General features: G+C 39.2%; 2 protein-coding genes across 10 annotated transcripts; both read right to left on the bottom strand.

The window, feature by feature from the left end:
• Nucleotides 1-51,537: 51,537 nt before the first annotated feature.
• On the bottom strand, nt 51,538-80,749 carry SLAMF6 (SLAM family member 6). Of its 5 annotated transcripts, none has more exons than XM_029227849.1 (8): nt 80,345-80,749; nt 59,936-60,259; nt 56,917-57,180; nt 56,329-56,445; nt 55,966-56,004; nt 54,834-54,913; nt 52,208-52,282; nt 51,538-51,858 (listed from the first exon to the last, which is right to left on the bottom strand). In XM_029227849.1, the coding sequence occupies exons 1-8, from the start codon at nt 80,448-80,450 to the stop codon at nt 51,805-51,807; spliced, it is 1,059 nt and encodes a 352-aa protein (XP_029083682.1). In that variant the 5' UTR covers nt 80,451-80,749; the 3' UTR covers nt 51,538-51,804. The 5 variants fall into 5 exon arrangements, 4 of the variants coding, with proteins under 4 accessions (XP_029083682.1, XP_029083683.1, XP_029083684.1 ...); XM_029227850.1 differs by having other exon boundaries at nt 54,834-54,910; XM_029227851.1 differs by lacking the exon at nt 80,345-80,749 and adding an exon at nt 66,593-66,678.
• CD84 (CD84 molecule) lies at nt 60,193-134,628 on the bottom strand. Of its 5 annotated transcripts, none has more exons than XR_003794362.1 (9): nt 134,545-134,628; nt 116,252-116,599; nt 104,393-104,644; nt 103,874-103,993; nt 103,178-103,210; nt 101,909-102,006; nt 100,923-100,985; nt 99,034-99,223; nt 60,193-60,259 (listed from the first exon to the last, which is right to left on the bottom strand). XR_003794362.1 is itself a non-coding variant. In XM_029227847.1 (8 exons), the coding sequence occupies exons 1-8, from the start codon at nt 134,588-134,590 to the stop codon at nt 99,158-99,160; spliced, it is 1,026 nt and encodes a 341-aa protein (XP_029083680.1). In that variant the 5' UTR covers nt 134,591-134,628; the 3' UTR covers nt 95,848-99,157. The 5 variants fall into 5 exon arrangements, 3 of the variants coding, with proteins under 3 accessions (XP_029083680.1, XP_029083681.1, XP_029083678.1); XR_003794361.1 differs by lacking the exon at nt 60,193-60,259 and adding an exon at nt 95,848-98,078; XM_029227847.1 differs by lacking the exon at nt 60,193-60,259 and having other exon boundaries at nt 95,848-99,223.
• Nucleotides 134,629-142,673: the final 8,045 nt, after the last annotated feature.

Genomic DNA, 142,673 nt, shown 5'->3' with positions numbered 1-142,673 from the left:
ACCTTGAATAGTCAAAGCATTCCCAAGAAAAAAGAACAAAGCCAGAGGTAACACTCCCTGACTTCAGACTATGCCTACAAAGCTACAGTGATCAAAAAAGTATGGTACTGGTATGGTAATAAAAACAGACGCATAGATCAAGGAAACAGAATAGAGAGCCCAGAAATAAACCCATGCATTTATGGGCAATTAATCTACGATAAGGAAGCAAAAATATACAATGGGGAAAAGACAATCTCTTCAATATGTGGTGTTAGTAATACTGAACAGCTACATGTAAAAGAATGTAATTAGAACACTTACACCATGTACAAAAATAAACTCAAAAAGGGTTAAAGACCTAAATATAAGACCAGAAACCATAAAACTCCTAGAAGAAAACATAGACAGTATGCTTTTTGACATAGGTCTTAGCAATATCTTTTTGGATCTGCCTCCTCAGGCAAGGGAAACAAAAGCAAAAATAAACAAATGGGAAACTTAATCAACTTAAAATCAAACTTAAAAGCTTTTTCACAGCAAAGGAAACCATCAACAAAATGAAAAAATGGGAGAAGCCGTTTGCAAATGATATGTTTGATAGGGGGTTAATATCCAAAATATATAAAGAACTAACATAACTCAATATCAAAAAAACAACTTGATTAAAAAATAGGCAGAGGACCTGAATAGGCATTTTTCCAAAGAAGACATACAGATGGTCAACAGGCACATGGAATGATGCTCAATATCATTTATCATCAGAGAAATGCAAATTAAAACTACAGTGAGATATCACCTCACACTGGTCAGAATGGCTATCATCAAAAAGAGCACAAATAACAAATATTGGCAAGAGTGTGGAGAAAAGGGAACCCTTGTACACTATTGGTGGGAATGTAAATTGGTCCAGCCACTGTAGAAAACAGTATGGAGTTTCCTCAAAAAACAAAAAAATAGAACTACCATATGACCCAGCAATTCCAGTCCTGGGAATATATCCAAAAAAAAAGAAAAAAAAGAAATCACTAATTCGAAAAGATATATGCATCCCAATGTTCATAGCAGCATTATTTATAATTTCCAAGATACAAGAGCAAACGAAGTGTCCATCAACAGATGAATGGATAAAGAAGATGTGAGATACACACACACACATACACACACACACAATGGAATACTACTCAGCCATAAAAAGAATGAAATTTTGCCATTTGCAACAACATGGATGGACTTGGAGGGTATAATGCTAAGTGAAATAAGTCAGACAGAGAAAGATAAATACTGTATGATATCACATAAGTGGAATCTAAAAAATAAAACAAGTAGTAAATATAACAAAAAAGAAACAGACTCACAGACATAGAGAACAGACTAGTGGTAACCAGTGGGGAGAAGGAAGAAGGAGGAGCAAAATAGGGGTAGAGGATTAAGAGGTACAAAATACTATGTATGAAATAAATAAGCTACAAGGATATATTGTACAATACAGGGAATATAGCCAACATTTTATAATAACTATAAATGAAATATAACCTTTAATATTGTGAATCACTATGTTGTACACCTGAAACTAATATAATATTGTAAGGCAACTATACTTCAATTAAAAAAGAGAGAGAGAATGAACTTTTGCCATTTGCAGCAACATGGATGGACTTGGAGGGCATTATGCTAAGTGAAATAAGTCAGAGAAAGATAAATACTATATGATATTGCTTATATGTAGAACCTAATAAATATAACAAACTAAGTGAATATAACATAAGAGAATCGGGTTCACAGATGTAGAACACAAACTAGTGTTTACCAGTGGGGAGGAGGGTAGGGCAATATAGGGGTAGAAATATAGCCAATATTTTGTAATAATGGAAAGTAACCTTTAAAATTGTATAAAAACAAAAATTTTTAAAAAACCAAAAAGCAAAAGAACAAAAGCTCTCTTTGGAAATCTAAAAAGAGAATTAGAGAATCTAATGTGCCCTGCTGATATATATGTATATACCAATTGCTCAAAACTAAAGAAAAGAGGAACCTTGCGGAAATCTCTCATGTTTAGACCACAGAGTCCATACCTGGTACTCGCCTGTCCTCAGCTGCCATAGCTCTTCCTGAGAGCAGGGTCTTTGCCTTGCCACAGCTTATAACTAGTTGCTGAAAGTGTGTACTGTTTGAGGAAAATACTGAGTTAAGAATTTTTAGTTTGGAATTTTATTTTCTTTGAATTTTTAACAAGCCACATGGAAACCTACTTTCCAGAATTCCTGGAATGACACATATTGTGACTAAAAAGATGCCCACAAAAGCCTGCTGGGTGCTTCAGGTGGGACCCCACAGAGTTTTAGCATTTTGGAAGGTCACTACTTGTTCAGACTTTCTATTTTTATCAATGAATCAAGGGGAAATAATGGAATCAAACCAGCCATACATACAATTATAAATAAGAATACTACTTTATTAATTTATAACAGCTGGTAAGTCTAGTTTGGGAGCTGGGTTGGTCATCTGTACAGGCATATTCTTGGTGAGGCAGATTGAATGGGTAAATTAGCCTCCTGTAGGGTAAGTACAGAACCAGACAGAGGAAACTGTAAATTCTGAAAGGACATGACTAAGTGCTGTAGTACTTCAATGCCCTTCTCTCTTTATCTACGCACTGTACCTGGGTGACGTCATCTGGTCCCATGGCTTTAAATACCATTGTATTCCAGATAACATAGCATAGTGGTAATGCACTTGGACTCTGAAGTTAGCCTGCCTGAGTTTTTCTTCTGACTTTACCTCCATTAGCTAAGTGACCATGGGGAAAATTTCTCTGTTTCTTCATCTTTAAAATGAAGATAATAATACAGTGCTAACCCCATATGGATGTTGAGAGTATAACTAAGAAAATATTCATGAACTGCTTAGATAGTGCCTGGGACACAGTAAGCACCTAATAAATGTTAGTTATATGCCAAGTGCTCTCAAGTCTCTATTTCTTGCCCTCATTTCTCCCCAGAACTCTAGAAGTGATTCCCTGCTCAAATCTGCTTCTTTCCTCATGATCATGTTTCATTAAACAGTATCACCATCCACTTACGTGCTCAAGCTAAAAAACATAGGAGTTACCCTTGATTCTTCTCTTTTTCTCATTCCCCACATTCAGTCCTTCTGTCTGTTCCTGGAACACATCTTGCTCATTTTCAATGAAGGGTCTTTTATTTGGTATTCTCTGCCTGAAATGCTGACCACTTGACCTTCTTTTGCCAGACTCCTGTCATTTAAATGTCAGCTTAATGTCACCTCCAAGAGAGGCTTTCTATAAACAGCTCAACCTGTAATAGGCTTGGAAGATAAAGATAGTGTTTCTCTGTGGAGCAGAGGGCAATGACTTAACCAGACTCTTGAGAGTGGCTCTGTGTCAGTAAGCGAGGCTTTGCATTTATTTTCCATTTCACGTGATGGGCCCAGGCTCGAGCAACCAAACTTCTGATTTTGGTCTACCCAAAGCTCTATTTCCTCACTACTGACAGCATTAATTTTAACTTTGGGGATGCCTTGACTAAGTGAACACCGCCTTATCACCTTATGGCTGGTACCTGTGGGGCTTGCTGTTGCATTGTCTCAATAACATCTTTTCCTCCTCCCACTCAGCAGAAAATGAACAGTCAACACCACTTGGACAGCTTGCCTCAATCTTAACTCTCACCTCTCAGCCACATTAACAGGTAGAATATGGGGACCCTTACTCCTCAGCTCTTGCCCACCACTTGCCCCCAAGTACGGGGTTCAGAGAGCTTCTGGGTTGGTGAACACATCCACCAATTGGGAGAGTGGGGCCACCCCAACTCCATGGAGACAGAAACTCCTATCCTCAGGACCCTCCCAGACTTCACCCTATGTATCTCTTCATCTGGCTGTTCATCTGTGTATTTTATAATATCATTTATCATATAATAAACTGATAAACATAAGTAAGTGTTTCCCTGAATTTTGTGAGACATATTAGCAAGTTATGGAACCAAAGGAAGGGGTCATGGGAACCCTGGTTTATAGCTGATTGCTCAGAAGTACAGGTGATAACCTGAGACTTGTGATTGGCATCTAAAGTGGGGGTAGTCTCATGGGACTGAGCCCTTAATTTGTGGGATCTAACGCTAACTCCAGGTAGGTAGTGTCAGAACTGAATTGATTGCAGGACACCCAGCTGGTGTCATGGAGAATTGCTTGACATGTAGGAAACCCACACTTTGGGTGTCAGAAGTGAAGTGTTTTGAGTGTAACAGTGTGAGAGTAAAAGAGAAACACACAAGACAGAAGAGTGTGTTTTTCTTTATAAAGGTACGTTGAATTTTAAAAAAGTGTAAAATTGAGGGGCTTCCCTGGTAGTCCAGCCAGTAAGACTCCACGCTCCCAGTGCATGGGCCTGAGCTCGATACCTGGTTGGGGAACTAGATCCCATACGCATGCCGCAACTAAGAAGTCCGCGTGCTGCAGCTAAGACATGGCGCAGCCAAAATAAATAAATAGGTATTTTTAAAAACTGTAAAATTGAGGTGAGAGGGCTACTTATAGGTGAGACAAGTGAAAATTTGCCTCTGATTTTGTGGTCTATGCTCATTGTGAAGTAGTTTACAGTCTTTCGTTTGTTTGTTTCTGCATATTCTGCTCAGGTGGCAAAACATTGCCTCACCAGAGTGGGTACTCTTCTGAAAATTAACTTTTAGACTGACTCTGGCTATGCTTTTGGGTACTTCATTAATTGTAAAAACAGGGGTTTCTCACTTCTGGACAAATAAACATTTCTCAAGTTATTTTCTGACTTTCTGTTTTAGTTATTATAAAATGGTTAGTTTGGTTAATAACACAGCCAGGGCTGTGGTAATTTTCTATTCATAGGTATCTTTGTTCTCACCTTTATCAGCTGACTATATTCCCCTGACAGTTCTGTCAAATATTGCTCTTCTCCAAAGTCAGAGCCCACTTTCTGAATTCTTGGAGACTAATATGGTGTTTTGTGTTCTTTTTCTTTTGATACCCAGATCATCTTTAGGGCTTCTCAGATGGCTGCTAGGTGGCACCAAGCTTGTGAGGCCTATCACATGGCACACATGAACAAAAAGTGTTCTAGGAATTATTAGGCATGGCTGGTTTGCTCCATGGGTCCAGAGCTGCTCAATGGTATTGTACAAGTTATCCTACCACCAGGCCTCAAGGCAAAGAAGACAGCTCATCCTCCCTCATTGGGGCTTTGGTAAATACTTGGGTTGATTTTATACAAGTGAAATTTTTTCACCTGCATATGCTTTAGTGACCATGTGTACCTTTATAGCTTTATACCATGTTCATAAGTAAGTGCTTATGACCAGTGATGGTCAGCAAATGATTTCTAAAGTCATTATCTCTCAGTTTTCAATACCTTTGTCTATTGATAGTCATCAGGGCACGCATTTTGTGGGAGAGGTGATAAAATTTGAAAACCTCGAGATTCATTGCCTTGAGATCCTATGATTTCACTGCCTATTTCTTCCAGAAAGAAAAGAGGGCAATAAAACATCAATATAGAACTTAAAAAACCAAAATGGCCTAAGGTTGTGTCAGTTTATTTATCCAAACCACAGTGGCCAGACGTTCTGTCCATAACTTTAATGAACATGAATGTTATAGCAGATAGAAGGCCAGAACTCTTTCCAAATGAAATACCAATGGGTAGGCCCATGAGTTGTCTGGTCACACATGGCCACACACGAGTGAAACACCCATGTGATGGATAATGTTGTGTTAAATTATTTTAACGTGTTAAGGGCAATTCATTCACAGGTTCAATAAGCCCTGACTCAATGGATTAAAATCAAGTTACATTTTCAGAAGACATTGCTTGAACTTTGTAGAGAGTTTTCAACTTCCGTTGAAAAGCAAGTCTCATTTCTGACCTCATGTATTTGTTCCTAAAGTGTAACCTAGATTGTAACTGGATTCATTTATTTGTTCCTAACTAGATTGTGCACCTAGTTCTGCCCCTGAACAACCCCTGTACCACTACCCTCCACTGAAAAGTTATTATTTTCTTGTGTATCCTTCCATTTTTTTTTATACAACAGGTTCCTATTAGTCATCAATTTTATACACGTCAGTGTATACATGTCAATCCCAATCACCCAATTCAGCAGCCCCCGTCACCCTCCCCACGGCTTTCCCCCCTTGGTGTCCATACGTTTGTTCTCTACATCTGTGTCTCAATTTCTGCCCTGAAAACTGGTTCATCTGTACCATTTTTCTAGGTTCCACATATATGCATTAATATATATTTGTTTTTCTCTTTCTGACTTACTTCACTCTGTATGACAGTCTCTAGATCCATCCACATGTCAACAAATGACCCAATTTCGTTCCTTTTTAGGGCTGAGTAATATTCCATTATATATATGTACCACATCTTCTTTATCCATTTGTCTGTTGATGGCATTTAGGTTGCTTCCATGACCTGGCTATTGTAAATAGTGCTGCAATGAACATTGGGGTGCATGTGTCTTTTTGAATTGTGGTTTTCTCTGGGTATATGCCCAGTAGTGGGATTGCTGGATCATATGGTAATTCTATTTTTAGGTTTTTAAGGAACCTCCATACTGTTCTCCATAATGGCTGTATCAGTTTATATTTCCACCAACAGTGCAAGAGGGTTCCTTTTTCTCCACACCCTCTCCAGCATTTGTTGTTTGTAGATTTTCAGATGAAGCCCATTCTAACTGGTGTGAGGTGACACCTCATTGTAGTTTTGATTTGCATTTCTCTAATAATTAGTGATGTTGAGCAGCTTTTCATGTGCTTCTTGGCCATCTGTATGTCTTCTTTGGAGAAATGTCTATTTAGGTCTTCTGCCCATTTTTGGATTGGGTTGTTTGTTTTTTAATATCGAGCTGCATGAGCTGTTTATATATTTTGGAGATTAATCCTTTGTCCGTTGATTCATTTGCAAATATTTTCTCCCAGTTCTGAGGGTTGTCTTTTCGTCTTGTTTGTGGTTTCCTTTGCTGTGCAAAAGCTTTTAGGTTTCATTAGGTCCCCTTTGTTTATTTTTGTTTTTATTTCCATTACTCTAGGAGGTGGATCAAAAAAGATCTTGCTGTGATTTATGTCAAAGACTGTTCTTCCTATGTTTTCATCTAAGAGTTTTGCAGTGTCTGGTCTTACATTTAGGTCTCTAATCCATTTTGAGTTTATTTTTGTGTATGGTGTTAGGGAGTGTTCTAATTTCATTCTTTTCCATGTAGCTGTCCAATTTTCCCAGCACCACTTATTGAAGAGACTGTCTTTTCTCCATTGTATATCCTTGCCTTCCTTTTTCATAGATTAGTTGACCATAGGTGCATGGGTTTACCTCTGGGCTTTCTATCTTGTTCCATTGATATATGTTTCTGTTTTTGTGCCAGTACCATATTGTCTTGATTACTGTAGCTTTGTAGTATAGTCTGAAGTCAGGGAGTCTGATTCCTCCAGCTCCGTTTTTTCCCCTCAAGACTGCTTTGGCTATTCGGGGTCTTTTGTGTCTCCATACAAATTTTAAGACTTTTTGTTCTAGTTCTGTAAAAAATGCCATTGGTAATTTGATAGGGATTGCATTGAATCTGTAGATTGCTTTGGGTAGTGTAGTCATTTTCACAATATTGATTCTTCCAATCCAAGAACATGGTATATCTCTCCATCTGTATCATCTTTAATTTCTTTCATCAGTGTCTTATAGTTTTCTGCATACAGGTCTTTTGTCTCCCTAGGTAGGCTTATTCCTAGGTATTTTATTCTTTCTGTTGCAATGGTAAATGGGAGTGTTTCCTTAATTTCTCTTTCAGATTTTTCATCAATAGTGTACCGGAACGCAAGAGATTTCTGTGCATTAATTTTGTATCCTGCTACTTTACCAGATTTATTGATTAGCTCTAGTAGTTTTCTGGGGGGCATCTTTAGGATTCTCTACGTATAGTATCATGTCATCTGCAGACAGTGACAGTTTTACTTCTTCTTTTCCAATTTGGATTCCTTTTATTTCATTTTCTTCTCTGATTGCCGAGGCTAGGACTTCCAAAACTATGTTGAATAATAGCAGTGGGAGTGGACATCCTTGTCTTGTTCCTGATCTTAGAGGAAATGCTTTCAGTTTTTCACCATTGAGAATGATGTTTGCTGTGGGTTTGTCTCATATGGCCTTTATTATGTTGAGGTAGGTTCCCTCTATGCCCACTTTCTGGAGAGTTTTTATCATAAATGGGTGTTGAATTTTGTCAAAAGCTTTTTCTGCATCTATTGAGATGATCATATGGGTTTTATTCTTCAATTTATTAATATGGTGTATCACATTGACTGATTTGCGTATATTGAAGAATCCTTGCATCCCTGGGATAAATCCCACTTGATCATGGTCTATGATCCTTTAATGTGTTGTTGGATTCTGTTTGCTAGTATTTTGTTGAGGATTTTTGCATCTATGTTCATCAGTGATGTTGGTCTGTAATTTTCTGTTTTTGTAGTATCTTTGTCTGGTTTTGGTATCAGGGTGATGGTGGCCTCATAGAATGAGTTGAGAGTGTTCCTTCCTCTGCAAATTTTTGGAATAGCTTGAGAAGGATGGGTGTTAGCTCTTCTCTAAATGTTTAATAGAATTCACCTGTGAAGCCATCTGGTCCTGGACTTTTGTTTGTTGGAAGATTTTTAATCAGTTTCAATTTCATTACTTGTGATTGGTCTGTTCATATTTTCTGTTTCTTCCTCATTCAGTATTGGAAGGTTATACCTTTCTAAGAATTTGTCCACTTCTTCCAAGCTGTCCATTTTATTAGCATAGAGTTGCTTTGTAGTAGTCTCTTAGGATGCTTTGTATTTCTGTGGTGTCTGTTGTAACTTTTCCTTTTTCACTTCTAATTTTATTGATTTGAGTCCTCTCCCTCTTTTTCTTGATGAGTCTGGCTAATGGTTTATCAGTTCTGTTTATCTTCTCAAAGGACCAGATTTTAGTTTTATTGATCGTTGCTATTGTTTTCTTTGTTTGTATTTCATTTATTTCTGCTCTGATCTTTATGGTTTCTTTCCTTCTGCTAACTTTCGGTTTTGTTTGTTCTTCTTTCTCTGGTTACTTTAGATGTAAAGTTAGATTATTTATTTGAGGTTTTTCTTGTTTCTTGAGGTAGGCTTTTATAGCTATAAAATTCCCTCTTACAACTGCTTTTGCTGCATCCCATAGGTTTTGGATCATCGTGTTTTCCTTGTAATTTGTCTCTAGATATTTTTTGATTTCCTCTTTGATTTCTCCATGATTTTTTGTTTTTTTAGTTACTTATTGTTTAGCCTCCATGAGTTTGTGTTTTTTATATTTTTTCCCTGTAATTTATTTCTAATCTCATAACGTCATGACCAGAAAAGATGCTTGAAGTGATTTCCATTTTCTTAAGTTTACTGAGGCTTTATTTGTGACCCAAGATGTGATCTATCCTGGAGAATGTTCCATGCACACGTGAGAAGAAAGTGTAATCTGCTGTTTTGGGATGGAATGTCCTATAAATATCAATTGAATCTATCTGGTCTATTGTGTCATTTAAAGCTTCTGTTTCCTTATTTATTTTCATTTTGGATGATCTGTCCATTGGTGTAAGTGAGGTGTTAAATTCCCCCGCTATTATTGTGTTACTGTTGATTTCCTCTTTTATAGCTGTTAGCAGTTGCCTTGTGTATTGAGGTGCTCCTATGTTGGGTGCATATATATTTATAATTGTTATATCTTCTTCTTGGATTGATCCCTTGATCATTATGTAATGTCCTTCCTTGTCTCTTGTAACATTCTTTATTTTAAAGTTGTTTTTTCTGATATGAGTATTGCTACTCCAGCTTTCTTTTGATTTTCATTTGCATGAAATATCATTTTCCATCCCCTCACTTTCAGTCTGTATGTGTCCCTAGGTCTGAAGTGGGTCTCTTGTGGACAGCATATATATGGGTCTTGTTTTGGTATCCATTCAGCAAGCCTGTGTCTTCTGGTTGGAGCATTTAATCCATTCATGTTTAAGGTAATTATCGATATGTATGTTCCTATGACCATTTTCTTAATTGTTTTGGGTTTGTTTTTGTAGGTCCTTTTCTTCTCTTGTTTTTCCCATTTAGAGAAGTTCCTTTAGCATTTGTTGTAGAGCTGGTTTGGTGGTGCTGAATTCTCTTAGCTTTTGCTTGCCTGTAAAGCTTTTGATTTCTCCATCGAATCTGAATGAGATCCTTGCCGGGTAGAGTAATCTTGGTTGTAGGTTCTTCCCTTTCATCACTTTAAGTATATCATGCCACTCCCTTCTGGCTTGTATAGTTTCTGCTGAGAAATCAGCTGTTAACCTTATGGGAGTTCCCTTGTATGTTATTTGTCATTTTTCCCTTGCTGCTTTCAATAATTTTTCTTTGTCTTTAATTTTTGCCAATTTCATTGCTATGTGTCTCAGCATGTTTCTCCTTGGGTTTATCCTGTTTGGGACTCGCTGCACTTCCTGGACTTGGGTGGCTATTTCCTTTCCCATGTTAGGGAAGTTTTCGCCTATAAACTCTTCAAATATTTTCTCTTGTCCTTTCTCTCTCTCTTCTCCTCTGGGACCCCTATAATGTGAATGTTGGTACATTTAATGTCGTCCCAGAGGTCTCTTAGGCTGTCTTCACTTCTTTTCATTCTTTATTCTGTTCTGCAGCAGTGAATTCCACCATTCTGTATTCCAGGTCACTTATCCGTTCTTCTGCCTCAGTTAATCTGCTACTGATTCCTTCTAGTGTAGGTTTCATTTCAGTTATTGTATTGTTCATCTCTGTTTGTTTTTTCTTTAATTCTTCTAGGTCTTTGTTAAACATTTCTTGCATCTTCTCGATCTTTGCCTCCATTCTTTTTCCGAGGTCCTGGATCATCTTCACTATCAGTATTCTGAATTATTTTTCTGGAAGGTTGCCTATCTACGCTTCATTTAGTTGTTTTTCTGGGGTTTTATCTTGTTCCTTCATCTGGTACATAGCCCCCTGCCTTTTCATCTTGTCTATCTTTCTGTGAATGTGGTTTCTGTTCCACAGGCTGCAGGATTGTAGTTCTTCTTGCTTCTGCTGTCTGCCCTCTCCTTCCAAGTTTTTTGTATGCATACAAAATACATTTATATCTTCTTCTCTGCCCACCTTTCATACAAATGATATTCTACTGTTTTGCACCTTGTGTGAAGACATGAAAAGGACAAACTGTAGAAGATAATATTGATAAGCTTCACTGCATTGAAGTAAAACACCTTTTGTTTAACTAACAAATTCCTTGAAGTGAGTAAAAAAGATTCATCATAGATGGGGAGAAGATATTTACAATGTATATGCTTGTGTTATTATAAGAGATAAATATATATAGATCTCCTATAAATCAAAAGAGAAAAGACAAATGATTTAATTAAGATTGGGCTGCAGATATGACAGGGAATCCAAATGCCCAATGAATTATTAAAATATCAGAGAAATACAAAATAAAATTGCATTGTGAATTAAAACTTCCTTTCACATTCATCAGATTAGCAAAAATGGAAGTCTGACAATATCAGGTGCTGGTTGCTGATGAGGCAACAGAAGTGAGAACTGCTTCAATCATTTGGAAAACAATTTCATAATATCTGGTAATCTTGATGAGGCTCCCACCTGATAACTTGTAATTCTGCAATTAGGCAGAGGACCTAGAGAAACTCTGAATATGTACATAAGGAGACATGTACATTTCATTCTTCTTTTAAATAGAAAAACAAAGCAAAGGGGACAAACCCTCAACTTAAATATCCACCATTGTGGTTTATTCATATAGTGGAATACTACACAGCCATGAAAACAAACTATAGCATCATGGATAAACATGAGTGAATTTTTCAATCACAATATTGTGCAAAAAAGAAAATTATAGAAGAATACATATAGTATACTACTTAAAAACATACATCATAATAGCTTTTGTTGTCTAGGGACACAAATGTAGTCAAAATATTTTAAAAATGCACAGGAATAATAAGCACCAGTATACTTGGCAAGTATACTTTCAATTAAGGAAAGGTAATTTATATGGTAATCTAAATTTATAAACTAGGTGCTGACTACACAGATTTTATTATTATCCTTTATATTTTTCATTTGTCTGAAATATTGAAAAATAAATTGTGTGATTTTTTGTAGTGCTGTTAATTTTGCTGAGATCCAGATGTTTTTCTGAGATCCAAATATTCATATTAATTGAATATTTGAATAGCATTTTAAAATTTCCACAGCATTTTCTTATTTTATTTAATCTGCAACATAATTTTTGATCATTGGTTGCAAAGAAATATACTAACTCACATAATAAAATAAGAAGTTTGCTAGCATAGGGAGACTCTCTACATGAGCTATGGAGCCTGAGTCCAGGTACCAGCTCTCCCACTTGTGTTCTTGTTCCCTGTTTGCCTTATCCATGAGTATTTTTCATTTATGCCATTATGACTCAATATTAGACTCACAAATTTCCACTTACTTCCTCAGAGCACAGCCAAGACCTTCTCTTCAGGAAAAACTTCACTCTCGCCCAAAGGCGTGAGGTATTTCCTTGGGACCTCCACAGGTCCACCAAATAAGAATTCAAGGTTGTAAGCTCCCCATACTAGCAACGTGTCACAGACAGAGAGCTGGAGGTGTTGGAGTTTATTTAACAAATTAATGGATAAGAACCTTACCTATCATTGTGGCTCTCATCCACTGCAAGCTAATGACTAGGCCAAAATAATAGTGCAGCCTTCTCTGTGGTCCCTGAAGTGGTCTGATGGAGGGTAGCAGTCATTAATACTTGCCAAGTTTCCCATCACTTGCAACATGTCATTCTAAGCTCAGCAATTGGACACCTGTCAAATGATTGATGGGGTAATACCTCAATTTTAGCTTCACTATCACTATCTCAGGCTGTAATAAAGATTTAATAGACAAACAAGAATCTTCTTCTTATGCTGCTATATCTGTAGCTGGACCATAGTATTCACTCAATTTTAAACACTGGAGTTGGTCTCTGTGAGTAACGGTGGAACTGGACAAAGGTGAATTTTGGCCAGTGCAGTTGAGGAGCTAGGGCCTTTTTCATACATGCTCTAGGACTGAAAAAAATCCATATAGTACTTTCAAACTGATCACCTTTGCAGGTGGTCCTCACAAGGTTGTACACTGTTGTACACCTTAGACTTGAAGGAATTCCTGACAGGTGCACCAGGAGACATATGCAAGAATGTTCACAGAAGCATTGTGCTTATTGGCTCAAACCCAGAAACAACCCAAATGCTCTTCAACAATAAAATGCATAAATAAGCTGTGATTTATTCACATGATATAATATTATACAACAACAATCAAAAAAACTATAGTTGCAGGCATACTGTTTTGCTACAACAGTAGCAAAACCATTCACGATTTTTCACTTCTGGGCCATGCTTTTGGGGTTTGGCAGCTTCACTACATGAAGTAAGTAATCATCGATGACTAGTCTAGCCACTGCAACCCAGGTCACACATACCCTGCAAGCATCTTTGTAAAGGGGATCTTCTGAGTAAAAGATAATGTAAGCTAAATGGGGGAAGAGTATTGTGTTTGCTCAGTCTAAGTATTTTCATTTTGAATTTTTTTTAATGTTTGGTTCCTTTAGAGATTTTGGAATAGTACTGGACCATAATTTATGGTGAGAGCTACCAAGGGGAGTTTCTCTATTATTAAATGATTAATTCAAGAAAACAGAGGCCCAGAGATTAGATCCAGATATCTGTGACATCACAGGCTGAGGGTATCTTAGGAATTTTTAAAGGATGCAGCTCACACTTGGCTCTGAATTTTGGAAAGCCTGTTGCTTTGTCTTAATTCACCTGAAGTATCAGCCGAACTATAGCATAAAACTTGATGTTCTCACCTGAAATTTGAAAAACAGAGCTACACAGTGTTTACATATTTGTATAAATTTCCTTCTTTCCGCATGTTTGTTTCTTTGTTTTAACTAAGCTGGTTGAGACTGAATATAAAATAAGTCAGAGATTTTAAACGTTCTTTTGGTTCCAGGTTTAAACTGAGCTTCCAGCCTTTGGTGCCTCTTGCTGATGGTGAGTGGGGTGGGGTAACTTATGAAAGTGGAGTGAGGACCATTGGCAAAGTCTGTCCTGTTTTTGCAGTGGATACCTCCCACTTCCTATTTATTTTTTAATGTTCTATACAGAAATAGCATGAATCCAAATTTAAAAAAGGAGTTTCAGAGTGGAAAAACCAAGCCACCTGCTGACGTTGGTGAGGCAGAAATCCACCCTGGTCTGAACAGCCTGCAGCTCTATCTTAAAATGGACCTTGAACATCCAAGGGCTGCTGCCACTGCTACCCTGAAAGTCTCGGCAGACCAAGCCTCACTGGCACATCTGGGTCTCCTGGAAAGGCAGCTTGGCATTTGTTTTAGACTCCTTTCAGGGCTTTTGTTCTTTGTGAGTTGAGGGGGTTTGATTGGGTGACCTCTAGGTGGATTTTTGAGAGGTCTTGTTCTCTTGAGTTCTAGGATCTCAATTTTGCACTAGGAGGTTGGGGTTAGAAAGAGTATGGCTTAATTCCCTCTTGAGAAACTCAAGTGTCGAGTTCACATCTGACTCTGTGTGGAAGGCAGTGTTGGCTCTATCCTAACTCCTGTTGGCTGCTTTGCTTCCAGTGCTGTCAGGGTGATCAATGATAATGGGCTAACATGGACATGTAAGAGGATAAAAATAGTCATAGTGCTTGCATGGAAACGTGTGCTTTTTTCAAAACATATTCATATAATTTTTTGCACCTTTCTGAAACTCTCTGAAGAAATATGAGGGAAGACAATGGGACCCAACAACATGACTAGCATCAGTTATTTCCAAAGTACCAAGCATTGTGCTAAACTATTTATATACACTGTTAACACATTCTTCATTTAAATTTATGTATACACTTCAGAACAGCTCTATAAGATAGGTACTACTACTACAGCTGCTTTACAGGTGAGGAAATCAATGCCTTAATAACTTAATCAGGTCACAGGGATACAGCTCGTAAGCAGGGCTGGGATTTAAACCTAGGTCTGCCTGACTCCAGAACCCCAGTGCTTACCCACTAGTCAACATTGCTTCTCTACAGAAACAGGGGTAGAAAGCTCCTATGTGGTCTTAGAATCCAGGTTGGAGCCTAATTAGTCATCTTAGAACCTAGGTTTCCTGACTGCTATCTAATGCTTCTTTCTTTTTTTCGTTTTTTATTGTGAAATAGATCGTATTGTATAAACACACATATATATGTATATTTTATATTATAAAATTGTCATGTAAGTTTGTCAATATTTGCTCAGATTTGACATATAAAGTGGCAATTTCATGATTTAATATACTATATACTTTTTCATGAACTAGTTTAAGGTTAAAACACATTCTAGTATAACCACCATCCCAGTTTAAAGAATAGAACATTGCTTTCTGTGAACCTCCCTGGCACATGCTCCTTCTTTCCCCTTCTAGGTAACACTGTCCTGACCTTGTGATAATCGTTTCTTTTCCTTATAGCTTAACAACTGTTAAACTTCAGGGATGTTGGCATCCCTAAAGAATATAGCTTATTTTTGCTTGGTTATGTCTTTATATAAATGGATCACACCACACATGTTATTTTGTGGCTTGCTTTTTTCATGCATCACTATGTTTGTGAGCTAGATTGATGCCTGCAACTATAGTTTTTTTTATTGTTGTTGTATAATATTATATCATGTGAATAAATCACAGCTTATTTATGCATTTTATTGTTGAAGAACATTTGAGTTGTTTCTGGGTTTGAGCCAATAAGCACAATGCTTCTGTGAACATTCTTGCATATGTCTCCTGGTGCACCTGTCAGGAATTCCTTCAAGTCTAAGGTGTACATTTATGGGTAGAATTTCTAAGTGGAAGAAAAGACTAAACTATTTGTGCCAAATTTCTCTGCACCCAGCAGGTGTAACTTATACCAAGTTTACATTGCTCTATGTTCTTGCACTTGATATTATCAAACTTAAATATTTTTGTATTCTGAAGGCATGTAATGGTACTTCATTTTGGTTTTAATTTGTATTTCTGTGATTACTAAAAAGGCTGAGCAATTTCTCATGTCTTCATTGACCATTTGGATTTCTCCCTTGCCCTTTGGGAAATGTCTGCTCATATCTTTTGCCTCTTTGTTTTATTGTCTCTCTCTCTCTCTTTCTTCTTCGTAGGAGTTCATTATATATTTCTGGATATTAGTCCTTTGTCAGTTGTATATATATTATAAATATCTGCTCTCAATTTGTGGCTTGGCTTTTCACTTTCTTGATGATTTCTTTAGTTGAACAGATTAAAAAAAATTTAATGTATGAGTATGATTAGTGCTTTTTGTGTCTTGTTTAAGAAATCCTTTCTTATGCCAAGATCATCAAGATATTCTCCTATATTGTCTTTGAAAATCTTTATATTTTTACCTCTTATATTGAGGTCTTTAATATTCCTGGAATTGCATTTTGTGTATGGTGTCAGATAGGGGGAGGAGTCCAGTTGTTCCAGTGTGATTTATTTTAAAAATCCATCCTTTTCCCACAGATACGCACCACCACTTTCCACTATGGGTAATCAATGACCCCCTGTTCAAATTTGAGAACAATGGAATTATTAACTTTTTATACTTATTGTTTTACTCTTCTCACTTATTTTTTCCATGTGGTTATTTTACAGATGTAGTATTATGAAAATACTGAAGTATTATCAATATTGTGTATCTCTTAACTTCCCTGAGTTGAGGACTACCACATTCATAACGACCTGTAAATTCCCCTGGATACCTGTCCCCTTCTGCTACCTTGCTCCAAGCCACACAGATCAGAGATGCCTGTGTGGTGACTCTTGTCAATAGCTGACTCTCAGGTTTTGAAACTTTGGAGAGAACAAAGGGATAATTCAAGTCACCAAGCAAAGAGTTAGGGAAATGAGCCAGGGGAGCCAAGTTGTGTACTGGGCCTGGAAGCAAGAAAGCATGGGTCCCTTCTGTAACTATTTTCTGTGTGATCTTAGACTGACCTCAGTTTTCTTATTTGTTGGGCTACATGAATTATAATGACTCTTTCACTTCTAAAATTCAAATGGGACTCAGTCATTATCTTTCTGTGTGACTATAAGTATATATACATATATAGATTTTAGTTTCTTTTTCTATAACTCTAGTTTCTTTTGCATGTTTATTCAGAGTGAGTGCTTAATAAATATCTGATTTCTTACCTGTTTTAGGACAATAGCACTGATGTACCCAGGGAAGAAGTGGAAAGGAGGTATGGCAAGAGTTGGTGAGAAGTTTACAAGAAAGGGTAAGGCCCACCAGTCTGCCCCCTCAGTCACTATAAAGTTCTTTAACAACAATACATGTACCTCTTTGAAACTGTTTCCTTCACTTGCAAATGAGGATAACAGTACCTACCTCATTTACTTTATATACTTTGGGAAGATCAAAGGAGATATTAGAAATATAAATAATGAAGTATTTTAAAAAATGGAAGCAGTTATATATACACTTACTGGGTACTGTCTCTGATCCTGCAAAAACAACACATAATCAATTCCAGCCTTCAAGGAGCTCACAATCCACAGATACAACATGGTATAGTGGCAAAAATACTGCAGTAGAAAAAAACACCCTATTTCCTGGTATTATATTTGTTGTGTGAACTTGGACAAGTCTTTTAACCTCCCCGAACCTGATCTTTTATTTGCAAAATGGGCAGGAAAAGATTAAGCCACACAGTTGATAACATTGCTTCTAAAATTCCCCGATTCCATGTCCCTGGACAAATTACAACTATTCTTCCTCTTTTTTTTCTTTAATATTTATTTACTTATTTATTTATTTTGGCTGCACTGGGTCTTCATTGTGGCAGGTGGGATCTTCATTGCAACACACGGGATCTTCATTGCGATATGTGGGATCTTTAGTTGTGGCATGAGGACTTCTTAGCTGAGGCATGCAGACTCTTAGGTGCAGCATGCAAACTCTTACTCGCAGCATGCTGACTCCTAGTTGTGGCATGCAGGCGGGATCTAGTTCCCTGACCAGGGATTGAACCCGGGCCCCTTGCATTGGGAGTGCGGAGTCTTACCAACTGGTCCACCAGGGAAGTCCCTCCTCCTTTTTCTTTTTTTTCCTTCTTAAAAGAAACATTGTGAGGGTCAAGCAAGAGGTGCCAAATGACTTTGAAATCTTAAGGGGCTGTGTGAATGTGATGTGTGGTTATTTCTATCTCCCCCACCTCCCACCCTTGGTGTGAGTGGGTTTCAGGACCAGCTATGTAATTTGCATGGCCTGTTGCAAGATGAAAACATGGTCCCTTATTAAAAAGTTATTAAGACATGCAGGACAGCAACATCAGAGCATTAAACCAAACACAGGGACCTTCTCAGTGTGTGGCCCTGTGTGACTGCACAAGCCACAAGACCGTGAAGCCATCCCTCGTGGTTTTGTAATTTCCCAAGTATCCAGCTCTCCTAGCACCTCTTGGTGGTTTACAGGTTTATGACCTGTCCACCTGTCTTTTTACTTGTCTGTTGCAATACACAAGGACCAGTCATGCAAGTTATTACCCACTTAGTAGAAAGTGAGGGAATTCATGGCATTGGGTAATATACCAAAATGTAAGTATTCTTAGTTTTAGTTTCATTTAAAATTACACAGTAGTGTTTTGATCTACTTTACTGACAGGTCTTCTTGACTTGGTCGACCTCAAAATTCTGCCTTGAATGGTTTTAAACAGTCCCTTGGACTTTTCAACTCGTGTCACCTAACTTCTTGCTCTGTTGCTTCTCATCCTCTACCCCAGACAAGTTCTACAGACATCCTGCTGTTCCAGCCTATCTTCCAAGCCTATGCTCAATTGGCTTCTTTTACTTACTTCAGCTTTCTGTTTGAAACTCAAGTGCTTAAGAATAATACCTTTTAAACCTTCCCTGGTACTTCCCTTGGATACTAATTTAATGCTCAGTCCCAGAGATCCCCAACTTTTTCCTAGAACAGATAGTTTTGATTTTTACAGTCTTAAGTTTTCTGGAGTTAGGACTTCTTGAAGTTTTTGAGCTGAGGGTTAGGGCTTACGGGAGGTAGCCCATGTGAGGCTTCAATGCTTTAAAGAATAATTGCAATAAATGGACCTGACCAAGGATGAAACGGTTTGTTAAATAAGACAGTTACTTACCTATCGCTGAATGTTGTCTAACTAGGCTCGGTAACTATAGAGGCATTTGAGCATGGGTGGAAGTTTGAGTGAGATGGTCTTAAAAGGTCTATAACACTGACAGTCTGGTGATTCTGTGTTAGCAAAGTTATTATCAGGTTGACTCCTCCTCCTTTACTTTTTTGAAAATCTCTTAAACTGCAAATGGGCATAAGGTTCTTTTTTGGAGTGATGGAATGTTTTAAAATTGGATTATAATGATGATTGCACAAGTTTGCAAATTTACTAAAAATCATTGAACTGTACATTTGAAATGGATGAATTATGGTACATAAATTATACCCCAATAAATCTGCTTTTAAAAAGTCTTGAGAACATACACTGTCATATTTTTAAAACAATATATTTATTTTACATTATACATTATATATGTTTAAAGTATATGCTAAGAATTGGGATAGTTTTAAGAGACTAGATACTCAAATAAGAAGTTAAATCTAATGCCTGGAAATTTATCTGGAATATGTTAAAATGATGTAAACGTAAAAAAATGTATGTGAATCACCACTGAAGTTACTGACTCATTCTTTAAAAAATTATTTAATTAGTTTTAAATTTACACACAGTAAAATTCATTCTTTGTGATATATACTTCTGTGGGTCTTCTCAAATGCATATAGTTATATAACCACCACCACAATCAAGATATGGAACAGTTCTATCACATTCAAAAATCCTCTTGTGCTGCCCATCTGTAGTCAGCCTGTCTCCCACCTGCAGACCCTGGCAACCACTGAGCTGTTCTCTGTCTCTATAGTGTTGTCTTTTCAAGGACATTACATGATATATACATTTTGAAAAGATTTTCAAACAGCAATTACTAATTTTAATTTTTAACTGAGATATAATTGACGTATAACATTACATTAGTTTCAAGCGTACAAAATAATGATTCAATGTTTGTATATATTGTGAAATGATCACTACAATAGGTTTAGTTTACTAAACATCTGTCACCTCACAGAAAAAGTCGTAACAAACTTTTTTTCTTGTGATGAGAACTTTTAAGAGCCACTCTTTTAGCAACTTTCAAATATACAATAAAGTATTATTAATTATAGTCACCATGCTGTGCATTACATCCTTATGACTTACGTATTTTATAACTGGAAGTTTTTATTTTGTGACCAGCTTCACCCATATTGCACCCACCCCCCCTTCCAATGACACCACCAATCTGCTCTCTGTATCCATAAGCTTGTTTTTGTTCTTTGGAGGGGGGTGGGGGGAAAGTTTAGATTCCACATATAAGTAAGATCATATGGCATTTGTCTTTCTCTCTCTGATTTATTTCACTTAGCATAATGCCCTCAAGATCCGTTTAGGCTGTCGAATTTTAATTTTTGAATTACAAAAATAATGGCTATTTTGGGGTTGTGGGAATTTCCCTGCTGATAACTAGTCAGATTGAGAAGCCTGAGATAGTCACAGACAGGATGAGGTTAGTCTGAATTCAGTTATTCTCATAGACTCACACTCAGTTAGAGCTGGAAGGATTTTTAGAGTTATTTAGCCAAAATCCTAATTTTAAATATAAAGAAACTGAGGTCCAGAAGACAAGAGTGAATCTCAAGCTTATGTAACTAGTAGTAGAATTGACCTGGCACTCAGTTTCTTTTTTTTTAAATTTAATTAAAAAAATTGAAGTATAGATGATTTACAGTGTTTCAGGTGTATAGCAAAGTTACATATATGTAAATATTTCAGATTCTTCTCCATTATAGGTTATTACAAGAAATTAAATATAGTTCCCTGTGCTATATAGTAGGTCCTTGCTGGTTATCTATTTTATATACAGTAGTAAGTATCAGTTAATACCAAATTCCTAATTTATCCCTCCCCACCCCTTTCCCCTTTGGTAACCATAAGTTTGTTTTCTATGTCTGTGAGTATATTTCTGTTTTGTAAATAGGTTCATTTGTATCATTTTTTTTTTAGATTCTACATATAAGTGATATCATATGGTGTTTGTCTTTCTTTGCCTGACAACTTAGTATGATAATCTCTAGGTTCATTCATGTTGCTGCAAATGACATTATTTCATTCTTTTTAATTGCTGGGTAGTATGCCATTTTATGTATATATCACATCTTCTTTATCCATTCATCTGTTGATAGATATTTATGATACTTCCATGACCTGGCTATTGTAAATAGTGTTGTTATGAACATTGGGGTGCATGTATCTTTTCAAATTAGCGTTTTCATCTTTTCAGGGTATATGTTCAGGAGTGGGATTGCTGGATCAAATGGTTACTCTATTCTTATGTTTTTAAAGAAATTCCATACTGTTCTCCGTAGTGGCTGCACCAGTTTACATTCCCACCAATAGTATATGAGTGTTCCCTTTTCTCCATACCCTCTCCAGCATTTTTTATTTGTAGACTTTTTGATGGTCATTCTGACTGGTGTGAGGTGATATCTCATTGCAGTTTTGATTTGCATTTCTCTAATAAGTAATGATGAGCATCTTTTCATGTGCCTATTAGCCATCTGTATGTCTTCTTTGGAGAAATGTCTGCTTAGGTCTTCTGCCCATTTTTTGATTGGGTTGTTTGTTTTCTTGATATTGAGCTGTATGAGCTGTTTGCATATTTTGGAGTTTAATCCCTTGTCAATTGCATTATTTACAAATATTTTCTCCCATTCTGTAGGTTTTCTTTGTTTTGTTTATGGCTTCCTTTCCTGTGCAAAAGCTTTTAAACTTAATTAGGTCCCACTTGTTTATTTTTGCTTTTGTTTCCATTTCTCTAGGAGATGGATCCAAAAAAATATTTCTGTGATTTATGTCAAAGAGTTTTCTGCCTATGTTTTCTTCTAGGAGTTTTAGAGTATCAGGTCTTACATTTAGGCCTTTAATCCATTTTGAGTTTATTTTTGTATATGGTGTTAGAGAATGTTCTAATTTATTCTTTTACTTGTATCTGTCCAGTTTTACCAGCACCACTTTTTCAAGAGACTGCCTTTTCTCCATTGTATATTTTTGCCTCCTTTGTTGCAGATTAATTGACTATAAGTGTTTGGGTTTAGTTCTGGGCTTTCTACCCTATTCCATTGATCTATGTGTCTGTTTTTGTGCCAGTACCATACTGTTTTGATTACTGTAGCATTGCAGTATAGCCTGAAGTCAGAGAGCATGATTCCTTCAGCTCCGTTCTTCTTTCCCAAGATTGTTTTGGTTATTTGGGGTCTTTTGTGTTTCCACACAAATTAAAAATTTTTTTGTTCCAGTTCTGTGAAAAATGCCATTGGTAATTTGATAGGGATTGCATTGCATAGTGTTAATCTCTATATTAGCACTCAGTTTCTTAACAGTCAGATTAAGTATGCTTTTAACTATTATATAACACGATTTTTACTATTGGTTTTGTCTGACTTTCAGTTCTAGCACAAATTCTGCCTTTTTGTACTTCCTCTGCCACATTCCTGATTGCTGATGATCAAAGCAATACTTGGTATATATCACTAATACTGGAAAAAGGATGGTTTTGGACTACCATCTCATTGTTAATTCCTGACTCTTTGCATCACGAAACTATTTCAGTAACTCACTAATTAATATGTATTTGGTGGCTGTTCATTCTGCTTATAGGAAAAATGCCCAAGAGAAAACACACAATCCAGACTCAAATCATTTTATTTTATTTTTTATGGTCAGAGAGATAAAGTTTTTTTTTTAATTGGGGTATAGTTGTTTTACAATGTTGTGTTAGTTTCTACTGTACAGTGATCAAGTCATTTTAAATGGTGAGAACAAGAAAGGCCTTTATAGATCATTTGAGGTGGTTCTGAGGCATTGTTAGGCATCTGTAGAGTCCCCACCTGGAGCACCTTAGTAAAGGGGTAAAGAAAGGGGCTGAGTGGTAGCTGTGCTACCTCCTCTGATGAAACCACTTGGTATCATTATCATTCTTCCTGAAAGGCTTCCTTTAACATTTCTTGTGGTGCCAATCTGCTGGTGATGATTCAGCTTTTGCATGTCTGAAACAGTCTTTATTTCAGCTTTGTTTCTGAAGGCTATTTTCACTGGGTATAGAATTCTAGGTTGACAGTTTTTGTCTCTCACTCTCAAGATGTTGCTCCATTGTCTACTGTCTTGCATTGTTTCCAATGAGAAATCTGCTGTTGTTATTACCTTTATTCCTCTGTACATATGTCCTTTTTCCTTTGGCTGCTTCTAAGCTTCTCTCTGTATCACTGGTTTTAAACAATTTGATTATGATGCATCTTGGCATAATTTTCTTACGTTTTTTTGTGGTTGGAATTTATTGAGTTTCTTGGATCTCTGGGTTTATAATTTCATCAAACTTGAAAAATTTTACTGTTAATTTTACTTCAGACATTTTCCCCCTCCCCTTTTCCTGGACTCAAGGTACATGTATATTGGTCCATTTGAAGTTGCCCTAAATGTCAATAATTCTTGGTTATTTTGTTTTCAGTCTTTTCTCTATGTTTCATTTTGGGTAGTTTCTATTGCTAATCATTTTTTATGCAGAGTTTAAGTTCACTAATCTTTTTTTTTTTAATGCAGAGTTTAATAAGTTCTTACTTTCAGCCAGTGCATTTTTTCATCTCTAGGAGTTCAGTTTGGGCCTGTTTTATATCTTCCATGTTTCTCCTTTTTTTTTTTTTTTTCCTGGCCATGCTGTATGACTTGCAGAATCTTAGTTCCCCAACCAGGGATTGAACCCAGGTCACGGCAGTGAAAGTGCCAAGTCCTAACCACTGGACCACCAGGGAATTCCCTTCCATGTCTCTCCTTAATATGCTCATGCTTTCTTCTACCTTCTTGGACATATAGAATATGTTTATAACAGCTGTTTAAATGTCCTGTTCTATTATTTTTATCATTGGTGTCATTTTTTGGCTCTTTTTTTTTTTGTCCTCAAAATGAGTCATATGACCCTGATTCTTTGCATGTCTGATAATTTTTTTTTATTGGATGCCAGTTTTGTGAATTTTAGGTTATTGGAGGTTTTTGTATTTTTTAAAAATAATTCTGAGTTGTGTGTGTTGTTAATTTATTTGGAGACTATTTAATATTTTCAGTTTTGCTTTTGAGTTTGTTAGGTGAGATTAGAGCCAATCCTCTTTATTCCTTAGTGTACATCCAAATTTCCATCTGCAATCTTTTTATTTTAGCCTTAAGAAATTATTTTAATATTTCTTGTAGTGTATGTCTTCAGGTCATGAATTCTTCTATCCTTTTATTCTTCTTAAAAAGTCTTTATTTTGCCTTATTTTCTAAAAGATATTTTCTCTGGAAAGAACTCTAGATTTAGTGTTTTTTCTTTCAACACTGTAAAGATGTTTTTTGTCTGCTTGCTTACAAAATTTTTTTACTAGACATCTGCAATAATTCTTATCTTTCTTCCCCTGTATGTAAGGCTCCTTTTTCCCTTGACTGCTTTTAAGATTTTTTTATCACTGGTTTTCAACAATTTGTTTATGATATTACTTTTTGTGGTTTTTATGTGTATCTTGCTTGGGGTTGACTGAGCTTCTTGTTGCTGACTGAGCTTCTGTGAGTTTATAGTTTTATCAGATTTGGAATATTTTTGGCCATTATACCTTGAAATATTTCTCTGCTCCCTCTTTTGGGTCTCTGATTACATTTATGTTATTCTGCTTAACAGTGCCACACTTCGCTGAGGTACTGTCCTTGTCTCTTTTTTAAAGTAATTTTTTCTCTGTATTATTCAGTTTGTCTCTCACTCTCAAGATGTTTCTTAAGAGTGTTGTTAATGGTTTTAATGGTTTAATGTTGTTAATGGTTTTTATTACTATGTTATCAAGTTCACTGGTCATTTCTTTTGTAACTGTTAAGCCCAGCTAGGGAATTTTTATTTCAGATATTGTATTTTTTTAACTCTATAACTTCCATTTAATTGTTTTCTGTGTCTTCTATTTTTTCCCATATGAACACAATAAGGAGAGAAGTAGAAGTATAGGAAAGAACCAAATGCAACATCAGCTTAAAACATTTTTAAAAAAATTGATGTAGTCCTGAAAGTATGTCACTGAGATCTTTTGTTGCAGAAAGGCTAATTGATTGATGACTCCAGCAGCATGCTCTGAAGCCAGCATTGTGTTTGTACTGAAGTCATGGTTTTCATGGGCTGCTCTTAGTCAGTGATTGAATGTGGTTTGTATACTAATGCAGGCCTTTTCTTGTAAGATGCAGACTCCTCTGATGGGTGATTTTGGCTTGAGGACTCATTAGCCTAGCCGAGACTTTCTTAGAACTGCATGGCAGTTGGAAACTCTACTAATCCAATTCTTCTTCCTTTCCTCTCTTTTTCCTAAGGGTCAGATCTACATCATGGTCTGAAAACCCTCCCTCCTTCTCCAGTTCCTTCTCTTTTTCTCATAGGCATCTCCCGCAGTAAATCTTTGGCATCTTGTTCATTGGAGGATCTGAACAAATATATTTATTATTTTTTTATTTTTGTTTTCAGCCAGTATAGAATTTCATTTAAATAAAAGGTTACAGATCTAAAAGTTTTTGAGAACTAGTGATCTATTTTATATCATTTATAGTTTAGATACTGAAGCTCAGAGGGTCCTTCTGAATATTGAGTTTGTGAAGCAAAACCATCCTATATTATGGCAATAGATGATAAAGGCTTGTTCTCCTATCTGGTGACCTGAGGTCCTGGATAAAGAATCAGGAGCCCTGACATTACTGCTAACTCTCTTTTGTACCTAGACAAGACACTTAACTTCTCTAAGTTTATTAAAAGGTTTGGGCTAGCTCACCTATATAGACCCTTTAACTCTAAAATGTAATTTTATAGAAGAGAAAGCTTAAGTAATTTACCTGTCCAATTATCCAAAGTCTTGTTAGTGAATATCTGGATTGGACTTTTTTTCCTAACAGCCAACAAATGGCCCAAGACTTTTTTTGTATTGAACTGTCTTTAGGAAAATACCTTGATAAACCACTTGTGGTAAAGGATGTAATCTGAGAACATGGATTTTGGGGCCAATATAATGAAAAAAGTGGCTGAACTGTTCTGTATAAAAAGAGAAGGCATTTGGTTTTCACTCTAGGAGGGAATAGAAAAGAGAAGGAAGAAGCAAGGAAAAAGAGTGAAGCTATCAAAAGAGTAAGAAGCTAGAGAGCTACATGGGGTGAACATTCCTGGGTGTAGAATGGGGAAAGGGTTTTTAAGCCTAGAGATACACAACATTTAATTGAAGCTTTTTTTTGTTTTCTCTGTATGAATTAGGTTTCTGCGTTTGAAAGTAACACAAACCCAACTCAAAGAAGCTTCAATAAAAAAAATCTTAGTGGCTCACAAAGTTTGGAAAGATACTAGGAGAGTTTGTAGCATCTAAGGAAGAGTTACAGAAACCAGAGCTGCAGGAACTGGAACCAGAAACTTGATTTAAAATTGCCAGATCTCGGGAGGAGCTTCAAGATGGCAGAAGAGTAAGACGCAGAGATCAACTTCCTCCCCACAAATACATCAGAAATACATCTACATGTGGAACAGCTCCTACAGAACACCTCCTGAACGCTGGCAGAAGACCTCAGACCTCCCAAAAGGCAGGAAACTCCCCATGTACCTAGGTAGGGTAAAAGAAAACAGAAAAAACAGAGACAAAAGAATAGGGACGGGACCTGCACCAGTGGGAGGGAGCCATGAAGGAGGAAAGGTTTCCACACACTAGAAGCCCCTTCGCAGGCGGAGACTGCGGGTGGCGGAGGGGGTGAGCTTCAGAACCATGAAGGAGAGTGCAGCAAGAGGGGTGTGCCGGGCAAAGTGGAGAGATTCCCGCCCAGAGGATCAGTGCGGACCGGCACTCACCAGCCCAAGAGGCTTGTCTGCTCACCCGCTGGGATGGTTGGAGGCTGGGAGGTGAGGCTCGGGCTTCGGAGGTCGGACCCCAGGGAGAGGACTGTGGTTGTTGGCTGTGTGAACACAGCCTGAAGGGGGCTAGTGCGCCACAGCTAGCCGGGAGGGAGCCCAGGAAAAAGTCTGGAGCTGCCGAAGAGACAAGAGACTTTTTCTTGCCTCTTTGTTTCCTGGTGCATGAGGAGAGGGCATTAAGAGCGCTGCTTAAAGGAGTTCCAGAGACTTGCGTGAGCCACGGTTATCAGCGCGGACCCCAGAGATGGGCATGAGACGCTAAGGCTGCTGCTGCTGCCACCAAGAAGCCTGTGTGCGAGCACAGGTCACTCTCCACACCTCCCTTACGAGGAGCCTGTGCAGCCCACCACTGCCAGGGTCCCGGGATCCAGGGAAAACTTCCCCGGAAGAACACACGGTGCATCTCAGACTGTTGCAATGTCATGCTGGCTTCTTCCGGTGCAGGCTCACCCCGCACTCCGTACCCCTCCGTCACCCCGGCCTGAGTGAGCCAGAGCCCCCGAAGCAGCTGCTCCTTTAACCCCGTCCTGTCTGAGTGAAGAACAGATGCCCTCCGGCCACCTACATGCAGAGGCGGGGCCAAATCCAAAACTGAACCGCGGGAGCTGTGCGAAAAAAGAAGAGAAAGGGAAATCTCTCCCAGCAGCCTCAGGAGCAGTGGATTAAATCTCCACAATCAACTTGATGTACGCTGCATCTATGGAATACCTGAATAGACAACAAATCAGCCCAAATTGAGGAAGTGGACTTTGGGAGCAACAATATATATATTTTTAACCCTTTTTCTCTTTTTGTGAGTGTGTATGTGTATGCTTCTGTGTGTCATTTTGTCTGTATAGCTTTGTTTTTACCATTTGTCTTAGGGTTCTGTCTGTCCATTTATTTTTTATTATTTTACTTAAAATTTTTTTTCTTAATTCTTTTTTATTTTAATAATTTTATTTTATTCTATTTTATTTTATCTTCTTCTTTCTTTCTTTCTTTTTTTTCTCACTTTTATTCTGAGCCATGTAGAGGACAGGCTCTTGGTGCTCCAGCCAGGAGTCAGGGCTGTGCCACTGAGGTGGGAGAGCCAAGTTCAGGACACTGGTCCACAAGAGACCTCCCAGCTCCACGTAAAATCAAACGGTGAAAATCTCCCAGAGATCTCCATCTCAAGGCCAAGGCCCAGCTCCACTCAACGACCAGCAAGCTACAGTGCAGGACACCCTATGCCAAACAACTAGCAACACAAGAACACAACCCAATCCATTAGGACAGAGGCTACCTAAAATCATAATAAGGCCACAGACACCCCAAAACACACCACCAGGTGTGGACCTGCTTACCAGAAATACAAGATCCAGCCTCATCCACCAGAACACAGGCACTAGTCCCCTCCACCCGGAAGCCTATACAACCCACTGAACCAACCTTAGCAACTGGGGGAAGACACCAAAATTACCAGAAACTATGAACCTGCAGGCTGCAAAAAGGAGACCCTAAACACAGTAAGTTAAGCAAAATGAGAAGACAGAGAAACACACAGCAGATGAAGGAGCAAGGCAAAGACCCACCAGACCTAACAAATGAAGAGGAAACAGGCAGTTTACCAGAAAAAGAATTCAGAATAATGATAGTAAAGATGATCCAAAATCTTGGAAATAGTATGGAGAAAATAAAGAAACAATTAACAAAGACCTAGAAGAACTAAAGAGCAAACAAACAAAGATGAAAAACACAATAAATGAAATTAAAAATTCTCTAGAAGGGATCAATAGCAGAATAACTGAGGCAGAAGAACGGATAAGTGACCTGGAAGATAAAATAATGGAAATAACTACTGCAGAGCAGAATAAAGAAAAATGAATGAAAAGAATTGAGGACAGACTCAGAGACCTCTGGGGCAACATTAAATGCACCAACATTCGAATTATAGGGGTCCCAGAAGAAGAAGAGAAAAAGAAAGGGACTGAGAAAATATTTGAAGAGATTATAGTTGAAAACTTCCCTAATATGGGAAAGGAATTAGTTAATCAAGTCCAGGAAGCACACAGAGTCCCATACAGGGTAAATCCAAGGAGAAACACTCCAAGACACATAATAATCAAAATATCAAAAATTAAATACAAAGAAAAAATATTAAAAGCAGCAAGAGAAAAACAACAAGTAACACAAAAGGGAATCCCCATAAGGTTAACAGTTGATCTTTCATCGGAAACTCTGCAAGCCAGAAGGGACTGGCAGGACATATTTTAAGTGATGAAGGAGAAAACCTGCAACCAAGATTACTCTACCCAGCAAGGATCTCACTCAGATTTGATGGAGAAATTAAAACCTTTACAGACAAGCAAAAGCTGAGAGAGTTCAGCACCACCAAACCAGCTTTACAACAAATGCTAAAGGAACTTCTCTAGGCAAGAAACACAAGAGAAGGAAAAGACCTACAATAACGAACCCAAAACAATTAAGAAAATGGGAATAGGAACATACATATCGATAATTACCTTAAATGTAAATGGACTAAATGCTCCTACCAAAAGACACAGACTGGCTGAATGGATACAAAAACAAGACCCATATATATGCTTTCTACAAGAGACCTACTTCAGACCTAGAGACACATACAGACTGAAAGTAAGGGGATGGAAAAAGGTATTCCATGCAAATGGAAACCAAAAGAAAGCTGGAGTAGCAATTCTCATATCAGACAAAATAGACTTTAAAACAAAGACTATTAAAAGTGACAAAGAAGGACACTACATAATGATCAAGGGATAATGATCAATCCAAGAAGATAAAACAACTGTAAATATTTATGCACCCAATAGAGGAGCACCTCAATACATAAGGCAAATACTAACAGTCATAAAAGGGGAAATCGACAGTAACACAATCATAGTAGGGGACTTTAACACCCCACTTTCACCAATGGACAGATCATCCAAAATGAAAATAAATAAGGAAACACAAGCTTTAAATGATACATTAAACAAGATGGACTTAATTGATATTTATAGGACATTCCATCCAAAAACAACAGAATACACATTTTTCTCAAGTGCTCATGGAACATTCCCAGGATAGATCATATCTTGGGTCACAAATCAAGCCTTGGTAAATTTAAGAAAGTTGAAATCGTATCAAGTATCTTTTCTGACCACAACGCTATGAGACTAGATATCAATTACAGGAAAAAATCTGTAAGAAATACAAACACAAGAAGCTAAACAACACACTACTTAATAACCAAGAGATCACTGAAGAAATCAAAGAGGAAATCAAAAAATACCTAGAAACAAGTGACAATGAAAACACAATGACCAAAAACCTATGGGATGCAACAAAAGCAGTTTTAAGAGGGAAGTTTCTAGCTATACAACCTACCTTAAGAAACAAGAAATATCTCAAATAAACAACCTAACCTTACACCTAAAGCAATTAGAGAAAGAAGAACAAAAAAAACCCCAATTTAGCAGAAGGAAAGAAATCATAAAAATCAGATCAGAAATAAATGAAGGAAATGATAGCAAAGATCAATAAAACTAAAAGCTGGTTCTTTGAGAAGATAAACAAAATTGATAAACCATTAGCCAGACTATCAAGAAAAACAGGGAGAAGACTAAAATCAATAGAATTAGAAATGAAAAAGGAGAAGTAACAACTGACACTGCAGAAATACAAAGGATCATGAGAGATTACTACAAGCAACTCTATGCCATTAAATGGACAACCTGGAAGAAATGGACAAATTCTTAGAAATGCACAACCTGCCAAAACTGAACCAGGAAGAAATAGAAAATATGAACAGACCAATCACAAGCAATGAAATTAAAACTATGATTAAAAATCTTCCAACAAACACAAGCCCAGGACCAGATGGCTTCACAGGCGAATTCTCTCAAACATTTAGAGAAGAGCTAACATCTATCCTTCTCAAACTCTCCCAAAATATAGCAAAGGGAGGAACACTCCCAAACTCATTCTATGAGGCCACCATCACCCTGATACCAAACCCAGACAAATATGTCGCAAAGAAAGAAAACTACAGGCCAATATCACTGATGAACATAGATGCAAAAATCCTCAACAAAATACTAGCAAACAGAATCCAACAGCATATTAAAAGGATCATACACTATGATCAAGTGGGGTTTATCCCAGGAATACAAGGATTCTTCAATATATGCAAATCAATCAACGTGATACACCATATTAACAAATTGAAGGAAAAAACCATATGATCACCTCAATAGATGCAGAGAAAGCTTTCGACAAAATTCAACACCAATTTATGATAAAAACCATCCAGAAAGTAGGCATAGAGGGAAATTTCCTCAACATAATAATGGCTATATATGACAAACCCACAGCCAACATCATCTTCAATGGTGAAAAACTGAAACCATTTACAATAAGATCAGGAACAAGACAAGGTTGCCCATTCTCACCACTATTATTCAACATAGTTTTGGAAGTTTTAGCCACAGCAGTCAGAGAAGAAAAGGAAAAAAAAGGAATCCAAATCGGAAAAGAAGTAAAGCTGTTACTGTTTGCAGATGATAGGATACTATACATAGAGAATCGTAAAGATGCTACCAGAATACTTCTAGAGCTAATCAATGAATTTGTTAAAGTAGCAGGATACAAAATTAATGCACAGAAATCTCTTACATTCCTGTACAATAATGATGAAAAATCTGAAAATGAAATTAAGAAAACACTCCCATTTACCACTGCAATAAAAAGAATAAAATATCTAGGAATAAACCTACCTATGGAGACAAAAGACCTGTATGCAGAAAATTATAAGGCACTGATGAAGGAAATTAAAGATGACACAAATAGATAGAGAGATATACCATGTTCTTGAATTGGAAGAATCAACATTGTGAAAATGACTCTACTACCCAAAGCAATCTACAGATTCAATGCATTCCCTATCAAACTACCACTGGCATCTTTCATAGAACTAGAACAAAAAATTTCACAATTTATATGGAAACACAAAAGGCCCCAAATAGCCAAAGCAATCTTGAGAAAGAAAAATGGAGCTAGAGGAATCAGGCTCCCTGACTTCAGACTATACTACAAAGCTACAGTAATCAAGGCAGTGTGGTACTGGCACAAAAACAGAAATATAGATCAATGGAACAGGATAGAAAGCCCAGAGATAAACCCAGGCACATATGGTCAGCTTATCTTTGATAAAGGAGGCAAGAATATACAGTGGAGAAAAAACAGCCTCTTCAATAAGTGGTGCTGGGAAAACTGGACAGCTACATGTAAAAGAATTAAATTAGAACACTCCCTAATACCATACACAAAAATAAACTCAAAATGGATTAAAGACCTAAATGTAAGATCAGACACTGCCAAACTCTTAGAGGAAAACATAGGCAGAACACTCTGACATAAATCACAGCAAGATCCTTTTTGACCCACCTCCTAGAGAAATGGAAATAAAAATAAACAAATGGGACCTAATGAAACTTAAAAGCTTTTGCACAGCAAAGGAAACCATAAACAAGATGAAAAGACAACCTTCAGAATTGGAGAAAATATATGCAAATGAACCAACTGACAAAAGATTAATCTCCAAAATATACAAGCAACTCATGCAGCTCAATATCAAAAAAAACAAACAACCCAATCCAAAAATGGGCAGAAGACCTAAATAGACATTTCTCCAAAGAAGATATACAGATTGCCAACAAACACATGAAAGAACGCTCAACATCATTAATCATTAGAGAAATGCAAATCAAAACTGCAATGAGATATCATCTCACACCGGTCAGAATGGCCATCATCAAAAAAATCTACAAACAATGAATGCTGGAGAGTGTGTGGAGAAAAGGGAACCCTCTTTCACTGTTGGTGGGAATGTAAAGTCATACAGCCACTATGGAGAACAATATGGAGGTTCCTTAAAAAACTAAAAATAGAACTACCATATGACCCAGCAATCCCACTACTGGGCATATACCCTGAAAAAAACATAATTCAAAAAGAGTCATGTACCAAAATATTCATTGCAGCTCTATTTACAATAGCCAGGACATAGAAGCAACCTAAGTGTCCATCAACAGATGGATGGATAAAGAAGTTGTGGCACATATATACAATGGAATATTACTCAGCCATAAAAGGAATGAAACTGTTATTTGTAGTGAGGTCGATGGACCTAGAGACTGTCATACAGAGTGAAATAAGTCAGAAGGAGAAAAGCAAATACCATATGCTAACACATATATATGGAATCTAAAAAAAAGAAAAGAAAGAAGAAAATGATCAGAAGAACCTAGGGGTAAGACGGGAATAAAGATGCAGACCTACTAGAGAATGGACTTGAGGATACGGGGAGAGGGAAGTGTAAGCTGTGGCAAAGTGAGAGAGTGGCATGGACATATATACACTACCAAACGTAAAATAGAGAGCTAGTGGGAAGCAGCCGCATAGCACAGGAAGATCAGCTTGGTGCTTTTTGACCACCTAGAGGGGTGGGATGGGGGGGTGGGAGGGAGGGAGATGCAAGAGGGAAGAGATATTGGGGACATATGTATATGTATAACTGATTCACTTTGTTATAAAGCAGAAAGTGACACACCATTGTAAAGCAAATATACTCTAATAAAGATGTTAAAAAACAAACAAACAAAAAACATTGCCATCTCTCTCCCTCTTTCTCTTCTTCCCCCCTTCCTTCTTTTCCTATCTTGCTCATCTCTGCTTGACTTTTTCTTTCCATGCTGACTTCACTCTTTACTGCAGACAGGACTTTGCCATGTGGTAGGAAACATGGTTCCTGCCAGACCCAGCTCAGTGACCACGGAAACAGAGCTTTTTGGGTTCCAAGTATGCATATAACAATCCTAGGGACCTTCTCTAATTAGCCTTGCTTGGATTACATTTCCATCCCTTGGATCAATCATCAGTGCCAGTGATACTAGGCACTATGATTGTCCTACAGAAGTCATGTGACTACATTTTTGCCTAGAGGGGAAGGGTCTATTACCAGAAGAATGGGAACAAAAATACTTACTGGGAAGATAAAAATAAGAGTGGAACTTTGTGTTGCTCTCTTCCAAAAACCTTCAGTACAATCTTCTATCCATGCAACAGCTTTGTGTAAATGGAGCTTTTCAGGTGGAAATTTTGGAAAGGATCTTAGGCCTTGTCGGCTCTTTTTAAAAAAAAATACCTATTTATTTATTTATTTAGGCTGCACCGGGTCTTAGTTGCAGCATGCAGGATCTTTGTTGCAGCAGGCAGGCTCATAGTTGCAGCATGTGGACTCTCAGTTGCAGCATGCAAGCTGGGTCTAGTTCCCCAACCAGGGATTGAACCTGGGTCCCCTGCATTGGGAGTACAGAGTCTTACCCACTGGACTGCCAGGGAAGTCCTCTTGTCTGGGTTTAAGGTAGTAAGGGGTAGGGAAACACATAGGTGGTCAAATGATCCATAAACTGAACTAATTTAGCGGAAGCAGGAATTTGGAGCCAGAAGTGACAATGAGAACAATGCCATGAAAGAGGGCACCGGATTACTAAAAGATGTAGGTGGAGATTTGAGGCCATCTTATGTAGTTCTGTGACCTGGGAACGGGCAGATTAATATTGTTGGCTTATTAAAATGGGGTATTGTAAGTTCTTCAAAGATTCCCCTGCTGGGAATCTGTAAGTGTAATTCCTGTCATGTGGTTGATGCTTCTTATCTGACAGGCCGGCTTTAACTTCAACTCCTAGGAATGAGCCTCGTATAGTAAACATAAGGTACCTCTATGGAGTCATGAGTTTTCAAACTGGCTCCAGGTCAACTCCATTTTAGAAAACCTGTGTCTGGTATGAGGAAACATTCTTATTTCTGTTCTGCCCTCTGTGGATGGTCAGCCTTCTTTTTTCTCTGCTCTGTGGCCTCAGGCCCATCTATCCACAGCCTCTCTTCACAGTCCTTATAAACCCCAAACTCCAGAGGACACAGGTCACTCTGAATGATCTGCTGTTTATGATTCTATTGAAGCCCATCCAGTTGGCTTAGGGTGAAGGGAAGTCCCCCTTCCTCGTGCTGTGAACACGAGTATTTACACAACTCTTTTAAAGAAATTCTGTGCTTCCCCTTCTCTTCAACTTTAACTCCTGATACAGGAGATGTGCTAAGGGTCACAAAGCCAGCTTTTGATCATCTCCTTAGTAAATTCCTGAAAAAGAGGGCAAGCTTTGTACTGTGAGGAGAGCTTGGCATCTACTGTTTTATTTTTGGTTTTGTAGACTTAGCCCAAACTAACAAAGAAAGAATACTGTTTTAAGCTCCTTTTACACAAGCATTACCTCACTTAAACATTTCAATATATTGGTCCCATTTTACACATGAGAAAACAGGTTTAAAGAGGTTACGTGACTTGTATGAGATCATATAGATAGTAAGTGGCAGGGATAGAATGTGAACGCAGATCTTTCTGACTTCAAACTTTATGCTCCTTCCACTTTAAAAGTGTTAACTGATTACCAGGGAGGCCGAGCGTCTTGTGGTTAATGCTCTGAATCAGGCGTGAGGAGCCTTGATCAAGTGCTGGTGCCTAGGACTCACTATGGTGCTAGTCCATTTGCCTTTGTGTCTCAGGTTTCCTTTATGTGAGCTGTGGAACATAAAAGTAATACAAAATCTTATGTACAGAATCTTACTTCCTCTCCTTGTGACAGTGCTCCCCAATCAAGATACATGTGCATTACTGAGAGCAATACAAAAGAAAAAGAAAGAAGGACAGTGGGGGAACAGATCAAAAAGAAAGAAAGGGAGTCAGAGAAGGACAGAGAAGAAAGGAAGGAAAGAAGGAGGGAGAGAAGAAAAAAAGCCAGCAAGAAAGAAAGCATTCAGAACAGGGCTAGTTCTGGAGCTTTGTTTCTACAGTTTAATCAGATAGGCTCACAGTGAATGGAAAGTTTGCAAATTTAGGTTATTTCTGACTCCCTAGCAGCTTTCAACATCAAAGTGCTTCAGACTCCCCAGTGTATTCACTCAACACCAGGGCTCCAGTAATCACGACCTGGGAGGGGAGGTAAGGGTGAAGGGTACAGACTCAACTGTTACTTGTGGAAAAACCAAGGATAAACAGGAAGAATTAAAACAGGAAATGACTCATAGACCATAGAAGGGGGCACTCCCTTTACCTTGATCATTCCTCTCACAGAAAGAAGCATTTCCATTATCTTTGTTTTTAGGATTTTTCCCTCAACAACTCAAACTCTCTTAACTCCCTCCTATGAGGCAAATTCAGTTTTTCCGAAGAAGTCATGACCAATCTCTCTGGCCTCTTCTTTCACTCTGACTTCTTTCAAGCATACTGAATAGTTGTGTTGAGTTTTTGCTATTGAAGAAAACAGGATTAGTCAAAGATTTGTAAATGCATTGCTTATAAAAAAGCACAGCAGCAGCTGCAAATTTTATGGGTCTGGTAAAATCATTTAGATAAGTGATGGGTTTAGAAAAGCTCCTCAACAGGCCTGTTTGGTTCAGATCCTGTTCTGATCCTGTTCTGAAAAGGGAACAACTGTGACAGAGTTCAAATTGGTCTGCATAATAAAGTAACAGGTGTGTTTCAGTTTTCCCCTTGGGGGAAGGCAAGTGGTGTGCTAGCAAATGTTTAAAAGCCACTTCTCTGGGCTTCCCTGGTGGCGCAGTGGTTGAGAATCTGCCTGCTAATTCAGGGAACATGGGTTCGAGCCCTGGTCTAGGAAGATCCCACATGTCGCGGAGCAACTAAGCCCGTGAGCCACAACCACTGAGCCTGTGCGTCTGAAGCCTGTGCTCCGCAACAAGAGAGGCCGCGATAGTGAGAGGCCCGCACACCGCGATGAAGGGTGGCCCCCGCTTGCCACAACTAGAGAAAACCCTCACACAGAAACAAAGACCCAACACAGCCAAAAATAAATAAATAAACAAATGTGGGTTTTAAAAAAAGACAAAGCAAAAAACCACTTCTCTAATAAAAACTACAGACGAACAGAAAACCCACAAAACCCTGATTTATAGCACTTGTCCATTCTGTGGTAGCATTTGCATAAAGATGTGTACCATTATACAGTATTTCCACTCAACAGGTAAAATAGATGTAAATAGTCTCAAGAGCATCGAATACTAAAGTGTAGTAAAATAATTAGGAAGTGAATACTTACTATCTTTTAAAAATATAATTTATTTGAACGTAAGCTTATATAATTTAGTTTTTAATAACGGCTGTGTTTAACAACAGGCTTGTGAAATTCCTGAAATTTTAGCAATGGACTTATGTGTACCTGTATGCAGCTATGGCATACCACTAGCTTTGGGGGCCTGAAACTTTAAGAGGAGAAAGAGAATGGTCTCTCAGGAAGGGTACATGCCAGAACAACAACAAAAAAGCGATACCCAATGAGAAACTCTCTGTGCAGAGATGACCAATGGACTTTGAGGACAGTGATTTAAATAACTCAATTTTAATTTGTTTTTTATTCCAGCCTTTTTCCTCAAGTCTTTAAGTGTGTTAAATAATGATTAAAGAAGACAATTTAGGTGATACAAACAATCTTTACCTACCGTTTTATGAAGTGGAATGTCTCCATTTGGAGAACTGCAATATGGGGCAGAGGGCAGGAGATTTCTTTTTTTTTTCTTTCTTTCTTTTTCTTTTTTTCTTGAAGTATCATTGATTTACAATGTTGTGTTAGTTTCAGGTGTACAGCAAAGTGATTCAGTTATATATATATAAATATATATATATATATATTTCAGATTCTTTTTTGCAGCAGCTTTTACAGGGTAAAGACTAAGGCAAAAGCAAGTAAGTATAGAGCCCAGAGTTGGCTTGGTGTTTAGGGACTGGCTGACTGGATATACTGTGTTTCTGGTCAAACAGAGTGTAGGTGAGCAAAACTTGCCACCCCAAAACGTCTCTTTCGCATGAGGATTATTTTGACCTGAAAACAATCAAGTCTTAAAAGACTCAGGAAGAAATTTTGACCTTCCCACTAATTGCCTAAAAGAATTTAGATAGACTGTTCCTGGAATAGGGCTGTCACCAGAGATAATCTGCAAAGAAAATGGGCTAGGGGTGCTGGGGAAACTCAGCAGGGCCTATTGATAAGAGTCCACTCTGTGAACTATTGTCTCAGGTGGCCCAGCAAACATTTGCTTACCAAACGTTTGCTTTTCACTCTCCATGTGAATTGCCTACCTCCCCTTTGAAGTCCCAAACCACTACACCCAGCATCCTTTTTTGTCTTTACCTGAAGATGATATTTAAGGTGAGGGTTTTGACCATTTTGGTAAGTTACTCAGTTTTCCAGGATGTCTCCCAGTTGTATATGCTATTAAACTTTTGTTTTATTTTCTCCTGTTCATCTGTCTCATGTCAATTTAATTCTTGGGTCAGCCAGAAGAACCTACAAGGAAAATTTCTTCCTTCCTGACAAGAGCATTTACTAGGACATGAAAGTTGTCAAAGTTTTGGTTTGATGACATGGCATCTGGGGCAGGCAGAGCTCCATCTTGGGCCTAGAAAGTTATTTGAACAGGTGAAAGTGTGATAGACACACAGACTAGTGTTTGGTGGTACTTTCAGGGTCAGGGTCCATGCAAATGTAAAACAAAGAATGTTGCCCACCATCCTTGGGCTGTCTGTGAGGATTAAGTCATTAGCCACTGCAGTTGCTGACTGACAGTATGCCCTGAAAGGAATTCCAGATGAAAAACAGCATAAGTCACTCTGTGCTTTGGAAAAACAAGCCCCTTAGTTAGTTAGAGATCCCAGAAATAATTTTAAAGAACCCAAATTCTTGTGTTTTCCCACATATATATTTTAAAAAACACTTAGATCATTAACAGAGATACCTGTTCCTCGTGACTAGCAGTTACCTTTTACTGAGGTGTGTGTGTGTGTGTGTATATATATATATATATATATATATATATATATATATACTGGCTGGTCCTCCTACCTCCTCAGAGCAGTTAGCCAGAGCTACCTGAGAGGCTGTTTCCCTGGCTATAGTTCTCAGTAAGACCCTGAATAAAATTCAACTCAAAGCTCTGACATGTATTTTTTTTCAGTCAACACTAGTGATGAAATAGTATGGAGAAAACACAGCTGTAGAAGGTGAAAGGACAATAGGAAATGGAAACTCTATAGGTGTAGCAATTTGGAGTGAGGTTACCAGGTGAGTATAAGCACTGCTTCCTTCCCAGCCATACAGCAATCCCCTGGAACAGAAATTTCTGAGTGTAGGATGGGGCTTGAGGTGTTTTATCTGGGTGTTAAAGGAAAGGGTGACCCTAGAAGTCTAGAAGAATTAAAAACATTTGGCTTGGACTTCCCTGGTGGTGCAGTGGTTGAGAGTTTGCCTGCCAATGCAGGGGACATGGGTTTGATCCCTGGTCTGGGAGGATCCCACATGCCGCGGAGCAAATAAGCCTGTGTGCCACATCTACTGAGCCTGCACTCCAGAGCCCACGAGCCGCAACTACTGTGCCCACGTGCCACAACTACTGAACCCTGTGCGCTCTAGGGCCCGGGTGCTGCAACTACTGAAGCCCATGTGTCTAGAGCCCGTGCCCCACAACAAGAGAAGCCACTGCAACGAGAAGCCCATCCACCACAACAAAGAGTAGTCCCTGCTCACGACAACTAGAAAAAGCCCATGTGTAGCAACGAAGACCCAAGGCAGCCAAAAAAAAAAAAACAAAACTAAACAACAAGAGAAAAAACATTTGGTTTAAATATTTAAGGAATACTTTATTTAAAAAATGGTTTAGGAGGATTGGGAAGATGGTAGAAGAGTAAGATGCGGAGATCATCTTCCTCCCCACAGATACATCAGAAATACATCTACACGTGGAACAACTCCTACAGAACACCTACTGAACGCTGGCAGAAGACCTCAGACCTCCCTAAAGGCAAGAAACTCCCCACCTACCTGGGTAGGGCAAAAGAAAAAAGAATAAACAGAGACAAAAGAATAGGGACGGGACCTGCACCAGTGGGAGGGAGCCATGAAGGAGGAAAGATTTCCACACACTAGAAGCCCCTTCGCAGGCGGAGACTGCGGGTGGCGGAGGAGGGGAGTTTCGGAGCCGCAGAGGAGAGCGCAGCCACAGGGTGCGGAGGGCAAAGCGGAGAGATTCCCGCACAGAGGATCGGTGCTGACCAGCACTCACCAGCCCGGGCGGGCGTGGGCTGGGAGCGGAGGCTTGGGCTTCGGTCTGAGCGTAGGGAGAGGACTGGGGTTGGTGGCGTGAACACAGCCTGCAGGGGGTTAGTGCCCCACGGATAGCCGGGAGGGAGTCCGGGAAAAAGTCTGGACCTGCCGAAGAGGCAAGAGACTTTTTCTTCCCTCTTTGTTTCCTGGTGCGCAAGGAGAGGGGATTAAGAGCGCTGCTTAAAGGAGCTCCAGAGATGGGCGCCAGCCGCGGCTATCAGCGCGGATGCCAGAGACGGGCATGAGACGCTAAGGCTGCTGCTGCAGCCACCAAGAAGCCTGTGTGTGAGCACAGGTCACTCTCCACACCTCCCTTCCGGGACCCTGTGCAGCCCGCCACCACCAGGGTCCCTGGATCCAGGGAAAACTTCCCTGGGAGAACACAAGGCGCGCCTCAGGCTGGTGCAACGTCATGCCGGCCTCTGCCGCCGCAGGCTCGCCAAGTATTGTGCCCCTCCCTCCCCCCGGCCTGAGTGAGCCAGAGCGCCTGAACCAGCTGCTCCTTTAACCCCGTCCTGTCTGAGCGAAGAACAGATGCTCTCCAGAGACCTACACTTAGAGGCGGGGCCAAATCCAAAGCTGAGCCCCGGGAGCTGTGCGAACAAAGAAGAGAAAGGGAAATGTCTCCCAGCAGCCTCAGAAGAAGTGGATTAAAGCTCCACAATCAACTTGATGTACCCTGCATCTGTGGAATACCTGAATAGACAACGAATCATCCCAAATTGAGGAGGTGGACTTTGAGATCAAGATTTATTATTTTTTCCCCTTTTCCTCTTTTAGTGAGTGTGTATGTTTCTGTGTGAGATTTTGTCTGTATAGCTTTGCTTTCACCATTTGTCCTAGGGTTCTATCTGTCCGTTTTTTGAATTAAAAAAATTTTTTTTTCTTAATAATTATATTTTTAATAACTTTATTTTATTTTCCCTTACTTTATTTTATTTTCTTTTATCCTCTTTCTTTCTTTCTTTCTACTTTTTCTCCCTTTTATTCTGAGCTGTGTGGATGAAAGGCTCTTGGTGCTGCAGCCAGGAGTCAGTGCTGTGCCTCTGAGGTGGGAGAGCCAACGTCAGGACACTGGTCCACAAGAGACCTCCCAGCTCCACGTAATATCAAACAGCGAAAACCTCCCAGAGATCTCCATCTCAACACCAGCACCCAGCTTCACTCAACGACCAGAAAGCTACAGTGCTGGACACCCTATGCCAAACAACTAGCAAGATAGGAACACAACCCCACCCATTAGCAGAGTGGCTGCCTAAAACCATAGTAAGTCCACAGACACCCCAAAACACACCACCAGGCGTGCACCTGCCCACCAGAAAGACAAGATCCAGGCTCATCCACCAGAACACAGGCACTAGTCCCCTCCACCCGGAAACCTACACAGCCCACTGAACCAACTTTAGCCACTGGGGACAGACACCAAAGACAACGGGAACTACGAACCTGCAGCCTGCAAAACGGAGACCCCAAACACAGTAAGTTAAGCAAAATGAGAAGACAGAAAAACACACAGCAGATGAAGGAGCAAGATAAAAACCCACCAGACCTAACAAATGAAGAGGAAATAGGCAGTCTATCTGAAAAAGAATTCAGAATAATGATAGTAAAGATGATCCAAAATCTTGGAAATAGAATAGAGGAAATCCAAGAAACATTTAACAAGGACCTAGAAGAACTAAAGATGAAACAAGCAATGATGAACAACACAATAAATGAAATTTAAAATACTCTAGAAGGGAGCGACAGCAGAATAACTAAGGCAGAAGAACGGATAAGTGACCTGGAAGATAAAATAGTGGAAATAACTACTGCAGAGCAGAATAAAGAAAGAAGAATGAAAAGAACTGAGGACAGTCTCAGAGACCTCTGGGACAACATTAAACACACCAACATTCGAATTATAGGGGTTTCAGAAGAAGAAGAGAAAAAGAAAGGGACTGAGAAAATATTTGAAGAGATTATAGTTGAAAACTTCCCTAATATGGGAAAGGAAATAGTTAATCAAGTTCAGGAAGCACACAGAGTCCCATACAGGGTAAATCCAAGGAGAAACATGCCAAGACACATATTAATCAAACTGTCAAAAATTAATTACAAAGAAAACATATTAAAAGCAGCAAGGGAAAAACAACAAGTAACACAAAAGGGAATCCCCATAAGGTTAACAGCTGATCTTTCATCGGAAACTCTGCAAGCCAGAAGGGACTGGCAGGACATATTTAAAGTGATGAAGGAGAAAAACCTACAACAATATTACTCTACCCAGCAAGGATCTCATTCAGATTTGATGGAGAAATTACAACCTGCAAAAGCTGAGAGAGTTCAGCACCACCAAACCAGCTTTACAACAAATGATAAAGGATCTTCTCTAGGCAAGAAACACAAGAGAAGGAAAAGACCTACCATAACAAACCCAAAACAATTAAGAAAATGGGAATAGGAACATATATATCGATAATTGCCTTAAATGTAAATGGATTAAATGCTCCCACCAAAAGACACAGACTGGCTGAATGGATACAAAAACAAGACCCATATATATGCTGTCTACAAGAGACCCACTTCAGACCTAGGGACACATACAGACTGAAAGTGAGGGGATTGGAAACGATATTCCATGCAAATGGAAACCAAAAGAAAGCTGGAGTAGCAATTCTCATATCAGACAAAATAGACTTTAAAATAAAGACTATTAGAAGAGACAAAGAAGGACACTACATAATGATCAAGGGATTGATCCAAGAAGAAGATATAACAATTGTAAATATTTATGCACCCAACATAGGAGCACCTCAATACGTAAGGCAAATACTAACACCCATAAAAGGGGAAATTGACAGTAACACATTCATAGTAGGGGACTTTAACACCCCACTTTCACCAATGGAAAGATCATCCAAAATGAAAATAAATAAGGAAACACAAGCTTTAAATGATACATTAAACAAGATGGACTTAATTGATATTTATAGGACAGTCCATCGAAAAACAACAGAATACACATTTTCCTCAAGTGCTCATGGAACATTCTCCAGGATAGATCATATCTTGGGTCACAAATCAAGCCTTGGTAAATTTAAGAAAATTGAAATTGTATCAAGTATCTCTTCTGACCACAACGCCATGAGACTAGATATCAATTACAGGAAAAGATCTGTAAAAAATACAAACACATGGAGGCTAAACAATACACTACTTAATAATGAAGTGATCACTGAAGAAATCAAAGAGGAAATAAAAAAATACTTTGCGTGGGGTTATTGCTGTGGCTTCTCTTGTTGAGGAGCATGGGCTCTAGGTGCACAGGCTTCAGTAGTTGTGGCTCATGGGCTTAGTTGCTCCATGGCATGTGGGATCTTCCTGGACCAGAGCTTGAACCCATACCTCCAGCATTGGCAGACAGATTCGTAATGACTGCACCACCATGGAAGCCCATTTGTGGATTTTTAATGATGGCCATTCTGACTGGTGTGAGGGGACATCTCACTGTAGTTTTGATTTGCATTTCTCTAATAATTAGCGATGTTGGCCATCTGTATGTCTTCTTTGGAGAAATGTCTATTTAGGTCTTCTCCCTATTTTTGGATTGGGTTGTGTTTCTTTTGATATTGAGCTGCATGAGCTCTTTGTAAATTTTGGAGACTAATATCTCGTCTGTCACATTGTTTGAAAATATTTTCTCCCATTGTGTGGGTTTTCTTTGTTTTGCTTATGGTTCCCTTTGATGTGCAAAAGCTTTTGAGTTTAATTAGATCCCATTTGTTTATTTGTATTTCCATTACACTGGGAGACAGATTGAAAAAGATATTGCTGCAATTTATGTCAAAGAGGGTTCTACCCATGTTTTCCGCTATGAGTTTTATAGTATCTGGTCTTATATTTAGGTCTTTAATCCATTTGGAGTTTATTTTTGTGTATGGTGTTAAAGAATAATCTAATTTCATTTTTTTTTTTTTTGCTTATATGTGGAATTTTTTCTTTTTTTTTTTAACATCTTTATTGGAGTATAATTGCTTTAAAATGGAGTGTTAGTTTCTGCTGTATAACAAAGTGAATCAGCTATACACATACATACATCCCCATATCTCCTCCCTCTTGCGTCTCCCTCCCACCCTCCATATACCACCCCTCTAGGTGGTCACAAAGCATAGAGCTGATCTCCCTGTGCTATGAGGCTGCTTCCTGCTAGCTATGTGGTAGTATACATAAGTGCATGTATATTTGGTAGTATATATAAGTTCATGCCACTCTCTCACTTCGTCCCAGCTTACCCTTCCCACTCCACGTGTCCTCAAGTCCATACTCTATGTCTGCGTCTTTATTCCTGTCCTGCCCCTAGGTTCTTTTTTTAGGATTTTTTTTTTTTAGATTGAATATATACGTGATAGCATACGGTATTTGTTTTCTATTTCTGACTTATTTCACTCTGTATGACAGACTCTAGGTTCATCCACCTCACTACAAATAACTCAATTTCGTTTCTTTTTATGGCTGAGCAATATTCCATTGTGTATATGTGCCACATCTTCTTTAGCCATTCATCTGTTGATGGACACTTAGGTTGCTTCCATGTCCTGGCTATTGTAGATAGTGCTGCAGTGAACATTGTGGTACATGACTCTTTTTGTTTATTTTATTTTATTTTTAACATCTTTGTTGGAGTATAATTGCTTTACAATTGTGTGTTAATTTCTGCTTTATAACAAAGTGAATCAGCTTTCCATATACATGACTCTTTTTGAATTATGATTTTCTCAGGATATTTGCCCAGTAGTGGCATTGCTGGGTCATATGGTAGTTCTGTTTTTCGTTTTTTAAGGAACCTCCATACTGGTCTCCATAGTGGCTCTATCAGTTTACATTTCTACAAACAGAACAAGAGGGTTCCCTTTTCTCCACACCCTCTCCAGCATTTATTGTTTGTAGATTATTTGATGATGGCCATCCTGGCCAGTGTGAGGTGATACTTCACTGTAGTTCTGATTTGCATTTCTCTAATGATTAGTGATGTTGAGCATCCTTTCATGTGTTTGTTGGCAATCTGTATATGTTCTTTGGAGGAATGTCTATTTAGGTCTTCTGCCCATTTTTGGATTGGGTTGTTTGTTTTTTTGATATTGAGGTGCATGAGCTGCTTGTATATTTTGGAGATTAACCCTTTGTCAGTTGCTTCATTTGCAAATATTTTCTCCCATTGTGAAGGTCGTCTTTTCATTGTTTTTATGGTTTCCTTTGCTGTGGAAAAGCTTTTAAGTTTCATTAGGTCCCATTGGTTTATTTTTGTTTTTATTTCCATTTCTATAGGAGGAGGGTCAAAAGGATCTTGCTGTGATTTATGTCATAGAGTGTTCTGCCTATGTTTTCCCCTAAGAGTTTTATAGTGTCTGGTCTTACATTTAGGTCTTTAATCCATTTTGAGTTTATTTCTGTGTATGGTGTTCGGGAGTGTTCTAATTGCATTCTTTTACATGTAGCTGTCCAGTTTTCCTAGCAGCATTTATTGAAGAGGTTGTCTTTTCTTCATTGTATATTCTTGCCTCCTTTATCAAAAATAAGGTGACCATATGTGCGTGGGTTTATCTCTGGGCTTTCTATCGTGTTCCATTGATCTATATTTCTGTTTTTGTGCCAGTACCATACTGTTTTGATTACTGTAGCTTTGTGGTATAGTCTGAAGTCCGGGGGCCTGATTACTCCAGCTCCATTTTTCTTTCTCAAGATTGCTTTTGCTATTCGGCATCTTTCATGTTTCCATACAAATTGTGCAATTTTTTGTACTAGTTCTGTGAAAAATGCCATTGGTAGTTTGATAGGGATTGCATTGAATCTGTAGATTGTTTTAGGTAGTATAGTCATTTTCACAGTATTGGTTCTTCCAATCCAAGAACATGGTATATCTCTCCATCTGTTTGTATCATCTTTAATTTCTTTCATCAGTGTCTTATAGTTTTCTGCATACGGGTCTTTTGTCTCCTTAGGTAGGTTTATTCCTAGGTATTTTATTCTTTTTGCTGCAACGGTAAATGGGAGTGTTTCCTTAATTTCTCTTTCAGATTTTTTTCATCATTAGTGTATAGGAATGCAAGAGATTTCTGTGCATTAATTCTGTACCCTGCTACTCTACCAAATTAATTGATTAACTCTAGTAATTTTCTGGTAGCATCTTTAGGATTCTGTCCGTATAGTACCATGTCATCTGCAAACAGTGAGAGCTATACTTCTTCTTTTTCGATTTGGATTCCTTTTATTTCTTTTTCTTTTCTGATTGCTGTGGATAAAACTTCCAAAACTATGTTGAATAATAGTGGTGAGAGTGGGCAACCTTGCCTTGTTCCTGATCTTAGTGTAAATTGTTTCAGTTTTTCACCATTGAGAATAATGTTGGCTGTGGGTTTGTCATATATGGCCTTTATTAGGTTGAGGTAGGTCCCCTCTATGTCTACTTTCTGGAGAATTTTTATCATAAATCGGTGTTGAATTTTGTCAAAAGCTTTTTCTGCATCTACTGAGATTATCATATGGTTTTTATCCTTCAATTTGTTAGTATGGTGTATCACATTAATTGATTTGCATATACTGAATAATTCTTCCATCCCTGCTATAAAACCCACTTGATGATGGTGTATGATCCTTTTAATGTGCTGTTGGATTCTGTTTGCTAGTATTTTGTTGAGGATGTTTTCAGCTATGTTTATCAGAGATATTGGCCTGTAGTTTTCTTTTTTTGTGACATATTTGTTGGGTTTTGGTATCAGGGTGATGGTGGCCTTGTAGAATGAGTTCAGCAGTGTTCCTCCCTCAGCTATATTTTGGAAGAGTTTGAGAAGGATGGGTGTTAGCTCTTCTCTAAATGTTTGATAGAATTCGCCTGTGAAGCCATCTGGCCCTGGGCTTTTGTTTGTTGGAAGATTTTTAATCACAGTTTCAATTTCAGTGCTTGTGAATGGTCCATCTATATTTTCTATTTCTACCTGGTTCAGTCTCAGAAAGTTGTGCTTTTCTAAGAATTTGTCCATTTCTTCCAGGTTGTACATTTTATTGGCATATGGTTGCTTGTAGTAATCTCTCATGATGCTTTGTGTTTCTGCAGTGTTTGTTGTTACTTCTCCTTTTTCATGTCTAATTCTGTTGATTTGAGTCTTCTCCCTTTTTATCTGATGAGTCTGGCTAATGATTTATCAATTTTGTTTATCTTCTCAAAGAACCAACTTTTAGTTTTATTGATCTTTGTTACTGTTTCCTTCATTTCTTTTTCATTTATTTCTGATCTGATCTTTATGATTTCTTTTCTTCTGCTAACTTTGGTTTTTTTTGTTGTTGTTGTTCTGTTTTTTTGTTGTTGTTGTTACGCAGGTCTCTGACTGTTGTGGAGCACAGGTTCCAGACACGCAGGCTCCGTGGCCATGGCTTTTGGGCCTAGCCACTCCATGGCATGTGGGATCTTCCTGGACCAGGGCAAGAACCCGTGTCCCCTGCATTGGCAGGCAGACTCTCAATCACTGCGCCAACAGGGAAGCCCTGTTGTTGTTCTTCTTTCTCGAATTGCTTTTGGTGTAAGGTTTGGTTGTTTATTTGAGATGTTTCTTGTTTCTTGAGGTAGGCTTGTATTGCTATAAACTTCCCTGTAAGAACTGCTTTTGCTACAACCCATAGGTTTTGGGTGGTCGTGTATTCATTGTCATTTGTTTCTAGGTATTTTTCAATTTCCGCTTTGATTTCTCCAATGATCTCTTGGTTATTTAGTAGTTTATTGTTTAGCCTACATGTGTTTGTATTTTTTACAGTTTTTTCCCTGTTATTGATATCTTCTCATAGCACTGTGGTTGACAAAGATACATGATATGATATCAATTTTCTTAAATTTACCAAGGCTTGATATGTGACCCAAGATATGATCTATCCTGGAGAATGTTCCATGAGCACTTGAGAAGAAAATATATTGTGGTGTTTTTGGATGGAATGTCCTATAAATATCAATTAAGTCCATCTTGTTTAATGTGTCATTTAAAGCTTTTGTTTCCTTATTTATTTTCATTTTGGCTGATTTGTCCATTGGTGAAAGTGGGGTGTTAAAGTCCCCTACTATGATTGTTGTACTTTCGATTTCCCCTTTTATGGCTGTTAGCATTTGCCTTATGTATTGAGGTGCTCCTATGTTGGGTGTATATTTACAATTGTTATTACTTCTTCTTGGATTGATCCTTTGATCACTGTATAGCGTCCTTCTTTGTCTCTTGTAATATTCTATTTTGTCTTCAATGAGAATTGCTACTCCAGCTTTCTTTTGATTTCCATTTGCATGTAATATCTTTTTTGTCCCCTCACTTTCAGTCTGTTTTGTCCCTAGGTCTGAAGTGAGTCTCCTGTAGACAACATATGTATGGGTCTTGTTTTTGTATCCCTTCAGCCAGTCTATGTGTGTTGGAGCATTTAATCCATTTACATTTAAAGTAATTATCGATATGTATGTTCCTATTACCATTTTCTTAACAGTTTTGGGTTTGTTTTTGTAGGTCTTTTCCTTCTCTTGTATTTCCTGCCTAGAGAAGTTCCTTTAGCATTTGTTGTAAAGCTGGTTTGGTGGTGCTGAATTCTCTTAACTTTTGCTTATCTGTAGAAGTTTTTTTTTCTCCACTGAATGTGAATGAGATCCTTGCTGGGTAGAGTAATCTTGGTTGTAGGTTTTTTCCCTTTCATCACTTTAGATATGTCCTACCACTCCCTTCTGGCTTGAAGAATTTCTGCTGAAAAGTTAGCTGTTAACCTTATGGGGATTCCTGTGTATGTTATTTGTTGCTTTTCTCTTCCTGTTTTTAATATTTTTTCTTTGTGTTTAATTTTTGATAGTTTGCTTAATATGTGTCTTGGCATGTTTCTCTTTGGGTTTATCCTGTATGGATTTGAATGACTATTTCCTTTCCCATATTGGGGAAGTTTTTGACTATAATCTCTTCAAATATTTTCTCAGACCTTTTCTTTTTGTCTTCTTTTTCTGGGACCCCTATAATTCGAATATTGGTGCGTTTAATATTGTCCCAGAGGTCTCTGAGACTGTCCTCAATTCTTTTCATTCTCTTTTTCTTTATTTTGCTTCCTGGCAGTTAATTCCACCATTTTATCTTCCAGCTCACTTATCCGTTCTTATGACTCAGTTATTCTGCTATTGATTCCTTCCAGAGTATTTTTAATGTCAGTAATTGTGTTGTTCATCACTGTTTGTTTGCTCTTTGGTTCTTCTAGATCCTTGTTAAATATTTCTTGTATTTTCTCCATTCTGTTTCCGAGATTTTGGATTATGTTTACTGTAATTACTCTGAGTTCTTTTTCAGGTCCGTTGCCTCTTTCATCTTCGTTTATGTGGGCTTATAGGTTTTTACCTTGCTCTTTCATCTGTAACATAATTTTTTGTCGTTTCTTTTTTTTTTTGCTGAGTGGTGCTGTATTCCTGTTTTACTGGTTGTATGGCCTGAGATGTCCAGCACTGGATTTTACAGACAGTTGGATAGAGCTGGGTCTTGGTGCTGAGATGAGGACCTCCAGAAGTTCTCACTCCTACTGATATTCCCTGGGGTTTGACGTTCTCTGTTAGTCCAGTGATTTGGTCTTAGAGCTCCCACCACAGGAGCTCAGGCCCGGCCTCTGGCCTTGGAACCAAGATCCTGCAAGTTTCGTGACATGGTAAAAAAAAAAGAAAGAAAGAAAGAAAGAAAGATAAAAAGGAGCAGTACAGTATCAAAGTTAAAAACGAAATAAAATTAGAAAGATAAAAAATATATTAGGAAAAATAAAAGTTTAATTGAAATAACTGCAACAAGGTAAAATAAAACCACAATAGAAAAAAGAAAAAAAAGGGTGGTAGTGGGGAACGAGCCAAAAGTAGAGAACAATAACAAAGTATAAAGAATAAAATAAAATTAGAAAAATAAAAGATTTATTAGGAAAAATGAAAATATAAGAGAATCAACAAGGTAAAACAGAACCCCAATCTAAAAGAAGAAAAAAGAAAAAAAAAAAAACAGCCTTGGCTATTGGGGTGGAGTTTAGGCAGTGGTGGAACTAAGGCAGGGGCGGAGTTTAGGGTGGGGTGGGACTTAGGCAGGTGGGAGCATGATGTTTGTGTGTGGCCCGGGGCCTAGGCTCAGGACCACATAGCCAGAAAAGGCCCTGGGGGCGGGGTTTAGGCTGGGCGATGTTCAAGCATGGGGCGGGGCCTCTGTTTAGGACCTGCATGGAAGGGAAGAGGCAGCACGTAGAAAGGAGGGCCTCTGGACTGTGGAGTTCCGGAGTTTGGAGGTAGGGCCCTGAGTGAGGGTGTGTGGGTGGTGTTTAGGCCCAGCACATTGAAGGGGGTCTCCGATTGTAGAGGTAGAGCCCTGGGTGGGGGTGTAGGAACAGGGCTTGAGCTCTGCGGGTAAGGCGGGAGACTCCAAGGGCAGAGGAGTAGGCCAGGGAGCCCAACAAGCTCTCCAGTGCCTAAGTGGACAGGGAAAGCACTGGCCACATTCCCTTCCATTCCTTTGCGCCCCTCCCCCACTGTCACCTCCAGGGCCTTCCCTGTAGCCACTGGACCCCTAACCATGGGTGGGTGCCGCTAGGTGTAGGAACTCCTCCCCTCCCCCAGCCACCCCTCAGGGGTGCCGGTCCTAGAGGTCGGGCCTTTACTTTTGTTCCCCCTTCCCTCCCTCCCTCTCCCTCAGATCCATGTGGCTGGAGGATCCCTAGGTGGTCAGAGGATCAGGCCCAGGATCTCAGCAGTTTCCTGGGGGCCCAAGTGGGCAGGAGAAACCTGGCCACACTCCTTGTTGATCCTCTGCCCTCCCAGTGGTTCCCCAATTTCCCCCTTCGAGCGTGGGATCCCTTCGCCTCCTCCAGCCAACCCTCAGGGACGCCAGTCCCCTCTGACCTCCACTTCTTCTACCCTTACACTCCCCCCACACCCTACCTGGTTGCTGGGGGTTCCTCCTGTCCACTTAGGTGTTCGTGGTCCCCTACCAGTGCCCGGTAGGTGCCCTAGTTGTGAGGAGATGCGAATTCCGCATCCTCCTAGTATGCCATCTTGACTTCACCCCCTTATCGTATGGTTTTTATTCTTCAGTTTGTTGATGTGGTGTATCACATCGATTGATTTGCAGGTATTGAAACTGATCAATTGATAGTGATCATGGGGTAGGATCCTTTTAATGTATTGTTGGATTCGGATTGCTAGTATTTTGTTGAGGATTTTTTCAAGCATGGTATCTGATGTATGTTTTCACTTGGAGCTGATTAGAAATTGTTATTTGGGTCATATGCTGGAGATGACATTATTCCTTACATGTTTGACCTAGGTAAGCAGTTTCAAGTCTGATAATCCTAGATATTCAAATTCTGTTGTCAGACAGAAACCAAGCTCTGTTCTCTCCCATAGGATTAGAAGATGTGTCGTTCCTGAATTCCTTTGAAGACTTTCAGCAAATTACATGACATTGTGAAGGGCAGTTGTCCTGGAATAGATGGGCTTTCTGTAATGGAAAAAAGAGAAAAATAAAGTAGGTAAATAGGGACTAGAGTGTCAGGCCACTCCTCATGGATACGGAGGTGGTTTGGAGAGCACTAACAGGCAGTAAGGGATATTGACAGCATAAGCAGGATTAAATTTAAAAAACAAGTAGGTTAAAAACTCAGTTATGTGTGGTGATCCTAATACAAGGTAGCTTCTTGGATATGTTTTGGAGCTGTCCTGAGACTTTCTGTATCCTGCTGGTATTTGTGCATCTGTAAAATGGCCCCTTTACCTTTACCATATTTGCAAAGTCATAGGTCTGAGAAGAGAGGTAAGAATGTAAAAAGATGTGCCAATCATAGGCTTACCCCTTGGGACTGTTGAACTTCAGAGTAAATTGTGGTGGAGTCATTGTTTTTCACAGGTTTTGGGATTTCCATTTCCTATAAAACACAATCATACCAATTTGGCTCACATAAAGAGAAATGTACTCATGCACAGATACAGTAAGTCCCCTACTTATGAGACTTCAAGTTGTGATATTTCAAAGATGTGAACGTGTGTTCACATGTCCAATCACGTAAGTTAGTTCACGCGTCTGGTGTACATTGTCATGTCAAATGGTTGTGTACTTGACAACAAAGTAAGTGCACAAGCTTTTGTGTACTTACTTTATGTAGCTTACTAATGAAGACTAGATAGAATTGGAGGCTCAAAGAAAGAAGAGAGACAAGAGGAAGAAGAAGTAATTGAAGAACTGAAGAGATTCACGATACAGGAAATGGAAAGGGGATTTTCTTTATTTGAAGAGGCACTGTTAGTTTTTGAGGCACAGGACCCAAATATAGAACAGTACATGAAGGTTGCAGCAGCCGTTCAGAATGCGATCCAGTGCTACCGTGTCATTTATGGTGAGAAAAAAAAGCTACTACCCAGACATCACAGGATCATTTTTTCAAGAGAATAGTCAAAATTGAATGCAGCAAGGAACCAGAACCTGTGACATCAACGTCAGGCATGGGTGAAATTGCAGCTTGCCCTCCACCTCCTATTGCAGGAGATCCTTCAGCTCTGCCATCTCCCATGTCCTCTTCCTCTGCCAGTCAGTAACTCTTCTTGCCTGTTCACTCGATGCCAGCCCCTGTATGCCAGCTCTTGTACCATATTACTGTACTTTTCAAGGTACTGTACTGTAAGATTAAAAATGTTTTCTTTATTTTTTTTGTTTTTTTGTTTTTTATGCATTATTTTTGTGAAAAGTATTATAAACCTATTACAGTACAGTACAGTACTATATAGCTGATTGTGTTAGTTGGGTATCTAGGTTACTTTTGTTGGACTTAAGAACAAATTGGACTTACGAGCATGCTCTCGGAATGGAACTCATTTGTATGTAAGGGACTTACTGTATATTCTTGGGAAAGGCAGTGTGACAAATGAGGGATGATGTCAAAGTTCTTTAGGAGGAAGGCTAGGGAGTGTCCAGCAAGAGAAGCTGGAAACAAAGCACCACTAGCTCTTAAACCTGTGAAGGATTAGTCACCTTTCCTGAGCCCCAAACAGAAGCACAACACTCCAGCAAACTGGTGGTCTCAAGAACCAGAGAGAGAGAGAAGGGCGACCTTGTTGGCAGGTGGTGTGAAGGAAAGAAAACATTCTTGTCCTGCATCCAACTCTACTCTCCTTCCTCTATTTTTAGGAACTAACCTACACACCAGATGGTTATTGTATTACATCTTTTGTCTCAGATCTTTACTACCTATAACTGGAGTTATTGCCTGCTTCATTTTACCCCTGTGATTCTATTTGCCTGGTCATCATGTCACTGGGGTTCTCCTCAAGCATGGGGAACTGGTAGAGCAGGAATATCTTGTCTTAAGAATGGCTCTAAAAAAAAAAAAAAAAAAAAAGAGAATGGCTCTGCTTGGAATAAAAAGTGTGGCAGTAACAGAAGTCCCCCATCCTCATAGTTTTTGGCATTTTAAATTAACTAAGGCATATTTGGGGTGTTATCAAAACCTCTGAAACTCTCCAAAGTACCATGTTTTGCTAAGCAAAAGTTAACAAACTTGCCGGAGAGTTTCTTTGTTTGTTGAGAGTAATTCATCTTGTCTTCAAGAGGAAATTGGAAAGGCAATTGAAATATCTGAAGTGAGAGCACTTCTTATTGTTGGCTAGCTTCAGAGTCTACTTTGCAAATACCTGTGAGGGGCTTTGTGAAGGGAGATTTGCTTGTGGAATCCAAGATTTCTAGCCAGACCATTGTTTCCATCAACTGAAGAATGCTGGCTCTCGGCTTATTTTTCAGAAGACATGGAAGATGGCCTCCCAGGATGTGTAGTGTTATTTAGAAATGTACCACCTGCAGGTGCTTTATTTTGCGGTTGATGGGGAATTACTGATGCATGGCGAGGAGTTCCTGGTGCCTGACCAAGGCCATCCTGTTATGTTGCTAGAGGGCAGGGGACGATTGAGGACCGCTCATGCCTTTAGTGTCCTCTACTGTTGAGGGATTGCAAATTCTTGCCCCTCTTCCCTCTTGAGAGACTCTTCTGGGCTCCCCTATTTCCCCTACATCCAGGATGAGAAAGCCTCTGATACAAAATCATGCCCTCTGGGGGCTCTCAAGCTTAAATGAACTCTGATCCATCCAGCAAGTATTTACTGAGCATCATGCTAAGACATAGGGGAAGAGAGAGGAAGACATAATTTTCACTTCCAGGCAGCTTGTAATTAAGCTGAAGGGACAAGACTCACTGATGCGTTAAGCAGTTAGATTAAGCAATGTAAAGTAGGGTATGAGTCAACATTCTACTGAGGTGTGAGCATTGAGGTCTAGAAAGGTCCCGCACATAACTCTGCAGTTCTTGTCGCTGCCTTTGCCTCTCCTCAATGGTGTATGTCATTTGAATTTAGAAAAGTTTGGTGACAAGTTCATGTATAATGACTGTGAAAATAATGACCATGAAGGAGTATAAACCTGAAAGTACTCACCCTCTTTGAATGGGTGACCTGAGCATACACAGTGCTCCCTGGAGAGAAGGAAGCATACTCTAAGTTCCTCACAGTCTCTGCTGTTAACACAGGAAGGCACAGTCAGTAGCTGAAGGACTCTGGTCTGCTCTCCCAGGACCTTGTCTACCCCAGGCCATTCTCTGACCCCAGAGAGGCAATTGTTCAAGCATGGCCCTTCCTTAGGGTTCATTCATTTTTGACAGTCTTTGGAGTTCTGGGTTGAACCAGAACATTCTCAGCCATGTGATCTATTTCTGACCTCATCTCCTCAGGGGCACATGGTCTTGAGCTATCCTAAAGCCTCAGAGTCTCCCTCTGGCTTCACAGGAAGGGAAGCTTCTGGGACCAAATAACACTGCCTACACAGGAGCTAGAGAACCTCACTGGTGAGCATAATGGAGCCAGATTATTTCACATATATAATACTATTAAACTTTTCAGAGCTCCTTAGAGTGGGTTTGATTATATTAGAGATGAGGAACTGGAGGCTCAGAAAGTTTTACAGACTTGGTGCAAACTCACACAGGAAATGATCAGACACGAATTTGAATGCATGCCTTCTCACTCCAAACCTCATGCCAGGTCCTCCATGCATGAAGTCATGTATCTCTCACCCATGAAATAAGACTCAATGCCAGTCTGAGTCCAGAGCCTGTGTTTCTGTCTCTATATCATACTTTCTCTTTTGACTGTGTCCACTCAATGCCCAAACCCTGGCTGAAGAGAGTGATGGGGTCAGGCAGTTTGTCTTTGGGCATTTGATGCTGTAATCCTGTCTTTACCCTGCACCTCCTGTTGATAATGAACAGGTCATGAGTCCTTTCACTGGCGCTTAGTCTCTCCATTGGCAGAGTGGGGAATGACCCTAATCCTACCCCAAGAAATTGCATGAGTGACCGGTTTGCATGCTTGTAAGGGACCCTGTAAGTCACACAGGGGACAAACTTGCACAGTTCCAGGTGTTATCCCCTTGCACCATCTGGTCCATCTGAGTAATGACATTCTGACTCCCTCCTCTCTCATTATACAGCCCTCTGACTGCCCCCCTTTCCTTTTCACTTGGTTCTTCCCATCTGTTTTATGATTGGGAGTTAAGAGTCTGGAAGCTCACCAGGACACTGGGTTTGCTGAGTAGAGAACTGAAAGAAACCTGAAAAATAAAATTAATTGAAATCTGTTGAAATCTGTGACTATAGTGAGAGAAGCCTTCCACCCCCTACCCCTAGATGTGTCTCTCTAGAGGGTGTGGTGGAAGGGGACCTGAAAGGGTCCTGCATTTTCCAGTAAGGCACTTTTCTAGGAGATTAGCACATGTGTATTCACAACCCAGGTGTTGTCCCAGTGGACCAGCTGAGCCAGGGTTTGCATGCTCCCTCCCTTTATCTGTCTTCTACAAGACAGAGTCTTTTGGAGGCCCCAAATGCTAAGTCTCTGGAACCTTGGAGAAGAAACAGTAAGTAGGAAGAAAGGAAACCTATTTTTTTCCTCCAAACAAATAACGGCACGATGATGACCACAACTATACATATTGAAGAAACTGCCACTACAATCCACGTGGTATCCAGGTGTTCATTTTTTTCATTAGTAACACCTAAAAAGAAAAAAAAAGAAGTTGCACTTGAGACACATCGAGTGAGGCCCAGAATGGTTTTTTAGAGCCTCTACTGCATCTCTTCTAGGCCATCTTTGGGAGTTGGGTGGGTTCATCTATACCCAGAGGCTCTGGGGGCATGAGCAGGCTATCTGGGAGTGGGAGTCCCATTTAGGCAGACAGGGCATGGTGGAGCCTGGTAGAGCCAGTGTGAGGAAGCAATCCTGCCTTCCCAAGGACTTTGCTCTTGGGATCTGAGTGGGCTGGAGAAAGGGTTGGTGGAGGGGGAGGGAGGAAGGAGAGACCTCTGGGGGAGTGTGAGGCATGGAGCCCCAGGGGATGTCTGTCCCTTCCCAGTGTAACTTGGCTGTCTCCTACTGGGCTGCTGTCTTAGGAATCATAAAGAGCACAAGAGACACCCCACACCTCACAGCCACTCAAGGCTCTCAGAGAGACCTGAGACATACTTACTTTTGCAGAGACTCTGGACAGAGACAGAGAAGGATGAATTGCTGACAGGATTCTCAGCTATGCAGGTGTAGGTCTCTTCATTGAAACTCTTGGGGTCCCAGGAGATAGTAAGGTTTGCTTCACTTTGAAGTGTGTTTCCTGAGACCTGCCACCTGAATAAGATGTTATCATTTGGATCCTCCACAGAGCAGGTCAGGAGGATCTCACAGGTCCTATTATTAGACCATTTGGTGTGAGGGACAACTTGTAAGTTCCTCAGTCGTCCTGTGTGCAGAGAAGAGGCCTGGATTAAGGACAAATGTCTTGGCTCAGCCCTCTGTGAAAAATACTCTCACCTCGATGTTTCTGTATTCCACCTGACACAGCTGTGTACTCTGTAAATAACTCTGCATGTACTGCCTAATTGATGACATCAAGGTATGGGGTGACCAAATGATAAGGGACATCAGTATGAGACAGAGTAGGCAGTGGGAGAGAGGGAAGGGAAAGACTGGGGTTGTTGCCAACTAGTCGGGTGATTTTAAGCTGATCACTTTAATTTTTGGAGCTCCAGTTTCTTCCTGGGGGTCCTTCTAACACGTTCACTGCCCCTCATGTAAAGATAATTTGGAGACTAAGCTAAGGGCCAGCCCTACCTCAGCCAGGTCCGAAACCAGAAGACCAGGCATACTTCTCCATTGTCAGAATTCCCTAGATGGGATGGAAGATAAAAGCTTAACACTCTTGGAGAACTGTATTTCCCACATCTGTGGGAATATTGGTTCTCACTGGAGCTGATGCTGGCTCAAATGATGACAAAGAGACCTTGATGTAGAGTGTCACCAAGTCAGAAAGGGAAATGTTGAGAATTAAAGAATTAGGAAAGGAAGAAGTGAAGAAACAGAGAGAAAGCAAGAAATTCTGGGGAAGAAAGAAGTGCAATATATTTGGGACTACATATGTTGCAGAAATATCTGAGAGCAGAGACCAGAAAATATCACCTCTAAGGTGTCAGTGGCTGTGAATCAATGAGGACATGAAAGCAGTACAGAAAAGCCCTCTGACCTAGACTCCGCCCAAAGGTTGAAATAAAGGTGACCCAATAGAAACAGAATGACTCCAACTGTCTGATTAGAAGAGATTAAGTAATGCTTTAAGCTTAGCTAACTGAGTAGGGGTGGTGGAACATACCTTGCTAGAACAGAATTTTCATGTCATGGCAAGAATGTTGGATTTGGAGTTAGGAAGACCTAGGTTAGAATCACGGCTTTGTCATTTACTGGCTACATGGACAAATTTTAGTCTCTTCATGCCTAAGTTTCCTCATCTATAAAACTGGGCAATAATACTTACTTCTTAGGTAATTATGAGGATTAAATGAGACAGCATGTAGCACAGAAATGGCAAATATTTGGCATGAATATTACATCTCCTTCAGCCAATGTCTGTTGCTGACCTCAAAAATCTATCTTGATATCTTTCTCCACTTGATGAATATATAACTACTGACTTGACATTTCCACCTGGATATGTGTATCTCCAACTCAACATGTTCAAAAAGACTCCTGTTTTTCTCTCCAAAACCTTCTCAATCTGCAACTTTCCCCATCTTAGTTGACAACAACTGCATCCTCCCAGTCAACCAAGCCAAAAGCCCTGGAGTCATACCTGACTCATCTTTTCCTCTCATACTCCCACATCACAAAATCCTGGTGGCTTTACTTCTAAAATATATCCAGAATCCAACCACTTCTCACTACCTCCACTGCTACCACTCTGGTCCAAGCCAGTATTACCTCTTGCTTAGATAGTTGCAATGGCTTCCTAATTGGTTCAGTGGCTTCCGCCCTTGTCCAAAGAGATCCTTTAAATAAGTAAGTTAAATTATATTACTTCTCTGCAAAACCCTCCAATTGTTGTCCATTCCCCCAAAATAGAAGCCAAAGTCCTTGTGATGGCTCTCATAGCCTTAGAAGATATGGCCCCCTACTTCCTTACTGACCTCATTTCCTATTGCTCTCTCTTACTCTGCTCCTTGATGTTTGACCTTCTTTATATTCCTTGAGCTGCCAGACACAGGGAGTGCTTGTGCAGGATGGCTCTTCATCCAGATATCTGCATGGCTCACTCTTTTACCTCCAACATGTCTTGGCTCTAATGTCATCTTCTCAATGAGGCCTATTATGATCACTCCATTTAAAACTGACCACTGCTTTCTGGCACTTCTGATGCTCCTTATTCTGTTCTAATCTCTCTTTCTCCATAGCACTCGCAGCTTACTGTGTCATTTGTTTATATATTATGTGTACTGTTTATTATTGCTCCCATATTCCCTACCCAGAATGTCAGTTCCATGAGGGCAGGGACCTTTGTTTTGTTCACTGATGTATTTCAAGGGCCTAAAACAGTGTCTCGTATATTATCCCTGGTTAACAAATATTGTTGACTCAGTGAATAAACAACATGACTCTGATATCTTTCTTAACACTGAGCCCTAGACAGTTACTCCCAATTAATTGATATTGGCCCATAAGATCAAATCTTTGCCATCCCTAGCCTAGTACATACAGAACAATTGGCCAGTGTTTTTTAAAAGAAAACCTATATAATTTATATCTTAAAATACCTTTGCACAATTGTAAAACATGTTGGTGTAGCTTACACATCTCTCTGTGTATGTGCCTTTGAAGGAGAGGCACTCCAATAGGCCCTGAGAATCCATTGGCATTCAGCCTCAGGAGTGTGGTTGTTGCAGAAGAAGTTGTGCTTGGTCTTCTAGATAGTGGCAGAAGAAACTTGTCTCAACAAGTGTAATGGAGCCTAATACAGGGTCTAGAAGTCACAAGATTTAGGTTCTAATCTTAGCTCTGTCACTAACTGTTGTGCAATGCCATTGAATAGTTTTGTTGCTGGACCTCAGTCTAGCTCCAAATGCCATGTTTTTTACCACTAAGCTATAGTGCACACTTGCAGTCACATAGAATTGAAATATGTACTATTTTTCAGTCCATACACAATTAAACCCCATGATTTGACTCACTGAAGATCCTCAGATCATAACTGGTAAACAGTAAAGAGGTCAGTGTGGTTATCTGGGCTTTGTAATGTCCTGAGTCTGCCATCGTCAGGTTGCTGAGCTGCAAGGAATAGGACTCGGTGACATTCAATCGATTTTTCCGCTTTGGGTCAGTCACCCTGTTTAGCGCTTCATTTGGCTCTATGAAGACGGCAGATTTTCCATCATGTAGCCAGGTGATGGACATGATCTTCTCTTCCACAGGAAACTTCAGGGTAAGTGTTACAGACTCCCCCAGGACCCCGTTCACAATCAATGGGGTTGAGCTGGTTTGTGAAACTGTGTTCCCTGTGAACACAGAAAGGAAACTGCTATAACTCTCCTGCCCTCCCCCTGCTCCCCACACCCTTTCTCCATCCTCTGCCAGTCAGTTAGAGCTCTCTGATACTGAAGTCCAGAAATATGATGAAAAGGGAAACGGTTAGGAGGAGTGTTGAAATGGGCAATCACAGAGGCTCCACCCCAGCAAAATGTCTGGCACTCTTGTTTAATGAGTAGTTGGTCCAGATGATCCTGGCAAGTCTACCCTCCCACACTAGCTGGTCACTCCTGAGTCATGGCCACACTATCTGATCCCAGCTTCTGAGTTATCTGGGCATGAGATAGAGAGGGACAACTATATCAACTCTCTGGCACAGACTTCAAAACCCACAAGTCTTTACTGATGAAATATAATCAAAGCTTGACATTTATTAAATACTTACTGTGTTCAGCATAGTAGGCTTGTGAGATTTAGAGGACTAGTAATAGGAATTTACAGTTCTTATACATTATTTCATTCGACGCTGACAACAATTCTGTGAGGCAGTAGGATGAATATTACCATCTCCATTTATAGAAAGGATCTGAGGCACAGAGAGGTTACCTAGTTTTCCCAGGGTTACCTAGCTAAGGAATAACAGAGTCAGGATTCAGACCCAACTCCTTTGACTCTAACTACTTTGTGCTCTTTCCATGATACCAGAAGATATCTTTTATTCTCCCAAAAGATTATTGTCTAGTAGTTGAGGAGATAAAAACTGATAAGCATAAAAATAATACATTTAACCTCAAAGTAACATACAGTGACTATACTCTCATGAGCCTCTCTCAGAGCCATTAATGTTCAAGCAAAAAAGGTGAAATAGTCACAGTCATTCTTAAAGAAGATGTTTCTTTACCATCCTTTGCCAAATTCCTAGCATTTATCATACCATTTTTTGGCCCTCTGTTTACTTGTTTGTCCAGCTGACCATGTCTTAATTATCTTTATATCTCAGCACTGTGCCTAACACAAAGTAGGATATGGAAATGTTTGAGTGAATCAATGAATAGGTAACCATTACCACAACCTCAACCTTCTCAAGATCTCTTAATTCTCAGGAGAGGATCTGAGTAGGGGAGGAAATGTCTCTTAGGATCTTTGTACTCAGCTCCTGGGTAACCTCACACTTCCTCTCTTTTTCTCAAATTGTCACATGCATGCCCATCACATGAACACTGCCATCAATTCCCCCTCTTTACTACATCTTTCCCATCAGCACTTTAACATGCTGTTGTTTGTCATTTGACCATTCTTCCCTCTCAGAATCACATGGGTGAATATCACAAGCAAAATCTTGAGTGAAAAAAGAAAATACAAATACAAATAGAATACAGTGGCATGCTTACATTTATTTAAAGTTAAAAAACAGGCAAAACATATCTATTATTTTAGAAGTCAGGATAGGGTTACCTTTGAGGAGGAGGGAGGGATAGCAAATAGGAGGGAGCATAGAGGGGGTTTTCTGGGCTGCTGGTAATGTGCCATTCCTTAACCTGTGTCTGGATACACAGATTTATTCATTTTATGATTATTCCTTGAGCTGACACTTAGGATTTGTAATTTTCTCTTTGTATACTATATTTCAGTGAAAGAGGTTAAAACAACAAGAAAAAACAAAACAAAGCAATTACAATGGCCTATGAGGGCCAGAATGATCTGGTCATTTTTCTCTTTTTAGCCTAATTTCCTATAACTCTCCCCCTTATTCCCTTTGCTCACACTATGCTGGCCTGGTTATGCCTTGAACAGGCCAGAGTTGTACACTTGTAATTCCCTCTGCCTAGAATACTCTTCCCCCAGGTGTCCACATGGCTCACTCTTTTGTCTCCGTAAGGTCTTTAATGCAAACATCTCCTCTCAAGGAGGCCTTCTGTGACCACGCTTTCCTCACCACAAGCCCTCACTCCTGTGTACTCATTGTCTTTGAATTTGTTTTTCTCTGTAATACTTACTTTCTACCATACTCTGTAATTTGCATATTTGTTTTTTTGTTCTTTTCCCCTTCTATAAGAATGTAAGCTCCATGAAAGCAAGGATTTTTTCTGTCTTGTTCACGGTGCTGGACATTCTTGAACAGTGCTTGGCACAGAGTAGGCACCCAATGAATACTGCTGAGTGAATGAGCACAGCTCCATCCCTTGTTTTGCAGGTTCTCTGCCCAGGATGTTTAGGACCAGTTTCTCTTTGTAACGGGTCTCGGCATACCCTGTGGCCCAAAGACTCTCCAAGAACTGTTCTTCCTTCTCTAGCACAGACCTTTAAGTTTCCTTTGTTGTTATAGATTGAAATCATTCATTTATTTAACAGGCCATTCATTGTACTGTTTGCTCAGCTTTATGCCAATTCAGTGGGTAAAAGCCTTAGAAATCATGGCATTCAGACCATACTTATCAGATTCATTTTATGTACCAGTTTCTGGACTGAAGACTGAATATAGAAATGAATAAGACATTATCTGTTCTCTGGACTCACCGTGTGGTAGAGGAGTCTGACAGGTAAACATGTAGCTATGGTGTGGTGAGTTAGGCGTTGACCTAGGATAGGGTTTTCTTCTGCATTGCCCTCACACCACTAATTGCACCCTGCACACTCAATATCGAGGGTTTCTTTCTCTTAGATATAGTTAAAATGTTCTTTTCCTCTATTTTTCATAATCTTGAGGGTAGGGATTATGCTTATTATCTCTGTATTCCTAGCATTTAGCACAATTTTGAGCTCAATAAATGTTGAATTGATAGAGATAACTGCTCTATAGGAGCACAAATAGTGAAAATGATGGGGTAGAAAGGGTTGGGGGTTGTCAGGGAACACTTTGCAGAGAAGGTAACATTGTAGTTGGGTTTTGAATAAAAACAAGAAGTTCTCCATTGCTTGATTATTTCAAGAATGCCCGGCTCTTTCTTTGCTCCATTGTTCCCTTTGCCTGAAATACCTTGCTCACATTTTCCCATCTGGTGAGCTCCTATTTATCCTTCAAGGATAAGTTCAAATATCTGTTTGCCTTTGCTTATATTTATGGGGTTTGCATTGGTACAGGGGAGGAGACAGGAGTTTGTGGTTGGAGAAGAGGAGAAGTTATAGAAGGAGGAGAAGGGGTTGGTAGAAGTAATTCCCTGCAAGTCTAAGAAAAAAAAAAAGATAAGAGCCACTGTGCTTAAGGAAGGTGAAGGTAAGAAGTTACTGAAAAAGTTCAAAGGCTCCTCTGAAAGACTTTGGACTCTAGGAGAGCTGCTTTGGGACCCAGATGACGTGGTGTGGCCCAGAAGGCACAAGAAGGCCTTTTTCTCTACTCTGCCTGGGATCAGCACTGATGCTTTGGGAATGTCCTGGGTCAGCATCCTTGGCATGGATATCCACGTTCTCTGCAGAGCATTGAGGTCTTCTGTAAGTGGTTCAGCTGGCTGCAGATTTGGAGGACTAGAACCAGAAGAGACTAAGAATTGGGAGGATGCCTCATGACCTTAACAGAAGGCTGCTTTGGGGGCCTATGGGAAGCATCCCTTATAAGTCACTGGGAGCCACCTGGAGCATGGGGGTGGTGCTGAGGTCCATCCCCTGGTGTGGATGTTCAGTCAGCAGAAATTTGAAGTATGTTTGTTTACATGTTTCACTCACTCTGGAAACATGAGTAATGTATCAGTCAGCTCTTTATGCCCCCAGAATCTGGCCCAGGGAACTTGGAATACTAAATAGGTTGAGATCAGAATGTAAAGTGTCTTGAATGATTATCTGAATGATTTTTTTTGAATATATTAAGAAACATGTAGTATTTTTGAGAAATGCAAAGGAATAAAGAAAGCAGGTAAGGCTGAACTGATTCTGAAAAAGAGAAAAGTCAGAGAAACTTTGGGATATCTAACCTAGGGGAATGGCTTAGGCCTAGGACTGGCTTAGGCCTATCTATAGGAAAAAGAGATATAGTGGGTTGTTCCAGCTCAGCATGAAACAAGTTCAGAAGGAGGGTAGGGGCTGATTTCTCAAGCGATTTAATAGAGAAGGGAAGAGATATATAAGGCAGGATCTTGAGTAAGACAAGTGAAAATGAAAATACAACACACCAAAACTTACAGGGTGCAGCGAACACAGTGCTCAGAGGGAAAATTTGTTCTTTGAAAAGATCAGGAAGATTGACATAATTTTAGCTAGATTAATTGAGAGAACAATAGAGAAGGCTCAAATTACTAAAATTAGAAATGGAAGAGTGGACATTACTGCAGACCTTATAGAAATAAAAACGATTATAAGAGAATAATATGAATAACTGTATGGTAACAAATTAGATAGCCTAGATGAAATAGACAAATTTCTATAAACAAACAGATTGCCAAGACTGACTTAAGAAGAAATAGAAAATCTAAGAGGACCTTTAACAAGTAAAGAGATTGAATCAGTAATCAAAAACCTTCTGGCAAAGAAAAGTCCAGGACCAGATGGCTTCACTGGTGAATTCTACCAAATATTTAAAGAATAATTAATGTCAATATTTCTCAAACACTTCCCCAAAAAAGAAGAGGAGAAAACACTTTCTAATTCATCCTATGAGGCCGGCATTACCTTTACCAAAGCCAAAGATATCATACACACACACACACACACACACACACACACACACACGCATGCACACACAAACTATGGACCATTATCCCTTATAAGCATTGATGTAAAAACCCTCAACAAAATATTAACAAACTGAATCCAGCTGCATATTAAAAGGATTATACACCAAGACTAATTGGAATTTATTTCAGGAATGTAAGAGTGATTCAACATATGAAAATCAATCAATGCAATACGCTACATTAATATAATTAAGGAAAAAAGACACATGATCATCTCAATTAATACAGAAAAAAACATTTAACAAAATCCAACACTGTTTCACACATAAGAATCTAAAAATAGAAGGGAAATTCCTCACCTTGATAAAGGGCATTTGAGAAACCCACATCTAACATTCTATTCAAGAATGGAAGGGACTTCCCTGGTGGTGCAGTGGTTAAGAATCCACCTGCCAATGCAGGGGACACGGGTTCGATCCCTGATCTCAGAAGATCCCACATGCCGTGGAACAACAAAGCCTGTGCACCACAACTACTGAGCCTGTGCTCTAGAGCCCGTGAGCCACAACTACTGAGCCCGTGTGCCACAACTACTGAAGCCTGCATGCCTAGAGCCCGTGCTCCACAACAAGAGAAGCCACTGCAATGAGAAGCCTGCCTACTGCAATGAACAGTAACCCCAGCTCACTGCAACTAGAGAAAGCCCACCCACAACAACAAAGACCCAATGCAGCCAAAAATAAATAAATAAATAAATAGATTTTTTAAAAAAAGAATGAAAGACTGAAAGCCTTCCACATAAGGCCAGGAACAAGATAACAATACCTACTTTCATCACTTCTATTTAACATTGTACTGGAAGTTCTAGTTACAGCAATTAGACAAGAAAAAGAATAAAAGGTATCTTAATTGGAAAGGAAAAAGTGAAACTATTCCTATTCACAGGTGATGTAATCTTATAGATAGAAAATCCTAAAGAGTCCACAAAAATAGATTGGTGCAAAATGGTGGAGTAGAAGGACATGGGCTCACCTCCTCTTGCAAGAGCACTGAAATCACAACTAACTGCTGAACAGCATTGACAGGAGGATGCTGGAACCCACCAAAAAAGATACCCTACATCCAAAGACAAAGGAGAAGCTGCACTGAGACAGTGGGAGGGACACAATCACGATAAAATCAAATCCCATACCTGCTAGGTGGGCGATACACAAACTGGAGAACAATTATACCACAAAAGTTCTCCCACTGGAGAGAAGGTTTTGAGCCCGATGTCAGGCTTCCGAGCCTGGGGGTCTGGCAATGGGACTAGGAATCCCCAGGCAATCTGACTTTGAAGATCAGTGGGATTTGATTTCAGGACTTCCAAAGGACTGGGGGAAACAGAGACTCCACTCTTGGAGGTCACACACAAAGTCTTGTGTGCATGAGGACCTGGCTAAAGGAGCAGTGACCCCATAGGAGACTGAACCAAACCTACCTGCTAGTGTTGGAGGGTCTCCTGCAGAGACAGTGGGCAGCTGTGGCTCACTACAGGGACAAGGTCACTGGCAGCAGCAGTTCTGGGAAGTACCCACTGGCGTGAGCCCTCCCAGAGGCTGCCACTAGCCCCACCATATAGCCTGTAGGCTCCAGTGCTGGGTCACCTCAGGCCAAACAACAGGGAGGGAGCACAGCCCCACCCAACAGCAGACAAGTGGATTAAAGTTTTACTGAGCACAGGCTCTGCCCACCAGAGCAAGACCCAGTTCTACCCACCTCCAGTCCCTCCTATCAGGAAGCTTGCATAAGCCTCTTGGGTAGTCTCATCCATCAGAAGGCAGACAGCAGAAGCAAGAAGCAAACCTACAGCCTGCAGAACAAAAACCATAGTCACAGAAAGATAGACAAAATGAAAAGGCAGAGGACTATGTCCCAGATGAAGGAACAAGATAAAACCCCAGAAAAACAACAAAATGAAGTGGAGCTAGGCAACCTCCCAGAAAAAGAATTCAGAATAATGATAATGAAGATGATCAAGGATCCTGGAAAAAGAATGGAGGCAAAGATTGAGAAGATGCAAGAAATGTTTAACAAAGACCAAGAAGAACTAAAGAACAGAGATGAACAATATAACAACTGAAGTGTAAACTATACTAGAAGGAATCAATAGCAGAATAACTGAGGCAGAAGAACTATCATTATTCTGAATTCTTTTTCAGGTAGACTGCCTATTTCCTCTTCACTTGTTTGGTCTGGTGGTTTTTACCTTGCTCCTTCATCTGCTGTGTGTTTCTTTGTCTTCTCATTTTGCTTCACTTACTGTGTTTGGGGTCTCCTTTTCACAGGCTGCAAGTCCGTAGTTCCCGTTGTTTTTGGTGTCTGCCCCCAGTGGCCCAGTGGCTAAGGTTGGTTCAGTGGGTTGTGTAGGCTTCCTGGTGGAGGGGACTAGTGCTTGTGTTCTGGTGGATGAGGCTGGATCTAGTCTTTCTGGTGCTGTGTTTTGGGGTGCCTGTGACCTTATTATGATTTTAGGCAGCCTCTCTGCTAATGGATGGGGTTGTGTTCCTGTCTTGGTAGTTGTTTGGCATAGGGTGTCCAGCACTGTATCTTGCTCATCATTGAGTGGAGCTGGGTCTTAGTGTTGAGATGGAGATCTCTGGGAGAGCTTTTGCCGTTTGATATTACATGGAGCTGGGAGATCTCTGGTGGACCAATGTCCTGAACTCAGTTCTCCCACCTCAGAGGCACAGGCCTGACATACGGATGGAGCACCAAGACCCTGCCAGCCACATGGCTCAGAAGAAAAGGGAAAAAAAAAAAAAAAAAGAAAAAGAAAAAAGAAAAAAAAGAAAAGAAAAGATATTAAAATTAAAAATAATTATTAAAAATAAAAAATAATAAAAAAAGAAGAAAGAAAGAAGAGAGCAACAAAAACAAAAAACAAATCCACCAATGATAACAAGTGTTAAAAAACTATACTAAAAAAACAACAACAAAATAACGGACAGACAGAACCCTAGGACAAATGGTAAAAGCAAAACTATACAGACGAAGTCACACAAAGAAACATACACATACACATTCACAAAAAGAGAAAAAGGAAAAAATCTATCTATCTATCTATCTATCTATCTATCTATCTATCTATCTATAAAAGGAGGAAGAGAGCAACCAAATCAATAAACAAATCTTCCAATGATAATAAACTCTAAATACTAAACTAAGATAAACACAAAGCCAGGATCAAATTAGATGCAGAAAGCAAACCCCAAGTCTACAGTTGCTCCCCAAATCCACCGCCTCAATTTTGGGATGATTTGTTGTCTATTCAGGTATTCCACAGATGCAGGGTACATCAAGTTGACTGTGGAGATATAATCCACTGCTCCTGAGGCGGCTGGAAGAAATTTCCCTTTCTCTTCTTTGTTCGCACAGCTCCTGGGGTTCAGCTTTGGATTTGGCCCCGCCTCTGTGTGTAGGTCACCTGAGGGCGTCTGTTCTTCGCTCGGAGAGGACGGGGTTAAAGGAGCCGCTGATTAGGGGGCTCTGACTCACCCAGGGCAGGGGGAGGGAGGGTACGGAATGCCAGGTGAGCCTGCGGCGGCAGAGGCCAGCGTGACGTTGCAGCAGCCTGAGGCGCACCGTGTGTTCTTCTGGGGAAGTTGTCCCTGGATCACGGGACCCTGGCCTGGCGGGCTGCACAGACTCCAGGGAGGGGAGGTGTGGATAGTGACCTGCTTGCACACAGGCTTCTTGGTGGCTGCAGCAGCAGCCTTAGCATCTCATGCCTGTCTCTGGTGTCTGTGTTGATAGCTCGCACCTGTCTCTGGAGCTTATTTAGGGGGTGCTGTGAATCCCCTGTCCTCATGCACCCCTAAACAATGGTCTCTTACCTCTTAGTCAGGTCCAGACATTTTCCCGGACTCCTTCCCTGCTAGCTGTGGAGCACTAGCTCCCTTCAGGCTGTGTTCATGCAGCCAACCCCAGTCCTCTCCCTGGGACCCGACCTCCAAAGCCCGAGCCTCAGCTCCCAGCCTCCACCCACCCCGGCTGGTAAGCAGACAAGCCTGTCAGGCTGGTGAGTGCTGGTTGGCACCGATTCTCTGTGTGGGAATCTCTCCACTTTGCCCTCTGCACCCCTGTTGCTGTGCTCTCCTCCATGGCTCTGAAGCTTCCACCCCCCCCCCGCCCATCCCCCATCTCCACCAGTGAAGGAGCTTCCTAGTGTGTGGAAACTTTTCCTCCTTCACAGCTCCCTCCCAGAGGTGCAGGTCCCTTCCCTATTCTTTTATCTCTGTTTTTTCTTTTTTCTTTTGCCCTACCCAGGTACGTGGGGAGTTTCTTGCCTTTTGGGAAGTCTAAGGTCTTCTGCCAGTGTCAGTAGGTGTTCTGTAGGAGTTGTTCCACATATAGATGTATTTCTGATGTATTTGTGGGGAGGAAGGTGATCTCCACGTCTTACTCCTCCACCACCTTGAAGATCTCTCTGGCATGATATATTTAAAATGATGGAAGGGAAGAACCTACAACCAAGAATACTCTACCCAGCAAGACTCTCATTCAGATTTGGACAAGAAGTCAAAACCATTACAGACAAGCAAAAGCTAAGAGAATTCAGCACCACCAGACCAGCCCTGCAACAAATGTTAAAGAAACTCCTCTATGCAGGAAAGAGACTAGCAACTTAAAACAAACAAACAAAACCAATAACCACAAAATAAACTTGCACATATATAGACTGATATATCAAAACCTCATGGGAACAGCAAACCCAAAAACTGCAACTGATACCCACACACAAAAGAAAAAGCAACCCAAACACAACACTAAAGACAGTCATCAAATCACAAGAGAAAAGAGCAAAAGAGGAAGGGAAGAAAAAAGACCAACAAAAACAAACCCAAAACAACTAAGAAAATGGCAATACGAATGCACATATATATATATATATATTTTTTTTTTCTTTGTGGTACACAAACCACTCACTGTCGTGGCCTCTCCCGCTGCAGAGCACAGTCTCCAGACGTGCAGGCTCAGTGGCCATGGCTCACGGGCCCAGCCGCTCTGCGGCATGTGGGATCTTCCCGGACCGGGGCATGAACCCGTGTCCCCTGCATTGGCAGGAGGACTCTCAACCACTGCACCACCAGGGAAGCCCACGAATGCACATATTGATAATTATCTTAAATGTAAATGGATTAAATATGCCAACCAAAAGACATAGACTGGCTGAATGGATACAAAAACAAGACTTGTATATATGCTGTCTACAAGGGACCCACCTCAGACCTAGGGACACATACAGACTGAAAGTGAGGGGATGGAAGAAGGTATTCAATGCAAATGGAAACCAAAATAAAGCTGGAGTAGCAATACTCATATCAGACAAAATAGACTTTAAAATAAAGACTGTTATAAGAGATAAAGAAGGACACTACACAATGATCAAGGGATCAGTCCAAGAAGAAGATATAACAATTGTAAATATATATGCACCCAACATAGGAGCACCTCAATATATAAGGCAAGTACTAACAGCCATAAAGGGAGAAATCAACAGTAACACGATAATAATGGGGGACTTTAACACCCCACTTTCATCAATGGACAGATCATCCAGACAGAAAATCAATAAGGAAATACAGGCCTTAAATGACACATTAGACCAAATGGACTTAATTTATATTTATAGAGCATTCCATCCAAAAGCAGCAGAATACATATTCTTCTCAAGTGTACATGGAACCTTCTCCAGGATTGACCACATGCTGGGCCACAAGGCAAGCCTCAGTAAATTTAAGAATATTGAAATCATATCAAGCATCTTTTCTGATCACAATGTTATGAGATTTAAAATAAACCACAGGAAAAAAACTATAAAAAACACAAATATGTGGAGGCTAAAAAATATGCTACTAAAGAACAAATGGGGGCTTCCTTGGTGGTGCAGTGGTTGAGAGTCTGCCTGCCGTTGCAGGGGACATGGGTTCATGCCCCGGTCCAGGAAGATCCCACATGCCGTGGAGCAGCTAGGTCCATGAGCCATGGCTGCTGAGCCTGCAAGTCTGGAGCCTGTGCTCTGCAACAGGAGAGGCCACAACAGTGAGAGGCCCGTGTACCGAAAAAAAAAAAAAAAGAACAAATGGATCGTTAAAGAAATTAAAGAGGAAATTAAAAAATACCTAGAGACAAATGAAAATGAAAGCACAATGATTCAAAACCTATGGGATACCTCAAAAGCTGTTCTAAAAGGGGAGTTTATAGCAATACAATCTTACCTTAGGAAACAATAAAAATCTCAAATGAGCAACCTAACCTTACACCTAAAGCTATTAGAGAAAGAAGAAGAAGAACAACAACAACAAAAAAAACCCCAAAGAGGAAAGAAATCATAAAGATCAGAGCAGAAATAAACAAACAGAGACAATGAAAACAGTAGCAAAGATCAATGAAACTAAAAGCTGGTTCCTTGAAAAGATAAACAAAATTGATAAACATTTAGCCAGGCTCATCAAGAGAAAAGGGAGAGGATTCAAAACAATAATATTTGAAATGAAAAAGGAGGAGTTACAAATGACACCACAGAAATACAAAGGATCATAAGAGACTACTGCAAGCAACTGTATGCCACCAAAATGGACAACCTGGAAGAAATGGACAAATTCTTAGAAAGGAACCGTCATCCAAGAATGAACCAGGAAGAAATAGAAAATATGAACAGACCAATCACAAGTACTGAAATGGAAACTGTGATTTAAAAACTCCCAAAGAGCAAAAGTCCAGGACCTGATGGCTTCACAGGCGAATTCAATCAAACATTGAGGGAAGAGCTCACACCTATCCTTCTGAAACTGTTGTGAAAAATTGCAGAGGAAGGAAAATTCCCAAACTCATTCTATGAGGCCACCATCACCCTGACACAAGAAAAAGATACCACAAAAAAGGAAAATTACAGGCCAATATCACTGATGAACATAGACTCAAAAATCCTCAATAAAATACTAGCAATTTGAATCCAACAGTACATTAAAAGGATCATACACCATGATCAAGTGGGATTTATCCCAGGAGTGCAAGGATTTTTCAATAACCCCAAATCAACCAGTGTGATACACCACATCAACAAATTGAAGAAAAACACCATGTGATCATCTCAATAGATGCAGAAAAATATTTTGACAAATTCAGCACCCGTTTATGATAAAAACTTCCCAGAAAGTAGGCAAAGAGGGAACATACCGCAACATAATAAAGGCCATATATGACAAAACTATAGCTAACATCATACTCACTGGTGAAAAGCTGAAAGCATTTCCTCTAAGATCAGGAAAAAGACAAGGATGTCCACTCTCACCACTTTCATTCAGCATAGTCTTGGAAGTCCTAGCCATGGCAATCAGAGAAGAAAAAGAAATAAAACTAATCCAAATTGGCAAAGAAGAAGTGAAACTGTCTCTGTTTGCAGATGACATGATACTATACATAGAGAATCGTAAATATGTTACCAGAAAACTACTAGAGATAATCAATGAATTCCGTAAAGTTGCACAATGTAAAATTAATACACAGAAACCTGCTGCATTTCTATATACTAACAATGAAATTCAGAAAGAGAAATCTAAGAAACAATCCCATTTACCATCACATGAAAAAGAATAAAATACCTAGGAATATATCTACCTAAGGAGAGAAAAGACCTGTACTTTGAAAACTGTAAGATACTGATGAAAGAAATCGAAGATGACACAAACAGATGGAAAGATATACCATGTTCTTGGATTGGAGGAATCAGTACTGTTAAAATGACAATACTACCCAAGGCAATCTACAGATTCAATGCAATTCCTATCAAATTACCAATGGCAAGTTTCACAGAACTGGAACAAAGAAAATCTTAATTTGTATGGAAACACAAAAGACCCCAAATATCCAAAACAATCTTGAGAAAGAAAACTAGAGCTGGAAGAATCAGGCTCCTTGACTTCAGACTATACTACAAAGCTACAGTCATCAAAAGAGTATGCTGCTGGCACAAAAATAGAAATATAGATCAATGGAACAGGATGGAAAGCCCAGAAATAAACCCACACACCTATGGTCAATTAATCTATGACAAAGGAGGCAAAACTACACAATGGTGGAAAGATGGTTTCTTCAACAAACGGTGTTGGGAAAACTGGACAGCTACATGTGAAAAAATGAAATCAGATAATTCTTTAACACCATACACAAAAATAAACTCAAAATGGATTAAAGACCTAACCTATAAAACTCCTAGAGGAAAACATAGGCAGAACACTCTCTGACATAAATCACAGCAATATCTTTTTTGATCCATCTCTCAGAATAATGGAAATAAAAACAAAAATAAATGAATGGGACCTAATTAAACTTAAAAGATTTTGCACAGAAAAGGGAACCATAAACAAAATGAAAATACAACCCACATATTGGGAGAAAATATTTACAAATGATGTGACCAACAAGGGATTAGTCTCCAAAATTTACAAACAGCTCACAAGGCTTAATATCATCAAAACAAACAACCCAATTTAAAAAAATGTGCAGAAGACCTAAATAGACATTTCTCCAAAGAAGACATACAGATGGCCAACAGGCACATGAAACGATGCTCAACATTGCTAATTATTAGAGAAATGCAAATCAAAACTACAAGGCATCACCTCACACCAGTCAAAATGGCTATCATCAAAAAATCCACAAACAATAAATGCTGGAGAGGGTGTGTAGAGAAGGGAACCCTCTTACACTGTTGGTGGGAATGTAAACTGGTACAGCCACTGTGAAGAACAGTATGGAAGTTCCTTAAAAAACTAAAAATACAGCTACCATATGACTCTGCAATCCCACTCCTGGGGATATATCCAGAGAAAAACATGGTCTGAAAGGATACATGTACCCCAATGTTCATTGAGGCACTGTTTACAATAGCTAAGACATGGAAGCAACCTAAATGTCCATCAACAGAGCAATGGATAAAGAAGATGTGGTATATATATACGATGGAATATTACTCAGCCATTAAAAAGAATGAAATAATGCCATTTGCAGCAAAATAGATGGACCTAGAGAATGTCATACAGAGTGAAGTAAGTCAGACAGAGGAAGAAAAATATGGTATGATATCCCTTATATGCAGAATCTAAACAGAAATGATACAAATGGACTTATTTACAAAACAGAAACAGACTCACAGACTTAGAAAATGAACTTATGGTTACTGGGGGGAAGGATCAGGGGAAGGGATAGTCAGGGAGTTTGGGACTGACATGTTCACACTGCTATATTAAAAATGGATAACCAACAAGGACCTACTGTATTACACAGGGAACTCTGCTCAATGTTATGTGGCAGCCTGGATGGGAGGGAAGTTTGGGTGAGAATGGTTACATGTATATGTATGGCTGACTGAGTCCCTTTGCTGTGCACCTGAACCTATCACAACACTGTTAATCAGCTACACTTCAATATAAAACAAAAAGTATATATAGAAAAAAAAGAATCCACAAAAAATCTATCAGAGCTAATAAATGAATTAAGCAAAGTTGTAGCATAGAAGATCAATTTACAAAACTTTACAATTACAACACGTATTTTTACAATTGTAAATTTACAATTGTATAGTTTAAATTTGTATTTTACAAATACACATTGTATTTTTATTATTTTAATTAATTAATTAATTTTTTACACATTGTATTTTTAAACACTAGCAATGAACAATCTGAAAAGGAAATTAGGAGAACAATTCCGTACATAATAACATCTAAAATAATTAAATATCTATGAATAATTTAGCCAAGGAGATTCAAGACTTATATGCTGAAAACTATGAAACGTTTTGAAAGAAATTAAAGAGCACCTAAATAAATGGAAAGACATCCTATGTTCATGGATTGTAGGATTTAAGATTAAGTATTTGGCAATACTACCCAAAGCAAGTTACAGATTCAGTTCAATCTCTATCAAAATTCCAACGACTTTTGTGACTTTCTTTTTCATAAATAGAAAAGCCATTCTTCAAATTCATATGGAATTGTAAGAGACCCCAAATAGCCAAAACTATATTGAAAAATAAAAACAAATTGAAGAACTCGCACTTCCCAATTTAGAAATTTTCACAGCTACATTAATCACATGCCAGTGCATTGCTGGTATCAGGATAGACATATAGATGTCTATATGGAATTGAATTGAGAGTTCATAAATAAACCCATACATTTATGGACAATTAATTTTTGACAAGAATGCCAAGATCTTTCAATGGGGAAAGAATGTTTGCTTCAACAAATAGTGCTGGGACAACCGGATGTCTATAAACAAAAGAATGAAGTTGAACACCTCCCTCACACCTATACAAAAATCAACTCAAAATGTTTCAATAACTAAATATGAAAGCAAAACATTATGAAACTCTTAGAAGAAAACATAGGTGTAAATTTACATGATCTTGGATTTGGCAATGAATTCTTAGATATCACAACAAAAGTGTGAGCAGGAGCAGAAAAAATAGATAAATTAGACTTCATCAAAATTAAAAACTTTTGTGCATCAAAGGACATTATCAGGTAATGAAAATAAAACTTACAGAATAGGAGAAAATATTTTTAAATCATGTATCTGATAAGGGTCTAGTATTCAACGTAGTTAAACAGATCTTATAGCTCAAAAAAAAGAAAGACAAATAATCCAATCAAAAACGGACAAAGGACTTGAATAGACATTTCTCCAAAGAAAATATACAAATGGCCAATAAGCACATGAAAAGATGCTCAATATCATTTGTTGTTAGGGAAATGCAAATCAAAACCACAATACACTTTACATGTATTAAGATGGTGATTAATAATGATAACAACAATAATAATAGTAAATAATTGGAAAATAAGTTTTGGTAAGGATGTGGAGAAATTAGAACCCTTATACATTGCTGGTGGGATTGTAAACTGGTACAGCCACTGTGGAAAAAACTATTTAGTGATCCCTCAAAAAACTAAGTACAACATTACCATATGATCCAGCAATTTCATTCCTGGTTATATACCCAGAAGAATTGAAAACAATACTTGTCCAAAAGTCTTCATAATAGAACTATTTGCAAAAGCCAAAAGGTGGAAACAACACAAATGTCCATCTGTAGATGAGTGGATAAATAAATATGGTACACACATACAATGGAATATTATTCAGCAATAAAGAGGAACAAAGTACTGATACATGATACAATATGAATAAACATTGAAAACATTGTACTAAGTGAAAGAAGTCAGACATAAAAAGTCACATGTTGCATGACTTCATTTATAGGAAATATTCAGAATAGGTAAACCCATTGAGCCAGAAAGCAGATTGGTGTTTGAAGAGGGATAGGGGGAAGGAGAAATGAGAAGTGATTGTTTAATGGGTACAAGGTTTCCATTTGGGGTGACTAAATGTTTTGGAGCAATAGAAGTGGTGGTTGCCCAACATTGTGAATTTACTAAATGTCACTGAATTGTACATTTTAATATTATTATTTTGTTTTGTGAATTTCACCTTAATGAAAAAAAAGAAAGACAAAAATTTTGTGTGCACATGGAGACACAACTGAGGCTAGATCTGTAGTGGGAGACTGAAAATTGGGAGGTGTGGAAGGCTGGTAGTCCAGTGGGCACAGACCACAGATTCTGAGAGGTGGAAAGACACAGTTGTCTTTGAGGATAGTGACAAAATATAAACAACTCTCTGCCTGTGGTGAGCAACAATAAACATTTGAAGGTGTGGATGGTTAGTAAGAAGTAGATAATGCTGCTCAGGGGAAGGGGAGTCATCGGATTACAATCTCTTAGCAGAAGAGCCTGTAAGTTTTTGACTCAAAACGTCAGAATCATTTGGTTGGCCCATGTGTATTGGCTGTACATATATTTCCTACCACTGTTCTCTCTTCAGCATCAGAATACCTGTATCTGCTTCCTGCAAACACACTTGAAGAATTTGTTCTTATTTCTCCATCCCTCCAACCCCACTGTGACTAAAGTCTCATGAGTGTGGTTCATGAAGCAGCATTGGGGTTGCCTGGGAGCTTGTTATAAATGCAGAATCTTAGTCTCCATTCCAGAATCAGCATTATAATAAGATTTCCTAATAATTTGTATGCATATTGACATTTGATAAGTAAGTTCCCACCTATAAAGAATAAAACGGGGAAGCAAATGAGATTCATTTTCTCCAGGGCATGATAATGTCTGATTTCAGTTATACCAATTGGGATTATTTCTTAACATGGTTTATCTTTTCAGATACATTTCTTAAAAGGAGCAAGTTATGGTGTCCAGCCCCTTGAAAGAATGTAGGCTGGCATGAGTCATCTTCCTTCATGCTTGTTTTCAAGATTGATTTTATTTGTGCCATACTCTTGTCACAGTAGTTTTCTTTCCCTTCCTTAATCACTCCAAACTCTTCCCTGCACCAGGGCCTTCGCACATGTAATTCCCACTGCTTTGAATGCTTCTTCATTAGACTCCTCCCCTGTTTGACTTCTCACACTCCTTAAATATCAGAGGAGATGCTACTTTCCAGAAAATCCATTCCACATCACCTCATCCAAAGGAGATCCTCTTGTTTTTCTCTGCAATGGTACTGAAACCAAGAAGGACACTGTGGGGACTCCTGGGCATGGAAGGCTTTATGTCCCCCATTTCTTGTTTGTAGGGAATAGACTCCAGCCTCCGTGACCTTCCCTGAGTTCCTAAGGGCGGATTAGAATAGTTGCTAATCAAGGAAGAGAGGGGATCCAGAGACGAGAGAGGAGCAGCCAAGAAACAATAGTGCAACCTTGGGGCAGAGTCCTGGTTCCGCCTCAAGGGTTAAACAGCAATATCTTTGAGCTCTTCTACAGAACTAAAACCCCCAAAATGGAATATATCAGCATTCTTCATTCCAGATTAAGGAACCAGAGAAGCTCTTCAAGAAGACCACCTGAGGCCAGATTAAAGGAACCATAGAAACTCATCAGATTACCTGAGACCAAATTGAAGGAGTGCAGGTCCTGCACACACCCTAATCTTATCAGCAACCCCAACCTTGAACCGTTGTTATAAAACTCCTCACCAGGGCTTCCCTGGTGGTGCAGTGGTTGGGAGTCCGCCTGCCGATGCAGGGGACACGGGTTTGTGCCCCAGTCCGGGAGGGTCCCACATGCCGCGGAGCGGCTGGGCCCGTGGGCCATGGCTGCTGGGCCTGCGCGTCAGGAGCCTGTGCTCCACGGCGGGAGAGGCCACAGCAGTGAGAGGCCCGCATACCACAAAAAAAAACCCCCAAAAAACTCCTCACCAAATGGTCCCAGGTTGGGACACACAGTTTTTGAGGACAGGAGCCTGCTGTGTCTCCCTTGTCTGGCAAAGCAATAAAGCTACACTTTTCTATTTCACCTAAAACTCTGTCTCTGAGATTCAATTCAGCACCAGTGTACAGAAGCCAAGTTTTCGGCATCAATACCCTGCTTATTTTCTTCCTAGTATCACAGTTTATAATTATATATACATTTATGTGAATATATAACTGTGTATAAACTAACTAGCAGAGTAAAGTGGTTATGAATACAGACTCTGGAGCCAGGTTCCCTGATTTCTAACCCTGGAAATCACTGCTTTCCTCCTGGGCTTCAGAACACCTGCAAAACACATTCAAGTATGTTTCTTTTCTGCACCATCCCCACTTCCCCCATAACAGTGTGACATTAAGCAAGTTACTTAAGTGTTGTATGCCTTCTTTACTCTTCCTTAAAGTGAGGATAGTGTATATTTCATAGGGCCCTATGAGAAGTATTGATGGGAATGAGGAGAAGCAGGGGAATTTTAACCTGAGGACGTTCAGAACATTTAATTCTAGAGATGGGTTCAATTTTGCAAGTAGGCAAAGACACGGGTCTCTGCTCCCATGCTGGGGAGTGGCTCTTGAATGTGTAAGTAAATTCTCCCTCTTTCTACATCTTATACTTATTTCCCAAGTTTCTGTCCTTACACTTTTCTCCTTAACTTCATTTATTACTTCTATGCTGTGACTTCTAAGCTTCCAGCCTCAGCTCTACCTCCAGTCCTAAATTTCCAGCTGCTTTCAGGAAATCTTCTCATGGATATCACACTAACATCTTAAAATTAGTAGCTCCAAAATAGAAATCACCTTCTCTTCATGGCTGCTCCCTCATCCCCGCAACTTTGTAACCTTCTTTGGCTACTCTGAAATTTCACCCCCCCCAATATTTCATATCTCCTTTCCCTGCTTGATTTATTTCCTTCTTATCATTTATCACTATCAAATATACTATTTCACTTATTTATCTTGTTTATAGTTTGTCTCCCCCGCTAAAAAGTTAACTCCACGAGAGCAGGAATTTTTGCCTCCTTTGTTCATGGTGTATCCCCAGGAACTAGAACAGTGCCAGGCATCCAGTAGGTGCTCAATGAATATTTATTGGATGACAGTGAATTCTCTTCCCCCCTAATTCCCATTGCCAGTTAATCTAGTTAATTCTACATCTATGATGATTTTTGCTTCTGTCCTTCTTCCTCTTGTGCTGCTACCGTGTTTATTCAACTGTCACTGTTCCTCAAAAATATTGCAAGAGCTTGCCACCTACTGTCTAATGAAATTTGGGCAAGTTATTCAAAAAGGGGATAATAATAGTATAGACTCATAGAACTATCATAAGGCTTATGTATATGATGTATGTACAATATTTGACCCAGTTTCTGGAACAGTATGAGCCCTCAATGAATATTAACTATTTTTATCTGCTACCCTGGGCTAGTTCTGGGCTAGCTTTCCTGTTTTGTCTTCTGCCCCATCCTATACTTTGGCCCCAGCTGACCACTTGTGGTTCTCCAAACCTGACATGAACCTTCATGCTTTCCATGGAATGGACAGCAGGGAATGAGAAGCAGGCAGGATCAGATAATTCCTTTCTGTCTGCCAAATTGGGTGCTGCTGGACTAGATAGCCCCTGATTTGCATCAAAGGAAAGGAAAGCTGGAGAACGCTTTTTATCACAGTAAGCAAAAACTGAGAGGACTATTTCTAGTGTTTTAGTTGGGTTCAGAAATTTCAGCTAAGCCCAACCATAGAGTTTCAATATTTCCAATGAAGATCGTGAGGCTCAGGAGGAACGTGTAACCTACCTGTGATACCACAGTGAGTAAGAAGGCCTCTTTTCTTAACTTTAGGTCTCTTTATATCACAACATGCTGGTCATAAAACCCAAAGAGTCTTGTCTCATAAAAGCACATTTACCATGCCCCAGCAGATAATTCACTTAAATGAAAGCACAGTTGAAGCTCTTAACTCTGAACCATCTCAGGCCATAAGCTTTTAGGTTGAGAGGCAATGGCAGTTTATCAGGCACCACTGTGAGCCCCACCGGATCCCTTGGCAGAGAGACAGACAGACACCTATAAATAGGTGATTTAGATTGAGCAAGCTGCACAAAACCAGGAGTGACTCATGACTACATGGGTCCGCTTCAGCATTTACCTGGGCCAAGGCAGGAGACAAGCGTGAGAGACTGGAGCAGCCAGATCATGCTCTTAGCAGTGGAGAATGGTGCTGGAGACCTCAAGGCAGTCAATGTTCTTGGCATTCTCTCATAGACTGAAAGTGCTTCTACTGAAACTGCCCTCTTCCTCTCAGAGGCGTGGCAAGGCTTTCTTCCCCCATACAAAGAGTTCCAGTTTTATTTTATTACTCTACTTATTTTTTTTCTGAGCAAAGTGCAAAAATCTTGTGTGTGATGTGAATTGGAATTTTCACTATCTATATCCTTTTTTCTTTCTTTTGTATGGTAGTAAAACAACCTAAATTTCATATTGTGGTTATGCAACCTAAAATTAACTGGGTTTTTTTTTGAATTTTATTTTATTTTTTTATACAGCAGGTTCTTATTAGTTATCCATTTTACACATATTAGTGTATATATGTCAATCTCAATCTCCCAATTCATCACACCCCCACCCCCAACCCCCTGCCACTTTCTCCCCTTGGTGTCCATATGTTTGTTCTCTACAACTGTGCCTCCATTTCTGCCCTGCAAACCGGTTCATCTGTACCATTTTTCTTGGTTCCATATATATGCATTAATACACGATATTTGTTCTTCTCTTTCTGACTTACTTCACTCTGTATGACAGTCTCTAGATCCATCCACGTCTCTACAAATGACCAAATTTTGTTCCTTTTTATGGCTGATTAATATTCCATTGTATATATGTATCACATCTTCATTATCCATTCATCCATCGATGGATATTTAGGTTGCTTCCATGACCTGGCTATTGTAAATAGAGCTGCAATGAACATTGGGGTGCATGTGTCTTTTTGAATTATGGTTTTCTCTGGGTATATGCCCAGTTTTAGGATTGCTGGGTCATATGGTAATTCTATTTTTAGTTTTTTAAGGAAATTCTATACTGTTCTCCATAGTGGCTGTATCAATATACATTCCCACCAAGAGCGCAGGAGGGTTCCCTTTTCTCCACACCCTCTCCAGCATTTATTGTTCATAGATTTTTTGATGATGGCCATCCTGACTGGTGTGAGGTGATACCACATTATAGCTTTGATTTGCATTTTTTTAATGATTAATGATGTTGAGCATCCTTTCATGTGTTTGTTGGCAATCTGTATACCTTCTTTGGAGAAATGTCTATTTAAGTCTTCTGCCCATTTTTGGATTGGGTTGTTTGTTTTTTTGATATTGAGCTGCATGAGCTGCTTGGAAATTTTGGAGATTAATCTTTTGTCAGTTGGTTCATTTGCATATATTTTCTCCAATTCTGAAGGTTGTCTTTTCATCTTGTTTATGGTTTCCTTTGCTGTGCAAAAGCTTTTAAGTTTCATTAGGTCCCATTTGTTTATTTTTATTTCCATTTCTCTAGGAGGTGGGTCAAAAAGGATCTTGCTGTGATTTATGTCAGAGTGTTCTGCCTATGTTTTCCTCTAAGAGTTTGGCAGTGTCTGATCTTACATTTAGGTCTTTAATACATTTTGAGTTTATTTTTGGGTATGGTGTTAGGGAGTGTTCTAATTTCATTCTTTTACATGTAACTGTCTGGTTTTCCCAACACCACTTATTGAAGAGGCTGTCTTTTCTCCATTGTATATTCTTGCCTCATTTATCAAAGATAAGGTGACCATATGTCACAGGCAGATTCTTAACCACTGTGCCACCAGGGAAGTCCCTGATAGTATCATTTGATGCACAAAAGTTTTTCGTTTTAATGAAGGCTGGTTTATTTGTTTTTTTCTTTTGTTGCCTATGCTTTTGGTGTCATATTCAAGAAATTGTGCCAAATCCAATGTAATGAAGATTTTCCCCTGTGTTTCCTCTAAGAGTTTTATAGTCTTAGTTTTTATATTTATCTCTTTGATACATTTGAGTTGATTTTTCTATATTATTTAAGGCAAGATTCACCTGCATTCTTTTGCATTAGGATGTCTTATTTTCCCAGTACCATTTGTTGAAAAGGCTGTCCTTTCCCTATTGAATGTTCTTGGCGTCCTTGTCAAAAATCATTTGGACATATATTTGAGGGTTTATATCTGGTCTCTTCTGTTTTATTCTACAGCACCCTGTGTCTGTCTTATGCCCCTGCCACACTCTTTTGATTACTGTAGCTTTGTAGTAAGTTTTGAAATCAGAAAGTGTGAGTCCTCTAACTTTGTTCCTTTTCAGGATTGTTTTGGCCATTCAGGGTTGAATTTAATCAAATACATGTTTTGGAATCTCTCCAGATGATTATTTCTTTTCTCCCCTTTAATTTGTTTAAACAAAATCTTGCAATAAATGATTTCTTTTGCAAAATATATTCAAAGTCTTAAAAGAGAAAAATCTTCCACCTAGAATACTCTATCCAGCAAGATTGCCATTTAGAATAGGTGGAGAAATAAAGAATTTCTCAGACAAGCAAAAACTAAAAGAATACAGCAATACTAAACCTATCCTAAAAGATATATTGAAAGGCCATCTCTAAATAGAAGAGAAGCAAGAAGAAATAGGAAGGAGTAAATCCAGCTGGAAAGTAAATCACTTAAATTACCCAGTATACAGATCAAAAAGAAAAAAAAAACTATTTGTGAAAGCAATGATAAACACAAGGAACAGCAAAAGGATAAACATGAAGATGTAAAAAGGGACATCAAAATCATAAAGTGTGGGGAAGGAGAGTAAGAAAATCCATATTCTTTTTCTTTATTTTTAAAAATTTATTTATTTTATGTATTTTTACTTTTTTTGGTTGTGTTGGGTCTTCGTTGCTGCGCAGAGGCTTTCTCTAGTTGCAGCGAGCAGGGGCTACTCTTCACGGCAGTGCATGAGCTTCTCATTGTGGTGGCTTCTCTTGTTGCGGAGCATGGGCTTTAGGCATGCAGGCTCAGTAGTTGTGGCTTGTGGGCTCTAGAGCACAGGTTCAGTAGTTGTGGCACACAGGCTTAGTTGTTCTGTGGCATGTGGGATCTTCCCAGACCAGGGCTCGAACCCATGTTCCCTGCATTGGCAGGCAGATTCTTAACCACTGTGCCACCAGGGAAGCCCTCTTTTTCCTTTTTTTTAGAACGTGTTTGAGTCTATATCACTATCAGTCCAAAGCAAGCAGATATAGGAATGGGTTAACAAATTGGAAAAACAGGGCAACCACAAATAAAAAACTTACAATAGATAAAAAACTTACAATAGAGTCACAAAAACCTAACAGAAGAGAATACAAGTATAAAATAAAAGGAAATCATCAAACCACAAAAAGAAAAACAAAAAGAAAAAAGAAAGGAACACAGAAGAAATAAAGAATCAACTAGAAAGCAAGGTTTGAAATGGCAATAAATACATATATATCAACAATTACCTTAAATGTTGATGGACTGAATGTTCCAATCAAAAGACAAAGAGTGGCAGATTGGATTTGAAAGACAAGAGCTTACAATATGCTGCCTACAAGAGACCCACTTTAGGGAAAAAGGCACACATAGATTGAAAGTGAGGGGTTGGAAAAAGATTTCATTCAGGGACTTCCCTGGTGGTTCAGTAGTTAAGAATCTGCTTACCAATGAAGGGGACATGGGTTTGATCCCTGCTCTGGGAAGATCCCACATGCCACGGATTAACTAAACCTGTGCACCACAACTACTGAGCCTGTGCTCTAGGGCCCATGTGCCACAACTACTGAGCCCACATGCTGCAACTAATGAAGCCCACTTTCTTAGACCCTGTGCTCCACAACAAGAGAAGCCACCACAATGAGAAGCCTGCACACCACAACAAAGAGTAGCCCCCGTTTGCCACAACTAGAGAAAGCCCACATGCAACAATGGAGACCTAATGCAGCCAAAAAAACAAAAAAAGTTATTTCATGCAAATGGACATGACAAGGAAGTGGGAGTTGCAATACTCATATCAGACAAAATAGTCTTTAAAGCAAAGGCTATAAAGATAAAGAAGTACACTATATAATGATAAAAGAATCAATACAAGATGAGATTTTTACACTCATCAACATATATGCACCTAATATAGGAAGACCCAAATACATAAAACAAATACTAACAGACATAAACGGAGAAATTGATATGAATACAATAATACTAGGAGAGGTTAACATCCCACTCACATCAATGGACAGACCTTCCAGACAGAGAACCAATGAGGCAACAGAGGTCCTAAATGATACAATAGAACAGTTAGACTTAATTGATATTTTCAGGGCACTACATCAAAAAAACCCCACAGAATATACATTCTTTTCAAGTGCACATGGAACATTCTCTAGAATTGACCAAATCCTAGGGCACAAAACTAACTTCAAGAAATTTAAGAGTACAGAAATTATTTCAAGCATCTTCTCTGACCACAATGGCATGAAACTAGAAATCAACCACAGGAAAAGAAATGAGAAAAAAAAAAAGATTATATGGAGACTAAATAACATGACACTAAATAACCAATGGGTCAATGAAGAAGTCACAAAGGAAATTAAAAAATGCCTTGAGACAAATGACAATGAAAACACAACCTACAAAATCTATGGGATGCAGCAAAAACATTTCTCAGAGGGAAGTTCATAGCGATACAGACTTTCATCCAAAGAAAGAAAAATCTCAAATAAACAACTTAACCTACCACCTAAAAGAATTAGAAAAAGAAGAACAAAACCTAAAGTTAGCAGAAGGAAGGAAATAATAAAGGGAAAAAATAAATAAATAGAGATTTTAAAAATACAATAGAAAAAAGCAACAAAACCAAGAGCTTGTTCTTTGAAAGCATAAACAAAATTAACAAATCACTGGCCAGACTCACAAAGAAGAAAAGAAAGAGAACCCAAATAAACAAAATAAGAAATGAAAAAGGAGAAATCTCAACTGAGAGCACAGAAATTAAAAAAAAAAAAGAGAATACTATGAACAATTATATGCCAACAAATTTGACAACCTAGAAGAAATGGACAGCTTCCTAGAAACATACAGCCCAGCAAAATTCAATCAAGCAGAAATAGATAATTTGAACAGACCTATTACTAGAAGTGAAATAGAATCTGTAATTAAAAAACTTTCTACAAACAAAAGTCCAGGACCAGATGTCTTCACAGGTGAATTCTACCAAATATACAAAGAAGAACTTATACTGATTCTTCTCAAATTCTTCCAAAAGATTGAAGAGGAGGGAACACTCCCAAAGACATCCTATGAAGCCACCATCACCCTGATACCAAAACCAGACAAAGACACCACCACAAAAGAAAATTACAGGCCAATATCTTTGATGAATAGAGATGCAAAAATTCTCAACAAAATATTAGGAAACAGAATCCAGCAACACATAAAAATCATCATACACCACGACCAAGTGGGATTCATCCCAGGTTCACAAGGATGGTTCAACATATGCAAATCAATCAATCAATGTAATACACCACATTAACAAGAGAAAAGTCAGAAAAGTCAAAAACCACATGATCATCTCAATAGATGCAGAGAAACCATTTGACAAAATTCAACATGAATTCATGAAAAAAAAACTCTTACCAAAGTGAGACTAGAGGGAACATATCTCAAGATAATAAAAGTCATTTATGACAAACCCACAGCCAATATAACAGTCAATGGTGAGAAGTTGAAAGCCTTCCTGCTAAAATCTGGAACAAGACAAGGATGCCCACTCTCACCACTTCTATTCAACATAGTATTGGAAATCCCATCCATAGCAATCAGACAAGAAAAAGAAAAGTTATCCAAATTGGAAGGGAAGAGGTAAAATTGTCACTGTATGCAAATGACATGATACTATATATAGAAAACCTAGGGATTCCACGCAAAAACTACTAGATCTAATAAATGAATTCAGCAAAGTAGGATGATAGAAGATTAACATTCAGAAATCAGTTGCATTCCTTTACACTAACAATGAAATATTAGAAAGGGAATTCAAAAAAAAGACACTTTTTAAAATTGCACCAAAGAAAGAAAAATACCTGGAGTAAACCTGACCAAGGAGGTGAAGTATTTATATGCTGAGTACTATAAAACATTAATAAAGGAAGTAAAATAGGATTCAAAGAAATGGAAAGATATCTCATGCCCTTGGATTGGAAGAATTAATATTGTTAAAATGGCAATACTACCCAAAGCAATCTACAGATTTAATGTGATTCCTATCAAATTACCTATGACATTTTTTCACAGAACTAGAACAAATAATCCAAAAATTTATATGGAACCATAAAAGACCCAGAATTACCAGAGCAATCATGAGGGGAAAAAAACAAAGCAGGAGGCATAACTCTTCCAGACTTCAGACAATACTGCAAAGCTACAGTAATCAAAACAGTGTAGTATTGGTACAAAAACAGGCATATGGATCAATGGAACAGAACAGAGAGCCCAGAAATAAACCCACACACCTACAGTCAATTAATCTTCAACAAAGGAGGCAAGAATATAAAATGGGAAAAAGACAGTTTCTTCAGCAAGTGGTGCTGGGAAAGTTGGACAGTTTCATGTAAATCAATGAAGTTAGAACACACCCGCACACCATGCACAAAAATAAACTCAAATGGCTTAAAGACTTAAACATAAGACATAACACCATAAAACTCCTAGAAAAAAGCATAGACAAAACATTCTCTGATGTAAACTGTACCAATGTTTTCTTAGGCCAGTCTCCTAAGACAATAGAAATAAAAGCAAAAATAAACAAATGGGACCTAACCAAACTTACAAACTTTTGCACAGCAGACCATAAAAACAAACAAAAAACCAAACAAAAAACAAAAGACAACCTACGGAATGGATGGGAGAAAATATTTGCAAATGATGCGATAGACAAAGGCATAATCTCCAAAATACACAAACAGCTCATACAACTGAACAACAAAAAAACAAACAGTCCAATCAAAAAATGGACAGAAGACCTTAATAGACATTTCTCCAAAGAAGACACGCAGATGGCCAGTAGGCACATGAAAAGATGCTCAACATCACTAATTATTAAAGAAATGCAAATCAAAACTACAATGAGGTACCACCTCACACCAGTCAGAATGGCTATCATTAAAAAGTCTACAAATAACAAATGCTAGAGAAAGTGTGGAGAAAAGGGAACCCACCTACACTGTTGGTGGGAATGTAAGTTGGTACAGCCACTATGGAAAACATTATGGAGGTTCCTCAGAAAACTAAAAATAGAATTATCATATGATCTAGCAATCCCACTCCTGGGCATATACCTGGATAAAGCTATAATTCAAAAAGATACATGCACCCCTATGTTCATAGCAGCACTATTCACAATAGCCAAAACATGGAGACAACCTAAATGTCCATCGACAGATGAATGGATAAAGAAGATGTGGTACATATATACAATGGAATACTACTCAGCCGTAAAAAAGAACAAAATAATGCCATTTACAGGAACATGGATGCATCTAGAGCTTATTATACTAAGTGAAGTAAGTCAGAAAGAGAAAGACAAACACCATATGATATCACTTATATGTGGGATCTAAAATATGGCACAAATGAACCTATCTACAAAACAGAAACAGACTCATAGCCATAGAGAACAGACTTGTGGTTGCCAAGGGGGAGTGGGGAGGGAGAGAGATGGACTGGGAGTTTGGGGTTGGTAGATGAAAACCGTTACATTTAGGATGGATAAACAACAAGGTTCTAATATATAGCACAGGGAACTATGTTCAATATCCTATGATAAACCATAATGGAAAAGAATATTAAAAAAATGTCTATATGAGTATAACTGAGTCACTTTGCTGTACAGCAGAGATTGGCACACCATTGTAAATCCACTATACTTCAATAAAAAAATTTTTTTAAAGATTTCTTAAAGATAACTAATTTCTGCATTCTGGAGAGAACCCCTACTTGATTACATTTTTTTCCTTTTAATTCCTTGCTTGGTTCAATTTACTAAAATTTGAATTAACATTTTTAACAATTATATTAATAAGTGAGACTGATCAATATCAGGAATTGACAAATTTTTTCCATAAAGGTCAAGATAGTGAATACTTTTAGACTTTGGGGGCTGTACAGTCTCCACTGCAACTATTCAACTTTGCTGTTGTAGCATGAAAGCAGCCCCAGTCAATATGTAAATGAATGAGTATTGGGGGTGTTCCAGAAAAAATTTATTTATTAACACTGAAATTTGAATTTCATATAATTTTTACATGTCACCAAATATTATTCTTCTTTTGAGTTTTTCCAACTTTTAAAAATTGTAAAAACTATTCTTAACCCACGAGCTATATAAAAACACTTGGCAGACTGGATTTGTCCACAGGAAGTAGTTTGCTGATCCCTGGTTTATATTTTTCTTTTTTGGGAATCGTCCTCATCTAGTTTGGAATCAGTGCTATATTAATAGTGCTCAATGAATTTTGAAAATTTCCACTAGTTTTTACACTTTGGAACAGTTAAAATTACATAGAAATTATCCTTTCATTGAAGGTGGTGGAGTTAGCTCATAAGACCATCTAGGCTTGGTGCCTCTTGGGGAATTAGATAACTGAGTATATTTTCCATTTTATCTCTGGTTAAAGAAGTTCTTCCAGTTATAACCTTTCAACTTATGAACTATTATGAGTGTAAAGCTATATACCAGAGCAATCCATTTGTTCTTCCTGCCACAAGATGACATTGTTTGTGTTTTGGAAAGATCACTCTGGCTGTGGTGTAGAGAATGAATTGGACCACGGCAAGTGTGACTTCAGGAGGTAAAGGGCTGCTGTCCAGGTAAGAGAAGATAGTGCCTTGACTGCTGTAGCTACTGCTGGATGGAAGAAGAAAAGTTGGATGGATTATAAAAACATTCAAGGAGGTATGTCAGGGATTTTCAAGACCACTTCCACATTCAATGGTTCACTACGAGGACTTATAGGATTCAGCGTATAGTTATACGCATGGCTGTGAGTTATTGCAGTGAATAGATAAAAAGCAAAATCAGTAAAAAGAGATGGTATATAGAGTGGTGTCCAGGAGAAACCAAGGTACAAGCTTCCAAGAGGCTTCTCCCAGTGGAGTCACATAAGATATGCTTAATTCCTCTAGTGACATGTGATGACAACATGTGTGAAATATTTTCTACTAGAGAAGTTTGTCTGAGCCTAGGATTCCAGGGTTTTTATCAGTAGTCATGCAGGCGCTATCTACCTAGCATGTATAAAATTTCAGAATCCCAGAAGGAAAGCAGGTGTTTAGCACAAAGCAAATTGTTTGTATAAGCAGTTTAAGTTCAGTGACTCCCTCTTATCAGGGAATGGTAGAACTCTCCCCAAATCCAAGTTCCCAGACACCAGCCAAGGGCCAACCTTGTAAGCACACCTTTCAAAGGATAGCAGTCTTAGGCCCACATTGTTAATGTTAACTCTTTTCTGTGTTTTCTAATTCCTAACTATGTTTTATACACAGGAAGTAAAGCCAGTATTTTTCTATTGCATTTCCATCTGAAGGTTGGAAACTTATTAAGGGAATATACTTTGGAATAAATAGCTTTGTCATTGAGACATGTGCCAAAGAATTACTCATTCCAGGTAAGGTAAGACAGTTAAAAGCTGTACAAACTGTTGCATCTTCACTAGTTAATCAAAATATTATACATTGAGGACTTCCTCTGTAACTTGCACAGGATCAGACGTTGTGGATACAAATGATGAACAAAATCAGATGTGATCTGTGCCCTGATGGAGCTCACAGTCTAGTGGGGAAACAGAGACATTGATCAGATAATCACAAGGAGAAATGTTTAAAGACAAAATTTGAAAACTGCTGTGGTGGAAAGAGATCTAGTATAATGAGAGTAAAAATGGGCATCAGACATGGATTGAAGAACAGGAAGACTTCCCTCAGGAAGGGACATTTGAGCTGAGTCCTGAGGGATAACTGGGTATTAACTAAGTGAAGTGTGTATTAGAGGTAGTGAAGGTACGGAGTGGGTGGTAAAGCATTTCAGACAGAGGGAGAGTCCTAAGGCTAATGTGTAGATTAAATTAAATGAAATGTGTCAGAACCTCAGAGGGCACTAGAAAAACACCACCAAAAATTTTAAAAAATCTTTTCAAGATTATCTGTATCTGTTTATAAAGTTGCTACACAGGTGGCACTGAAATTGTTCTGGGTAGTGGTTCCATTTCAGCCCAACAAAAGACGGATGAAGAGATGTAACTGTGGGAGCTGGGAGCCCAAGCGTATTTGCAAAGAGTTGCTCAGAGCAGAGGATCTGAAGCTTCTTTAATAAGTAGAGAGTAAAGGAAGTGGTTTCAGATCTAGAAGATACTGTTTGCTGTCTCACATACCACCTCTTAGCAAGTCATTTCTTCAAAGTTTTACAAAACATCCTGAGGCCCTGCACCCATAGTTCTGAGGGAACCACACCCTAGTCTCGTCGTTGAAAAACCTAGTCCTTTTATCCCTTTTCTCCAAGGGGCACTGTTGGTGACCTATACAATCTTACTCTCAAATTCCCTAGAAACAGACTCAAAGTGGTTTCCAGGACTTCTATTCTACTCTTGATGTCTGGGTCCCAATCTGAGTTCAGTTCAACAAATTATTTATTTATTTATTTATTAACATCTTTATTGGAGTATAATTGCTCTACAATGGTGTGCTAGCTTCTGCTTTATAAACAAATATTTATTAAGCTCTCCTAGGCATTGGCTTCTGTGATGAGCGCTCTTACTGAAAAGATGAATAAGACAAAACTCTTATACTAGAGGGAGAGGGACCCCAAAACATATGATTTAAGTGCCCAGTTTCTCTGTTTCTAGGATGATCAAGGCAGAACTCCCTGCTCTACCTCTAGACATATGTCTCTGCTGTGCTCTGGTTTCTTGTTTCTGGTCCTGGTCCTCCTTATCTCTAGGTTTTCCACCTTCTCTCAGGATCCTGGTCATCTCTCTCACAGCAGACTTCCTTTTCCCCATTCTCTGTCTGACTACCTCAATCCATGGTAACTTTGTGTCTATTCAGGGTCTGAGTTCTCAGCTGCACAGAGCCTTTATCATATTGTTGATAGTTTTTGATGTTTCAGCTACTTATTTTATCTCTTCTTTTCCTGAAAAAGCCAAGTAAGACACAAACAGAATAGATGCATCATCAAATATTTGTGTGTTTACTTGCTGAAATGGAGCTTGTAGTCTCATTTCTTAGGCACTTACAAGGTGCGGACAATACTTTATTAATGGAAATTTACAAATACATGAAATAAAAGGTAACATGTAGAAAGGATAAAATACCCTGTTACAAACATGGCACCTGGCTTCTGAAATAGGTTTAGCAGCATTTGCTACTAGTAAGCATAATCTTCATGCTTGTATTAATTAATCCAAGTTTTTGAGGATCCAAGGTTTATTAGGTACTGTGGACACAAAGAAGAGGAGAAAGTCTTCTGAGCCAAAACAACTTATTGGCCAGTTGGGGAGACAGTTTAAAAAATGCCACAGCTATATAATTATAAAAGAATATGATAAAGACTACTATTATGCACTTATGTACTAAATGCTGCAGGAGTGTAAATAAGGAGCTATATATTTAGCTTTGAGTGGGAGGTTTTGGAAGGCTACACAAAGAGGGGATACTTGGCCTGATCCTTGAAATATGAAAGAGCCAGAGATGGAATGGAGAGAAAGGCATTTCAGGTGGGGGACGCAGCATAGGCAAAGGCATGGGAGTGGGAAAGGATTTGGTGAGTTTATGGACCCACGATATTCTATGTGGCTGGAGCCTAGGGAAGAGGCAGGTGAGGGGCCTGGAAAATCTGATAGGTTAGATTGCTAAGGAGTCTGGTCCCACAGGAAAATGAAGTGATAACTTCCATGTTTTAGAAAGATTGCTCTTTGTGTGATAGCAGCCCAGGTAATAAAGGATAAAGGAATGAACTGAGAGACTGGGATAGAGAGGGAGGGTGTGTTTGAGAATTAGACAGATTGAGGAGACATGGTTGAGAGGGGCCAAATAGAGGAGTTGGAATTTTTTTTTAATTAATTAATTTATTTATTTAACATCTTTATTGAGTATAATTGCTTTACAATGGTGTGTTAGTTTCTGCTTTACAACAAAGTGAATCAGTTATACATATACATATGTTCCCATATCTCTTCCCTCTTGCGTCTCCCTCCCTCCCACCCTCCCTATCCCACCGTCTAGGTGGTCACAAACCACCTAGCTGATCTCCCTGTGCTATGCGGCTGCTTCCCACTAGCTATCTATTTTACCTTTGGTAGTGTATATATGTCCATGCCACTCTCTCACTTCGTCACAGCTTACCCTTCCCCCTCCCCATGTCCTCAAGTCCATTCTCTAGTAGGTCTGTGTCTTTATTCCCATCCTACCCCTAGGCTCTTCATGACATTCTTTTTTCTTAGATTCCATATATATGTGTTAACATATGGTATTTGTTTTTCTCCTTCTGACTTACTTCACTCTGTATGACAGATGAGGAGTTGGAATTGACAGGACCTAATAGCTGATTAGATGTAGTGGGGAGGTGAGGTGATGGGAAGAAAGAAAGAAGACTCAAGGATAAAAGATTTCTTTGCTTTGGGTGGCAGCTGACTGGTGAAGCAGTAAAGAATAGCAGTTCAGGACACAGCCCCTGGAGTTGGAAGACTAGGAATTGATTCCTGGTTTTAATATTTGTTTGTCTGAGTTACTTAGCCTTTCTGTGACTCAGTTTCTTAACTTGTAAAATGGAGGATGATTGCAACTATTTTGGGGGTAGATAAGTTTTAATGTTTCTTATGGGCTTTAGATGAGTGAATACATATAAAACATCAGGGCGGGAATGGTACATAGTAAGCACTCAGTAAGTGTCAGCTATTATGATTTGGTGGGCCATTAACTAGCACAGTGGAAACAGACAGAAAGCAAGTTGGGGAGGTCAAGGAAAGACCTGTGAGTTCAATTTTGGGCACACTGAATTTAAGGTGGCTTCTGACATCCATGCAGAAATGACCCATAAACAGTTGGAAATATAGATTATAAATTAGTGATTGAGATTATGTGTATTTTTAAAAATTCCCTGACAGATAATTTATGTAATTATTTGCCTATGATAAAACCTCATAAGAAAAAAATCTCTATTTCCCACTTGCAAAGATATGGCCACTTTCAGGTCCCAGAGTTGATGCAGCTAAACCCAGAGGCTTGTGTAGGGCTATTCAGAACTGCCTGGGCAATCAGCCAGCAAGAGTGATGATAATAATTATCATCCGAAGAGAGGATAGTTCTCTTATGCATCCTCTAAATAAATTTCTCAAGGTCTACAAGCCTCTAAAGAATATACTAGTCATTACTTTGCTTCCTCAAATCAGAACTTCAGGACTTTTACTAATGGGCCTTTGTCAAAATGTATTAACACTTTAATATGAAAAACCATCAAGGGCTCCTCACACTTGGATGGAGGATCATTAAAATCTCAAGGTGCGTAGCTGTTTCTTAACCATGAACTAGTATAGCACAACTCCCCAGTTCTTACCTCTTCTGTTCCTGTTTTTCTTGTGGTGTAAATAGTGGAAATTTACACTGTGTTTTTCTCATTTTGTAACAACTCATCAGAAATGCTTAAGACCTGGATTCCTTGTTTGCTAGGAAACTAGCTCTGTCCAAAATGCAGAGGGGGCTTCTATCCAAGCTTCTTTAATGGCTGTTTCCAAAAGGAAAGCTGGGTGGTTATCCAGAGAACAATGGAATTAATATATGAACATGTTGACTTGGAGCTGCAGTTATTGTCTTTAAAATATTATTATATGTACATATTCATTCAACAAATATTTGTGGGCCACCTATTATGTGTCAAGCAAGGTGCCAGGTGTGTGATATACTTGAAGCAAAGTGCCAGGTGTTGGGAATCCACAGCAGGTAAAGGAGGCAGCATGGTAGAGTGCAAGTACTTAGGCCTTGATGACAAGAAGTCCTGAGTTCAAATCCTGTCTTCCTAAGCTTACTGGCTTTGCTAAGGTATTTACTCCCTCAGCCTTAATGTAAACTAGAAGAGTTAATTCCTATTTTACAGCATCTAGTGTAGCAGTTGGTGTACAAAGTAAGCCCTCAATTAACTATTACAGGCTCCCTGCCCTCAAATAGCTCTTTATTTCCATCACTATTATTCAGACATAGCCCCTGTGCTCTCACTAGTTGAGGAGACAGGTATGCTATCAGGTAATTAAGATGTAGTGTAATAAGTGAAATAATAGGAGCAGGTATTGAGTTGAGGATTGAGAGTTAAAAGTTTGACATACCATGTTAATCTAGCACAGTATCAGATACATTTGCGTTGCAAGAACCTTATTTCATAATTTTGGTTTAGCATCTTATGATGGTTTCAGGCCTATAAGAACAGCTAATATAATGATCCAGGGTTTTACTGTGTGCAGGCACGGAACACCTCATTTAATCCCCACATCAACCCTACAAGGTAGGAGCCAGTATTATACCTATTTTACAGATGGGCAAACTGAGGCACAGAGAGATTAAAATAACTTGCCCAAGGTCACATATCTAAGAAACCAGGATTCAGACCCAGGTACTCTAGCATCAGAGCCCACATTTGTGACCACTCATTACACTTTTTCCTATTGTGTCCTTAAGCTTCATTTTACAGCCAATAGGTATTGTCACTAATTACATGTGAGAAAATTTTACAAATCAAGTGAAATTCAGAGAAAATTCAAATAGAAGGAAAGTAATGGATCTTGAAGAAAATATAGCCCGGTCATTTCTTTTCTCCAGGAGTAACCATGAGAAGTGCTCTCTGTTTACATAGCCTGGACCAGCCAGGCTCCTTCCTATGCCCACTTTCCATAGGTGGCCCAGTCCAGAATTTCTCTTGTGGGCTGTGCAGTTCATAATGTTCTATAGCTTTAAAAAACTCTCATTTTAAATCAGCTTCACTTTCTTTTTCTGAGAGGCATTAACTCAGTTCCCTGGTAAAGCCCATGCTGACTTGCGAGGGAGTGTCCTGTCTTACCTCTGCTTTCCACTAGAGGGCCCTGCCCCTGAGATTTCAATTTCAATGCACATTTTTAAACTAGCACATCTTTGTCTGTTACAAGATCCTCTCCATTGAAAGAATACTTTGATTTTATAGACCTGTTGTTCATAATCTAGGTTGTATGGAAATATGTGAAGGGGAAAATAAGATCACAGTCATTTTACAGAAGGATTATCTGAGAACTGAGCCCTTGGGAATGGGGTAAGTAGCTTACGTCTTCATAAATCAGAAGACTCACAGGAAAGAATCAAACATGGTGGTCCTGAGTCCCAAAGCCCACTTGAAGAATTTCTGTGCACTGGTTCCATCCCAGGTTAGTTCTCCTGGAAGACCTAAGGAACACTTATCTCTGGTTCTTTCCTTTCTTCTTTCCTTTCTCTCTCTTGCTTCCTTCCTTCCTTTCTCCCCCTTCCTTCCCCCTTCCTTCCCCTTTCCTTCCCCCTTCCTTCCCCCTTTCCTTCCCCCTTCTTTCTTTCTTCCTTCCTTTCTTTCTTTCCCCCTTTCTTTCTCTCTCTCCCTTTCTTTCTTTCTTTCTTTCTTTCCTCCCCCATTTCTTTCTCTCTCTCCCTTTCTTTCTTCCTTCCTTCCTTTCTCTCTCTCTCTCTTCCTTCCTTCCTTCCTTCTTTTCTTTCTTTCTTTCTTTCTTTCTTTCTTTCTTTCCTTTCTCTCCCACCCCACCTTTCCACTGGAGTGTTAGTATACTAAGGATGTGACTGAGTGAGCACACCAGAGAAAGGCAGGGACAGCAGTTACAGAATGAAGATATTCAGGAGCAATCCTTCAACTCGCATAAAAGAGTACTTTTATTTTAGAAAAAACAGCCTGTTAGTGTGACTTTGGAACTTCTTCATCCTTTAGGACCACATCTTTTTATTTCCTCCTTCATACCCTTCCCTAGGGTGACTGCCTTTCACCTCTTCACACCTGGTTCATTGCATCACTTGATGTCTTAGCTGGTCTGTCTAACTCTGAAAATCTTCTCCCTCCAAAGTGTCCTTATACTAGGAATAGCCTCTGATGTCTGCCTCTTGATATGTAATGCTTGCCGTGATTTGATTCCACTGTGCTTATTGGCTCCTATCCATCAGTATTTCCAATATGTATCTTCTTTGCAAGCAGGCTGGTCACTTTCAATTCTATTCAACAGCATTTATAGCTCACAAGCAAGGTACAAGACACCATGCTGGCTGGCGGTAGATGCAGAGATGAATAAAGCTATTACCTCTTCATGATCATGAAGTCACGGGCCTTGCCTTTAAGTAATGGGCAACATAGAGGGAAGCAAATAATAATCTATACTGTAAGGTAGAATGAAATGAGTTTTAATGACAGAAAGAGCAAAGGGGTGGGGGAAGGAGTGCAAAAAGAACCATAGTTAATTTGACTAGTGATACCCGGGAAAGCTTCATAGATGAGGTGACATTTGAGCTGGGTATTGAAGGATGTGTAAATGGACAGGGGATGGGGGCATACATTCCAGCTGAGCACTGTGCCACACACAGGCAAGAGACTGTGAACATGCATGGTATATCTGGGGAGGTATCCCAAATACATGACACAGATCCAGTCCTTTTCTTTCTTTCATGCCTTCCTCACTTGGATGCCTTCTGTCTTCTTCATTCTCTGCCAAATTCCATCCATCCTTTGAGGTCCAGCTTCAGCAGCACTTCCTCCGTAAGATTTTTTTCTGACTGTGCTAGCTCATGCCACTCTCTGTAGCATGTAGTTCAGAATTTAACTGTAGTATTTGTACTGTAGTTAGACCAGGGCAGACATCATGCTCATCTTACTCTTTGGAGGCCTTGCAACCCCCAACACAGTGCTAATGAGAGTCAGGGCTAGGTGGTTCTATGGACCCATTAATGGGGACTAACAACTTCATTCTGCCTAAATGCAGTTTATTTCTGCTATCCAGCCTGGGATTTTTCATGGGGTTTTAGGATTTAGCTGGTTATGTTTGCTAACACATAAGGGAAACAATTTTTCAAATGCTTACTTCAATGTTCTGCTCAGCCATAGGTGATTCCTCCTTAGTGTTGTCAGGGAAAGAGGGAGGGTCATTAACATCAGCTTGAACTCCACGACTTTCTGGGATGAGCCTTAGGAACTGAGGTGAATCCAATTTCATCATCTATACTGTCATCTACGAAGTTCCCTCTAGAGAATGACGGCTTCCTTCAAGGTCTATTGTTTTGATGGTTGGGTTCCCCTAAAGTGCCAGAAATATAGCTTAGCAATTCTTTTTAGAGAATGAGGTTACTGGATATGGCTTCTACTTCTATTTTTTTTTGGCCATACACGGGCCTCTCACTGTTGTGGCTTCTCCCGTTGCAGAGCACAGGCTGCAGACGCGCAGGCTCAGCGGCCATGGCTCACGGGCCTAGCCACTCCGCGGCCTGTGGGATCTTCCCGGACTGGGGCATGAACCCGTGTCCCCTGCATCGGCAGGTGGACTCTCAACCACTGCGCCACCAGGAAGCCCTGGCTTCTTCTTCTTGATGAGGCTGTTTGGAGTGTCTATTAGCCTGGTTCTGCAGAGAAACAGATCTAACAGGAAATAGCTATAAAGGAATTGACTCATGTGGTTATGGAGATTGAAAAATTCCAAGATCTGTAGTCAGCAAGCTGGAGAGGTGATGGTATAGTTCCGGTCTGAGTCCAAAGGCCTGAGAACCAGGAGAGCTGATCGTGGACATTCCAGTCCATGTGCAAGTCCTAAGGCAGGAGAAGACTGATGTCCCATTTCAAAGACAGGCAGAGAGAGAGAATGGATTTTCCCTTACTCTGCCTTTTTGTTCTATTCAGGTTTTCAATGGGTTTGGTGATGCCCACCTACACTGGAGGGGAAAATTAATCTGCTTTACTCAGTCTACCAATTCAAATGTTTACCTCTTCCCTCAAACTCACAGCCTGAATAATGTTTAACCAGATATCTGGGCACCCCATGGTCCAGTCAAGTTGACGCATAAAATTAACAATCACAGAGTGATATAGAAGGAAAACTTGGCCAGAAAAAATATATTATGAGGTTTCTGAAGTGGAGCCTGAAGAAAAATGCCTCAGCAGTCTAGTTCCTACAGAAAGAGCATTTTCCAACACTCTATTGGGAGACTGTGTCTGCACAGCGGAGAGCCACAACTCTGATGGCTTCCCATGCCACACAGTTACATAGGGTTGGGCTGGTCCAGCCAGGTGTACCCTGAACAAAGTTTCCCAAGCAAAGGGACAAACAGAGGCTGAAATGCAGTACACGCCAAGCCATGTACTCAAGTGAGGGGCTCATCTGCCCAAGGTGCTGTGTGGACTTGGCGAAGCCATGGACCAGGGCTCCTCCCATATATTGAGTGTGAGAAGAGGCTCCTAAGTGGTGTGTCATGGCAGATTATAGGTGTGCAAAATGTGGATCCTTCACATATGGGGTTGCTGGGAAGAGTCATCACCTCTGGTCATACACAGCCTCCAGCCATGAGCAATCTTTACTGTTTACCCCATTGGGCCACAAAAATATTTTCTCCATGTGCTGCGATGTGAAGAAGGGTGGGAAGCACTGTGCCAAAGGACCTTCCTTGTCATTCATCAGGAAGGGAGCAATTTCAGAAAGGGCATGTATCCATTTGCTTATCTAGGCATGAGCTATGCCCAGCAACAAAGTGTTTGCTTCTTTGCTTACGTGTTGGGATCTGGTGATTTGCAATCTCCAGGTAAGATCTGGGCAGAGCAAGTCTAGGTCTGGAGCATCTGCCAGTAGGTATGGTTGTAGCTCAGTTTCCATGGGGAGAATTCCATCTGGGAGCCTAGATCACAATTTCATAGCTTGAAGTCCCAGGAGGTTTGCTGTCCTGAGTGTTGGTTTTCCCCATCTGCACAAAAGGGAGAAGGAAGACATGTTGACTGAAAGGTGATGGTAGGGAATTCCAGTCCCACGAGGAGCCCTCTAGAGTCATGCAAATGGCACAGACCGATGCCTTAGATTTCCCTGGTTCTGGGGTAAACAGGGGTAGCAGGGCCTTGCCCTTTGCTGAGTCCCTCGCCTCTGTGCCAGCCACCCAATTTGGAAGCCCTTGGGTAATCAACTTCTTAGCTTAGAAAAAGCAGCAGTAGAGAATGTGGATATCTGCACTGATTTTTATTATAGGCTTGAGGCAACATCCAGGCTCAAGCTACCCATGTTCCATGTTCCTAGTTCAGCCTTCATTCCTTCTGTACCCTGGTAACTGCACCTTGGCCTATATTTAGTGGTGAGTCACCTGCACTGGTGTCATATGCTCTAGTTACTTAGAATACTGCAGACAACCCTCCCATTGGCTTGCAGAGTCCTAGGTTTTAAATTACACATTATCCAAATTAATAATTGTCATCCAACTTGTCTAGAGGGTTTACTTTGAGATGTCTCAGTCCAAGAGTCCCTGATTAATCCCTCAAGTCTAGTCTTTTCCAGTTGTATTTTCTTCTCTGTTTCCTCCCACTCTCCTTCCAATCCTGGTTCAAACATGTGGACACCTTGCTTCCCGCTTCCTGATTCTCCTTCCTTTTCCCTCCTCCTCCTCTTTCCTCACTCACCTCCTTCTTTTCCTTCTCCCTCCTTTCATCTCCTGATCACTGAGGAAGTCAAGGTCCTTTTATCTTGTTCTCCAGGACACTTGGCTTATCTTAACATTCAAACTGACCTGTGCATTGAGTTCCCTTACGACCTTCCTATTTGGCCAATTCATAGATGCCTCGTAGAATCAGCTCTTAATTCTTATTCATGGATTCATTTGCATTCCATTTTGGTATCCCGATATTTCTTCTCACTCTTCATTTGTTATCATTATTGTCCCTTTCCTCCGAGACTTCCGGGTTCAAATTTATCTTTCATGATTAGCTTCCTACCTATTAGCTCAGCTATTAAACAGAAACACTTCCAAAATATTTGATTCACCCAGATACCCCAGAGCTGTCCTTACTGTAGCAGAAATCAGGACCCTCAGACAGGGTCTCAACTCCTCACCAGATTCCCCAAACTGAAAGTCCTGTCAAAGATCAGGACTTACCTTCTCTCTTTGCATAATTGAGAGAGGGACACTGAGGCACAGGGAATGTGAGTGTCACTAGAGCTCTACAAATGGTTGGGCATGTTGCACACTGTGAGGGTCTGCTGAGGGAGCAAATGGGAACTGGGGTTCAGCCTGTGTTCTACCTACTGTGCACTTGGTGTGGACCTGTGTCTGCCCAGGGTAGGGGGAAGGTGGGGGACACCTGCTTTCTAATTTCCACACTGTGAGCTAGCAATGGCCTTGGATGTTATAGAGGCTGGAGTTTCCACACTGTAGTTCAGAGGCCTAGGGGCTCCTGCATATAAAGTGTGGGATCAGCATCAAGGAGGCCAGCTTGTGGATGGTCATGGACCCGGGGAGTAAGGCTGTGTGCATGTGTGGAATAAGACCAAGGCCCTCAGCAATTAATCCTGAGAAGCATAGAGTCCCAAGGGAACCAGCTGACTCCTGGTTGGATGGACAAGATACAGCAGAAAGGTTGGAATAGACAGGACAACAGGGCTAAAATTCAGAAAGTCTTTACCTTATCAGAGTACTGCACTATGGAATAAATCGTGTTCACTGGCTCCTCCTTGGTGGGGAGCACCTGTAAAACACCCATCTTCCCTCAGTGAGGGAGCCCAGGCAAAATCTTATGAGCCCCCCCTTCTTACTTCTGCTTCTGCCCATCAGCCCTCCCTGGTTGCACTTTCACTAGGTGGCCTCCTCTCCAGCTTCAACTTTGGTTCCATCCAGCTTTGGAGAGGATCAGGTTCAGGTGGGGGTGAGCATGGGACAGTTGGCAGCCATTGGGCAAAATCTTCAGGAGCCAAGAGGAGGGGTCAGACTGAGTCTTGCTTAGTCAGAATTTTAGCTTTCCATGGGCTCTATGGACCCAGCTGACCTATCAGTCCAAGTACAAGGCTGGATTGACCGGGCAGACCTCAGTTTCCCTTTCACTCCTTGGAGACTTTAGGAGAGCAGGCTGGTGGGGGCACAGAGAAAGGCAATACCATGTAGAAGCCTGGTTCAGCGTGGAGGTGAGGGAGAGACAGGCAGGTAAAAGGCAGGCGAGAGGGGAGGCTGTGGAACAGAGCGAAGCAGCCTGAGGAAAGCAAGCTGTTGCTACAGCCAGACCAAGAAGTCAAGTTCAAGGGGACCTCTCTCAGTTCTGTGTCCTTGAACCCCACTTAGCAAATTGTTCACCTGTCAGTGGCCACATAACAGCTCTCACCTCACATCAGGGACTCCCCTGTTGTGGGTCCCCTATAGAAGGTGCTTTGCTCTTAGTCATGACTCTCATCTAACCTGGAGTGAGGCTCTCATGTGGAAGCATGAGGCTTCAACCCTGGGAAGCTGTCATGGGGTGACACTTGACCACATTCTTATCCTCATAGAAAGACTCATGGCATCATTTCCCTGACCTGGTATTTCCTGGTTGGACCCCGTCAGGCTCTTGGCTGTGCCTGCTGCCCATGACTCCTTGTCCTGGGGGCCTGTGGTGGAGACCCACGAGTAGCACCACCTCACCTTGGACTGGGGGATTTCATCATAGATCCTGAGCTCTGCTGTCTGGGTGTCTCTTGGAACTGTGACGTATGTGTATATTGTTTTCTTTGAGGCAGCATCTGTGTCACAAACAAACATAGAACCACAGTATGTGAAATGTGGATGAAGTTTTCGAGGTGATCTATTCTAATGTTCTCTTTTTCAAATGAAGAAATAAAACCCAAAGAAGTTAAATGACTCCCATTCTCTTGAGATGGATGCTTGGATCCTTGACTGTCTTTTCCTTTTCTAGGGATGGCATGCGGTATGGGAGACACCTGGCTCAGGTTTCACCCAGAGCTCAGTGGGAATTCTTTTCTGCTCCAAAGCCCACATTAGGGTAAAGAGATTCTCCCCAATCCCTGTGTGGGCACTGAAGGTAGCTTTTCCACCCAGGGTCTTAGTGTCTCTGGCACTTAGCATCCACTACCTTGCATGGCTAGTTTTCTTTTCATGTGAGGGTATTAATTTTTTGACTAGAATGATTCTCTCTAGTTATACACTGTGTTGGCCTCTTCTGGTGCACACCTTTCTTTTACCACCTCAATGTTAGACCTGTAGTAGATGCTCCACAAATATTTGTTGCTTGACTGATTCACAGAGTCAAAGATTTGTTAAGCTCTCTCCACATGCCAAGCTATGTATGAGGTCACGGAGCAGCAGACAAGAGAGATAAGTCCCTACTTTTAAGAATTCGTGGGAATTCCTCCCAGTGTACTGCTTTTCTTTGCTCCTAACATGGAACATTTGAGGGTCAAGTTGAAAAGAGATAGCCAGAATTTGGGGCCTTCATATTCCAGGGCACCAACATATCTGCAGACAACAAGCCTGAGCTGAGTGATATTACAGCAGGTTGTGTGATTTCTCCCCATCATGAGGCCATTTGAGTTACAGTTCATGTCACAAACTCTCTGCCCCCAGAATGCCTCCTTCTGTGCCAAGCCCAGGTTGGTCAATTGTAAGTATAGTATCTAACACTGACTGAGTACTTACGAGGTACCAGACACTGGGCCAAGTATTTTATATGTGTAATTCATTAAATCCATTTAATAAGTATATGCAGCAATCCTATTTTTATGTATATTTTACAACAGAGAAAACTGAGACAGTGATAAAATAACTGGTAGTTGATAAATGGTCAAGCTGGCACCTTCAACCCAGACTGCCTGCAAAGTACAAGCTTAGGCTTAATCGCTGTGCTGTGAATGCATCTCTTCCATCATACAGGGAAACTTGTGGCTGAGAACTTACCAGGGTTCTTACTGAAGGTCTTCAAGTAGGAACCTGAGGAATCAGACACAAAGGAGAGTCAGGAACATGGAATCAGATGTAGAGCCTCGCTACGTACAGGCTTGTTATTACGATCGGTGGGAAAGCAAGATTTTGGGTGGACACGGAGTTAGGAGGAATAGGAGGGTATAATGATCCCCTAGAACCCCAGATCAGGTTTTCTGAATTGAGAATGGTTACAATTACAGAGTGATCCAGAGGGACCCAAAGGGATCTAGTGACAACCATGGAATATAAAATTAGTACATGTGCCTCAATGACATTTCAAAGGTCACAGTTTTGATGGAATCGGAAGTGACCTTGGAGACCTAGTCCAAACCTCATTTCACATGTGAGAACACTAAGTCAGAGAGGTAAAGACATGCATCCCATGAAGCACTGCTTGTTAATGGCAGTGCTAAACTCGAACCCATGTTCTGGGCCCACGACATCTTGGTGATCCCAATAACATATTTTGAAGACCATTCAGGGTAATGTTATATAGTCCTCGGGACCATCTTTCTGGGAGATGGTAAGGTGAGGGGCTGGGGATTTTAGGAAGGCTAATTCCCTGGAACAAAGGACATTTCCACCCCACCTTGGATAAATGACTTCAGTCCCAGGAAGAAGGAAGAAGGCAGGTGCATTTCCACATTTTAACTTCTGAGAAAATCTTACCTTGTCCTCTTTTGTGCAAAAGGAACAAAATCACTGAAGGTAGAATGATTAGAAGCAGAGAGAGCACAGCCAGCCCACTCAGCAGCCCAGTGCGGTGAGTATGGAGGCCCATTGCGATGTCTGGAAATAGAAGATGTGGTGAGACTTGACTCTCAGGAAATAGGCCTTAGAGGCTGGGCAAGCTTATCCACATTCAGGGGCACTCCCCTGAAGGACACTCAATATGGATAGAGGGGAGTGCCAAAGCTCAGAGGGAAACTGTACTTCCTGCTATTAAAGGTCAAGATCAGAAACTGAACTGGGGAGCTGAGCGGGGGCTGCCTCAGAACACCCTGAAATGCCCAGCATCACCCAGAAGGCTTTGGATTCTTTTCCAGGGCTTCTTGGGAAGAGAATTCCCCTGAGTCCAGCCCTGGTATAAGGGAGGCACTTTTCCCTGGAGAACTAGGGCCGATTCAGGCCTTGCAGCAGGTTAGAGTGATTTCTGAGACTCCAGGAGAGATGGACAGAGATGGTTACCTGCACAGAGCTGCTGGGCAGAGATGGAGTCAGAATTGTTGCTGACAGGGTTCCATGCTGTACACGTGTAAGTCAGCTCTTGGTTGTCAGGGGTCTGGAAGACTCGAAGAACATTGCCTTCTTCCCCCAGTGGACTCCAACTGTATGTCACATTCTTTTCTTCTTTCTCGACAGAACATGTCAGTGTGACATTGCAGGTGCTATTCACAGATGTCATTAAACTCTGAGTAATTTTTGGCTTCCCAAGCCGACCTATGAGGAGAAAACACATGAGCCAGTGGTAAGCTGGAGCTGGCCTATACCAGCTTGTGCGAGCCAACTGTTAAATTTTCAGAAATTTTCATGATGGATGTTAAAAACTTACAATGAAATAAATTATATTAAAAACAATCTAATAACTCTTTAAAACTCATCACTTACTAATTTTTTTTGGACAATTTACTATAATCTATGCTCTAGAGGTTATTTACATCTATTGTATCTATCCCTTGTAATGATGTATCAATACAAAGTCTTCCCAACTCTGCAGGTCTTGAAATCAGCCAAAGTGGGAGTATTTACACCAAAGAAATTGGCAAATGCTGCAAACTAGGGCTTGACTTATTGTTTTCTTGATTGTCACACTAGACTTAAGAAAGCAATGGAGGAGAGGGTACTGAAGCAGATTAAAATAACAATGCATCCTGTCTGTAGCCATTATATTGTGAATAGCACACAAAAAATTGGAAATGTTCTTCCAGTATTTGAAAACCACTATCCAGTTCAGCAAAGAAGTTGCTCACGTCATTGATGAACAAGTGAAGTTCCAATATATGTCTTTGTTCAATCACTTTTTTCTTATTACTGAACTTAAATGAAAATATCAACCAATATATATGTTGGTTGTGTTTATCCACTCTTCATGTTGGTTCCTTCATCATTTGCAACCATATGTTGGCTAGGGATATAAATGCTCAACAAAGCATTTGAAAGGGGGGAGACCTTCAAGATGGAGGAGGAGTAAGACGTGGAGATCACCTTCTTCCCCACAAATACATCAGAAATACATCTACATGTGGAACAACTCCTACAGAACACCTACCTATTGAACGTTGGCAGAAGACCTCAGACTTCTCAAAAGATATATGTATTTTTTTCCTTTTCCTCTTTTTGTGAGTGTGTATGTGTATGATTCTTGGTGTGATCTTTTCTGTATAGCTTTGACCTAGGGTTCTGTCTGTCCGGTTTATTTCTTTTCTTTTGTTTTTTTTAGTATAGATTTTAGTGCTTGTTATCATTGGTGGATTTGTTTTTTGGTTTGGTTGCTCTCTTCTTTCTTTCTTTTTTTTCTTTTTTTATTACTTTTTAAATTTTTTCTATTGTTAATAATTATTTTTTATATTAATAACTTTATTTTATTTTTTCATTCTTCCTTTTTTTCTCCCTTTTCTTCTGAGCTGTGAGGCTGACAGGGTCTTGGTGCTCCAGCTGAGTGTCAGGTCTGTGCCTCTGAGGTGGGAGTGCTGAGTTCAGGACATGGGTCCACCAGAGACCTCCCAGCTCCATGTAGTATCAAACAGCGAAGGCTCTCCCAGAGATCTCCATCTCAATGCTAAGACCCACTTCACTCAACGATGAGAAAGCTACAGTGCTGGACACCCTATGCCAAACAACTACCAAGACAGGAACACAACCCCATCCAGTAGCAGAGAGGCTGCCTAAAATCATAATAAGGTCACAGGCACTGCAAAACACACCACCAGACGCAGTCGTGCCAACCATAAAGACAAGATCCAGCCTAATCCACCAGAACACAGGCACTAGTCCCCTCCACTAGGAAACCTACACAACCCACTGAACCAAACTTAGCCACTGGGGACAGACACCAAAAACAATGGGAGCTACGAACCTGCAGCCTGTGAAAAGGAGACCTGAAACACAGTAAGTGAAGCAAAATGAGAAGACAGAAAAATACAGCAGATGAAGGAGCAAGATAAAAACCCACCAGACCAAACAAATGAAGAGGAAATAGGCAGTCTACCTGAAAAAAAATTCAAAATAATGATAGTAAAGGTGATCCAAAATCCTGGAAAAAGAATGGAGAACATACAAGAAACATTTAACAAGGACCTAGAAGAACTAAACAGCAAACAAACAATGTTGAACAGCACTATAAATGAAATTAAAAATTCTCTAGAAGGAATCAATAGCAGAATAACTGAGGCAGAAGAATGGGTAAGTGACCAGGAAGGTAGAATAGTGGAAATAACTACTTCAGAGCAGAATAAAGAAAAAAGAAAGAAAAGAATTGAGTATAGTCTCAGAGACCTCTGGGACAACATTAAAGGCACCAACATGTGAATTATCAGGATCCCAGAATAAGAAGTGAAAAAGAAAGGGACTGAGAAAATATTTGAAGAGATTATAGTTGAAAAGTTTTCTAATACAGGAAAGGAAATAATCAATCAAGTCCAGGAAGTGCAGAGAGTCCCATACAGGATAAATCCAAGGAGAAACATGCCAAGACACATATTAATCAAACTATCAAAAATTAAATACCAAGAAAAAAATATTACAAGCAGCAAGGGAAAAACAACAAATAACATACAAGGGAATCTCCACAAGGTTAACAGCTGATCTTTCAGCAGAAACTCTGCAAGCCAGAAGGGACTGGCAGGACATATTTAAAGTAATGACAGGGAAAGACCTACAACCAAGATTACTCTACCCAGCAAGGATCTCATTCAGATTCAACAGAGAAATGTAAAGCTTTACAGACAGACAAAAGCTAAGAGAGTTCAGCACCACCAAGCCAGCTTTACAACAAATGCAAAAGGAACTTCATTAAGCAGGAAACGCAAGAGAAGGAAAAGACGTACAATAACAAATCCAAAAACAATTCAGAAACTGGTAACAGGAACATACATATGGATAATTACCTTAAATGTAAATGGATTCAATGTTACAACCAAAAGTCATAGACTGGCTGAATGCATACAAAAACAAGACCCTTATATATGCTGTCTACAAGAGACCCACTTCAGACCTAGGGATACATACGCATTGAAAGTGAGGGGATGGAAAGATATTCTATGAAAATGGATATCAAAAGAAAGCTGGAGTAGCAATTCTCATATCAGACAAAATAGACATTAAAATAAAGAATATTACAAGAGACAAAGAAGGACACTACATAATGATCAAGGGATCAATCCAAGAAGAAGATATAACAATTGTAAATATTTATGCACTCAACATAGGTGCACCTCAATATGTAAGGCAACTGCTAACAGCCATAAAAGGGGAAATCAACAGTAACACAATCATAGTAGGGGACTTTAACACCCCACTTTCACCAATGGACCAATCATATAAAATGAAAATAAATAAGGAAACACAAGCTTTAAATGATACATTAAAGAAGATAAACTTAATTGATATTTATAGGACATGCCTTCCCAAAACAGCAGATTTCACTTTCTTCTCATGTGCTCAGGGAACATCCTCCAAGATAGATCACATCTTGGGTCACAAATCAAGCCTTGGTAAATTCAAGAGAATTGAAATCATATCAAGTGTGTTTTCCAACCACAACACTATGAGACTAGATATCAATTAAAAGAAACAATCTGTAAAAAATGCAAACACATGGAGGCTAAACAATGCACTACTTAATAACCAAGAGATCACTGAAAAAATCAAAGAGGAAATCAAAAAATACCTAGAAACAAATGACAATGAAAACACGATAACCCAAAACTTATGGGATGCAGCAAAAGCAGTGTTATGAGGGAAGTTTATAGCAATACAATCCTACCTGAAGAAACAAGAAACATCTCAAATAAACAACCTAACCTTACACCTACAGCAATTAGAGAAAGAAGAACAAAAAAACTCCAAAGTTAGCAGAAGGAAAGAAATCATTAAGATCAGATCAGAAATAAATGATAAAGAAATGAAGGAAACAATAGCAAAGATCAGTAAAACTAAAAGCTGGTCCTTTGAGAAGGTAAACAAAATTGATAAACCATTAGCCAGACTCATTCAGGAAAAAAAGGGGTAAGACTCAAATCAATAGAATTAGAAATGAAAAAGAAGTAATAACTGACACTGAAGAAATACAAAGGATCATGAGAGATTACTACAAGCAATTATATGCCAATAAAATGGACAACCAGGAAGAAAGGGACAAATTCTTAGAAAAGCACAACCATCTGAGACTGATCCAGGAAGAAATAGAAAGTATAAACAAATGAATCACAAGCACTGAAATTGAGACTGTGATTAAAAATCTTGCAACAAACAAAAGCCCAGGACCAGATGGCTTCACAGGAAAATTCTATCAAACATTTAGAGAAGAGCTAACACCTATCCTCCTCAAACTCTTCCAAAATATAGCAGAAGGAGGAACACTGATGAACTCATTCTACAAGGCCACCATCACCCTGATACCAAAACCAAAGATGTCACAAAGAAATAAAAGTACAGACCAATATCACTGATGAACACAGTTGCAAAAATCCTCAACAAAATACTAGCAAACAGAATCCAACAGCACATTTAAATGATCATACACCATGATCAAGTGGGGTTTATCCCAGGAACGCAAGGATTCTTCAATATATGCAAATCAATCAATGTGATAAATCATATTAACAAATAGAAGGAGAAAAACAATATGATCATTTCAATAGATGTAGAAAAAGCTTTTGACAAAATTCAACACCCATTTATGATAAAAGCCCTCCAGAAAGTAAGCATGGAGGGAACTTACCTCAACATAATAGAGGTCATATATGACAAACCCACAGCCAACATCGTCCTCAATGGTGAAAAACTGAAACCATTTCCTCTAGGAGTGGGAAGAAGACAAGGTTGTCCACTCTCACCAATATTATTCAACATAGTTTTGGAAGTTTTAGCCACAGCAATCAGAGAAGAAAAAGAAATAAAAGGAATCCAAATCAGAAAAGAAGAATAAAGCTGTCACTGTTTGCAGATGACATGATACCATACATAGAGAATCCTAGAGATGCCACCAGAAAACTACTAGAGCTAATCAATGAATTTCGTAAAGTAGCAGGATACAAAATTAATGCACAGAAATCTCTTGCATTCCTATACAATAATGATGAAAAATCTGAAAGAGAAATTAAGGAAACACTCACATTTACCATTGCAAAAATAAGAATAAAATACCTAGGAATATACCTACCTAAGGAGACAAAAGACCTGTATGCAGAAAAGTATAAGACACTGATGAAAGAAATTAAAGATGATTCAAACAAATAGAGAGGGCTTCCCTGGTGGCGCAGTGGTTGAGAGTCCGGCTGCCAATGCAGGGGACACGGGTTTGTGCCCTGGTCCAGGAAGATCCCACATGCCGCGGAGAAGCCGGGCCCGTGAGCCATGGCCGCTGAGCCTGTGCGTCCAGAGCCTGTGCTCTGCAATGGGGGAGGCCACAACAGTGAGAAGCCCGTTTACCACAAAAACAAACAAAAAAACCCAAACAGATGGAGAGATATACCATGTTCTTGGATTGGAAGAATCAACCTTGTGAAAATGACTCTACTACCCAAAGTAATCTACAGATTCAGTGCAATCCCTATTAAATTACAAATGGCATTTTTCACAGAACTAGAAAAAGATTTTCAAAATTTGTACTGAAACACAAAAGACCTGAATAGCCAAAGGAATCTTCAGAAAAGAAAAACGGAACTGGAGGAATCAGGCTCCCAGACTTCAGACTACACTACAAAGCTACAGTAATTAAGACAGTATGGTACTTGCACAGAAATAGAAATATAGATCGATGGAACAGGATAGTAAACCCAGACATAAACCCATGCACATATGGTCACCTTAACTTTGATAAAGGAGGCAAGAATATACAATAGAGAAAAGACAACCTCTTCAATAAGTGGTGCTGGGAAAACTGGACAGCTACATGTAAAAGAATGAAATTAGAGCACTCCCTAACACCATACACAAAAATAAACTAAAAATGGATTAAAGATCTAAATGTAAGGACAGACAGTATAAAACTTTAGAGGAAAGCATAGGCAGAACAATCTATGACATAAATCACAGCAAGGTCCTTTTGACCCACCTCCTAGAAAAATGGAAATAAAAACAAAAATAAACTATTGGGACCTAATGAAACTTAAAAGCTTTTGTACAGCAAAGGAAACCATAAACAAGACGAAACGACAACCCTCAGAATGGGAGAAAATATTTGCAAATGAAGCAACTGACAAAGGATTAACCTCCAAAATTTATAAGCAGCTCATGCAACTCAATATCAAAATAACAAACAACCCAATCCAAAAATGGGCAGAAGACCTAAATAGACATTTCCCCAAAGAAGATACACAGATTGCCAACAAACACGTGAAAGAATGCTCAACATCACTAATCATTAGAGAAATGCAAATCAAAACTACAATGAGGTATCACCTCACTCCAGTCAGAATGGCCATCATCAAAAAAATCTACAAACAATAAATGCTGGAGAGTGTGTGGAGAAAAGGAACCCTCTTGCATTGTTGGTGGAAATTTAAATTGATACAGCCACTATGGAGAATAGTATGGAGGTTCCTCAGAAAACTAAAAATAGGACTACCATACAAGCCAGCAATCCCACTACTAAGCATATTCCCTGAGAAAACCATAATTCAAAAAGAGTCATGTACCACAATGTTCATTGCAGCTCTATTTACAATAACCAGGACATGGAAGCAACCTAAGTGTCCATCGACAGATGAATGGATAAAGAAGATGTGGCACATATATACAATGGAATATTACTCAGCCATAAAAAGAAACGAAATTGAGTTATTTGTAGTGAAGTGGATGGACCTAGAGTCTGTCATACAGAGCAAAGTAAGTCAGAAAGAGAAAGACGAATACCGTATGCTAACACATATATATGGAATCTAAGTAAAAATAATGTCATGAAGAACCTAGGGGTAAGATGGGAATAAAGACACAGACCTACTAGAGAATGGACTTGAAGATATGGGCAGGGGGAAGGGTAAACTGTGACAAAGTGAGAGAGTGGCATGGGCATATATACACTACCAAATGTAAAATAGATAGCTAGTGGGGAGCAGCCGCATAGCACAGGGAGATCAGCTCGGTGCTTTGTGACCACCTAGAGGGGTGGGATAGGGAGGGTGGGAGAGAGCCGCAAGATGGAGGAGATATGGGGATGTATGTATATGTATAGCTGATTCACTTTGTTATAAAGAAGAAACTAACACACCATTGTGAAGCAATTATACTCCAATAAAGATGTTTAAAAAATAATAATAAAAAAATAAAAGTTCATTTTAAAAAATTTTTTTACTAAAGCAATGAAAAAGTAAATGATAAAAGTTGTAAGTAGTAAAAGGTTACCAAAAATCCAATTATATATAAGTTGAGGCAATATCTAGATCTGGAGCTGGCAGAAGGAAAGGAAAAACATTTTACCAGGAGATAAGAAAAGGACCACATTCAGAGCTGGTAAGTTTAGTTCATTCTTGTCAAAACTGCTGCAATGTGGTTTGCTCCTCCCACTATTGCCATGTGATGGAGGAAATAGAGGAAGGAAATGGCACATAACTTTCTAATTAATGTGAAGTCTGTAAAGGCAATAAATTCAGCACTGTAAATATAGGAACCATTTGTCTGTACCTGTGAGGGAGTAGAACATGGGAACTAAGAGCTGTAAAGTCTTTGATTCCAACCTAACCAGGTACTCTGGTCCTAAGAGTCTCTTAGAGGGGACCATTCCAAATCAGAATTAGTGATAACTTGCCAAAGAGCTTCTAAACAAGTTTGGAGTAAAGACCTTGATTAGCTATAACAGTGATAGATACAGATATGTATAGTGAAAAAGGAACCAAATGGTGTGTGTGTTTTTCCGTAGAAACTTGATTTACAACAGTGTTTAAGTCTCTGCTTGTTGTTCACTTATTTTTAAAAAGACTTTTTTTTTTGTGGGTGTCAAGGTGGGGGATAGTGGTGAAGAATAGGATTCCATCTCATTTTTCTCTGCAGGAACAGAGATGTTACCTACACAAAGCTGATGGGCAGAGAAGGTCAGGGTTGTGGCTGACAGGCCTTCATCCTCCAAAGTAAAAGTGTGGAGAAGCCATTGGAGACTAGGTTCAGAATCCATGCTCCACTGTTCTCTAAATATGGAATGGTGGAGAAGGTATCCAGCTGCATTGAGCTTTGGTTTCCTCAATTATAACACGGGGACAACAATTTTCTCTAGCTAGGGTGGTTGTGAGGATTAGATGAGCTATTATATATAAAGACCACTCTACTATCCATCTATCATCTATCTATCTATCTATCTATCCAGCATCAATCTATCTATGCTTATATGTACTTTAATTTTCTACTGAAGAAGCAAAATAAACTGGCAATAGTGACTGTCTCTGAAAAGGAAGAGTTGCATTTCATTGTATTATCTTTTGCTCTGTTTGTGCATATATTGCCTAAATATGTATAATCTTTATGTATTTTAAAAAATTAGGTGGTAGAATGCCACACAAATAGATAGTGTTCATTAAATGTCAGTTTCCCTCTCTTTATCTTCTCAGCCAACTACCTAAAAAGTGAAGATTTTGTTGTATGGACTTTCTCTAAGATTTTACAGTAGTCTGCCCTAATTGCAGGTGGTTTAACACCCCCTAAAGACTGAGTGGGTAAAACTAAACATATAACGGGATGAAAACAAACATCATAAAATTGAACGCCCTCTATATTTTCTCAGCCAAAGTTCTTGAATGAGTCAGATATTTTCTGAAGTGTCCACACTTGGGTATGGTTCTTTGACTCTGTCGCTCATGCCCAGTTCAGAGCCTTCTTCATCTAGGAAGTTCTTCCTAACTAGAATCTAAAAAGGGGACAAGGGTTAAAAAATTAATAACAACAGCTAGTTATTGAGCATCTACTTTAAGGCTTGCACTGTACTAGGAGCTCAACTAACCCTATCTCAATTAATCCCACCTATTACAATCTACATTCTATAGACAAGGAAATTTAGGCCCAGACAAGGTAAACAACTTTGCCAGGGTCACACAGTTGGCAAGGGTTCTAATTCTGACATTAATGCTCTTTACAGTATGCGTCCTATCCAGATGCAACCTGATTGAATTATGCTATATTAATTGAGCACTTACAATTGTCAGGCACTGTATTAGGACCTGGGACTATTATGATTAATTCACTTTTCCATTCAACAAATACTTCTGCAGCACCCACTATGTGCCTGGCAAGGTAGGAGCTGGGAACATGAAGTGTATCCTATACCAGTCTCTGCCTTTATGGAGCTTGAACTTTAGTGGATTAACTGTATACCTGAATTTTATCTATTAGTCGCATTTCTGTGTTTTTCTGCCGTGGGGTAAATGGACAGTAAAATCCTTGAGACATGGCTCAAATATTCTCTATGCTAGAAATTAGTGCTGAAATAAAATGTTAATCACTTATGTAATTAAAATTTTTCTAATAGCCACATTAAAAATAGTGAAAATAAACAGGTGATATAATAATGTATTTTATTTAACTCAATATATCCAAAATGTTATCTTAACCTGGAACCAATATAAAATTGATTAATGAGATATTTTATGGGTTTCTTTATTGACGCTAAATCTAGTGTGTATTTTACACTTAGAGCACATTTCAATTTGTACTCACCACATTTCAAATACTTAATAGCTACATGTAGCTACTGACTACCATGTTGGACAGGGCAGTTCTAGATTAGCACTTCTCAAACTTCAGCACACATAGGAATAGTTCAGAGAGAATGTTAAAGCACAGATTCCTGGGCTTCACCACCAATGGTAAGGATTGTGGCCTGAGAATCTGCATTTCCAATAAGTTCCCAGGTGACGCTGATGCTGCCAGCACACAGACCACACTTTGAGTAGCCTTGCGTAACACACCATACACATCTCCTAGTGAATTGCGGTAATTTTAGTGATGATAACAGTACTAATATTTTATCTTTTAAAGGCATTTTGCATTAGCTACTGGAGAAATTAAAATTAAAAACCAAAATGAAATATACTACTCACTCATCAGAAAGACCAAAATAACAGTGACAACACTAAATGCTGTGAGGATGTGGAGATACTGATCATTCGTACATTTTTGGTGGGAATGCAAAATAATTTGGCAATCCTTTTAACACTAAAAATGACTCAAAAGTTCTGGAGAGAGCTATGAAGCCATGAAAAGACACGAAGATAACTTAAATGCATATTACTAAGTGGACGAAGCCAACCTGAAAGGGTTACATACTGTCTGATTCCAACTACATGACATTCTGAAAAAGACAAAACCATGGAGACAGGAAGATCAGTGGTTGCCAGGGCTTGGGGGGAGGGATGAATAACAGAACACAGAGGGATTTTAGGGCAGTGAAACTATTCTGAATGATACTGTCATGGTGGATAAATGTCATTATATATTTGTCATTACCCATAGAATGTATAACACCAAGAGTGAACCCTAATGTAAACTGTGGACTTTGGTTGCTAACGATGTATCAATGTACATTATTAATTGTAATAAATATATCACTCTGGTGGGGGATGTAGATAATGTAGGAGGCTGTGTATGTCGTAGGAGGCAGGGTGCATATGGGAACTCCGTACTTTTTACTTAACTTTTGTATGAACCTTGAACTGCTCTAAAAAATAGAATCTATCTAAAAGGGGAAAAAAATTTCTGGAGTTGAAGAGTGGTGATGATTGCACAACAATGTAAACGTACTTAATGCCACTGAATGTTACACTTAAAAATGATTAACATGTTAAATGTTATGTATATTTTATCACAATAAACCATTTAAAGAAAGACAAATGGACTTACCATATGAGTTCATTCTTGGACATTTATCTTAAAGAAACAAAAACTTACTTCATGCAGAAACTTGTACACAAATATTCATAGCAGCTTTATTTGTAATAACCCCCAAACTAGAAACAACTAATATATCCCTCAATAGGTGAATAGTTAAACAAAGTAGTACATCTGTACCATGAAATACTATCCAACAATAAAAATATATAACCTATTGATACTTGCAGCAATTAGGATGGCTCAAAGAAATTATGCTGAATGAAAAATGTCAATCTCCAAAGCTTGCATACTGCATGATTCTATCTATGTAACATTTGTGAAGTAATATAATTTTAGATATGAAGAATGGATTAATGTCTTCCAGGAGTTTGGGAGAGGAAAGGGGGTGGCAATGAGTGACTATAAAGGGATGAAGGAATCTTGTGACATTGGTACAGTTAAGTATCTTGATTATGGTAGTGTTTACATAAGGCTATTTTTGTGAATAAACTGTACAGAGCTACACACATACACACAAATAAGTGCCTATATAACTGGTGAAATCTATTCAATAAATAAGCTCTACAGATTGTACCAATGTCGATTTCCTGGTTTTGATATTGTACTCTAGTTATGTAAGATGTTACCATTGGGAGAGGTGGGGGTGAAATGCACACAGGCCCTCCCTATACATTTCTTTACACCTTTCTATGCATCTATAATTATTTCAAAATAAAAAGGTTTTTAAAAAGTACTTTGCATACACTGTCTTACTTGATCTTCACAATAACTATGGGAAATAGATAGTATGATTATTTACATTTTATAGAAAAGAGAAACAAGGTCCACAGGAAGAGTACATAGCTAAAAGCAAACAAAGCCACATCCTCTTAAGTACTGATATATTTATGTAAGTATTTATAAGTATAAAAAGATTTAGGGAACCCAGCTGTCAGAAATAAAAGTGTTCTTTAGACAGCAAATTGCAAAGTAAAAATAAAAAAACAAGCCCTCTGTCTTCCCACAACTTACGATAGACTTGAAGATTGTAGCACCTGGTGGTGGTGGTGATCATTTCAGAGGTCTTTACATTTATGTCGGCTTTGTAGATCCCTGAGTCTTCCAACCTCAGATTTCTGAGCTCCAGGTTATAGTTCTGACCTGAGACATTTATTCGTTTATGGTAATTTTGGTGGGTTATGGAAATTGTGGGTGCTGCCTCTGAGTTTCCTGGTGTTACAAAAGCGACAGATGTTTTGGAATTCCAAGAAATGCTGATAACTTTCTGTGATTGTTGGATATTTAAGGGGAAAGTAACTGACTCCCCCAGAATCCCATTCACCATGAAGATGTCTGTGTCACTTCCAGCTGCTTCCAGACCTGAGGACATAAATAGAAAATCATAACCATTTGACTGTTGCACCTTTTAGAATTCCCTGTTTCCCCAGGCTTGAATCTCCCCAAGGAGCATCTCATCCAGTTTCTTGATGATATCTTCTTTTTTGTGGGGGGGCATTCTGCTTTAAATATATTTAATATGATGGCTAAATATTCTAAAGGATTCTCTTTCAAAAACTAAGTTTCCCAGTGAATTTTAAGCGATCCATTTCATTAAAATTTATTTATCTAGACATATAGACTCTGAGAGCTAGATGGAATTTGAGAGATGAAGGCCATAAACTTCCATGAGGTCTGAGATATTAAATGTTCTTTCTTTCCCAAGTCATATTGCCAAGTGGTCAAAGAGCTGGGACAAGAGCCTACGATGGCTACTGTGGTCTTTGCAAATAAAGAGCGACACGTATGCCTCTATTCCTAGAAGATATAGGCAGAGAGTGCTTTAGAGGCTCTGGAGTAAATATTCCCCAAGCTGGTGATTTTGGGGGGGCTTTTTTGTTCATTGCTATATCCCCAGTCTTTAGACAAGTACTTGACACATAGTGGGCGCTTAGTAAATATTTGTGGAATGAGTTAATAGATGGAATTAAGTTATGTGTTGCCTAGGATCTTTTGGAGCAACTTCTGAAGTAAGCAAAGTTCGTTTATTCATTTATACTTTTATGAACGAAGGAATGTATTTATTCAAGGTCAGCTTTGTTCCAGATACTATGGCAGGTATTTATTAATTTAATTATAATACAAAAGTTTGTTGAGCATCTACTCCTTAAAGCATGACGTAAGGAGATGGGGATACAATGGTGAGTAAAAATAGACGTAGTTCCTGCTCTCTGGAACTTAACAGTTAATTGAAGAGAACTGGTTTGATTGGATAAGTGCAAATGGTATTAAGTGTTATGGTACTTTGAGAGAGAATAAGAAGGGGACTTGATTTGTTCTGGGAATCCAGGAATACTTTCGGGTAAAAGCTGAAGGATGAATGCTTTTAAAATCTAACATGGAAAAAAATGAAATGTTTATTTTTTTCTCTTCTCCTCTATTACCTTATGAAGATAAATTGATTTAATACATAGTTTGTAAAATGAAAGGCAATATAACTATAGGGTGTTTTTTCTCCTTTTCCTTCTATTCTTTCATCACTTTGTTATTCTCACTGAGCTATATAGTGTGAAATAGTGTATTAAGCCAGCATGTATGATATTCAAAATGCTTAATAACCAATAAGTACAGGCCTTGACCAATCAAGTAGGGCTTCAGCCATAAACAGTAACAGGGCCATTCTGATGAGTACTGGTTGCATGTAAGCCCCGAAGAGCAGAACAAAAGTTTCCCATGTAAGTGAGTTCAGGCTGACCCTAAAGTTTATCCAGGCTTGGCATAAAGAGGGCAAGAATAGGGCTTCCCTGGTGGCACAGTGGTTAAGAATCTGCCTGCCGATGCAGGGGACACAGGTCCGAGCCCTGGTCCGGGAAGATCCACATGCCATGGAGCAACTAAGCCCGTGTGCCACAACTACTGAGCCCATGTGCCACAACTACAGAAGCCCGCATTCCTAGAGCCCGTGTTCCACAACAAACAGAAGCCACCACAATGAGAAGCCTGCGCACCACAACGAAGTATAGCCCCCGCTCGCCACAACTAGAGAAAGCTCATGTGCAGCAATGAAGACCCAACACAGCCAAAAATAAAAATAAATTAATTAAAAACAGAAAAGAGGTCAAGAATAAAGGTCATTGAGAATACAAGTCATTTTGAAGTGTCAGAAAAGCAAAGATATTTCTTAACCTGATGGTGCTGTCTCACTATGGCCACCCCCGCTCTCCAACACAGTAACTCCTTAATGAGCCAGGGACTTCTAATATAAACCTCTTTCCTTTCAGAACATCCAAGATTTTCCCTTAGGAGGAATATCCCAGGCAAGAAGTGGTGACTTAGTTGGGGTGGGCTAAGTACAGAATGAGACATAACAGGGCCCTGAGGGAAAGAGCGACACAAATGATCCCTATCTACAAACATTTATTAAGTGCTAATTAAGTGTCAGATGCTGTGTTAGGGACTCAGGGATGAATAGAACATGGTGGCAGCCCTGAGGAGCTCACAGCCCAGAGAATAAGACACATGAGCATTCAAGTAAACAATAATACAATATGATGAGTACTAAATGGTAAAAGCAAAAGGAACAAACCACTAGGGGAACAGGAGAGACTAAGCTTGCCTTCAGTGACAGGAGTCAGAGTTTATTAAAATCCATTCCTTGAACATTAATTCTCCCCAGAAAAACTCTTCCTCTGGGCTGATAAGGTCAGGTAGAGGGGCACTTAGAGTTTCCCAGCCTGAATTCTTGGATGTGCCAGATATGAACATGTGACCTGTGCAGTCGTACAGAGCCTTGAGCTCAGAAGGACCTGAACTTGATTTAATGCTGCCATGTCACTTTGAACTTCTTAATATTATTTGAACAAGGGACCCCATATTTTCATGTTCTACTGGGTTCCACAAATTATATGGCTGGTCCTGGTGCCAGATCTCCCACGTCTCATAAGGCTTTTTTTTTTAGTCAGGTCCTTGTGCCTAATTTCCATTCTGCTCTTTGGATTCAGGTTCAGTATGAGAAGATGGAAAGGGTGTGGGTTCCATAGACTCATAATTCTCTTATCAAACCCCAGGAAGTGGTGGGAAGTTTGCTAAGGCTGAGGCCTTCTTAATAGGAACACAATTGTGTGGTCACAAAATGATTGGTGTGTGGTGTTGTTTTTGAAGTATGTCTTGTCTTCTGCAGCAAGTCATTCAGGAAGCGATGCTGGGGCATCAAAGGACAAGGCAGTGAGGGTGGCAGATACGTTAAGCTAGCGGAAGCCCTGTTGCTATTTTGTGCTGTGGTGTTGGGGATGAGATTCCTGGGCTTGCTGAGAAAAGGTGTAGGGCTTGCCCAAACGTAATATGCACCTTTGGACATTCCATCTGAGGTCTGAGGCAGCTGCAAAACCATAGCATGCAGCGGAAAGATAAGGAGGCTTGAAGACATAGATGCTAGTACTTCTACTTATGAGCTGGGCAAACTTAATAAAGCCAGAAGACTTTTCTGAGTCTCAGTATTTTCATCTACAGAATGGAAATAATAACTATAAAAATTGCCTATCTAATTAGTGATCAGAAAATCATATGAGTAGAAACTCTGGTAACCATCAAGCCAAAATAAATGTTAGTAATGATTCTCATTCTCATCCTCACCTTAATAATTAGGACATGCCCTTTAGGGCTTCCCTAGTCCCTCTCTCTGATGACCTTCATGACGCCAGGGCCATACTGAAGAATGTATGAAGAGCCATTATTAAGGGCTAATTCAAGTAAAGCACAGAGGGATAGAGTTTTCAGTACCACTCCACTTGGTGGCCTTTATTCTTCTCTTAAAGACTTCAGTCTTTTAAAAAAAGAATCTCCATATCAACCAACCCTAATATTTATTTTTCTAGGTGCTGAGGGGACTCAAACATTATATTAGTGTTGGAGGAGACCTTAAGAAAACTCAATTTCAGAGAGAATTTGTGGCACAAAAATGTCTTAAGGACTTACTATGAAATGCACTATGCAAGTCTATGACCAAGACAAGTTCCTTGTCTTTTTTAGAAATTTCATATATGCTTAAGGAAATGAGACACACACACAGACACACATAAATCTCCTTTACAATATGAAGTGGTAAATGATAAATTTAAGCAAATGGTAGAGACAATAATTGCAGTAGGATTTCAAAGAAGGGAGAGATCACTTTGATCTGCAGTTGTTAGAGAAAACTTCTTGGAGGAAATAGAATTTGAGGAAGACCTTGAAGAGTGAATAGAATTTTATTGGATAGAAAGGGAAAGGATGGGTGTCTCGGGTCCTCAGGTTCTGAATAAAAGTTTAGAAGCAGGAGAATGTGTGATATAGGTTGCATAAGTATAGATTTGCCTAACAGAGTAGAGAGCAATAAGGCTGGAGATATAAATTGTTTAGATTTGGGACAGCCCTGAGTTTGAAGTCTACACCACAGGCAGAGGGGAGCTATTAAAGTTTTTGAGAATAAAAATTAAATGATGTTTTAGGGTCGTAGTAATATGGTAATAACATGTAGGAAGAATAAGAGGAAAGAGAAGCTGGGCTTAAGAAACCATTTCATGGGCTATTGTAGCCATCTGGGCATGAATCGGGGAATGATGATGAGAGTGGAAAGGAAGGGCTGAATTTGAGAGAGAGCACAAATAAAGGCAAGGAATAAGGAGACATGGCACAGAATCCAACAATATATTTTGAGTGTCTACTTCATGTCAGTGGAAAACTAATAGCTACTGGAAATCGATTAAGTTTATGCTTGAAAGAAGTCAAAAGGAGAAGACAAGTTTAGTGTCAGAAATATTGAATGTGAGATGATGGTGGACAATCTAAATAAGGAGTTGGAAGGATGGAAGATAAGAAAAGTTAATGGATTCAAAGTGTTATTTGGGGGACTGTGACAGAATCTGCTAGTTGTTTTCCAATATTTGTTTTCATCTCCATTCTTCGTAACACATATATATGGAATCTAAAAGAAAAAAAAAGAAAAAAAGGTCATGAAGAACCTAGGCGCAGGACGGGAATAAAGACGCAGACCTACTAGAGAATGGACTTGAGGACATGGGGAGGGGGAAGGGTAAGCTGGGACAAAGTGAGAGAGTGGCATGGACATATATACACTATCAAATGTAAAACCCATAGCTAGTGGGAAGCAGCCGCATAGCACAGAGAGATCAGCTCGGTGCTTTGTGACCACCTAGAGAGGTGGGATAGGGAGGGGGGGAGGGAGAGAGATGCAAGAGGGAAGAGATATGGTGTTATATGTATATGTATAGCTGATTCAATTTGTTATAAAGCAGAAACTAACACACCATTGTAAAACAATTATACTCCAATAAAGATGTTAAAAAAAAAAAAAAAGACTACATTGCCCAGCCTTCTGCTAGCTCAGTTTGGTCATGTGACTAAGTTCAGGTCCATAGGATGAAACTGAAAGTATTGTATCAACTTTTATATCTTTAAGAAGAGGATGCTTTGTTTTCTTCATCTCTTCCTTGTCTCTTGCAGGCTGAAATGCCATGACAACTGGATCTTGGACATTTTGGATCAAGAAGAGGAAGCCAAGTACTGAGAATTGTGGCGCAGGAAGACTGAAAAAGTGTGGATTCCTGATGACCTTGTAAACTATTCTACCAACCGAACTGCCAACTCCAGACATTTTACATGAGCAAGAAATAAACTTTTTTCTTCTTTAAGTAATTTTTTTTGAGTCTCTGTCATTTGCCATCAAACTGAAATTCAAGTGGTTTAGAAATCATCTATGGAGAGAAGATGATTGAAGAAGAGGGTCACTCAGGAAGAGTTGGCTGAAGTCCAAGGCTGAGCCTTGTGAACAGTGCTCACAGTTCTAAAAGAGGCACTGTCAAAAGAAACTGAATAGACCAAGTGGTAGGAGTGGCAAGAGAGGAACCAATAGTGGACAATATCATGAAATCCAGGAGGACAAAAAATCTCAAGAAGGGGGCTGTAACTGATGTCTAATTATTCAGAGTCTTCAAGTAAGATAAAGACTGAAAATGATCCCTAGATTTGTCCATTAGGAGGTTATTGATGGTGCTTGAGAATGTAGTGCAAGTTAAGATGATTCAAATGGAGCCCAGAGTACAGAGGATTGAGGATAGAATATGTGGTAAAGAAGTGGAAAAGCTTAATAGTGAAAGAAATGTTATAAGATAGAATAATAGCTAGAGGGTCAAGCAAAACTACTATTTGATTTTGTTTTAAAATAGAAGGTATTGGTGGGGGAAGGGTGGTAAGGAGGGAGAGAAGATAGAGATTCCCTGATCATGTCTGCTCTAGGTTACGTGCTCCTACTCATGGAGTTTGGTGTTTCTCTCTAATAGTTCTTGCCACATTGGCTGGTAGTCATGAATCCATGTGTCTGTTTCTGGACACTGTGAATCACTTGAATCCAGGGACCTTGCCTTCAAATCCCAAGCACCTAGCACAGTGCAGGATACACTGGTCACTAATGCTTGTGTGGAACAAAAGATGGAATGGAAATGGTGGGCAGAGAAAGGTATAGGTTTTCAATCAGAGGAGGGTAATGCCTTCATCTGAAGTGGAAGAAAAAAAGGAAAGGATGAGTGAAAGCATACGGGTATTTTAAGGTCCTGTTGGGAGTAGTGATAGAAGAAAGGCAGCTTTGTGAGGTGGAGGAAACATAGGTTTGAGCCAGATGGACCTGTGTTCAAGTTCAATCCCTGATATTTACTGAGGCCCTTATATTACTTAACTACAATATAGGATATAATAATGCTTGCCTCATGGAATTGCTGTGAGGGCACACAGAAGGTGCCTAATACATAGTGGACATTTTGGAGTAGAGAAGATAAAATAGTAGACAGTCATGGTTGATGGCCTTCATCTCTTCAGTAATGTAGGAGATAAGAAGAGGCAAGAGTGGGACTAGTTAGGAAGTATAAAGGTTAGGGACACATGTTTTGAATCTAGGTATATTTGAACCTACATATGTTATCTTGAGAAAATTATTGAAATTCTCTGATCCTCACGTTCCTCACCTTTAAAATGTGGATAATTATTCAATGCAATTATAAAGATAGAGCACTTAGCACAATGCCTAGCACATAAAAATGGTAGTTGCTATTATTATTTTGATGAATGTAAAAATTTTGAGGAAATGCTGCTCTCGGGAACACCTCAGGGAGTTAACAAGAGATTGATTAAGTGGATGAAGGTACTGCTGAGCAGTCTTGGGAGCCTAACGAAGAAGAGATGACCCACATTTATAACATCTCCCACTGTGTGTGATATCCTGACTCCCATAGCCAGACCACAGCAGGGGTGGGTAGGAGAAAGGCACTACTTCTAGGGGAGAAGCAAAGGCAAGAAAAGCCTGGAACCCTGGGATGTGGGCTTGGATGGGAAAATATGTTCGCTGTGATCCCTAGGTAGCTATGGTGAAGAGGGGACCGGAGGGGCAGGATGACACCAGCTTAGACAGAGAGCACCGTGGACAGGCTATTCCCTGGAGCTGGATTTCCCCTCCTGGAAGGGAAGCTGGGCACATTTTCCAGCCTAATATATCTTTCATGTATTAGGTGATAACTCCTGTTCCCCTGGATGAACCCATGTGAATGGGTGGACTTCACAAATGTACATTTCATAATAAAGTAGCTGCCAAAAATCACTGACTCACTAACTGGAAGAAGGCAATAGAGAATATGAGAATAAGAAATGTGTTTGGGAAAAATAAAGAATCAGAAACTTCATCTGGGTTAGAAATATTGATGGGGCAGGAGAACATTAACTGAATAGAGGGAAATTCTTCATAGCTGAGCAAGGGAAACTTACTAAGAAGTGTTGGGTGGAATCTAAAGAGATTTTGAAATATCAAATATTGATGACAACAAAGAAGGTGTTTAGACTTAAACCTCATAGTTCTCCTTAGAGTCTATTAAAAACAAAGACAGTGTACATTTGGGGTTTTGAGGGGCTCCCTAGTCTCCTTTCATATACTTTGCCACCATCTACTAGATCCTGTCTGGTCTGCCCCTGCTCTCCTGCCTCATCTCCTACCCTTCTCTCCCCTACTCACTCCAACCACACTGACTTCCTCATTCTTCAAACCAGCTGCTGTTGCCTTAGAGACTTTGTACTTGCTGTCCTCCTTTTCTACACTGTTTCTAGCACTCCCTTACTGTGAAACTCTGCTCCAATGTCATCTCATCAGAGAGAGCTTTCTTAAACACCGTGTTTAAGTAGCAGTCTCCTTCCCATCACTCTCTATGACCTTGCCTTACTTTATTTTTCCTCATAGTAGTTTTGACTACTAAAGCATTGTATGTGCGTATTTACTTGTTGTCTTCTCCATTTTGCACCCCCATGAGAATATAGTTGCCATGCAGTCCTTGTCTTTTTTGGTCACTAGTATTTCCCTAACAATTAATGGATGATTATTAAATATTTGTTGAAAGACTAAATACTTTTTTAGCTACTGACCCAGCTGCCCTTTTTCTAGCAATAAAAAGCAAGGTAGAAAACTCAGAGCAAGAAAGAGTGAGGGCAAGAGATAACTCTACTGGTCTCTGGGTCTTGGTGTGGAAGGTCCATGGTGTAAACTGATTAATAAGAAGGAGCAGTTGGCTAACTGTAACTACTTTCCATATTCTCATGTTGTTAACAACAACAAAAAAATTGCATAGGTCCAGAGGCTGGGGCTTCATAGCATGGTTAGTAAAAGTGTCCTGAACTAGGGATGAAGAAACATGTTCTAGTCAAGGCTCTGTTGCCAACCAGCTAAATGACCATGACTAAGTCACTTACCTGCCAAACCTCATGATTCTAGTTTGTAAATGAAATAAAATTCCTCTACCACTTTGAGGAATTATGAAGATTAAATGACACTAGGCAGCTCTACCCACCACCAGCCCCTCCCATCAGGAAACTTACACATTCCTCTTAGATAGCCTCATCCACCAGATGTCAGACAGCAGAAGCAAGAAGAACTACAATCCTGCAGCCTGTGGAACAAGAACAACATTCACAGAAAGATAGACAAGATGAAAAGGCAGAGGGCTATATACCAGATGAAGGAACAAGATAAAACCCCAGAAAAACAACTAAATGAAGTGGAGATAGGCAACCTTACAGAAAAAGAATTCAGAATAATGATAGTGAAGATGATCCAGGACCTCGGAAAAAGAATGGAGGAAAAGATCGAGAAGATGCAAGAAATATTTAACAGAGACCTAGAAGAATTAAAGAACAATCAAACAGAGATGAACAATACAATAACTGAAATGAAAACTACACTAGAAGGAATCAATAGCAGAATAACTGAGTCAGAAGAATGGATAAGTGACCTGGAAGACAGAATGGTGGAATTCACTGCTGCAGAACAGAATAAAGAAAAAAGAATGAAAAGAAATGAAGACAGCCTAAGAGACAGCTGGGACAATATTAAATGCACAAACATTCGAATTATAGGGGTCCCAGAAGGAGAAGAGAGAGAGAAAGGACAAGAGAAAATATTTGAAGAGATTAGAGTCAAAAACTTCCCTAACATGGGAAAGGAAATAGCACCCAAGTCCAGGAAGCGTAGCGAGTCCCATACAGGATAAACCCAAGGAGAAACACGCCAAGACACATAGTAATCAAATTGGCAAAAATTAAAGACAAAGAAAAATTATTGAAAGCAGCAAGGGAAAAATGACAAATAACGTACAAGGGAACTCCCATAAGGTAAACAGCTGATTTCTCAGCAGAAACTCTACAAGGCAGAAGGGAGTGGCATGATATACTTAAAGTGATGAAAGGGAAGAACCTACAACCAAGATTAATCTACCCAGCAAGGATCTCATTCAGATTCGATGGAGAAATCAAAAGCTTTACAGAGAAGCAAAAGCTAAGAGAATTCAGCACCACCAAACCAGCTCTACAACAAATGCTAAAGGAACTTCTCTAAGTGGGAAACACAAGACAAGAAAAGGACCTACAAAAACAAATGCAAAAGAATTAAGAAAATGGTTATAGGAACATACATATCGATAATTACCTTAAATGTGAATGGATTAAATGCTCTATCCAAAAGACACAGGCTTGCTGAATGGAAACAAAAACAAGACCCACATATATGCTGTCTACAAGAGACCCACTTCAGACCTAGGGACACATACAGACTGAAATTGAGGGGATGGAAAAAGATATTCCATGCAAATGGAAATCAAAAGAAAGCTTGAGTAGCAATACTCATATCAGAAAAAATAGACTTTAAAATAAAGAATGCTACAAGAGACAAGGAAGGACACTACATAATGATCAAGGGATCAATCCAAGAAGAAGATATAACAATTATAAATATATATGCACCCAACATAGGAGCACCTCAATACACAAGGCAACTGCTAACAGCTATAAAAGAGGAAATCGACAGTAACACAATAATAGTGGGGGACTTTAACACCTCACTTGCACCAATGGGCAGATCATCCAAAATGAAAATAAATAAGGAAACAGAAGTTTTAAATGACACAATAAACCAGATAGATTTAATTGATATTTATAGGACATTCCATCCAAAAACAACAGATTACACTTTCTTCTCAAGTGCGCATGGAACATTCTCCAGGATAGATCACATCTTGGGTCACAAATCAAGCCTCAGTAAATTTAAGAAAATTGAAATCATATCTAGCATCGTTGCTGACCACAAGAGAAATTAGAACTCTTGCATTCCTATACGCTAATGATGAAAATTCTGAAAGAGAAATTACAGAAACACTCCCATCTACCGTTGTAATGAAAAAAATGAAATACCTAGGAATAAACCTACCTAGGGAGACAAAAGACCTGTATGCAAAAAACTATAAGATACTGATGAAAGAAATTAAAGGTGATACCAACAGATGGAGAGATATACCATGTTCTTGGATTGGAAGAATCAATATTGTGAAAATGACTCTACTACCCAAAGCAATCTACAGATTCAATGCAATCCCTATCAAATTACCAATGGCATTTTTTACAGGACTAGAACAAAAAATCTTAAAATTTGTATGGAGACACAAAAGACCCCGAATAGCCAAAGCAGTCTTGAGGGAGAAAAACGGAACAGGGGGAATCAGACTCCCTGACTTCAGACTATACTACAAAGCTACAATAATCAAGACAATATGGTACTGGTACAAAAACAGAAATATAGATCAATGGAACAAGATAGAAAGCCCAGAGATAAACCCACACACCTATGGTCAACTAATCTATTGCAAAGGAGGCAAGAATATACAATGGAGAAAAGAGAGTCTCTTCAATAAGTGGTGCTGGGAAAACTGGACAGCTACATGGAAAAGAATGAAATTAGAACACTCCCTAACACCATACACAAAAATAAATTCAAAATGGATTAGAGACCTAAATGTAAGACAGAACACTATAAAACTCTTAGAGAAAAACATAGGAAGAACATTATTTGACATAAATCACAGCAAGATACTTTTGACCCTCCTTCTAGAGAAATGGAAATAAAAACAAAAATAAACAAAGGGGACCTAATGAAACTTCAAAGCTTTTGCACAGCAAAGGAAACCATAAACAAGACAAAAAGACAGCCCTCAGAATGGGAAAAAATATTTGCAAAAGAATTAATGGACAAAGGATTAATCTCCAAAATATATAAACAGCCCACACAGCTCAATATTAAAGAAACAAACAACCCAATCCAAAAATGGGCAGAAGACCTAAATAGACGTTTCTCCAAAGAAGACATACAGATGGCCAAGAAGCACATGAAAAGCTGCTCAACATCACTAATTATTAGAGAAATGCAAATCAAAACTACAATGAAGTATCACCTCACACCAGTTAGAATGGGCATCATCAGAAAATCTACAAACAACAAATGCTGGAGAGGGTGTGGAGAAAAGGGAACACTCTTGCACTGCTGGTGGGAATGTAAATTGATACAGCCACTATGGAGAACAATATGGAGGTTCCTTAAAAAACTAAAAATAGAATTACCATATGATCCAGCAATCCCACTACTGGGCATATACCCAGAGAAAACCATAATTCAAAAAGACACATGCACCCTAATGTTCATTGCAGCACTATTTACAATAGCCAGGTCATGGAAGCAACCTAAATGTCCATCGATGGATGAATGGATAAAGAAGTCGTGGTATGTATATACAATGGAATATTACTCAGCCATAAAAAGGAACGAAATTGAGTCATTTGTTGAGATGTGGATGGACCTAGAGACTGTCACACAGAGTGAAGTAAGTCAGAAAGAGAAAAACAAATATCGTATATTAACACATGTACGTGGAACCTAGAAAAATGGTGCAGATGAACCAGTTTGCAGGGCAGAAGTTGAGACACAGATGTAGAGAACAAACGTATGGACACCAAGAGTGGTAAGCCACGGGGGTTTGGGGATGGTGATGTGCTGAATTGGGCTATTGGGATTGACATGTATACACTGATGTGTATAAAATTGATGACTAATAAGAACCTGCTGTATAAAAATATAAAATAAAATTCAAAAATTCCAAAAACAAATGACACTAGAGTGCTCTCAGATGTGTATATCAACAGAGAAGAATCTAGAACCCCCAAAGGGAGTCTTGCCATGTAGAGCACCCTCCTTCTGCCCCTGTTTCAAGCACCATGACTTAGTGATGAAGATCCAGACTGCCTGAGCTTGAATCCTGCTTCTGCCCTGGTTCTAGCCATGAGACTTTGGGAAATTTAACCACCTCTCTGTGTCTCAGTTTTATCAGCTTCTAAATGAAGCCAGTAGACTAATAGTAGCACTTACTTCATAGAAGCATTATGAGAGTTAAACAAGTTAATATTTGTAAGCCTTTTGGAAAAGTACCTTGCATATACTAGGCACCATATGTGTTTGTTATGTAAAATGAAAGCATTATTACAGAGATTAAGATAATATCCCCAGACAACTTTTATGTGTTCCAAAAGAAGAGCTGCAGTATTGGGGAGATGTTAGAGAAGGCCAACATGAAGCTATTCATGGGAGTGGAAATAAGGAAGGGTAGACTCTTGCTTAATAGTGACCCAAACCCCCTCACTTCTTTAGGATTCTTCAAGTCAGTATTTCTTGTCCTTTTTTTGACTCCAGCTAACCTTCCCCTCCTCTCCTCCCATTCACTGCCTGCCTGAATATTCCAGGCCTGGAAGGGTGACCAGACGTAGCACCACCCAATGGCACCCAGAAGAGAGGCGGTTGTAACCAGTTATTCTGAGTGAAGTGAAGTAGCAGACAAAGAGGAAACAAAGTGTTAGCAGCCAGAAGTTTTGTGTTATTCTCCATGAGTATGGAAAGTCCTTGGTTATGAGGTTTTAAAAAAAAGGAACCTACCACCCCCATACAATAGTATGCTATTTTCTGCTGGATTTTTTTTTTTTTTACTTTATATTATCTTTATTGAGATTTGAGTTGACTTGATTCCACTTCTGCAAAACACACACACACACACACACACAGATTCTCAAAACAGAGGTGGGGTCCTGACCACCCATTATTTTATCACTACTCAGCACTGTAAGCATATAATCAAAAATCGAGTATAACAAAGGAAATGTGGGTACATACCTCTACTAACATCAGCTCCCCAATTGATTGTTCACACCTCTTTCTTTTCCAACTTCCACGTAGATGAGTTTAGATACCCCCAAACTTACAGATTCATCCTTCTCTTATCAAGAGAAGAAAGGTTTGATTTAGAAAATACTTGAGTAACCCAAGTGGCCTAGCACTGACTTTGGGGCTCCTATTGTGAAGGCAATCTGGCTGCTTTGTGGGTCACCATATTGATCTCTAGGGCTGCTTTGTGGATTGGGTTGGTGTGGTGGGTCACTACCCCCTCTACTGGAGTCCTGTGTTGTCACAAGTATGCAGCTTCGAGCCTCTACTTGGAGATTGGATTTTTAAGCTAATGTCCTGACACCTAGTTTTCCCCATACTTAATATATTTTTTCTTGTCTATAACTGGGCTTTTGCTCTTTTTTTTTTTGAACAATAGCCAATATTTATTGAGCACTTACTCTGTGCCAGACATTTGTGCTAAGGTCTGTATCATGGAATCTTTACAATGATTTGCTTTATTTATTTATATTTTTCAATATTTTTATTGATTATACTCCATTTAAAATTATTAGAAAATAATAGCTGTATTCCCCTGTGCTATACAATACACCCTTTTGCTTGTCTGTTTTATACATAGTAGTTTGTTTTTCTTTTTTAACAACTTTATTGGAGTATAATTGCTTTACAATGGTGTGTTAGTTTGGGCTTTTGCTTTTAAGCCCTTTCTGAGTGTCTATGGTAGTAGTCTGCTCAAATCGCTTTCTAGAACAGAGGCTTGGTCTTTATCTTGAAGGCCCCTCTTCATTAGGACTTTGGACTAGTGGCAAATTGACTCTTGCCAGGACCCTTCTCCAGGCATGAAGTCCTCTCCCTAACCCCCAGGATGATGGTTGGGGCCTACTTATCCAGGAACAGATATCCAGAGGGGCCCGCTCACTTCTCTTGTACTTTTAAGTATCACCTGCTGGAACACACCATGATGTGCTCTACATTCAACAAGACATCAAGACCTTGTTGATACTGGACCCTTGTTTGTTTTGAAGAAGAAAATTCAAGTCAGCACATAACCATGTTCATGTGAATGATACCTGAACCATGTCTGGATATGGTCATTTCCTTGGATATTCTGCCTTGCTGGCCTGCCTAAACTTCTGTTATTGGCAAAGGTCTGGCCTCTAACCCCCAACCTCCTCTGTAGGTAGGTGGAGAGGTAGGTCCAGCTTCTGCTGAATAATCCTTTCTTGTTGGGAATAAATCACCATTCATGATAAATCCCAAAGTGGGATAACCATCAATCTCAGGGACAATTCCACTTCAGCATCAAAGTGGGTGAAGGCAGCACTGCTCAGTGGTTAAGCCTAAAGACACTGGAGTTCAAATCATACTTCCCCCACTTTTTGGCTAAATGACTTCTGATTCTCTGTGTTAATGTCTTCATCTGTAAACTGGGATATTAATAGTATCCATCTCATAAGGTGTTGTGAGGATTAGGCAAAATAACAAACGTACGCTACTTAGAGTAATGCCAGACATGTAGTGATTGCTTCATAAATGGTTAATTATTACTATTATTGACAGGAGAGAGGATAAGGGAGCAAGTGGAGGGGCTGAAGAAAGAGAAGTGAGAAAGGTGTGGAGAAAAGGAAGAATTAAAGGAGTGTGAGAAAGAACACATAGAGGGGCATGAAGCAAAAGTGGTGGATTCTTGTTTTCTACCCCAAAGGGTAGGTAGCTAGTAGAATACTTGGAGGGACAGTCAGAGTCACAGTGTTTACAGGTCATGATGAGGAAGTTGAGATTATAGAGCATAAGACTGTGAGTCTTGGTTCTTAGAGAAAACTTTTCCAACATGGAATGGTCATGAGCTTTGCACACTCAGATTCCTCTTATTTCAGTGATTTCAAGGGAAAATGGGATTTCCAACCCCCTTTTCCCACTGCATTTCAGCTGCTTCCACTGCTCTGAATTCCAGGGAAGTAAGTAAAGTCAGTGTTGATGTCTAAGCCCAGTGCTAAATATAAGGGACCACCTTTGCCAGGAATAGCAGCAGGAGGGATTTCGGGTATATTTTTGACTCAGGAAATGTTGGTGGAATAAATTTTAAAAAGTAAACAGATCTATTCAGCAAAGGCCAATTGTACCTGAAAGTACTTTTAGTTTTACTGCTATAAAAACAAGTCCCCACCCCTCATTTATGGATCCCTGACAAAATGAATATTTCATCCCTGGTTTTCTCTTATGGAACCCCAAAATCCCACACCTAAGCTCAAATTCCCACCATCTTTTCATCTGCTCATGTTCCTTGGATCATCCTAAACAGAGGAGTCTCGCCCAGGATCTCAGTGCAAGAAAGCTCTGGCTCCTCCTAAAACCACGTGAAAAGCAAGTGTGAAAAACAACAGCATTAGCTAATATTTGTTAAGCACCTACTATATTCAGATACTGTGCCAAGTGTTGTACATTGATTATCATTTTGGTTCTCAAAACAATCCTATTGTACTAATAGTTCTCCCATTTTGAAATCTAAATAACATTTTTGGGGCCCAGGATGGGCTGTCCCCAAATACGCCACAATGGCATATTGATTATTATTATTACTTTTTGGCCGTGCCACTTGCAGGGATCTCAGTTCCCCTACCAGGGATTGAACCCGGGCCATGGCAGTGAAAGCCCAGAATTCTAACCATTAGGCCACCAGGTAACTCCCAATGTTGATTATTTTGAATTGAAGTTCCTTAAGAAGCAGCCAATGCAAGAGGGAAACTCTGACTCTTCTCTGTCCCCCTGAAAGCAGAAAATAAATCTCCCATATGAAAGGTGCACTCCCTATATCTGGAGGTACAAGGACATCCTTATCACCAGAGACAGGGAATTTGGGGCAAGGAGCTTGTATAAACAAACCTTGTTACTTTAATTTACTACTTCAAGCCCAAACTCTGTTTACATTCTTCACTGATTGAGCACCCAAAGCCTAAGTTTCTTTGTCCTGTTGATTCTTCACAAGTTTATTTTTTCTTTGTCTAAAAAGTATAAAAGCTGTTTGTGTTGGCCACTTGTTAGGTCTAATTTCTATGAGACTTCTGTGTGCACAAATTAGAATTTGTCTCTTTTCTCCTATAATTTGTCTTGTGTCAATTTTATTATTAGTCCAGCCACAAGAACTCAAGAGGGGGAAGAGGGGAAATAGTCCTCTTCCTGACAACAGGTGGAGTTTATATAACTTTCCCAAAGTCCTAAAACTAATGGATGAATGATTCACTGCTAGCTGATTTGACAACTTCGATTTTAGTTTCAGTAGATGAGGCAAGTGTATCTTAGAGCTGCCTTTCATCGTAGCATGTTTTGCCCTTTGAAGAGTATCAAGGACGTGGAAACTGAATGAGTGAAGAGGTCAGAAAAGTGTGCAGCAGAAAGAACTATAGCCCTGGGGTTAACAGAACAAATGTCCATTTCCAGCTCTACCAATTTCAGGTTGTGAAATTTCAGGTGAATTTTTTAACTTGAATCTTAGATTACACTTTTTTGCATAATGGAATTAATAATATCTATCTTGCTTATTTAAATGATTTTAGTATGTATCACATAAGAATGTGGGCATAAAAATTGTAAAATGCTTTCCAAGTTAAGTGATATCAAGTACCACCCTGTCCAACCCTTCTTTGGAAGATTGGGGGACATCCCTAGATTTACACTTAGGTTCTATTCAACTTTTTTCCCCATCTACTTGCATTTTCTACTTGTATGTCCAGATGACTAACATAGGCTCTAAAAACTTGACCTGCCCAGTGGATACAATATCTATGAAGCTCACATTAAATGAGCCACAGTTTTAAATGGTTAAGGGAACCAGAGAGACCAAAGTGCATGGATTCTACCTTTTCAAGAAATCCTAACCCACTAGATTCTCTGTGTTCTAACTCATGCCAGGAATTTGCTAATGCATTTCCAAAGCTGGTAAGAGACACTATAAGTAGGTTTAGAAATGCCAAATATAGTCAGTTTTTACATAAATAAGGCAATTGTTAGGATTCAATGAGATAATATATGCAATGACAAAGCACTCCCATAACTATGTTGATGTTACATAGTTTTCTTTGTACTAACAACAACCAATATTCATTTAACCTTTATAATTTACTGTTAAGCCATAAGTAAGAAAAACAGAATTTTCAGTTCAACTTCTCTGTTTCTTTTTTGAGAACTAACTTATTTGTAGAACAGGGATGATAATCTCTTCTCCATTTATTTTAGGGTTTTTGGAGGACAGAAGCAGAGCAATAGCTCTGAATTTACTTTGAAAATAAAGGGGGCTTATAGCAATGAAATTTTTACAATGATAATTATAGTCATGCATCTCTCTAATCTGCTGGAGAAATGAAATAATTGAGAAGGGTCTATCTCTGTTAAAGTCTATATAACACATTCTAACACCAAAAAAAAATTGCTTTTAAGTTTTTCAAGGTTTTGGATTATCTGTTTCTCTGTTGGTTTTCTGGGCAGGTCTACCATATGCTGACTCTTCTGAGCAAAAGGGTTTGTCTCAGATCTTTAGAGACTGAATACAAATAAAATTCGGAAATATAAACTCTAAAGCTGAAAAACAGTTAGGTTTGGGTTTTAGGACTCTCCCCAGTCAGTTGGATTCCTTTTGAGACCCAGGGTGTTTCTGTTAAAGCAGATCAAAAGGGCATTTCAATGTCTTCCTTAAGGGAAATTTCTAAAACAACAGAAAATTAGGAGGGGATCATCAAGGGTCAGAACTCACAGGTTTGTAGACAAAGGAGCAAGATCCATAGGTGGTGAAGAGCCATCTTCTTCCAGAGTATAAACTTCTGTGCAAAAGTATGGCTCTCTTCCAGTGGAGAATCAGTTTCACTTCTGTTTTCATGCCCCTTTTTATAGAAGGCATTGAAGAAAGGAAGTGAGTTAGCTGATGAAGGACATGCTAGTTTTTTTTTTTCTATTGTATAATTAGTTATTTTTTCCACAAATATTTATTGAATGCCTACTATGTGTCAGACACTCTTCTGGGCACTGGCAATATAAAGAACAACAAAGCAATTGATCACCCTCCTTTCATGGAGCTCATATTCTTGTTGGGGAGATCAATATTAACAGGCAATATAGTGTGATAAGTGTTGCCGAAGAGAAAATAATGGGAACTGAGAGGGCAGCAGGGAGTTCTAACCCAGACTAGGACAGTGTGGGGAAGGCTTCCTGAAGGAACTGACAACCAAGCTGAGTCAGGTCTGAAGAGTAAGTTAACATTATTAGGAGAAAGGTGGTAGGGATTATGAATAGGAAGAATGTTTTAACACTATAGGAGCTTAATAAGTGGTAGCAGTTAATATTACATAATTATAGTTGCATGTAATAATAATTATTTATAATTCTATTATACAGTTTTATAATTGTATATAACTGTAAAATTATTTATACTGTATAATTATATTATATGTAATAGTAATATAATGTATATTATCAGATAATATATAAATTACATTATACATTGTAATGTATATATGTATATACATAAATAATATATATAATGTATAATTTGTATAATTATGTTATGATTGAGCTAGATGTAACACAGGACTGTTCTCTAGTATACTTCTAGGATACTCCTCTAGTTATGCTCCTAGCCAATCCCTGTTAGAAGTATAACAAGGACCTTGTCTGTGTGGGGTGTGTTGGAGAGTGGTAATATGAGTAAATATTTGGGACCAGATGCTAAGCAGTTTGAACTTGGACCCAGATGTTTTGGGAAGTGCTGGGAAAACTGAGGAGATAGGTCCTGAGACCTGGGGAAGTAAGATTTTATGCAGCCTTTCCCTCAGCCAGCTAGCTCATTTCTAGAGGTCCTGAGCATCTGGAGTCATTCATAAAACAATCCTGCTCATCATTCTCCATATATACTTATTCAATATTGAATAGTTGAGTGCCTTTATGTAGATATAGTGAACTGGGAAGCTGAGACCAAAGAAGGATTAAAATAAAACTAAAATTTCCCAATTTTATTTTTTCCTTTCACAAGATAAAACCATATTACTTTCACAGTTTTAGCAAGAATATCTTCCTGAAATATGTAATTAATACATTTGCAAAACCACACATCTATCTTGTATTAGTTGTATAGAGAAGGAAGAAAGACTATGAAGTTGCCAAGAGCTGCTGGAAACCTTTGTATCCTCTTTTTCCCTTCTTCAGTCTCTGAAAAAATGTTTCTTCGTCTCTTGCATTTAAAACTCTTGCTTGGTCTCATGTGTATGTCTTTAGAACTCCTTTATTGGATGAGATAGGGCACATTCAGGGTGGTATGGCCATAGACAAGAACTCCTATATTGGTATCTTACTCAAGGACTTATGTTCTCTTAAGCTTGAACCAGTGTCTTATCTCTGTCTTTCAGCCTTAACCTGCCACACAATAGTGTATTTTTTTTTATCAAGAAGATACTAGCTTTTGAGACTTCTTCTCTTGATGTGCCCTTTGTAGATGAGCAAAGAGCCAAATACCTTGAGATCTGGGGCAGGAGGCCAGTCTGGGGTACAGACCAACAGAAGAGAGAGTCTGTGACAGACAGAAAATTTGAGAAGACAGAAAGATTAGATAAAACTTAGGTGACCCTGTGGGATGGCAGGACAAGCTGGAATCTGGAAAAGCCTCCAGTGCAAAAACAAATTCTTTTTGTCCAACATTTCCCATGCCCTCCAGAATTTTGCTGAGAAAGTGGCACTGAGAAGGATCTGGAAAACAGAGGCAGATTGTATGACACATGTAGTTGGAGTTTTAATATAAAAGTGAACCAAAAATAATGAAACTACAGCCCAACCCCTTCCCACTTCAAATATTAGTAAGATCTGAAAGGCAGTGGTGGTGAAGGAGGTTGGGGGTTAGGCTAACTGTAAGTGAACTGAATCTCATTAAAGCTATGACACTATCCCAGCTCAATTTAATTCTAAGGAGAATATTAATGATCACCTTCTCACTCAAAATGCCAGGCAGAGGGAAGGGATTGCATTCCTAGGGAAATAAAGTAAAACAAACGAAAAAAGCATTATACTTAACAATATATTTTCTTTTATACAACTATTTGAATACAATAAAAATTATGAGAATTGTTAAGAAGCAAGAAAATATGATTCATAATCAGGAGAAAGCTAAATCAATAGAAATAAACTACAGATGAGCAGGTTTGAGAAATAGCAGGTAAAGACTTTAAAACAACTGCTGTAAATATTTTTAAGAATTTACAGGAAAATGTGTTGAAACTTTGAAAAGATGGCCTGTTTCCAGAGAGAAATCAAAATCCCAATGAAGAACCAACTTGAAATTCTAAAGTGTAAAAATATGATATATGAAACAAATTTAATTAGATGGACTTAATATCAGAATAAGCACTTCAGAAGAAAGGGTCAGTGAACGTCAAGACAATAAAAACTATTCAAACTGAAGTAGAGAGGAGATCAAAAATATGAAATACTTACAGATAAATTTGATGAAAGCTTAAGGATAAATCTGACAAAAGATACTGGAAACTAGAAATAAGTGGGAAGGAATGCCTATTGATGTGTTGGAAGATTCAATATTGTTAAGATGTTAGTTCTCCCCAGATTGATCTATAGATCCAACAAAATCCCACTCAAAATCCCAGTAGGTATTTTTGTTTTTGAACATTGTAAGACACTTGTTTTATTTAGTAAATAAATTTCTCTAAATACATATAATAAAATGCTGTAATTATATTAAACAAGTAATAATTACAAACATGTAGACCCTATTATAGCCTAGTTCTTCATAATCACTGTGATGATTACTATACTATCTGGAGAAAACCTGTGGCAAAAACTAAAATTGAAAAATCCTTTGGTGAGCACAGTCATCCCTCCCTCCATCAAAACGAAAAGTTTACCAAACTATAGCAAATATAAAAGAGGTGGTTAGTAATTCACAACAGTCTTCAAGAGGATTAATTATCAATTCTTTACCTGATTTAGATACATCCACTTGTTCTCTAATCTCATCTTTACCAAATGTGTCAAGCAATATTAGATGCTGGAGACGACAGAAGAATCAAACTTTCCCTACCCCTACCAAATTACAAGATTCCTGATGAGTATAAGTTTCTTGAAAATAGTGGAAATTTTTTCTACCTGAGAGTGGAGAATGTGATGTAGAATTTTGCATTTGGCACGGAATCTGGCTTAGATGATTTGGTGAAATATGAGGACTGGGCATGTGATGGAACATTTAAATGTAGTCCAGATGTGTTCTACCAGTTGTATACGTTATATGCATTGATAAGAGATAACAACATTCCTCATCTGTTCATTTTGCTTCTAGGGAAATCTGAAGAGATTTACAGCAGACTTTCTTATATTATAAACAACTTACATTGAATCCAACATTGGATCCTGAATCCTTAATGGCTGACCTTGAGAAAGGAAGTATCATCCTTCAATTTAAGATATACCTAAATACAGTTACAATCATGAATCTACACATTTAACATGTTTTCAAATATTTTTGTATTTTATTTTCCACAATAAAATATTTTTAATTGAAGTGTAGCTGATTTACACTGTTGTGTTAATTTCTGCTGTAGAGCAAAATTTTATAGATATATAATTTTATATAAATATATATATATATATATAATTCTTTTTTTTTAAACATCTTTATTGGGGTATAATTGCTTTACAATGGTGTGTTAGTTTCTGCTTTATAACAAAGTGAATCAGTTATACATATACATATGTTCCCATATCTCTTCCCTCTTGTGCCTCCCTCCCTCCCACCCTCCCTAACCCACCCCTCCAGGCTGTCACAAAGCACCAAGCCGATATCCCTGTGTCATACGGCTGCTTCCCACTAGTTATCTACCTTACGTTTGTTACTGTATATATGTCCATGCCTCTCTCTCGCCCTGTCACAGCTCACCCTTCCCCCTCCCCATATCCTCAAGTCCGTTCTCCAGTAGGTCTGTGTCTTTATTCCTGTCTTACCCCTAGGTTCTTCATGACATTTTTTTTTCTTAAATTCCATATATATGTGTTAGCATACGGTATTTGTCTTTTTCTTTCTGACTTACTTCACTCTGTATGACAGACTCTAGGTCTATCCACCTCAATCCAAATAGGTCAATTTCGTTTCTTTTTATGGCTGAGTAATATTCCATTGTATATATGTGCCACATCTTCTTTATCCATTCATCCGATGATGGACACTTAGGTTGTTTCCATCTCCGGGCTATTGTAAATAGAGCTGCAATGAACATTTTGGTACATGACTCTTTTTGAATTTTGGTTTTCTCACGGTATATGCCCAGTAGTGGGATTGCTGGGTCATATGGTAGTTCTATTTGTAGTTTTTTAAGGAACCTCCATACTGTTCTCCATAGTGGCTGAACCAATTCACATTCCCACCAGCAGTGCAAGAGTGTTCCCTTTTCTCCACACCCTCTCCAGCATTTATTGTTTCTAGATTTTTTGATGATGGCCATTCTGACTGGTGTGGGATGATATCTCATTGTAGTTTTGATTTGCATTTCTCTAATGATTAATGATGTTGAGCATTCTTTCATGTGTTTGTTGGCAGTCTGTATATCTTCTTTGGAGAAATGTCTATTTAGGTCTTCTGCCCATTTTTGGATTGGGTTGTTTGTTTTTTTGTTATTGAGCTGCATGAGCTGCTTGTAAATTTTGGAGATTAATCCTTTGTCAGTTGCTTCATTTGCAAATATTTTCTCCCATTCTGAGCGTTGTCTTTTGGTATTGTTTATGGTTTCCTTTGCTGTGCAAAAGCTTTGAAGTTTCATTAGGTCCCATTTGTTTATTTTTGTTTTTATTTCCATTTCTCTTGGAGGTGGGTCAAAAAGGATCTTGCTGTGCTTTATGTCATAGAGTGTTCTGCCTATGTTTTCCTCTAAGAGTTTGATAGTTTCTGGCCTTATATTTAGGTCTTTAATCCATTTTGAGCTTATATTTGTGTATGGTGTTAGGGAGTGATCTAATCTCATACTTTTACATGTACCTGTCCAGTTTTCACAGCACCATGTATTGAAGAGGCTGTCCACTGTACATTCCTGCCACCTTTATCAAAGATAAGGTGTTCATATGTGCGTGGGTTAATCTCTGGGCTTTCTATCCTGTTCCATTAATCTATCTTTCTGTTTTTGTGCCAGTACCATACTGTCTTGAGTACTGTAGCTTTGTGGTATAGTCTGAAGTCAGGGAGCCTGATTCCTCCAGCTCCGTTTTTCGTTCTCAAGATTGCTTTGGCTATTCGGGGTCTTTTGTGTTTCCATACAAATTGTGAAATTTTTTGTTCTAGTTCTGTGAAAAATGCCAGTGGTAGTTTGATAGGGATTGCATTGAATCTGTAGATTGCTTTGGGTAGTAGAGTCATTTTCACAATGTTGATTCTTCCAATCCAAGAACATGGTATATCTCTCCATCTATTTGTATCATCTTTAATTTCTTTCATCAGTGTCTTATAATTTTTTGCATACAGGTCTTTTGTCTCCTTAGGTATGTTTATTCCTAGATATTTTATTCTTTTTGTTGCAATGGTAAATGGGAGTGTTTTCTTGATTTCACTTTCAGATTTTTCATCATTAGTATATAGGAATGCCAGAGATTTCTGTGCATTAATTTTGTATCCTGCTACTTTACCAAATTCATTGATTAGCTCTAGTAGTTTTCTGGAAGCATCTTTAGGATTCTCTATGTATAGTATCATGTCATCTGCCAACAGTGACAGCTTTACTTCTTCTTTTCCGATTTGGATCCCTTTTATTTCCTTTTCTTCTCTGATTGCCGTGGCTAAAACTTCCAAAACTATGTTGAATAAGAGTGGTAAGAGTGGGCAACCTTGTCTTGTTCCTGATTTTAGTGGAAATGCTTTCAGTTTTTCACCATTGAAAATGATTTTGGCTGTGGAGTTGTCATATATGGCCTTTATTATGTTGAGGAAAGTTCCCTCTATGCCTACTTTCTGGAGGGCTTTTATCATAAATGGTGTTGAATTTTGTCGAAAGCTTTCTCTGCATCTATTGAGATGATCATATGGTTTTTCTCCTTCAATTTGTTAATATGGTGTATCACATTGATTGATTTGCATTTATTGAAGAATCCTTGCATTCCTGGAGTAAACCCCACTTGATCAAGATGTATGATCCTTTTAATGTGCTGTTGGATTCTGTTTGCTAGTATTTTGTTGAGGATTTTTGCATCTGTGTTCATCAGTGACTTTGGCCTGTAGTTTTCTTTCTTTGTGACATCCTTGTCTGGTTTTGGTATCAAGGTGATGGTGGCCTCGTAGAATGAGTTTGGGAGTGTTCCTCCGTCTGCTATATTTTGGAAGAGTTTGAGAAGGATAGGTGTTAGCTCTTCTCTAAATGTTTGATAGAATTCGCCTGTGAAGCCATCTGGTCCTGGGTTTTTGTCTGTTGGAACATTTTTAATCACAGTTTCAATTTCAGTGCTTGTGATTGGTCTGTTCATATTTTCTATTTTTTCCTGATTCACTCTTGGCAGGTTGTGCATTTCTAAGAATTTGTCCATTTTTTCCAGGTTGTCCATTTTATTGGCATAGAGTTACTTGTAGTAATCTCTCATGATCTTTTTTGTTTCTGCAGTGTCAGTTGTTACTTTTCCTTTTTCATTTCTAATTCTATTGATTTGAATCTTCTCCCTTTTTTTCTTGATAAGTCTGGCTAATGGTTTATCAATTTTGTTTATCTTCTCAAAGAACGAGCTTTTAGTTTTATTGATCTTTGTTATCATTTCCTTCATTTCTTTTTCATTTATTTCTGATCTGATCTTTATGATTTCTTTCCTTCTGCTAACTTTGTGGTTTTTTTGTTCTTCTTTCTCTAATTGCTTTAGGTGCAAGGTTAGGTTGTTTATTCGAGATGTTTCCTGTTTCTTAAGGTAGGATTGTATTGCTATAAACTTCACTCTTAGAACTGTTTTTGCTGCATCCCATAGGTTTTGGGTCTTCGTGTCTCCATTGTCATTTGTTCCTAGTTATTTTTTATTTCCTCTTTGATTTCTTCAGTGATCTCTTCGTTATTAAGTAGTGTATTGTTTAGCCTCCATGTGTTTGTATTTTTTACAGATCTTCTCCTGTAACAGATATCTAGTCTCATAGCGTTGTGGTGGGAAAAGATACTTGATACAATTTCAATTTTCTTAAATTTACCAAGACTTGATTTGTGACCCAAGATATGATCTATCCTAGAGAATGTTCCATGAGCACTTGGGAAAAATGTGTATTCTGTTGTTTTTGGATGGAATGTCCTGTAAATATCAATTAAGTCCATCTTGTTTAATGTATCATTTAAAGCTTTTGTTTCCTTATTTATTTTCATTTTGGATGATCTGTCCAATGGTGAAAGTGGGGTGTTAAAGTCCCCTACTTTGAATGTGTTACTATCGATATCCCCTTTTATGATTGTTAGTATTTGCTTTATGTATTGAGGTGCTCCTATGTTGGATACATAAATAATTACAATTGTTATATCTCCTTCTTGGATTGATCCCTTGATCATTATGTAGTGTCCTTCTTTGTCTCTTGTAATAGTCTTTATTTTAAAGTCTATTTTGTCTGATATGAGAATTGCTACTCCAGCTTTCTTTTGGTTTCCATTTGCATGGGATATCTTTTTCCATCCCCTTACTTTCAGTCTGTATGTGTCTCTAGGTCTGAAGTAGGTCTCTTGTAGAAAGCATATATATGGGTCTTGTTTTTGTATCCATTCAGCCAATCTGTGTCTTTTGGTAGGAGCATTTAGTCCATTTACATTTAAGGTAATTATTGATATGTATGTTCCTATTCCCATTTTCTTAATTGTTTTGGGTTCGTTATTGTAGGTCTTTTCCTTCTGTTGT

The sequence above is a fragment of the Monodon monoceros genome, unplaced genomic scaffold (assembly GCF_005190385.1).
Source record: "Monodon monoceros isolate NGI ecotype Baffin Bay Population unplaced genomic scaffold, NGI_Narwhal_1 Super_Scaffold_18, whole genome shotgun sequence".
Taxonomy (NCBI): domain Eukaryota; kingdom Metazoa; phylum Chordata; class Mammalia; order Artiodactyla; family Monodontidae; genus Monodon; species Monodon monoceros.
Note: the sequence above shows the minus strand (reverse complement) of the source record. Positions and strands in the feature narration are given on the sequence as shown.

Bases quoted from the DNA above. Each gene is read 5' to 3' on its own strand.
- SLAMF6 (XM_029227849.1), bottom strand. From the start codon at position 80,450: ATGCCAAGAACATTGACTGCCTTGAGGTCTCCAGCACCATTCTCCACT. The intron at 57,181-59,935 runs GTGAGTCAAATC...CTCTGCACACAG, and splicing joins TTATGATCTGAGGATCTTCA to GACGACTGAGGAACTTACAA. The intron at 52,283-54,833 runs GTGAGTACTTTC...TGTGTTTTATAG, and splicing joins AGGTCACCCATTCAAAGAGG to GAAATGGAAATCCCAAAACC.
- CD84 (XM_029227845.1), bottom strand. From the start codon at position 134,590: ATGGCTCTTCACCACCTATGGATCTTGCTCCTTTGTCTACAAACCT. The intron at 103,211-103,873 runs GTAAGATTTTCT...CTGATTCCTCAG, and splicing joins TTTGCACAAAAGAGGACAAG to GTTCCTACTTGAAGACCTTC. The intron at 102,007-103,177 runs GTAAGTTCTCAG...TTTGTGACACAG, and splicing joins GACCTTCAGTAAGAACCCTG to ATGCTGCCTCAAAGAAAACA.